General features: G+C 36.0%; 1 protein-coding gene across 1 annotated transcript; it reads left to right on the plus strand.

Annotated features, from left to right (window-relative positions):
* The first annotated feature begins 36326 nt into the window (after nucleotides 1–36326).
* On the plus strand, nucleotides 36327–85209 carry SMC2 (structural maintenance of chromosomes 2). The gene is made up of 25 exons (XM_047768074.1): nucleotides 36327–36496; nucleotides 37348–37576; nucleotides 38179–38328; nucleotides 40285–40407; nucleotides 41011–41049; nucleotides 43861–43971; nucleotides 44167–44211; nucleotides 45537–45770; nucleotides 45988–46137; nucleotides 48955–49188; nucleotides 51509–51668; nucleotides 52441–52558; nucleotides 53289–53427; nucleotides 53794–53913; nucleotides 55830–56034; nucleotides 57954–58089; nucleotides 60871–60995; nucleotides 67249–67442; nucleotides 68270–68413; nucleotides 69746–69940; nucleotides 72064–72264; nucleotides 74612–74728; nucleotides 78603–78763; nucleotides 82362–82509; nucleotides 83393–85209. The coding sequence occupies exons 2-25, from the start codon at nucleotides 37409–37411 to the stop codon at nucleotides 83549–83551; spliced, it is 3576 nt and encodes a 1191-aa protein (XP_047624030.1). The 5' UTR covers nucleotides 36327–36496; nucleotides 37348–37408; the 3' UTR covers nucleotides 83552–85209.
* Nucleotides 85210–144179: the final 58970 nt, after the last annotated feature.

Genomic DNA, 144179 nt, shown 5'->3' on the forward strand with positions numbered 1-144179 from the left:
TGTGGTTTCCACAAGGTTTTGATGGAGCATTCTATATATATGCAAAATTGTTTTAAGTTGCTAGTCTCTTAATTGCAAATGCATTTTCAAAATTGTGCATTAGTCATCTCCTTTTCTAACAGTTGTTGGTTTTGACATATTTGCCTATGGATAATTTCCCACTTTTATTTTATGTTTGCTTTTGCTGGTGAGCTTTCCCATTGTAATTTTCTTATTTCTAGTTGTGACCTTTTCTCTTCAACCTAGAGAAGTTCCTTTAGCATTTGTTTTAAAGCTGGTTTGGTGGTTCTAACCATACAGCTTTAAGGCACTAAAGTAAACTTTATGGAACCTTAAAGCCTCTTGGAAAAACAACATCATATCTTACTTACAGGGTTCTCAGCAGCCTTATCAGATCAGATGCCTCATGACCCACAACCAGGAGATTATGTACACTGGGAAAAAACGTCATTTAAAGGACTCTCTCTAAACTAGATGGAGGAGCACTTACCAGGTACTTTTAGGTAGCTCATGTACAGCTAAACTAAAGGGAATTGATTCTGGACTTCATACTTCCCACTTAAAAAGGACCCCTGCAGTGGAATGGTCTATAGAGAGTATATCTAGCCTCAAATTCACTTTAAAACAACCTTAAACAGAGGAGAAACTACACCCACCCCAGGACTAGAAAAAGATGACATCAAAAGTAGACAACTATCCCAAGATTCTGGACCTGATGTGTATGGTTATTTATAGTGTTTTCTTGATTTCTTGGACTTCTGCACATAAATCAGATATTTTTCTATCATGGGCACAAATGCTATGGAGAGTTTAAAAATTAATCCAGTCATTGGGTTTATAGTCAGTCATTGGGTTTATGGTCTGAGTTACTGTGATGGATTTCTCCTCTCCAAAATTCTGATTGGATGACCCTTAGGAAATTTATTCTAGAAGAAAAAAATTATGGTCCTGTTTGGGCCACTATTGATATTACTAAATGGGACTCCTTCACTTGGCTAGTCAATCATACCTGTTCTGACCATGGCCATAAATATGAATTTTATTTAAAGGTTACTCAAGTTCAACAGAACAATGAGCTAAATTTTAGTCATAAAATATGATTTCCTAATTATTATGAGGGACCTTCCCTCAGTTATGGGATGGGTTTATGTGGCTAACTAGGCTATGGTTTTTTTTAGGTTTAAAGTCCCTTATGTTGAGAATAGTTCAATAATTCTAAAGGCTGCCTAATAACACTAGGAAATTAGGCCGAATGCCTTATGAACAGTGTCATATAGAATTACCCTTAAAGACACCGATTTGTAGAGAATAGACTGGGCCATGCAATCCAGGATATCCTGGGCTATATCTAATGGAATTTCTTGGCTTAAGTTCTTACTTATGACCTTATTAATGCTATCAATATATTACTTATATTCTGCATATTTTACAAGATTATCGTTTCTTATATTACCCAACACGTGACTGTGTCACCAATAAAAATAATGATATCTAAGCAATTTGAAATGATTGACCAAGATCAAATGATTGTAATAGTGTAACTCTCCATAAGGGAAGGAGCAGCAAGTGGGAATCACTTCCCTGACCATAACTGACTAGTATGACAGGTGGTCCAGACATTTGTATCTACTATTAACTGAGTCTAGTCCAGTAATTGTACATTGAGTAATCTATCAATGAAATCCTTGCCTTGACCTAGTGCTATGGGACCAATTGGTCATGAAATAAATGCCTCCTGAACTTTGGTCAAATTTTTTACCAACAAGGGGAACTGTGAACAAAAGGAAGGTCACTTGCCATCTAATTCTACAATGATTAAGTCATTAGCCACTGTAGTTGCTGACCTATAGTACAAAACAAGCCGAAGACAGATACATTAGAGGACAAATTTTTATGCACCCAGATTTTTGCCTCTAAACTTACAGCTTTTATGTTGTACTTTTTCCTCCATTGACATGACACAGAATTTTGCATATGCAGAAAATACTTTTTAAATTGAAGTTCTGAAAATGTTTTTTTATCTCCGGTATGCTAAGTAATACATTCTTATAATTTGCAAGGCACCACACTCAAATCACTGTCCAGTCTTCAAATTACTGTTTTAGAATAAACAATAGAAAAAATGAATATTTAATGAGTAGCATGTTTTTGATTGGCAAACACATACTGCAAATAATGCAGTACTTCTTTTGCACACATCTACCTTAGGTAACTAGTTGACTAAAGTAATTATATTGTTAACAAGGTATTTCTACAATATATTCAAACACTTTAAAAATATAAATGTAAATTTTCCATATATGATCTGAATATTTTATTAAAAGGAATAGGGGGAAATACAGAAACATGTATCAGTTAATGGTTATAATTCATATACAGATGAAATGCCTCTGATTTAGCATGTTATATATATTTCAAACAGACTTGAAATTCTGTTTCTGTTCCAGTTTCTTTATCTTAAAGAACTTAGCAAGAGAGCAAAAGGCAGGGAGGGGCGGGGAACAACTTGCAGTAATTGAGTACTTAATGTATGTCAGGTACTATGTTACGATCTTTGGGTGTATTTTCTTATCTTATCCTATAACGATCTTACAAGGCAGGTAATTTTAGTCTCCCGTTTACTAATGAGAAATTGGAGGCACAGAATAGTGCTCACAAATGTAGTTATTAAGTGATAGAGGCAGGATTTGGAATGCAGGTAATTGGTTAACCAAACCCAGGTTACTTTTACCAAATATATTGGTAACTTAATATTCTGAATTAAATGTCAAAAGCTATGTTTAATAAAATAGAGTTTTAAAGGCTGTAGACTGAGGAACTGACAAACTAGTGGAAACAAATGCCCATAAATAATACAATATTTAAAAAATCCAATAAGACCATAAGGAATTCAGAATTGAAATGCTAAACTATCTGAATTTAGACTTCCCTGAAGGAATTGGATGTGGATAAGTTATTTACAAAGTGAGCATAGAGAGCACGGTGAGGCAGTGCAGCGAATGAGACAGGGAAAGGCAAGACACCGATAAATGGTGCATTTATAAAATAGTGTGGGTAGCTGATACTTGGTCCCATTGAGAACCTCTCATGAGTTATCTGGGATGCTCTTCAAAACTGGTCTGGTGCACTCCACAAGCAGATGGGGAAGCTCCAATTGTTACCGACCCATTCCCATCTCTTTATAGTTTGAAGATTATCCCTGGAGAGTGTAAAGTCCCTAGAACTTCAGGACTTCATTGCACTCCAAGCACTGGCACTGGAGAAAGTCCTAAGAGAAGCAGAGATGCAAGCCCTTGAGATGGGAACTTGTCAGGTGCACAGGCACAGGACTAGTCCACAACTCAGGGGAGATGGGTTAAGTAACCACACAGACAGCCTCATGTGGGAATATAAAGAAGAGAATGTTTAAGGCATATTGAGGGAATCAGGGTGATATCACAGAGATGACATTCGAACAGGACATTGAAGAATGGATAGAATCTAACTCAGCTAGGTATGGTAAGAAGTGAGGAATAAAAGCAGCATGTAGAGTTAAGTTTCACTCAGTTTCAGTCTACCCTGACCACCTAGTTTAAAACTGCAACCCATCCTTCCCACAATTCTGATCCCCCTTATTTGATCTACTGATTTTCCATAGGAATCATAAACACACTACACAATTCTATTCTCATATTTGTTGTATTTGCCGTTTACTGTCCATACTACTCACTTCACAAGGATACAAGTTCCAGGAGTGCAGGAATGTTTGTCCATCTTTTTACACATGTATCCTAAGTGCTTAGAACAGTGCCCAGAATTTCAGAGTAGTTTAATAAATATTTGTTGAATGAAAGAATGAACTTGATTATTCAGGTCTTGAGTTACTGGATGGCTATCTCTAAGTTCAATGAAGATGGAGTAAGCGAAAAAGAGAAAGAAGTATGAGGAAAGAATTCATGAATCCAGGTTGGGATCCAGTTGAATCAGAGGTACCTATGAGACATCCCAGTCATGTCAGTACCCCGAGAAAGGAAGAAGCCCAGGAATTGATGCTTGGTTGGTATTCTGTGTCTTTGCTGTTTAATGATATTCAGCATCATATATTTGGTACATTTTCAAGGATCTTTTTTTCTCATGGAAACATCTATAGTATTATTATACTCTGGCAGACATAATAATCTCACATTTTTCTGGCATCATCTATCCTCAAGGGCCTCTAGAATTTTGTGCTAAAAAAGTTATTTCTCCTATAGTTTTGCATTTACTTCTTTAAACTGAGAGCATCTGTCACAGGAGCTGGCTCTGCTTGGCAGCCTTCACTCACTCAGTTGTGCTCTTACCATCCCTATTAAACTCAGGAATCTGATTTCCCTGGGACTCACTCTTCTGCCCTAATATATCATAGGACTCTTCTCTGACCTCATATGCGGAATGAGATTAAGAGAAACAAAGTCTTTAAAGGTGAATGCTGTCCTCTAACTTTGTCATAGGCAGTCTTAAAATCAAAATTACTTCCTGGCCAGAACCGATGCTTTTGCTAGTTCTTAGATAATCAGCCAAAAATGATAAGTGTTCATGTGATAGCCAATGTCTGTTTCTGACATGTAAGTTTACACCTCTTGTGCCCTGACAAAATGAAATTCACATGTATGGATTACCACAATTTGGAAATTTTCTTAGTTGTGTTAAAGTTTACCTTTGTACTAATGATGAAGAAATGGTTTGTTAAGCAAATTAATAGAGGAAAACCATTGTGAACGGAATGCTTAAAGTTTGTAACTAATTCAGAGAAGAGATTACTTTCAAGCAACCTCAAGTGTTTTAAAAGCATCATTTACATTTATATGTAATACCTAAGATGTTAGGCTAATTGCCCTTGTTTTTATTTATTCATTGAGCCTGTTTCCCAAAGTGTTCTCCTAAACTACATTCTCATATTCTCTCATCTAGCTTCCTTGAAAGTAAAACAAGTAGGTTTTTAAAATATTCAGTAATTTAGATTCTTCCTTAAATCTCCTTCCACCCAATCAATGTGGCTTGCCAACAGTGAATTCACCAGCCATGAAGCAACATAGTCAGATTAAAATGTCAAAAGCCTAATGGTTTAAGTTTCAACATGAAGAAATTCCAAGTCTTATTGTTTGAAAAGAAAAAAAAAAAAGCACTGAATGGATATTATTTGACCAGATGCTAAGAGCTCCGTTATGAACTATAGCACAGCAATGGAGTAGGTGATGGGAGGGGCAGAGCCACCTAAAGCAATCCTTTCAAGGAAACTTGTACCTTTAGATGATGCAGGAACAAAAGGAAAAATGACTTTCTCAATGTGTCTCATTGTCTGACCACCGATGTTTCCATTGCTTGTTTTACACTGCAAACTCAAATCTTTTTTATCTCAATAATTACAGTGCTGAAAGGCATCTCTTCTGCATATTCTCTGCCTCTGTTCCTCCCTTCAATTATGATTCTGTCTCTATGTCAGCCATAAGTGCTCCATATTTATCTTCTCTTATGAGATTGTGTGAAGAAAGAACTGAAAAACATGTCTTAGTGTTTGTCCCAGTAATTACTGTGACGCTTTTAGGTTTTGTGTTTTAACTCTGCAATGTAATTGTATGTAACATTACCATTTGATTTATAGGTTCGTTAGTGAGTTTTTCTAAGAATAGTTGTTCATACTAATTTTTTTCTTAACTCACATTTTTTTTTAATTCTACAAAAGAAAAATTGTTGCAAGCCAAAGACAGATGGGAAATAGGCCTACTGAGGACAATTATTGACTGGCACAATGGGGTGAAATTAGAGGAGTATGAATGGGTCAGGCTTACACAGGGCTGATCATCTGTGTCTATGCCAAAATTAGCTCCAGCATTTCCTGAATAAATGAGGAAGGAAATATATTTGATTATGCTTGGCTTAAACTCTCTTCTGTACTGTTACATCCACCTTTGAGACCCTTGCACTGACTGGCCTGGAGACGCTCTGGTTCTGTTTTTCCAGGAAAAATATTTCTTGTCTCCTACGGGATGTGGAGGAAAGGTTCGGTACCTGAAACATCAGACTTGCTTGGACAACCTGGAGCAATAACTGGTCATCATATACACTGTCAAATCATTTTCTCATTTTTATTTACTCCATACACTTTAGCTTTTGTAACTAATGCTTCTAATTCTTTAGGCCTTTCCAGGATGCTATGGCAAACAAAAAGAAATCATCTTGATTCTCCTAGTATTGCTATCTATCTGAAAGCTCTTAAACTTAAAATTGTTTATTCTGTTAAATCATATGCTATTCCACTACCCATTTCCAAGGTCATATGTTCTAGCTCAGTGTTACAGACATTATCTAGAGTAATTGTTTCAAGGTGCTGCTATGTCTTCTTTCAGTTTGTGGGTGCAAGGAAAGGGGATTGAAACCTGAAGTTGTACATTCTTTCTTGAGAACATCTGAAGTGAATTAAAACAGGAGTTGGGGGAATGGCATTGCAGGAATAGGCAACCATGTGGTTTCTGAGAGCTCCCGTAAAGTGTATATGTGGTAGGCAGAAGAATGACTACCTCCCCGCAAAAGCGTTCATATCTTAACCTCCAGAATCTGTCAATGTGATAAGTTACATGGCAAAAGGGACTTTGCATATATGATTAAATAAGATCTTCAGATAAGGAGAGGATCTTGAGTTATCCAGCTGGGTCCAATATAAATACAAGCGTTTTTAAAAGGAAAAGAAGGAGGAAGGAGAGTGAAGGTCAGAGAAGATGAGCAGAAGCAGAGGGCAGAGAAGAGCAAGATGTAAAGAAACCACACTGCTGGCTTTGAATTCAGGGGAATGGGCCACAAACCAAGGAATGCAGATGGCCTCTAGAAGCGAGAAAAGTGGAAGAAATGGATTCCCCCTAAATCCTTGGGAAGGAATGTGCCCTGCCAATCCATTTTGGACCTATGACCCTCAGAATTGTAAGAGAACAAATCTGTCTTATTTTAAACCACTAAGTTTCTAGTAATAGGAATAGCAAGAGGAAACTAATCCTGTGTATATAATATACGTGTACATACACATACGTCTGTGTGTGTGCGAATGGAAAACTATAGGGAAGAAAATGTGACTGTGTAGTCAAGTGGAAGACAGTGAAGAGTCGAGTATGTCAAGGTAAAGAATTTAAATTTTATATTGAATGATAATGACATTGATAATGATATTGGACGATAAACTGGAGGAGTCAAAACCAGAATCAAGTAAGTAGATTTGAAGGTTTTTTCTGTAATCCAGTCAATAAATTCTATGTTCGTTAGCTAAAATAGTCATTAGGAATGGAGAAAAGTAATAAACTGAAGATACATTAAGGAAGTATAATGTCTTATAAGATATAGAATACTAAATCAAAAGCAGGATTCTACATGACATTCATTCTGTGATTAGGAGGATGCTTTTATTTTATTATTTTTAATGAAAGTAAAGAGTGGAAGAGAAGGATTCAATTTGGTAAAGATAGGAGCAGGATCCTAGATATTCTATGTCTGAGGTGCCTGTAAGGCTTATAAGTAAAAAATACTCAGTAGCAGTTGGATACATGGTAAATGGATTAGGCTTTTCAACATCAGAATAATAAATGATAAGGAGGAAGAGATTATATGAAGAATAATTTAGAGAAACTTCCTACCTACTTTAACCTCATTTATACCCATGACTTTAAAAAATATTTATAAACTAATGATTCTGAATATAGAGCTCTAGCTCTAGTCCTTACAATCTATCTGAGCTGAATCCCAACTCAACAATTTTCTAGACAATATTATGTTGACATTTAAAGACATAGTAAGTCTTATCCTTTATCTATCCTGTTTAATAGGGCTACCAGTTCTTGGTTTCCTAAGTAGAAACCTCAAGTCATCTTCAACAATTCCTGCTCTCTCATTATAGCAAATGAATCACCAATTCCTTTCAATTTTACTTCTCAAATATCTCTGGAACCTCTTCTATCCACTCTACCCTCACCGCCATTTCTTTGGTACAGAAATGTAACAACCTTTCACTCCTTAATCTTCTTTTCTTCAGTCCATCCTTTGCACTGGCATAGAAGAGATATGATATCCAACACAGCTTCAGCATCAGGTCCCCACAGAATATTTTTCAGGCAGGAAAAAGTCACCATGCAGTGAACATTCTGAGGTATGATCATGAGCTCTATGTGTGGATACTGAAAAAATAGGTATTGAATGCCCAATAACTGTATTTGCAAAAAAAAAAATGTAAAAGAATGGATTGAGATAGTAATGCATTTTTTGTTTAAACATGGGAAGTACATGTGAATGTATGGGAGTTTGATCTAAGCTCACCTAAGTGGACATCACTTTTCATCTCATGCTATACATCCAGAAGTTAGACATAGTGCATACATATAATTATTTGATCTCCATATGACTAGTCATTTATTTTGTGTTCATTTTAGAAGCGTAACCTAACACATTCTATGATTTTGTATACTAATTCCTATGCCCATAATGGCAACACAGCAATTATTTTAAAAATGGACAGTAATATCCAAACAAAGGATAGATGGAGCTAAATGAAAAGGGAAGAGAATATCACACCCTTTTAAAACCCAAGTTTCAAAATGTGTCATCTCCATGGCACATTCTGAATGTCAATAGTCCATACTGTGATTTCTTTACTTGGTCCTAACCTGGAACTCAATATTTGTTTCTCAACAAAGTGTTACTTGTCAATTATTTTATTTTCATGTAAGTCATTGGACATAGACCTTCTTGTTCATAGATTGTAAATAACAATAAACAACTAGTATACCAAAAGGCTTAAGTTTCTTATAAGTTAGCAGTACAATCCAACAAATGTTCATTATCCACAGTCATTTTTCTTCATGACCATTCCTTTGGGTCCATTCTAGAATTTATGCTGATAATGAGTTTTTGAATACTAATTTTATATGACACAGGATCATATTTGAAGGCTTTTTATCAAATAACTGGAGATGTAATCTTAAATACACCTCATCAATATGGCTGTCTTTAATCTCTGGTGATAAATAGTGACAAATGAGGCTTAGTTTTTGACTTGTGTAGCTGCTGCTGAAACAGAGTGGGTGTTTTAATGGAGCTTTTAAGTGGATAATAGGCATGCAGTGAGCATTCTGAGGTATGATAATGAACTCTTCGTATGGATGTAGGACTATATTTTTCACTGTGTTTCTGCACAAGAAAGTATTTGCAATTTATAAAAGAATCAGAAATCTATTTACATGGCCACTGGGATGTGTGCTGAATTTCCTTATGCATTTAAATATCCCTATTTTCACACCCACTACAACCATTATTTAGTTTGCAGATTCATTAAACTGCGTAATGTGTTCTTATTAACTGCCAAAGAAATCATGTCAAATTAGGTGTGGATTTTTATTACTTAAAAAAATAGCATACAATAATGCAATATGCTCAAAATGTTTGAATCAAAACAGGTATAATGAGAAAAAAAACTTTGGATAAAACCTTTCATCCAAGCCTTCAAATTAATGCATTTAATGTTAATGTACATGAGTTACAGGAAAGCACTAGCTCTGATTTGGGGATTTGTTTCATGAAACCATGTCTAGATTCTCTAACTGCTGAAATGTGACAGACCACATAAATGACTACAAACAGAATACAAGGAGCCATGGAATCCTGAAAAAGCAGCAGAAAATCCTACTCTTGCAAATCTCAGTATGATTAGTATAAAATAAACATAGAGTAAGCAAGGGTGAAAGCAAAAGCTATGGTCAGGTGCTATGACAATAAAATATTGATTTCCTAATAAAAAATGAGCAATTGATTCCCTGCAAATAAGACAATGTGAAAGCAAACACATAAGAATTTTATAATGACTTAAATTTCCTATGATATATACCCTATAGAGCATAAGAATATAATCTGATAGAAATAGCACGGACTTTGTTGCAGACAAGTCTAGATCCTTGTCCTGTCAATGAATAGTTCCTGGCTATACGATTGTGGGCAAACTACATGGCATCTTTATTTTTTGGTTTTCCTCTTATTAAAATGTGGCAGGAGGTATACTTTTGACTCAACTCATTGAGCTGACTTCTATTCATAACCATATGGAGTGAAGATATGCTTTTCTTTTCTTTTTTCTTTGTTTTTCTTTTTAGGGCCACACCTGCAGCATATGGAAATCCCCAGGCTAGGGGTTAAATGAGAGCTACCGCTGCTGGCCTACACCACAGCCACAGCAATGCCAGATCTGAGCCACATTTGTGACCAATGCTACAGCTTATGGAAATGCTGGATCCTCAACCTACTGAGCGAGGCCAGGGATCAAACCCGAATCCTCATTGGTAATAATAGGGTTCTTAACCTGCTGAGCCACGACAGGAACTCCTGGAGTGAAGATATTCTGAATAGACTTCTAATACTGAACAACTAGATACTCTATGTATGTATATACTCTTTAAAGTATTACTGGACTCATGAAATTAGAAAATTTAGTATCCTTCCAAAAAAACTGTAAGTGGAACTAAAACCAAAGGTTTGACCCTGATGATGTCTGAACCACCCTTGGGGCCCTTATTTTCTTTTTCTTGAAGCACAGGACATGTTCACAACCAGATAAATGGCTCTATGGTCCAGTCCTGTAGGGCCTAAGAAATCAATCAACCTTCCTTCATTTCACTCCACTTTCTCTCTCCTCTTTGATGCAAACTGGCAGTGTCTTTGCTGCTATAATTCCATCTCTATTCCTGTCCTCTGTTGAGATGGCTGATTATATCCATGGCTCATACCCACACCTAAGTCATTCAGACACACCCTTGGTGTTCTTATTTTTTGTAATATGAACCGGCTGAGAATTTTCCAAATCTCCAAGTAGTGTTCCTTTTTGCTAGTAAAACAATTCCATGTTCAATATGTCTCTCTCCTATCATATTTTACTATAAGTAGCTGGGAGGAACCAAGTTGCTCCTTCAACATTTTGCCTAGAAATCTCCTCAGTTAGAAGTCCAATTTCATTGCTGATAAATTCTATCTTCCAGAAAACACTAGAACAGAAACATAATTCAGCCAAGCTTTTTGCTACTTTATAACAGGGATTGCCTTTGGCCTTTAGCATCCATATTTCTACCAGTAATTCTGTACATGATTACTAATGAATTTTGGAAGCTTTTTTGACAGGTCTCTTCTTTCTATTCTGAGCCTTCGCCAGATTGCCTTAAAAATCCTTTTATAGCAATATTTTGCTTTTCTAGTATGTATCTCAAAACTCTTCCAGCCTCTCTTCAATATCTAGTTCTGAAGCCACTTCCACATCTTTAGGCATTTGTTAGAGTGAAACTGATATCCTAATTCTTGGTACAATTTTTCTCTTAGCTCTGGCTCCTATTACTGGAGCTCTACATCCATGACCTCATTCAAAACTATTTACTTCCTTAAGGCTCCACTTCTAAATACCACCATATTGGGGACTGAGATTCAACATATGAATTTTGGGGAGACACAAACATTCAATCCATAGCACCGCTGTGGCACCCTACCAAAAATTTTATTAAATTGTACTGTTATTGCATGTTCACTTATCTGCCTCTTTTTATGACTGTATAACAAGATCTTTGCTATTTTATTGGTTGTATTCTATGCATCTAGCACAGTGACCAAAGGACTCAAATAAATATTTGTTGAATGGCAGAAGGAATTACTATGTAGAACAGATTTTTTTCTCTTTGTAATAGAATGTTCTCAATTTATTAATACCGCTCTAAAGAGTAGCAAATGCAATTTTATTACTTAAAACGAATCCAGTGAATTCACAGTACTTTCCATTAATTTATAGCTTGTCATATCTTTTTTCTTAGAAGCAAAAAAAAAGAGAGAACTTCCTATTGGTTTATAGGTCAAATCAGGTAATATGTCTTTCAGAACTTAGTGCTGGCATTCAGATCAAAAATCTCCTAAAAATCACCATTCAGTACATAAAAAATGATTCCTTAAAATGCTCAATATTATGATGATTCTTTCTGTGATTTGAATAGAAAAAAGAACTTATGTTTTTATAAAGAATTATTTAACTTAATGGGAAATATAAATGGTATAATTAGCTAAAATCCATGTAGGCATTATTATTGAAAAAAGAAAGTGTTCTCATTTTTTCAAAAGTAACCCAAAAGATATTGAAAATATCACTTTCCAGAATTAATTTTTTCCTTTATACTTGTTTAAGATATTTTGATGTGTTTAAGAAATAGTAATTGTTTTACCATACATTTTATTTTTTTATTTTTTTGGGTTTTTTTTGGTTTTTTGCTTTGTTTTGTTTTGTTTTTGTTTTTGTTTTTGCCATTTCTTGGGCCGATCCCGCAGCATATGGGAGGTTCCCAGGCTAGGGGTCTATCTGAGTTGTAGCCGCCAGCCTACGCCAGAGCCACAACAACGCGGAATCTGAGCCGCGTCTGCGACCTACACCACAGTTAACCCACTGAGCAAGGGCAGGGATCGAACCCGCAACCCCATGGTTCCCAGTTGGATTTGTTAACCACTGCGGCACGACGGGAACTCCCATTACCATACATTTTAAACTCTACCCAATGCAGACTATATAAATTCAAGCCTATTATTTTCATAGCATTTATTTCAGATTGATATCAGTTTACTGCTTCAAGAACATTTAATTGAATCTGCTGAATAAAGGAGATGAAGCATTTCTTGAAATAAGAAATTATTCTGATATTGATAAACTGTAAAGAATTAACTTATAGGTGCTTCCAAGGTCTGACATAAGAGTAATCAGTTCCATTTTATTAATTTCTAAGTCTTTCTTCTGTAGCATAAGAGGCATTAACCAATAATGGAAAAGATGCATTTAAAAAAAAATCTCTTGCAATCCACCTTACTAACAAATCTTTTATTTTTACTTTTTATGCTCTCTTGATCATAAGGAAACAAATTTTATGTGTTTGAAATTTCAGTGTACACATTAATGTTTTCTCATTTGACAGTATGTTATGAACATTTTTACATGTTGCTATTCTTCACAATAATACATTTTAAATGGGTGGTTTATTGTATACAAATTGATATTCTTCTACTTGTTGAACCATTTTTTAGTTTTAGACACTAAGTGGCTTTCAATTCTTCACTATTATAATTAAGTTAGCAGTGAGTACTTTTGTAAGTGATTTTTCCTTTTTTCCTTAAAATAATATATAGTCTCAACAATAGCAACAATAAGTAAGTCTAAAAACTGAAAATTTTCAAACTTTTTGTTATTTGGTTTTCAAAAATCACCCCAATTTTTTACTTGGGACAGTATATATTAATGCAGTAGTTTTTTATATGTAGAATCTAAAATATGACACAAATTGGACCTATTTACAAAACAGAAACAGACTCACAGACATAAAGAACAGACTTGTGACTGCCAAGGGAGACGGGAGAGGGAGTAGGAAGGACTTGGAGTCTGGGGTTAGTAGATGCAAATTTTTACATTTAGAATGGATAAGCAATGAGGTCCTACTGTATAGCACAGGGAACTGTATCCAATCTCTTGGGATAGCCCATGATGGAATATAATATAAGAAAAGGAATGTATATATGTGTGTATGACTGGATCGCTTTGCTGTACAGCAGAAATTGGCACAACACTCTAAATCAACTACAATTTTTAAAATGTATAAAAATGCAGTAGTTTCAATATCATCTCACATGCACATATATGCTAATTTAATATTCATAAAAAGATATATTATTTGGTTTTACTTCTTTAATAGAGTCACATTAAACTTTGTTCCCTATTTGATAATTGATATGTGGCCTCATTATCCCCTTACAGATTGCCACTTCCTGATAAAATAAGGACTCTTAAGATAATGACAAGGTTATACAGGAGGCTAATAATCCTCTGAGGGGAAAATGATCCTACCCCTCTTTTAGCCCCTTTCCAATTTGCTGGTTCATTCTTTAACTATGTCTTACAAGGATTTGTATTATACTTTATTCTTAGCAACAAAACTCACTAACTCAAATTTTCTATTGTTGGAACATGATATATATCATTCCACATTTCATCTTGTAGAGGAAATAGGGATACTGAATAAAATAGGGGGATAGGTAGGTGCAACCGGTATAATTACTTGATAGGATTGATGTTTCTATTTGACATATTATCTAAGAAATAATATAAGTAAAATATGAGTAATCCCTGCACTTGAGTGTCACAGAGCTTATTCATGATTGTCTCACTTAAAGTCACTATTAACATTTTATTCATTAAATAAAATGAATACTCATTAAATGTTATTCATAAATAACATTATTTATAATAAAAGGGAGACTTTTTAAACATATTAAATGTTAATTATGTTAAAAAAATAGCTACTATGCATCAAGTGTTTATTATGTGCCCGTCATTTCTTTACACCTTACATCTAATTTTGCCAATAATCTTATAAAATAGACATCCATTAGCTCCATTCTATAAGTTAAGAAACTAATATTCAGAGAGTTTAAGTATCTTGTCTGGGTCTGTACAGTAAATGGCTAAGGGGAATTTCACATCCAGTGTTTTCTCTCTTCACTTATACTGAGTCATTTAAAGCAGTAAATATATTTTCTTATTAAAACTGTGATTCTATATTATAAATTATACTTTAATATTAGTATATTTGAAGACATGAATAAATTATAGTCCATTAATCAAAACTCTCAACCAATTACTATTTCTGCTTATCAGCCAAGAAATATTTCTTTCCAGATAAATTTTTACCTGAATTTTAAAAACCCAATATGAATAAAAATCACTTTGGGGCCCTTATCTCCCAATGTTCTGTTATATCAACTGTACTTTCTGGGTAACAGGATTATTTGCCATTCTTTGAACATGATTTTTAGCTTCTTTTCAAACCTTCTTCTCCAGCTAATAGGGACCTAATCCAAAGGATATTTTCCTTATGACAGATTTCTTAATTACTTCAAAGTAATTACTACCTGTTCGGAATAATTATATAACTTTGTTCTGTGCTCTTTTACTTCCTTATTTTTATTCCACACAGTGTATGGTAAGAACATGAGCCTTGAAGTTGTACAGGTGTGTACATAACTCGTCTAAATTTTGTCACTTTTCTAAAGATTGCTGTGTCAGTTAGCTATTGCTATGTAACAAATCATCCCAAACTCAGTGTCTTAAAACAATAAAGATTTCTTGCGCTTTAGTCTGTGAGTAAATGAGGTAGTTCCTCTGGTCTTGTCTGGGCTTACTTATACATCTGCAATGAGACTTGTATCAAGGAGGCAGCTTTACCAATCTTGGCTGGGCTCTTTCATGTAATTGGAGGATGGCTGGTGATGAATGAAAGAGGAAGTCTCAGGACAACTAGACTCCACATAATTTTTCATTCTTCAATTAAGTAGCCTGAGCTTTCTTCACATGGCAGCAAGAGTTCCAAGAGAAAGCAACTAGGTGTGTTAGAGCCTAAGATCAAAAATGATAGTCATTTCTACCACATTCTCTTGGCCAGAAACTAAAATCATAAGCAATGTTCAGATTCAATTGATGGGAAATAGAGCCCATGTCTTGAAGGGAGGAGTTGCCAAAATCTGCATAAGGAAATATCTACATTTCAGAGCTCTTATGCAATAAGATATTTGATTAAAAAGCACTTAGTAAATGCTTTGAATGTATATATGAATAAATATGTTCAATGCATTCTAAATTATGTGTTCCTTACACATTTTGGCCTGCCATATCCTGCACATAATAAGTCCACAAAATAAATATGAGTGGAAATAAAAATGAGTGAATTATAGGAGTATATAATTTAGAAGACATCCTAAAAACATATTTTAATAATGGTTTAATAAAATATGCAATTAAATAAATTATTGCCTCAAATCATATTTAAATCAAGTTCTGAAATAGATAGCAAAATAAAAGTTGATGCTAAAAGCCATGACAACTTTAACCATTTTTCTTCAAACTCCTGTTTCCTAATTTATATTTTTATGTCATATAAAAAGTGGAAATTTTAAAAGGAGGTATTTGATCACTTTCAATACATAATTTGTTCAGGACCATTATTTTTAGCAATAGATTTTCTTTTATGGGAGCAAAATGGAGTATATAAATTCTGCATCGCATGCTGGGAGAAAATCGGTATGGCTACAAACTTCTCATGCTTCAAGGATTTTTACTATAATAGAAATCTACAGGAACATAACACCTTCGAACTTCACTGCCTCAATGTGTCTTAGACAGACATGGTGAGAATGCATTCCCATGAGTTTTACTTGCTGAGATAAAGCACACATTGTGTTTAGTAGTCAAACAAATTTGCTGACTTATTTACAATTTTAGAGACTACCTTTTCTTGTCAAAGAGCTTTGAAACAATAATTTGGAAAAAAAAAAAAACAGTATTTCCAAGAGAAAATTGAATGTGCATTAGTTTATATATGAAGTCAAACTCAGGGCTGAGATTTGAATCTTGTAAAAATGAATATACTATCTCTCACTCAATAAGAAAATACAATCCCTTATGATAATGAAACCCATAATATCCCTAATTAATCTTCTCTTACAGATTCATTTTTCATTCCTGAGGAGGCACTTCCAATGATTCTTACATTCAATTGACATTTTACCTATTATACATATCAAAGGCAATTTTCATACATATAAAAAAATCCCCAAAAATCCCAAAATCTGAATCTGCTATATACAATATTTAAGCTTTTTATTTTATTTTCTTAGGTCTAATTATATCCCTTTATTCCTCCTTTTAATTTTCAATTTACAGAGGAGTGAGGGCATGATTCTGTAGCTGGAGAACAGTGGCTCCGCTTCCTCCTCCTTCCCTCCCCCCCCCCTTTTTTTTTTTTTTTGGTTGGAGATCGGGGAAGGGAGTGGAGCTGATGGAGAGTTTGGGTTTGGTAGATACAAACTATTACATTTATAATGGATAAGCAGTGTGATCATACTGCACAGCACAAGGAACTATATCCAGTCTCTTGGGATAGTGCATGATAGAAGATAGTATGAGAAGAATGTATATACATGTATGACAGGTTCACTATGCAGCACAGCAGAAATTGACACAAGAGTTTAAGTCAACTATACTCCATTTAAGATTTTAAAATCAGTGTTTCAAAATTATTAAGTAGTTCAAAAAACTCAGACAATAGAAAAATACATGCTCAGCATTTGGATTTATCATATTCTCACACTATTCTATATTTGCTTTAGTTATAGGTAGGGTTCTGTCTAAATTTTTTTCTTATTTCCATTATGTTCATTCCTTCCCAAAGCTAATCTACTCTAATTAACTCAATAATTGTCATTTGTAGTTGGGTATTCTAATATTTCTTATTATGTATTTATCACTAAGCAATACAATGATTTTGTAGACTTTTAAATTATGTAGGTGGTATCATATTACAGCTAATTTTTTCTTTTAATTTTTTTAATTGTTATTTCCCCAATACAATTTTTCTCCTTAATGTACAGCATGGAGACCCTGTTACACATAACGTGTATACATTCTTTTTTCTCCCATTATCATGCTCCATCATAGGTGACTAGACAGAGTTCTCAGTGCTACACAGCAGGATCTCATTGATAATCCATTCCAAAAGGAATAGTTTGCATCCATTAACCCCAAGCTCCCAAACCACCCCACTCCCTCCCTCTCCGCCTTGGCAACCACAACTCTATTCTCCAAGTCCATGATTTTCTTTTCTGTGGAGATGTTCATTTGTGCTGGATATTAGATTCCAGTTATAAGTGATATCATATGCTATTTGTCTTTATCTTTCTGACTGACTTCACTCAGTATTAGAGTCCCTAGTTCCATCCATGTTGCTGCAAATGGCATCATTTTGTTCTTTTTATGGCTGAGTAGTATTCCATTGTGTATATATACCACATCTTCCTAATCCAATCGTCTGTCGATGGACATTTGGGTTGTTTCCATGTCCTGGTTATTGTGAACACTGCTGCAATGAGCATGCAGGTGCATGCGTATTTTTCAAGGAAATTTTTGTCTGGATATATGCCCAAGAGTGGGATTGCTGGGTCATATGGTTGTTCTATGTATAGTTTTCTAAGGTACCTCCATACTGTTCTCCATAGTGGCAGTACCAGCTTACATTCCCACCAACAGTGCAGGAGGGTTCCCTTTTCTCCAAAACCACTTCAGCATTTGCTATTTGTGGACTTCTTAGTGATGGCCATTCTGACTGGCGTGAGGTGGTATCTTGTGGTAGTTTTGATTTGCATTTCTCTAATAATCAGGGATGTTCAGCACTTTTTCATGTACTTGTTGGCCATCTGTACATCTTCCTTGGAGAAATGCCTCTTCAGGTCTTTTGCCCATTTTTCCATTGGGTTGTTGGCTTTTTTACTGTTGAGTTGTATAAGTTGCTTGTATATTCTAGAGATTAAGCCCTTGTCCATTGCATCATTTGAAACTATTTTCTCCCATTCTGTAAGTTGTCTTTTTGTTTTCCTTTTGGTTTCCTTTGCAGTGCAAAAGCTTGTCAGTTTGCTTAGGTCCCACTTTTGTTTTTGTTTTTGTTTTTGTTTTTATTTTGCTTTTATTTCTGTCGCTTTGGCAGACTGACCTGAGAAAATATTCATAACATTGACGTCAGGGAATGTTTTGCCTATGTTCTCTTCCAGGAGTTTGATGGTGTCTTGTCTTATATTTAAGTCTTTCAGGCATTTTGAGTTTATGTTTGTGCATGGTGGGAGGGTGTGTTCCAGTTTCATTGATTTACATGCAGCTGTCCAGGTTTCCCAGCAATGCTTGCTGAATAGACTTTCTTTTTCCCATTTTATGTTCTTGCCTCCTTTGCCAAAGATTAATTAACCATTAATGCCTGGGTTTATTTCCGGGTTCTCTATTCTGTTCCACTGGTCTGTCTGACTGTTTTGTTCCTAGCACCACACTGTCTTGATGACTATAGCTTTGTAATATTGCCTGAAGTCTGGGAGAGTTATGTATCCTACTTGGTTTTTGTTATTCAGAATTGCTTTGGTAATTCTGGATCTTTTGTGATTCCATATAAATTTTTGGATTGTTTGTTCTAGTTCTGTGAAAAATGTCATGGGTAATTTGATAGGGATTGCATTGAATCTGTAGATTGCTTTGGGTAGTATGGCCATTTTTTACAATATTAATTTTTCCAACCCAGGAGCATGGAATATCTTTCCATTTCTTTACATCTTCCTTAATTTCCTTGGTTAATGGTTTAGAGTTCTCAGCGTATAAGTCTTTTACCTCCTTGGTCAGGTGTGTTCCCAGGTATTTGATTTTTGGGGGTGCAATTTTCAAAGGTATTGTAATTCTGTACTCCTTTTCTAATATTTCATTGTTAGTATACAGAAATGTGACTGATTTCTGGATGTTAATCTTATATCCTGCTACTTTGCTGAATTTATTAATCAGTTCAAGTAGTTTAGGGGTTGAGTCCTTAGGGTTTTCTATATATAGTATCATGTCATCTGCATACAGTGACAGTTTTACCTCTTCTCTTCCTTTTTTTTAAATGTTTTGTTTTATTTCACTTTATGTTTGTGAGCTTTATCCTTGTTAATATACGTATTGCTCTGGTCTATTTATTTTGACTGAATTGTTTTTTGTAGCATTCTATTGTATTCCTATTGTCACACATTTTATTTATTCTCCTGCTAATGGACACTGCAGTTGTTTCTAATATTCCCCCTTTTCAAACAATGCTACTAGAAATTTTTGGATCTATCTCCTTTTGTGCACGTGAGTTTCTCTGCTAGAAAAGGAGCTGCTGGGTTGTAGAGGATATATTCCTTCAACTCTGCTAGATATTACCAGTCAACAATTCATTTGCTATGGAATGTTCCCTTTCTCTGCGTTTTTCTTTTTTTCATAAGTTTGTGCTTTTTTTGTTTTCACACAATGACATCGGATGATGATTCAAGGAAAAGGAACTATGATTCATTTTCTCTCTTAACTCAGATCTTAGTGATGTACTCAACTATGGTAACTGCCAGACTCCTCATCGAGATCATGGATTGTGATTAGACAGAAGGAGGACCCTATCATTTCTCCAACATGGTTTTCACCAATAAAGATGTTTATTTTGCGAGAGGAAGAAATCAAGAGTGTTGAGAATTCACACATCTCTCTACTCCCACATGGAGGGAGCAGATTGGTTGATTGGTTAAAGGCTGACCATACAAAAAAGCATACAGATCTCACAGGGCAAGGCTCAGGGTATTCTGTAGCCTGGGAATCAGTAGTTTCTTAACCTTCTAATCCCAAATTCTCCTAGAAAGCCTTATATTAAGGAACTCTTTTTGTCTTTGGAATGAGGCACCTTTTGTATGTCTTGTGTTGCAGTCCAGGAGCCACCAAATTTTACCACTCAGCAAGTGATAAGCCTATTTGCCCACTCTTCAGATTTTGATCTTCCCGGGTAGCATCAAATTTGTACATTAACATCTTTAATCCCAGTAGCCTCATTTATTACAGGGGAGGCAACTGGGAATCAGGGAGGGAAAACATTTTCTCAGCACAGACACAAAGAGGCAAACAACGGACTGTAACCCATCCTTCTGCTTTTTAGCAAAATGTTCTTTCTACTATACCATTCTTCCAAAATGATTCCCTTTAGTTTCTCTAGTTTTTCCTCTGAGATGTCATTGGCATTTGCTAAACAAAATTGAGTTTTGTAATGTATTCCTGGAAATAATATTATGTAAACATGAACTTTAGTCTCAATATTATACAGGTCCTCTGCACGCAATATTTTATCCCCTGTAGAGTCTTACAGCCACAGAATTTCAAAACAGGAAGGGATCCTTAAAAAGTTAGTTCAACATTACCAATTTCCAGATAAGACAAGGATGAAAAATTAAGTATAAAGAGGTTATTTGCCATGGTCACACTGCTAGAAAGTGGCACTGTCACTATTATACTAGCTTTTTCTAATTGTAACTACAAAATCATCTTAAATGGAAATAACTTCTATTAAAATACAGTGTCTGTTTCTCCAATCTAAGTATCCATTAAGAGGAGAATAGACAAATAAATCATGGTATTTGCCTAATACCACAATAATTACCACAATACTCTTGGGTTTGGTTTCAATTTGGGCATTACTGCATATGTGACATTGGTCGAATTACTTAATCTCCTTGACTCCTCAGTTTCCCCATCTATAAATATAAGGAGATAGTTTTGAGGGTTAGACATAATATGTAAGAAAACTGAGGACAGTTTCTGCCAATAATCAGTGCTTGATAAAGCATTTCTATTATTCTGTCTAAATAAGTGAAAACATAGATTGTGCTTCATTATAAAAGGAAAGATGTTTTTATATTTTAAATATATTATAATCTACTATATATATATGTAGTTGTATATTCATACACCCTAATATATACATGTTTTTCTCTCTCCTTTTTAAAACAAGGATCTATCGGATCAATCAGAAACTTGAGCTATGTTGACCATAATTTTATCTTTGGAACTGGCATCCTGCTGGACCACGCACAAAAGCAAGTCATATCTTGGAACAGTTGGTTCAGTAGAAGCATTTAGAACACACACCCAGCCTCACTTTGGCCTTGAGCAGTTAGATTCCTATGTGCATTATACTTCAGAAAAAAAGTTACAAGGTATACAAAATAAGACCTTAGAAATATATTTAAAATTGTGTATTAATATTAGACATATGTAGGTAATGTACAAGCATATATTTAAAATGGGAGAAAATATTTAAGACTATTACCAAATACTTTTCTATATTTTCTGGATTCCCACTATGAATTATAGTACTTTTCTAATCAGAAAATTAATAAAAGAGAAATAAAGGGATGCCTTTTCCCCTGCATGAATTATTTATGTCTGAACCATAATACATTATTAATTGAAGACAAAGACAAATCTCTGGATGTCCAACTTAGGCTGATTTAATATATTACAATATTAAATTACAAATTAGGCCATCCCTCTGTGTTTTTGTCTATGCTGTGCTTTTCTCCAAAGCCTGTATCCCTTTTCTCCTTTCACCTCCAAAACTCTCAAAAAAAAAAAAAAAGAAAGAAATTAAACAGGGAGTTCCCGTCGTGGCACAGTGGTTAACGAATCCGACGAGGAACCATGAGGTTGCGGGTTCGGTCCCTGCCCTTGCTCAGTGGGTTAAGGATCCGGCGTTGCCATGAGCTGTGGTGTAGATTGCAGACGCAGCTCGGATCCCGCGTTGCTGTGGCTCTGGTGTAGGCTGGTGGCTACAGCTCCCATTCGACCCCTAGCCTGGGAACTTCCATATGCTGCAGCAGTGGCCCAAGAAATAGCAAAAAAGACCAAAAAAAAAAAAAAGAAAAAAAAGAAATCACCTCCAAAACTCTACCATCACCCTAAAGAAAAAAACCTAAACATATCACCAGACACAACTTGTTTCTCCTCCTGAATTGATTTTATTAATTACTCACTAACAATTTACTGCTCCTATTTTTGTGACCCATTGTAGCTTGAATATATATTTGTCATAAACCTGAAGCAATTTTTTTGCATCTTTCCAAGTCTATGTCTAGACCTTGGGATTATAGACTAATTCATATAGACTAATTCATCTGTCTTGCCTCATTACTTAGCACAATAGGTGTTCTGTGCATATTTGTTAAGGAAGGAGAAAGAGAAGGAAGGAAAGAAGGATAGATTCTGATAAACTGGATCCGGGCTGTGATAAGGGACAATAGTGTTTTAGCAAGATAATTTTTTTAGGAGTGGGAGAAATTAGCCTGAAAAGATGTGGGCCCCTTTCAGTGTTAAGTTTTATTTGTATCCATTCTAACCCAGCTAGGATTTGCGTCTGTGTTCAGAGAGAATAAAAAAGGGCTGTGTGTCAATTGAAAAGTCTGTTTCACTAAACTCAGTAATCATTTGGGACCCAAATAACTTTGCTGTGGAACACTTCTTTTTACAATTGAACATAACATACTTCACAAGTGCAGAGGTGCTTGCATATTGGCAGCAGTAATACTGGCTCATGCCATCGTAGATCACTGGGCACAGGGCCATTAAAATAAGGGCAAAACAGTTTTGAAGCAGCAGCTGGGAAATCCCTATTATACTAGCAACTTTGGCTGTGATATCAGCAAATCTTGAGAGTGGCTGGGTTTTTAATAAATAGTGGTAGTAGAAATGGTCTGATTCTAAAGCCAGGGAGAACTATCTTTGTTTAATGCAGATGCAGAAATGGGTCCTTTTAGAGCAGCATTTCTGTAGAATTGTTGAGGCCGGTGTTGTTGGAATCTTGAATCAGTGAACAGAACATAATTAACTTCATAATGCCTTCACAAATTCAGTCATCATATGTTTGCTTAGTGCCTTGCCTCATTGTAAGTGCCAGCACACACTAGGGGACAAAACATGAATTTTCTGACCTCATGAGCTAAAATCTTAGGAGGAGGAGGAGACAGGAAATAAACAAGTAGATGAGTAAATAAGTAATGTGATTTTAGCATTCATACCGAAGATAGGAAAGAAAGGAATCAAGGATGACTTCTAGGTTTTGGAGAATGAAGTATGCCATTTATCGAACTGTAGCACTTCTTTTGATTTTTCAGTGAGCAGAATCAAGTGTTTGGTTTTGAACAAGGAAATTTTGAGATGCTGACTTGATATTAATGGAGATGTTGATTAAGCAGTGGAATAAAGTTTTCACACACACCAGTGAATCTCTACTGCAACAAGCATCGATTTAGGGATAGGAGCATTGATAGTGCAGCCTGGAGCAATAAATACATGCAGGCTGACAGCAAGTGGATGCCTGGACTGATTCATAATCCATTTTTCCCCATCTCTTGAGTGTTGCAACATATGTTTGAAGGTGGTTATTCTGAAAGGAAAGGAACTAAAATTTTTGAAGGAGCATGTGGAAGCTTGATGAAAGCAAGATTTGAGTTTTAATGTTCATGTGATCTCATTGATATCTGAAAATTAGTAAGAGATGACATATTCCCATAATATATGCACATGCAAAATGCTATATAATTTTTGAACAAAGCAGCCCGATGTGAGTATTTATTTTCTCTGTAGAATTCACTGTTAACATGCGTTAATGTCAAAAGACTAGTAGTGTTTTACAAATGGAGATGGCGTGATACAATGGGAAGTTACTAAATTTGGAACCAAAGTGAGCTAATCTTCCTTCAGTGAAGAACTTGTTACTGCAGCAGCTGAGAGTCCTATTGGCAGACAATCCACAGCTGTTACCATCTTCAGGGACTGCTTCAACATTTTCTGAGTTCATACTTCTTTGAGTGGCCCACACCAAATGTGAAGAGCCTACATGGGGAGACCACAGAGAGAACTTTGCCCAAGAAGCCCTAGCTGCTCTTACACTGGATGTTAGCGATGTCCCAGCCCAGGCATCACACATGTGAGCCAAGCTTTAGAGGTGACTTCAGCCCCAGCCATCACTTGATTGCAACTGCTTGAGATACCCCAAGTGAGGACTACTAGCTGATCCTAGACAACTCTCAGGTGAGCAAAGAAAATGATGGCTATTGTTTTAAATTAGTGTTTTGGGGTGATTTGTTCACAGCTACAAAAAACTGCAACTATGATTAAATTATTTTATTTCTTTCACCCTCAGTTTCTCTATCTATAGCATGGGAATCATTTTATTAAAACTTCCTAAACCTAACTCATGAGCATGTTGTGGAAATAACTTTAGTAGTATATGTAAACTTTCTTTATAAGCTCTGAGAGTCATTAGAGGAGCAATTTATTATAATTATCCCAATAAATCATCATTAACTTGGAAGAGAGTATACAGAATATCAAAAAAGCAGGGCTCCTAATTTCAAGGAGCAACAGTATCACCTTTCAATTCACAATCATTTACCCTAAGAACATAAATATTTGTGGCGTTATCTGTGACATTTTTTAAATTATAAATAAAAGGTTCTGGAATGGGAGGGGACATGGAAATCAAGAAGGGGATTTAAAAGCATTAATGTAACATTTACTTTTGCTTATCTAGCCCTTCTGTGTACCTCAGATCAGGGGTATTTTCTTTCTTTTTTTCTTTATTGCCTTTTTTGTCCTTTTAGCGCCACACCTGTGGCATATGGAGGTTCCCAGGCTAGGGGTCTAATTGAAGCTGTAGGCTCCCGCCAGCCTACGCCACAGCAAAGCCAGATCCAAGCCGCGCCTGTGACCTACACCACAGCTCACCGCAACGTCGGATCCTTAACCCACTGAGCAAGGCCAGGGATCAAACCCCCATCCTCATGGATACTACTCAGGTTCGTTTCCTCTGTCCCACAATGGGAACTCCATAGATATGCGTTTTTAAAGAAACACATCCAGAGATTTTTTTTTTTGTAGTTGTGCCCTAAGAGTAACCATCACAGCACTTTGTAAACAGAAGTTATCTAATTCATGTTTATAAAATAAACTCTAACAAGGCAAATATAATTTGAAAGATCATAAAGGATCAATGATTACTTATTACTAAGATTCTTTTTATTTAATTGAAAATCCAACTACCAGTTTTAAACTGATATTTCCTTTCTTTTTTTTTTGATTTTCTAGATTCCAAGATTTCCCCCTAGTCATTTTTACAGCCTACCAAATAGTCCAAGTCGCCCCATATCCCACATTACGCTCCAGGCACATTTGAAGTTATATTTCCTGAGCCCCTTTTCATACGTAATTGTGGTGAATTGTGAGTGTGAGTAATATGTGTCACTTTGGATGGAGCATTTTTAGTTCTGGTTCTAGACCCTTCCAGAGCTCTTATTCCCTCTAGCAGGGATGTACAAGACTCTAGGTCACTGGACTGGCTTACCTACTGACTATGAAATGTCTACTCCCCCTGCACCAATTATGTATCACAATCAAGAAATAAACCATCATTGCTTTTTAGGCCTTTGGTCATCCCCCCCCCCCAAACCCCCACCCTACTGTGTAACTTTGTGATATAGCCTTACTGGTAGAGCCCCTAACACTTAGTGACCAGAGCTGATTGATAGGTTTGGCAAAGCTTGAGAACAGAGGAATCACAGCTCAGGTATGATTTCTCTCCTTTCCAGTTCTTTGTCAGTGGAATATAAGTGGGTTTAGTAATTTAGCACTTAACTCAAGATGCCAGCTTGTTACCATAGAGACTACGAGTCAGCACTTCTAATGACTGAATCATATGTACTCTTTAGGCTTTCAAAACTCTGCATTAAATTCTGTTAAAATGGCCTATAGTGGCCCAAATTATTTTTGGAATTGTCTTTGGTGGGATTCTCCAAAGTGTAGACTGAGATAGTGGCCTGTGTACAGAGTGTTTATTTGGGAGTGCTGTGTAGAACAACACCTGTGCCCTAGTGCAGAAAACAGAATTGGCCAGAGGGTGAAGAAGTACGGTGATGCAGTCACAAGGCTTCAGCTAATGGCATGGGGAGCTGTTTAGATGGCCCATTACAGTTGTCCTGGTTGAATCAAAGGAGCTTTTGTGTCCCTGCATCAACCAGTCATTGGATTATCTGTACCACAGAAGAGGTGGTGTAACTTTCAGCTAGGCAGCTTCCTTTAGTGGAGGGTAATGCTGGGGAAGGAACTCACCTGTGAGCCATCTGCAGCCAACACTCCTGGCTACTGGAGGATCTCATGCCTTGGTCCTGAGGGGGGATTCTGCATGGCATAACACAGCACACACTACAAGAGGAGCATAAATTTCTGATAAAGATATCAGAAGCCTGTATCGATGTATCTCCTATTGAAACCATCACCTTTTCATTATGTCCCCAATGATGTGTCCACTTGTACAGTCATTTCCCTCTATCCACCTGTTAAAAGCATATTTTCCTTTAGGTTTTGGCTCAAATACCATCTAGGGAAAATCCCTCCAGGATGTCTTTCTCTCTCTCTCTCTCTCTTTTTTTTTTTTTTTTGTCTTTTTAGGGCTGCATCCTTGGTTTTTGGAAGTTCCCAGGTGAGGGGGTCAAATCGGAGCTGCAGCTGCCAGTCTATACCACAGCCACAGCAAATACAAGATCAGTGCAGCGACTGTGATCTATGCCACAGCTCATGGAAACAATGAACAAGGCCAGGAGTTGAACCTGCATCCTTAGTTGGGTTTGTTTCCACAGAGCCACAAGGGGGATGCCACCAGGATGTATCTCCTGATGGTATTCCATATTTTTTGGTTGTTTTTTGTTTTTGTTTTTGTTTTTGTTTTTTCTTGTGGGCTTCTGCAGCAATCCTGTGTTATAAGTGTTGCTTGTATGAAGAAGAGTTCCTCTAAGTGAATGACTATGGGGTTACTTCTCAAACTTGAGTCATAGAGTAACTAAGATGGAAACAGAAGGGGTGAGGGGAAATAACAGGGAGGATTTCGATGGGACAATGTAGTGCCATTTGTTTTTCTGGGGGTCCCACAGATGAAGCTATGCCTATGAGTCCCAAAGTATCTTGCTGACCCAAGTTGTGTCTTAGAAGCTAGACTGTTCTTTCTTTTCACCATATTCTATAGATTGTTTCACCATTATTACTCCTTAAGCTTTAGCCAAGGATTGTTTAAATGCTCCATTCTTGACCTTGTTTCAGAGTCTTACAGGGAGAACAGATCATTTCAATTCTTTCTCAGGCTTTTTGTCCCCATTTCTCCACCCTTGACCCCATCCCCTTCCATGACTGAATCTTGCATGGTGGTTGTACTTTTACCCATTGAAGGATTGTGATGATGGAGGAGACATCACAGAGTAAGAGACTGGGCAGTTAGGTCTCACTGTTAATTTCTGAGTAAAATCTTCCCATCAGAGTCAAATTCTGATAATCTGTTTTAACTTTTTCACAGGAAAGCAATTTCTTTATTCTTTGAATTAAAATCATTCATACACATACTTTATTTCCTCACTAGACCTTAATTTATTTGAGATAAAGAGTAAATTTAAGAAAATCATTAGAGGCTTTAATTTCCCCATTTGCAGAATGAGTGGCTAAACTCTTCAAGGACCTGTCCATCTGTAGAAGTTACTGATTTTACGTGAGTCAGCTTCAATGATAGGATGTCACAATTCTAAAAATGTTGAGAATATCTTATCTCCAGTTTCCATATTAGTTTGCTGGAAGATACGTTGCCAAAATCTTTTTGGTACTGTCAAGTAAAATAACTGTTCTGGAATAGAGAGCAAGAATAACAGAAAGTAAAACAAGAAATTTCACAACAGCCATCGTCAGGAACTTGGGGGCAATTTGACTTGCTGTGGCTTGAAATTTTAAAAGAAAAACGGAAAATGCAGTCGGTTTTTTCATTTGCTTTCTGTTTCTTCTTTCAACAAGCACATTCTTTTCCCCCAAAGATTTTTCCCTAAAAAGAAAACACATTGCACAGTTTGACCTGTAATTTAATTCACAATTAAGCTTCCAGTGAGAATGTATCTTCATCATAAATCTGCTATAAATCCCCCAATGTTATATTAAATTCCCTTATCCTCTTAAACAGCATGACCCCAGTTTTATTTTCCCTAGACATGAAATGCTAAATTATAACTTATTTATGAGTATCATGAATAAAACTAATTTTCTTGCCATTTGCAGAGAAATTCTCACCAGGTTATTACACTCCTAGATCCCATTAATTAATAAAAACATACAAAATAAAAATTACTCCAAATTAGTCTTCAAAGAAGAATTGTTGGCAACATTTCTTTGTTTGAAAAGAAGATGCCACCAATCATCTCTATTAAGAGTGTTTCCTCCTGCTGCCCCTGCTCAACACTTCTGCCTATGCTAAATCCAATCTACTTTTTATGAATATTCACAAATCTACCTTTTAGCCTGTTATAGCATTTATTCCTAGTGGAACATTGCTTCTTCTCTAAGAATTTATCCCCTGTGAGGAGTGTTTAAAATGCTTCAGATTTTGTTCTTGACGTAAACCTGGCTGCCCAGTAGAAGTCCAAGTTTCACTGAGAATGTCCAGGCATCTGGTGAAATAGGTCAGCCAGAGTTTCAATAAATTGAATCGAGGGCTTCAGTAGTCACATGGAAAGGACAATTATTTGAGGCTTTAAGACTGATAGCTTCTCCTAGGGAAGAATAAGATTGTTGTAAAAAGCTATGCTTTATAATCAATAAAACAAGAACTGATGTCCACTGCAATATAAGTTCCATAAGGCAGGAATTTTTGTTGTACTGTTCATCGACATTGTAAGCACTCATGTGTTAGTTGATGGGCTTTAGTTCCAATGTAGTTCTATAAACAATGTCTAGTTTCATGACCTAGCTTCTTTATAATAATAATGGAATTGTTGAGGAATATGAACTATCTTAGAGAATGTATATGAGCATTTTTTTTCTGAGCTGTTATCAAGAAAAAATTGGGAGAGGAGACCTACAAATGGCAGAAAGACTTGGAGACATGGTTTTCCTTGCCCACTGACAAAGGACATAAAGAGAACCAGATTTGGAGTTCCCGTTGTGGCGCAGTGGTTAACGAATCCGACTAGGAACCATGAAGTTGCGGGTTCGATCCCTGGCCTTGCTCAGTGGGTTAATGATCCGGCACTGCCATGAGCTGTGGTGTAGGTTGCAGATGCGGCTCAGATCCCACGTTGCTGTGGCTCTGATGTAGGCCACCAGCTACAGCTCCGATTAGACACCTAGCCTGGGAACCTCCATATGCTGCTAGAGTAGCCCTAGAAAAGGCAAAAAGATGAAAAAAAAAAAAAAAAAGAGAGAGAGAGAGAGAGAACCAGATTTGGATTGCTGAAACCGTATTTGAACTCTACTGTGAATACTGGTATTTTTGAGGGAAAAATAACCTTAAACTCTTACAAATATACTGATGTTAACACCATCCTGGTCTGTAGTCCCTTGGAAACCAAGGGGAAAGACCCCGCCCTTATGAGGGGGAGCGGAATTTGAAGAGAATGGAGTCTAGGAAGGGTGGAGACTGAAAGGGAATAAACGGAAGGATTCCTCATGTGCTACCCACCCCAAATACAGTAGAGGTGGGATGGAAGTCAGTGTTTAGAGATGCTTCGCAAATGGGAAAAGGAAGAGAGACAGTAATCAAGATAATTCCCGAGTTTCTATGCATATTAATGATTGATGAAGTATTCAGATAATTATCTAGGAATTTAAATAAGGGTAAAAATAACAACTATGAAATGACCACAGACACTCACTTGAAAAATCTAAAAATCAGAGAATGAGTGTTCTCTGGTTTAGAAAGAATGACTGACTTTATAATCTTCATGTGTTCATGTAGTTTTTCCTCCATTCAATAAACATTTATGGAGGATAACTCTCTGTCAATAACTGGGCTAGGTGCTAGGTTTACAGACATGGGTTAGGCAAGACCACCATCTTAAAGGTTCTCATGGTTGGGAGAGATAAATAACGAATAAATACAATAACATGTAACATGAGTCTGTACGCGCAATAAAGGAGTGAGAAGGAGGGGTGGTAATTATATCTGGGCAGCAACTAAGGAAGTGGTTGTATTTGAATTGTCTTCTTTTACCCTGAAACTGCAGCTATTCCAGCACAGTAAGAGCTTGTTTTTATTTTACAGGTCAAAAGAGCAGGACAGGGGAAAGTACACAGTGCTGAGAGCTCCCTAAAGCCAAAAGCTGTAACGTTCATTCCATGGCAGGTTCCTCGGACTTATGGATGTCACAGTGGTTGCTGATGGTATTATATAAACAGAACACTGTTAGCTGGTATAAGAAAAAGTTCACTGTTAGAACAACGAAATAATGACCACCATTAACTTGCTGAACCTTGAAATATTGAATAGTTTGTGGATTATACCGTGCATTTCAATATTCAGCATACTCTAGGTTTTTTTTCTTTTAAAATCTATACTTCCCTTTACCTTAGTCAGTAAGCAGCAAATGAATCCACTAAATTTATTCATACTCAACCAATATTTATTGTCTGCTATGTGCCTGGTCCTGAGGCATGTCACAAAGGTAAGTCACAATCGGAACAGAGGTCAGAAGAAAAGTCTGAAAAGTCTGGATAATGGTTAAGGGATTACAGAAGAGGTTGCAAGTAATTCTTATAGAAATGGATAAGTTGGGGGTTTGAAATATAAGTAGAAATACACATTGGGGGAGATAAGAAGAGGAGATAAGCATTTCAAGTTCAGCATGTACAAAAATACTAAGATGTAGAAGAGAACATCAAATTTTCAGGAATAACAAAGAAAGTTAAGATGGCACATAAAATGCTCCATAATCTGGCTTCTGTGCGTCTCCTACACTAAATATTGCTACTTCTTGCCTCATGCATTATGTTTGTCTTCTATGCCTTGCATGTGCAATCTTCTCTGTTTATAATGCCTTTCACTCTTCTTCAGGTTAATGTCTTCATACATGTCATCTCTGTTCAACAATGGACTCCTGGGGGACAGGCCCATGTCTTATTCATCTTTGTATCCCAGAACCTCGCAAAATTCTTAGAATAAGGTAGCATTCTATAAATGATTATTGAATTCATTTATTCATTCATCTATCCATTGAAAAAGTATTGGCTTTTTTTTTGGTCATTGACTGGTGCTTGGTTTACAATAGTGAACAATAAATGACATGGTAATCTAAGGAAGAAGCTGCAGGAGATGAGCCTAGAAAAGTAGACTGAGGTAGTTCGCACCGGTGGCTCAGCAGGTTTTGAACCCTTCTGGTATCCATGAGGATGAGGGTTTGATCCCTGGCCTCACTCGTGGGTTAAGGATCTGGTGTTTCAACAAGCTGCAACCTAGGTTGCAGACATGGCTTGGATCTTTCAAATTGAAATTTGAAGAGCAGGCACTAACAGGCAGACCTCCAACATTTTATACTTGACTATAGGGCTTAGGAGCCAGGGCCTGGGTTCTACTGCACAGGCACTAGCCTTTGAACTTCAGTGACCCAGAGGAACTAGGCCCTCAGGTAAAAACTGGAGCCTTAAAGATCTGCCCGTCATTGGGATTGGAAAAACTCCACCTACAAGTCTGGGGAAGAGGCAAGGAATTTTTTAATTTGCCTGGAGCTCTGGGTATGGGGATAAAACAAAAGGTACTTGTGAGAAATCAAAACCCCAGACCCGCAAAAGATATAAATTTACAATATCTGTATAATTCAGGAATCAAAAACTGAGAAATAATCATTTACAAATGTTCCCAGATCTGTAAAAGCCAAAGAATCCTGGCAGTAACAAATGCATAAGTACTCTGAAGGGACCTTTTCACAACTCAGGGCATAACATACTCCCCATCCTAGAATGGCACCACAGGAGGAAATAAATCACTATGAGTGAGAGTCTGCGACTGTTGTAAACAGTGGAGCTAGGAACTCAAAAGCTAAATTTAATAAAACTACCCGAAAGAGAAGATTAAAAAAGAGATAGTTAGCTTCATAAAGGAGGCAAAAATAATAGAAATCATGATGAAAGAATAGGCAGATTTCACAAGGAACCAAATAGAATATGTAATACTGAATACAATATTATCATTGAAATGAAGAAAATGTATCTAATCAGATTCCATGAGTGAATATAATCACCTCTTTTTCTATTCCCCACTTTAAAATATGCTCGGCTGTATTTCTTCCCATATTTATCAAACAGGTTATACTTGGTGTATTCAAAATGTGCTGCTACTCTGTACAATTTTGCAATATGAACTTCAGTTCATCCTCTTGAACCCACAATTAATCTCTCAACAAAATGAATCAACCTTTCTTATTTCTTCAGTGAAAAGTACTTTCATTTTTTTTCTTGTCTTAAGTTTCCGGGAGAGAGGATTCACAACTGCTAGACAACTGCTGTTGGACCCCAAATTAGAAAAGTGCACCCAGGGAAAGGAGATCCTACCCAATGCCCTGGAATAGTAGAAGACTAAATCTTTTTCCTAGGCCCCATTTTATGGCTTTATCAATGTCCTTGCTGGTGCTGCTGCTTCTACATGAGGACTAAGACTGCAGTGCTGAAGCTTTCAAAAGCTTTTGATCCATGGTGAAGAAATAAGAACAGTACTCTGTTTATGCAATATCTACCTTATATCTTTACTTCCAGCTCTTACCTCTCTGTATTAGAGAGGTTTTAGTGGCTTTGTACCTTGGCGTTCTCCAGTTCCCTGTGGTAATCTCAGGGGCAGAATTTTAAGTCAGCCATGAGTGAGTTCCTCAACTCCATCTATCCTAACTGAAATTCCTTAGTGCTTCTGACATGCTCTAAGACTAAAACCAAGACTTAGTGCTTCTGCCATGCCATAGACCTATAATGTGAGAGAAAGAATATATATATGTATGACTGGGTCACTTTGCTGTACAGTAGAAATTGACAGAACACCGTAAACCAGCTATAATGGAAAAAAATAAAAATCATAAAATAAAGCAATTTTCATTCTAATAAATATTTTTAGTGGGAGTAGTTAGTTGTGTCTATTTTTACTAACTACCCAGAAGTCATTATCCAGCAAAAGTATATTTGCATACATTTTTTTCAAACATTTGACTTAAGCTAATATCAGCTTGTTATTTACTAAAATAGTGCAAAGACAAATAATGTCTTTTTTTTTTTTTTTTTAAATAGCTGCACCTACAGAATATGGAAGTTCCCAGGCCAGGGATTGAGTCGGAGCTATAGCTATGATCTATGCTGCAGCTGCAGCACTGACCCTTTACCCACTTCACTGAGCCAAGGATGGAACTCAAGCTGCTGCAGATGATTTCTTAACCCACTGCACCACAGTGAGAATGCCAACGCCTCTTTTAACCCTCTACATTTTCATGCCACCCCAAAGAACTGTTTATTTCACAACTTGATAAAATCCACATTACAGTTTGTTGGCAAATTAAAATTCTTTACTCACAAAGTGATGAGATGAAGGGGACATAGTTGAAAAGAAATATAAGAATGAACAGAATCAATACAAGTGAAGAGCTGTGGAGTGGAGGGGGTGCAGGGACAGCAAAGGTAACTGCTTAACTAAATGTTAGGCTTATAATGATTGACTTACAGCAAGTCGTGGTATAAGAGTAAATAAACAAATGCTTTTTTAAAAAATTGCATTGAGTATAGTTGACTTACAAAGTTGCATTAGTTTCAGGTGTAAAGCAAAGTAAATCAGTTTTACATATATCCATTTCTCTTGGGGTTATTTTCCCGTATAAGTTATTGCACAGTATTGAGATTTCTCTGGGCTACACAGTAAGTCCTTGTTATTTATCTATTTTATTTTATTTTGCTTTGTAGGGCACCTGTGGCATATGGAAGTTCCAAGGCTAGGGGTCATATCCCAGCTGGAGCTGCTAGCCTATGCCACATCCATAGCAACACAGGATCCAAGTCGTGTCTGTGACCTACACCACAGCTCATGACAATACTGGATCGTTAACCCACTGAACGAGGCCAGGGATCAAACCTGCTTACTCATGGATACCAGTCAGGTTTGTCACCAATGAGCCACTATGGGAACTCCTACTTATCTATTTTATATATAATAGCGTACATATGTCAAATTTATTACCCCCCCCCCCCCGTCACGTTTCCCCTTTGGTAACCACAAGATTGGTTTTAAAATCTTTGAGTCTGTTTCTGTTTTTTAAGTTCTTGTGTATCATTTTTTAAAATCAGATTCCACATAAAAGTGATCTCATACGATATTTGCCTTTCTCTGTCTAACCTTTTCATGTAGTATGATAATTTCCAGGTCCATCCATGTTGCTGCAAATGGCATTATCTGTTCATTCACAGCCGAGTAATATTCCATTGTACATGTATACCACATCTTCCTTATCCAACCCTCCATTGATGGGCATTTAAAATTATTTATTCACAAAATGATGAAATGAAGGGGGTGCAGTTGAAAAGAAATATAAAATTGAATAGTGTCAATACAAGTGAAGAGCCGTGGAGTATAGGGGATACAGGAATTACAGTAAACAAAGATAACTGCTTAACTAAATGATGTTAGGTCATAATGATTAACTTACAGAGGGGGTTGTATGAGAGTATATAAATTAATTCTTTCTTATATAAACAAAAATTCCATAAAACCTATTTTACTCTCATAATTACACAAAGAATTTCAAAACATTGGCCTATTCTTGGTAAATCTTGGTAGTTCAACTGGTGTCAAATACTGCACAGCCAGTCTGGGAGGAGGAAAGCAACTTTAAATAAACAGCCTAAAATAGCAATACTGACCTCACCATCTTTTTATACACCACCTAGGGATAGAACCACAGTGCACTCTGAAGCTAAGCCCTTCTTGACTCATAAGAGTCAACATGCTCAACTGTGAATGAAGTGGCCAGTCTTTTTTTTTTTTTTTTTAATAATAATACACACTAATGAATACAAGAGCTGTTATTACTAGAATCTGTACATGGAGAGAACTAAATATACTATTTAAGAGAATGTACTCTGGAATAAGACTGGAAAGAAATCCCAGCTTCTCCACTTACTTGGATTAAGTTGCTTAACCTCTCTGCGACTCACCCCAAATTCTCTATAAAATGAGAACAATTTCACAGATTTCGTAGGGTTCCTACGAAAACTTTAAAAAGCTCTTGGAAACCTAGCGTGGCACACAACGCTCAATAAACATTAGCTGCCAAATGTCTCTCCCCTCACCCCCCACGGCCCTAATTTTATGAAATATTAGTTCTGCCACTGCTTATCATACAGCTTTACAGTGAAAGGAGGGGAACTTCTATTCGTCCAGCATCTACTATCAGCCCCACTCAATTGCTCCCTTGTGCTCTGCACAGCTCCAGCAGCTAGTCTTACTGCCCCTCCCCAACAGGAAACTTGATCCAAAAAAGTGCGCCAGTGTCCACTGCCGGCGAGGGGCGGAGCCAGAACGTAACCCACAGTCCTCAGTTCGTTCAGCACCTCCCCAGCCCCAACAAGGTGCAGCCTCCATTTTTGACGAATCTGAGCTACCCCAGGGTGATGCTTCTAAAGCAGAAAGAGGAGACCGGTAAGAAGCCACGCTGCCTCCCTCGCTCTGAAGCTAAAGGAGTCAGCACAAGCGAGTGCAACTAGGCCGGCGGGAAGGCGGGGCTTCCAGGAGCCGGCCGGCAGCCAGACCGGGGCCTCAGGGGAGGCGGGGCCGGCAAGAGCGAGGCCCCGAGGCTGAGATGAGGGTCTGCCCGAGGTGTGCCGGACGCGGGTCTTAACATACGCCACCAGTTCCTTTACTCCTCAGGCCGGAGCCTTCGCTTTCCGGAAGCCACCACTGTCACGATATTCTTTTCTATCTCTCTGTCACTTTCTTTGATAGAAGGGAAAAATGGAATCTTTAAGTCAGGCATCTCCAAGGCACCAGCCAATGAAATAGGCAGTGGAGGTGGGGTCTTTTGCTCGCGCCGAAATTCAAAGGCATAAATAGTTCCGGCCCCGGCGCTGAGCGCGGGAGGGTGTTGTAGCCGCTGTGATGGGGTTTCCTTCTTAGCGCCCGAATTTGGGCAAAGCTGATCTGCTCTCCTCCCTGGTGACCAGGAAGAACTTTGGGGGCGCCTCAAGCCCAGGCAGCCTGACGCAGCGGTGAGGCAGTTGCGTGGGTCGGCCGGTTGGGCCTATCCTGGCATTCCTGGCAGGGGATGGGAGTCGGTGGCTGGGGAGCTGACTAGTAAGAGATTTCAGACTGAAATTAGTCCTAATGGGTTCTTGGTAGAATGGCTAGTTCTTATCTAGCCTTGGAATAGGACGAGGCAGTGTTGACAGAAATGCCTGGTGAGACGAGGGAACAGCCTCGGGGGAGGGGGGAGGCATCAGCTCTTCATCTGGGATATAATAAATATTTACTAACCACCCACCAACCCCGCGACCTCTAGTCAGATACTATTCTGACTTACAAAGTGGACGTAGGGGAAGATGCTAATAATGGGAGATTACATTATGATAGGTTGAATAGACCAATAATTTAGTATCAGCTTTAAGTGCAATGAGAAAAAAAAAAAAAGCTGAGCGAGGGGATGGGTAGAGGTGCTTTTTTATATATAGAGAAGTAAGGAAGGATCCTTGTTAGGTGATGGTGAGCAGAGAGGTGAATGTTGTAGCATGAGCTATGCTAGTATCCGGGAGAAGTGCATTATGGGCAAAGGGAATGAGATGTGAAATAAGCAGTAGTCTATGTTATGTGTATGATAACGGTGGAGAACCATGGAAAAGTAAGTAGTTAACTTCCAGGTTGAATTAATGGTTTAATTAACTTCCAAGTAGGGACTAGCTTCTGTATAATTTTAAGTTAGAAAAGGATCTATCGGAGGAAGTAAATTGGCAAATAAATAGCGTTTTTATTTCTGTTGAGCTGTCATTCTTATGTTTTAGGCCTTTACATTTATTATGATTCCAGTTTTACATTCCACTTAAGTGTTTATTTCTGTTTTGTACAGAACTGCATTGTGGCGTATTTGGTTTCTAGCAGCGATTTACCTTTCCAAGTCAGTAGTGAAAATGCACATTAAGTCAATCATTCTTGAGGGATTCAAGTCCTATGCACAGAGGACTGAAGTCAATGGTTTTGACCCCCTCTTCAATGCTATCACTGGTTTAAACGGTAGTGGGAAATCCAACATTTTGGACTCCATCTGCTTTTTGCTGGGCATCTCCAATTTGTCTCAGGTAAAGTATAAACTTTCTGATTTATGTGAATTTAAGTTTGAGGAACCTTAAGGGAATCCTCATTGCACTTGGAGACTATTGCCAATATTTTCTTCATTTGCAATTTTATGTGACTTAGCCTAGACCGCACCACAGTTGTTTAAATTAGGTGTTATTACTCCATATTGTAGATGAGAAAATAGAAACTTAGAGGATTCTGAGTTCATCCTCATAAGATGTTTGAAAGAACACTAAAACTCAGGTATTTTCCTACCAGAGCTGTAGCTCTGCCCCCTCATTATTGTGTGTGTGTGTGTGTGTGTGTGTGTGTGTACTAATGAGATCGGATGAGTAGTAAAATTCTTACACGCTGTCTTTCCTGAAATCTTGCATATAAACTTCTGTTAGAAAACAATTTAGTTCAGGGTTGGAAAAATTTCTGCGAAGAAAGAACCCATTTCAGGTTGTTGCCCATTTTCTTTGCTTTGTCTACAGATGTCTGTCCTTGGCTGCTTAATGGATACTACGTGGGTAGTTTTCCAATAGAAAAAAAAAAAAAAAAATTTGAGTGCTATGTTGTGCAATATGGGTTTTTGTAACTTATAAATTATCCTTTGTTTTAGGTTCGGGCTTCTAATTTACAAGATTTAGTTTACAAAAATGGACAGGCTGGTATTACCAAAGCCTCAGTGTCAATCACCTTTGATAATTCTGACAAAAAGCAAAGTCCTTTAGGATTTGAGGTTCATGATGAAATTACAGTAACAAGGCAGGTGAGTGGCTACTAAATATTTGGTTATCTAAAAACTTGTATGTCTGGTATGTTTTTTGGCAATATGACTACTGGAGAGAAAAAAGTTTATGAGCAGAATTGATGCACCAAATACCTACCAGATTCTTTAAGACTATCTTCCCTATGTTAAAATTTTGATCATGTAAATTCTGCCATTTCCCAAGAGGATTGAAAGGGATCTGAAAGCCATCAGTACAAGCTCTCACCCAAGCTTAAATCTTGAGCCACACTTGAGTCTTCTCTTACTATGCTGGAATACCTGTATACTTGGGATCTTCCCAGGTAACCCATTCTGTTTTGGGAAAGAAGAAGGTTATTCCTATAAATTGAGCCAAAGTGCTGTCTTCAAGTTTTATATATTAAATCCTAGTTTTTTGGAGAACACTGAGAGCAAATCTGATTAGGCCGTATTTCAGTGTTCTGTAAGTCTGTTTTCTAAGCTAAATCTCTCAGGTCTTTTGATTGATATTTAGTTTTGGCTCCAGTTTTTTTATATCTTTTTTTTTTTCTTTTAATGCTTGGCACCACAAATTGCATGTACCAGAATTGATCTAGCTAGGACAGGATTAGACAGAATTTCACTTCTTTCATTTTAGGTACTCTACTTCTTTTTTTTTTTCCTAATATGATGCTGGAGAGTTCATGATACGTTATGAATTCATATCTGATTTCCTTAAAACCTCTCTATATTTTGTTTATGCATGCTGTTACTTAGCCGTGTATTCCATTGCTGTATCTAAGCAGGTTTTTGAAACCCGTGGAGGACTTTACATTTGTCCCTTAAAATCTTTTTTCTTATTATGTCCATATTTTCAGTTTTTCAAAATTTTATTTTAAAAAATTCTGTTAATTTCCATTTACTCATTACTTTAGCACTATATAACTTAGAGGTTCCTCTCTCTTTTAATGAAAGCCTCTGGTTGGTTGGGGAAAAAGAAAAAAAGGATTGACCAGATTGGAACAGAATCCTGTTTTCTATCATTAAGCATCTATCAAATAATCACCCTTTAAGGATTTTTCAATAAGTCTGGTACTAGTCTACCCGAAATTCCTGTCCTCGTGCAATCCATATGCCTGTATCTTCACCAGAATTTTGTTATAAAAACTTTCTAAAAATTACTTATGGGTATATTAGGACTGTTGCTCAAATATATTAATACATGATCTACCAGGCAAATAATCCCATCAGGAAAAGAAATTAATATTTAATATTTATTAAGCACTTGATGTGTGCTGGGCATTGTTGAATGCATGGGGAAATAGAGATAAAAGAATGAGAAACAGATCTTATCTTTAAGGAACTCAAAATATCATGGGTGAGACAATCATGCCAAAAGATGACAATGCACATGGTGTAGAGTGAACAGCTGGTTTCTGGTATAAGTTGTTCTTATTAAACCCATGCTGAAGTTCCATGACTACTCTTTTTCTTTCATGTATTCACAAGTCATGTCTTATTAATCCCATTTAGAGTCTTGACAAGAATTGGTATTAAACTGTCTTTTGTTTTTAGTATTGACTTAAAGATTTAGTGTCTGACCTTTGGAAATCAAAAAGTAAAGGAAGGAGGGTTAGTCTCTGAGTATTATAGAAAGAAGGTGATCTGGGCTAGAAAATATGTTCTGCTTTTACTTGGAAACATAAAGCTGCAGGGGAACTTAAAGACTTAGTCGTCCACTGCAGGGAAGATTAGGAGGCTTTTGCTTTTTTCATAACTAGTTAGCAAAAGTCTCTGGATTAGAAGCCAATTGTCCTAACTCAGTCTCATAATCTTTTTGATCATGTCACACTTTCTCCACTATTTACCCTGGATTGCTTTTGTTTACCGTTAGATTGACAAAACAAACAAATGAAAGATAATGTACTTCAGGAATTTATCATCTTAGCTCAAGATGTGTGTGTTCATTTGTATCTTTTAAAACTCTTTCCTTTTTAGGTGGTTATTGGTGGCAGAAATAAATATTTAATCAATGGAGTAAATGCAAATAATACCAGAGTACAGGATCTCTTCTGTTCTGTTGGCCTTAACGTTAACAACCCTCACTTTCTCATCATGCAGGTATTTTGTTTTTGGTCTTTATATGTCTTTCATAATAGTTTTGACATTTTTTTTTAACTTAATGGAAGAAATGCTTCTGTTTGGATTTTTTATTTACTATTAAGCTAGTGTTTGGGCACTTTTTAAGAAATGTGGGTTAGTTATTTGTGCTTACGTGTTCCAGTATATTGTATGAATTTGAATTTTGAAGATTGTCTGGAAATAATTCTCTTTAACTTGGAGGGCTCTCGTTCTAAAAAATCAAGAGGTGTTCAATAATTATGCTATTATGTATTTATATACTTACCTGTTTTAGAATTGGAGACTTATGCATCGTTCATATTAATTGTCTCAGAAAATTGGTCTTGAGTTAAATTTGCGTCATTTAATAATTTACCTAATTTGTAAATAACATAATTTTTCTATCACAACTCTAGAATTGTAAGCTATCTCTGATCTCAAATCTAATAAAAGAAACATCTTTTCATATAGGTGGAAGAAATAATTCCTCAAAGATCGGTATATTAGGATACCGCATCTTCAGTGCAGATAAACATGTATGCCTTTACATTACTCTTTTTGTAATTCTTTGTTACTGTAGTAAGTTTGCCATTTTATTTTTAGGGCCGAATTACAAAGGTGTTGAATATGAAACCTCCAGAGGTAAGAGTACTTTTTAAGGACAATAAAAATAGTACTTATAGATATTGTCTTAATCTTCCAGGTAATTAATTTTTAACTTAATTTCTTCCATATTGAAATTCTCGGAAACATTTATTTAAGAAAAATTAGTAAAGAAAACAATCTTGTTTTGTTTTTGAATATTTACCACTGTGTCCGTTTTTTTTTTTTAAGTTATATAGCATAAACCTTCTGAGCCTTAGTTTCTTCATCCATAAATTGGAGTCAGTAATCCTTACCTCAAGGATTATTGTGAGGATTAAATGGGAATCCTTAAAAGAAGGAGGAGAAAAGTCCTAAGACCTTGTTAACCATATTTAAAATAAATTACTCTTTTAATCGAGTTATAATTGATGAAGTAGCTTCAGGGTGTAACATAATGATTTTATATATATATTGATATATGTATATATCACAAAACGACCATCTTAAGTCTAGTCAGCATTCATCACACAGTTAAATTTTTTTTTGAAAGATGAGAACTTGTAAGATTTACTCTCAGCAATTTTCAGATATACAGTACAGAATTATTAACTATAGGTCAGCAAGTAATACATTACATCTCCGGGAATTTTTATTTTATAACTGAAAGTTTGTAGCTTTTGACTAACTGTACTCATCTTGCCCACTATCCATCCCCCACCTTTGGCAACCACCAATCTGTTCTCTGTATCTGTGAGTTGAGTTTTTTTTTTTTTTTTAGGAGTTCACATATAAGTGAGATTATACTATATTTGACTTTCACTGTCTGACTTATTTCACTTAGCGTAATGCCTCAGAGGTCCTATTCATGCTGTTACAAATGGCAGGAATTTTTTTTTTTTTGGTATGGCTAAATAATATCCCTTTTAATTTATAGATATAAATATAACATATTTATCTGTTCCTCTGTCAAGGGACACTTAGGTTGTTTCTATGTCTTCACTATTAAAAATAATGCTGCAGTGAACATGGGAGTGCAGATATCTTTTCAAGTTAGTCTCTTTGGTTCCTTCAGATAAATACCTAGATATAGAATGGTTGGATCATATGGTAGTTCTATTTTTTTTCTTTTTTTTTTTTGGTGTCAGATCCACTGGCCTACACCACAGCCACAGCAATGCAAGATCTAAGCTCTGTCTGCGACCTATACCACAGCTCACAGCAACACCAGATCCTTAACCTACTAAGAGAGGCCAGGGATCGAACCTGCATCCTCATGGATACTAGTCAGATTGATATCCACTGAGCCATGATGGGGACACCCTAGTAGTTCTATTTTTAATTTTTTGAGCAGCTTCCGTGCTGTTTCCCATAATGGCTGCACCAATTTACAGTCTCACCAATAGTGCACAAGGGTTCCCTTTTCTTCACATATTCACCAAAACTAATTTCTTATATTTTTGATAATAGCCATTCTAACAGTTGATATCTCATTGTCATTTTGATTTGTAGTTGTCTGATGATTAGTGATATTAAGCATCTAATCATGTACTTATTGCCCATTTGTATGTCTTCTGTGGGAAGATGTCATACTGCACATTTTTTTCATAGGGTTTTTTCCTATTGAGTTGTATGAGTTCTTTGTGTGTTTGGGTATTAACCCCTTATATACATGATTTACAGATACTTTTTCACATTCAGTAGGTTGCCTTTTCATTTTGTTAACAATTTTCTTTGCTGTGCAGAAGCTTTTTATTTTGATGTAGTCTCATTGTTTAGTTTTGGTTTTGGTGTCAGATCCAAAGAACTCATCACCAAGACAGATGTCAAAGAGCTTACCTTTTTAAATTTCTTCTAGGAGTTTTATATGTCCAATACTGTATTAAGAGAAATTTTGACTAGAAAAAGTAGTTCATGTCAGAGTTAAACCTACAGAAAAAGATCTGAGTGAAATTAATTCATTCCATACAATGGATTACTCAGGACATTAAGACTTAATATTCTCTTGGAGCTCCCTTGAGAAGAGTTGGTATGAAAGAATGAACATTTTAAACAAGAGCAAAGGCTCTTTTGATATTTTTTCCTATGGAATAAAACTAAGAAGATGACTGATAATCAGTAACACTAGTCTGGTTTGACCATTGGTCATGCTTATTTTCTTTAGATACCATCTTAAGGGATAACTGCCAAATACATAGAATTAAAATGGTTTTCAGAGAAATAATCCTCCTGGGAGAGGGATTGATGGTGAATAGAAGCTTCTGAAAAAGGAATGCTAGCAAAATTGTCCTTATAAAATTAATTATAATAATAATAGTATTTCCTTTTCTTACAGTACTTCTCACATGAACTATTTTGTTTACTTCTCAACAGTGTTATAAGATAGTATCAGGACTCTGCAGATGAAGAAACTGGGGCACAGAGAATAAGTTCCTTGCCCAAGCATGTGCCACAGTTCAAATGCAAATATTAGGCCATGCTTCATCCATGTATGCACAAAATGGCTGAAGTCTTATTTACAACAATTCTAAGTAGAGATTTGTAAAATGAAAGATGAATATTGTTAGCCTTAATTTTAAGTCTTGTATTTGAAGAAAAAGAGAAGGAAGGAATTACTGGCTTCAGTCTTAAAAGAGATGTACTCTGGAACCTCATGTAGCATAAAATTTGATTTTAGAATTGGAGTGAAGGCCAGGAGTATGTCCTGAATGTTAGGGTTAATGGATAATATGTACATTTATATACTTTTATGGTCCATAATTTTGTTAAAATTCTTGGTGAGGTTAAGGCCCTAAATAATATCCTTAATGTAAATTCCAATGAAATTCATTGTCTTGGATTCTTAAAACATTAAAACAAGTATCTTTACAGATTTTGTCCATGATAGAAGAAGCAGCTGGAACTAGGATGTATGAATACAAAAAAATTGCTGCCCAGAAGACAATAGAGAAAAAGGAGGCTAAGCTAAAAGAAATTAAGACGGTAATTAAATTTATATAAAATATTTTTAGAGAAGAGAGTAATTTTGTATTTAGAATCTCTCTGCTGTAAAGAGGAAAATCCACCCTCCATCACCCTCAGTTCAAATTTCCTTAGTCTTCTATTCTACTTCTTTCTTTTAAATTTCTTTAATGGTACTTCACATACTAAAAAATATGATTTTCCTTTATTTTCCAGATTCTTGAAGAAGAAATTACTCCAACCATTCAAAAATTAAAAGAGGTATATACACTGTATATTTGAGGAAATCCAGCTAGAATATGTCTCAAAATTGGTGACGTATCCACGATAATATACCTAGGGATGGAAAGTGTACCGCTTCTCAGGAGTTTTTCACAGGGATGAGTTAGAGTTGGTAGACTCCATACTCAGTCTTCTGCTTGTAGAGAACAGTGTACTTCATTTCTGTTAAGTCATAATGGTTTTTTACATTGCCCTTTATAATCTCAGAAGATGATGTGTCAGAATTTAGTTTTTTGTGGAAGAGAACTCTCCATTTTCCTGGATAGTTGGAATTGAGTGGAATAGCATTTCTTGAAGATAGGCATTCTTGTAAATCAACTATACTTCAATTCAAAAATTTAAAAAAACTTTTGAAAGACATGGCACTCTTAGTAAAAAGAGTGAATAACCTCTAGAATAAGGGGTGCTACTGCTACAGTTACCACTATCCAGGCAATTGGTAAGTGAAAGGTATTGAAACAGATAACTATGTTTTCTCTGTAGTCTTTGCAGCTTCTCACATCAAAATCAGTGTTCCAGTGAAAGAATGCATTTATAGTGCATTGTTTTAAACTTATACATTTAGGAATTTATTAAATGTTCACAAAAATTTGATATTTCTCAAAACTGTCTTCTGAATCCATATAGTAGCATAGATGTTATTGAAAAAACTGAAAAATTGTGGCCTTGAAGGTACTGCCTTTAGTATGTATGATTTATTGGAAAACGCTAGATTATGAGTTTAAACCTAGGTGTCATACCTTATTTTGCCAAATTCTTTCCAAATCTGACAATACGGAGAGGTCATTTAATCACTTTTGTTTCTTCATCTGCAAATTAGGGATTTTAATTGTTATTTTGTCTGTCCCAGTAGGTCCTATGAGAATTCAGTTTGATAATGTATAACCAAATGTTTGTAGTTACATAAATGAATGTTTGGGTAGGCATCTTGGTAATACTACTACAAAATACATTTAATGGTGTATCGTTCATGGTTGTGCAGGTTGTATTTATATAGATCTCTCAATGCCTCCAGTCTGTGAACCTTTTGTCCACATTTCTTTATTAATCCCAACTGCCTGATTATATGTGAAAAGAAATAGCTACATAGGATTCACTTCAGATGGTATGTTTTCTTAAAAGCCAAAGTTCTAATATTATTTAAAGTTTCCTAAAATTTATAATCCATGATCACTCAATCTAAGAAAGGACCTGCTATATCATGTAATGGGAAATTTTGTACATGTGGCTCAATTTTGATTCTTTCTAAATTTGTTTAGAAACATGAATTTTGAGTTATACTTTATTGGTGCTTTCTCTTTCAGGAAAGATCTTCCTATTTGGAGTACCAAAAAGTAATGAGAGAAATAGAACATTTGAGTCATTTATACATTGCTTATCAGTTTTTGTTGGCTGAAGATACCAAAGAACGCTCAGCTGAGGAGTTAAAAGAAATGCAAGATAAAATTCTAAAGCTTCAAGAAGAACTGTCTGAGAATGATAAAAAAATAAAAGCACTTAGTCATGAAATAGAAGAGTTGGAAAAAAGAAAAGATAAGGTCAGACATATATGTAAGAATAGATAATATACTCTGTGAAAAAAATACTAAATTATATACAATGTTTAGGATTTACTAGTATTGTCTTCTATAGTGATTATTAATCTTATAGTATGATAAAATAGCTTATGAAAAGTAAGTATATAGAAATTATATAAGAAAGTGATAATATGAACATATTTTAAGTACATGACTGAATTGGGTTATTTGATTATAGGAAACTGGAGGTATACTTCGATCTTTAGAAGACGCTCTTGCAGAAGCTCAGCGAATTAATACTAAATCTCAAAGTGCCTTTGATCTCAAGAAGAAGAATCTGGCAAGTGAAGAGAACAAACGCAAAGAGCTGGAAAAAAATATGGTTGAAGTAAGCAAATAAGCTTAATTTAATTCCAGTAATGTACATTTATCCATTCTGTTAATATTTATTGACTGTCTGCTGTGGATCAAGGATAGTTGTTTGGGCTGGGATAATAGCAATGGACGAAATGAGAATAATGGGCAGATGCCTTGTGCGTCTTTGTTCCAGTAAGGGAGACAATGATAAAATAAGAGAAATATATGGCATATAATATAGTGATAGCTGTTGTGGAGAAAAAAATAAAATATAGGGGAGAGGATGGTAGTTTGGGATTTTAAATTAGATCGCCATCAAAGGTCTCCTTTGATGTATTTCATTAAAGACCTGAAGGAGGTCAGAGAACCGAATAGATAAATTGGGAGGCTCTGGGGGAAGATGTTCCAGGCAGAAGAATAGCAATTGCCCCAAGTGCCCAAGGTATTGGAAAAGCAAGGAGTTAAGTGTGGTTTGTTATCACTAAGTAGTAGGAATGCAGAAAGATAATGAGGTATAGGATCACATGTGGTTTTACAAAATCTGCGAGGGACTTTGACCCTTATTCTGAGTGTCATGGGAAGATGCTGGAGCTGATTGAGTGGAAGAGTGACATTTTAATGTTTCAATGGGACTATTTTTGGTGTTTTGAGGATAAACTAAGGATGAAGGGAATTAGCAGAGTATCCAGGTGGTAGGTGGCAATCCAGGTCAGTCTTTGGATAAATCCAGTAGAAGTGGGTATATTAGAGAAGTTGTGGAATTTTATGTATATTTTAATGGTAGGTCCAACAGATAGACCCAGAGATTGGTTTTGGAATGTGAAAGAAAGGACAGAAGGATAATTCCAGGTTTTAGTCTTTGACAATTTGAAATATGGTTACCATTAGTTGAATGGAGACTAATAGGCTTGAGGTGCCAGTTAGACATCTAAGTAGAGATATTGACTTCATAGTCAAATATATGAATATTGAATCCAGGTTAGAAATATAGGAATTCCTGTTGTGGCACAGCAGAAATGAATCCGACTAGGAACCATGAGGTTGCAGGTTCATCCCTGGCCTTGCTCGGTCATTAAGGATCTGATGTTTCCCTGAGCTGTGGTATAGGTTGCAGATGCGGCTCGGATCCCACATTGCTGTGGCTGTGGTATAGCCTGGCAGCTGTAACTTGGATTTGACCTCTAGCCTGGGAACCTCCATATGTTGTGGGTGCAGCCCTAAAAAGCAAAAAAAAGAAAAAGAAAAAAAAAATGTAAAACAAAATACTGATGTTCACGTGTTCCAGGGCTATCACTCAGACTTAATTTGTATACACTCATTTCTTAGGTGATCCCATCCAGCCCTGTAGCCTTAAATACATCTATATGTTGCTGCCTTTCATATCAATAATTAGCCTTGACTCCTTTTTTGACTTATAGACTTATTTGTCTAGCTATTTAATTGACATTTTTATATGGATGACTTACAAAAAGTCTAAAGCTTAACACATCCAAAATAGAACTCTTAAATTTTCCCTGTCTACCCAGACTTGTCTGAGGTACTAAATTTTCCTATGTAAGTAAATGATATCACTCTTACCTTAGATATTGACCCCAGAACTTAGAGTCTTCTTTTTCCCCTTTTTCTCAAACTCTGTAATATCTGTCAACAAGTTCTGTTGGCTTTAAAAATATCCAGGATTCAGGCACTTTTCATCACCTCCTTCACTGGAACTTGGTTTAGGCTGTCACCTCCCAGAAGGGATATGCCACCAGTATCTTTATTAATTGACCCGCTTTGAACTTGTTGTTCTATAGTCTCTTTACAGAAGCTAAAATTGGATCATATCACACTCGTGCTTAAAATTCTGCAGTGGTTTCCAAAGAGTCACATGTATAATTGTATTCAAAGTTTACCATGGTCTCTAAAACCCTATATGATGTAACTCCTGGACCCTTTACTTCCTCACCATACTCCAACCACAGTTCCTCCAACTCCCAAGCATATTCCTCAGAGTTTGCCAAGCATACTGTACCCCTGGTATTAGCATAGTAACTGTTTTTGTTTCATTTAGGTTTGTGTTCAAAATGCCACCACAAAAAGCACTGCCCTCATCATTCTTAAAACAGTAGTCCTGTCATTTTTTTGTCCCTTTACCTCGCTTTAGTTTTCATTTACTATGTCTTTTACCTTAGAAATATAGGCACCCTGAGGATCCTAGGTCTTTAATGTCTAGAACAATGTCTCGTACATAGTATCTAATAAATACCCAATGAATTATGAAATAAGTGGGCCAAAACTTCTGGTCACTTCTATGTAGACATTGTAACTAGATTTTTTTTTGCTTTTTTGAATGCTGGTACCAGTCCTACATAGCATTAGATATTTGATTAATGGAACTTAAAAGGTATTAAGTTTTAATAGTGCTGTTCCCACAATTATTTAATACTTAAACTTTATGGCCCTTAAGAGTTTATAAAAATATTTTCATATACATTCTCTTAATCCTAAAATCTCACTAAACTTGGGATAGGATGACTATTGTTTCAGTTTTATAGATTTAGAAACTGATTTTTAGTTTTGTCAAGTGGTTTGTTTAAATTTGCAATGGTATTTTAGCTCATTATCTTCCATATTTGACTGAAACGTATGGAATGAAAATATTTCTATTAGAATAAGAGGTACATTTATCCTAAAAACTGAGAAAGGCTGAATTTCAAAATGGGAATGAAGTATTTAAAGTTATGATGGTTAAATTACCATGCTGAATTCAAATTGCTATGAAATTTGGTAACATGAAGGTTTATATATAAGAAAATGGATGGTTTTCTAATCTGAAACTCTTTCCAATCTGAAACTCTTTCTAAAGGATTCTAAAACGTTAGCAGCCAAGGAAAAAGAGGTTAAAAAGATAACAGATGGACTGAATGCTCTTCAAGAAGCAAGCAATAAAGATGCTGAAGCTTTGGCTGCCGCACAGCAGCACTTCAATGCTGTTTCTGCTGGCCTGTCCAGTAATGAAGATGGAGCAGAAGCAACTCTTGCTGGTCAAATGATGGCCTGTAAAAATGACATAAGTAAAGCTCAGACAGAAGCCAAACAGGTAAATATAGACATTAAGCACTATGTGATTGCATTTTTTATAAGAAGCTCCTTCACATTATGCTTTGGCAGTTGTTATAAAATGTTGAAAATAATCAGGTCAATATCATGGAACACATTTACTACATTCTGCTACTCATTAGCACCAAAAATGATGAAATTCACAAGTCTCTTCTCCAAGTCCATGATTTTCTTTTCTGAGGAGATGTTCATTTGTGCTGGATATTAGATTCCAGTTATAAGTGATATCATATGGTATTTGTCTTTGTCTTTCTGGCTCATTTCACTCAGGATGAGATTCTCTAGTTCCATCCATGTTGCTGCAAATGGCATTATGTCATTCTTTTTTATGGCTGAGTAGTATTCCATTGTGTATATATACCACATCTTCCGAATCCAATCATCTGTCGATGGACATTTGGGTTGTTTCCATGTCCTGGCTGCCTGATGGGAGTGGGAGGGATCAGGAGCTTGGGCTTATCAGACACAACTTAGAATAGATTTACAAGGAGATCCTGCTGAATAGCATTGAGAACTTTGTCTAGATACTCATGTTGCAACAGAAGAAAGGGTGGGGGGAAAAATGTAATTTTAATGTATACATGTAAGGATAACCTGACCCCCTTGCTGTACAGTGGGAAAATAAAAAAAATTAAAAAAAAAAAATAAAAAATAAAATAAAATACCAACCAAAGGAAAAAAAAATGATGAAATTCAAATATGTTGATTGCTAACTATTGACAGTGTTAGTTGAAGATGCTGTAAAACATAAGATCCTTTTATAGATTAATTGAAATTGTAAGTGCAATAAATGCTTTGTTTTGTTTCAGCATTGTATGGAGAGTGGGTTAGTCAATTTATTTTCATCTTTTTGCTGTTTTATTGACATTAAGTTTTAAGGTTTAACAGGAAAACAAAAATGTCCTCTCCGTTTCTATGTCTACCATACTTAATTCGTAAAACTTGAACCTTTGCAACATCCTCCTTGAAACTATCTCTACCCCCCACTTACCCCCATTCCAGTGTTTGGTTACCTTACTTTTATTTCATAATCTTCAACAGCTTTTTGATCTGTTATAATGGTCTTCAAATTTGTTTAAATAGTTGTGCAGCTTAGAAGTCCTATGAACACAAGACTTTTGATGGGAGAAAAATACACACATATACTTTCTTTTCAATTTTTTTCCTTCTTTTTAGGTCTGCACCTGTAGCATGTGGAAGTTCTGAGGCTGCAGCTGCCAGCCTACACCACAGCCACAGCAACTCAGGATCCAGGTGGTGTCTGTGACCTATATCCAGCTCACAGCAACCACTGAGTGGGGCCAGGGATTGAACCTGCATCCCCATGGATTCTAGTTCTGTTTGTTACCATTGAGCCACAATGGAAATCCCTCTTGTTTGTTTTTTAATGGAGGACTCATCTTTAAAAATATATACAGATGTGTGTGTTGTGTCTGTATTAATCCTATTGAAGGTTTTCTATTATATACTTGCAACTTTTTCATTATAGATCATAGTTACAAAAATTTGTAAGATACTAATAGAAAAACTTTAAAGCCCTCTTAGTTTTTTTCATATTTTATATTAGGAAACACACCATTATTAAGTTTTAAAGGAAGGTTACACTCATCTCCATTTTAGAATACTAGTTCATGGTTTTGAGGAACAGTGCTCAATTATATAAACTAGCATTTAAATATGAGATTTTAGCATTTAAATTTTCTGTCAATTTAGCTTTCCTTTCTTATATAATTTTATTTCTCCTTGCTCAGCACGGCTTCACAATTATATAACACAAATATACATAAATACAAATGTGTATATGTAAGATGTAAGTGGAAAAAAAGGGAAGGAAATGACTTCTAGTTTTCTATTTTATTTTTGGAGATAAGGTTTTTTTGTTGTTCTTGGGGTTTTTCTTTCTTTTCTTCTTTTTTCACCTTGCTCATAGCATGCGAAAGTTCCTAAGCCAGGGATGGAATCTGTACCACAGCAATGACAATGCCAAATCTTTAATCTTAACCTGCTGTGTCACCAGGGAACTCCTGGCTTTTTAAATTAATTTAACCAGCTAATGGCAGTTCTTCTTTGCTATAATTTTTGAACTCTTTAATGTCATATTTTATAAATATTAAGTTACAAGTTATAATGACTTAAGCATATATTCATTTATATTCTGACTAGATTTTTAAGGAGAAAATAATCAGGAAGTGATAACACATTTTTAAGGCTAATGTCTCTTAAACCAATCTGAATCTGTGCCCATTTTATCACTAGCACTATCTGCCTCATATATAGTCTGTTATATTTTTCTATAATAGGCTCAAATGAAGTTGAAACATGCCCAGCAAGAATTAAAGACTAAACAAACCGAAGTTAAGAAGATGGATAGTGGCTACAGGAAAGATCAAGAAGCATTAGAAGCTGTGAAGAAACTTAAAGAAAAACTTGAAGCTGAAATGAAAAAGCTAAATTATGAAGGTTTGCCTTTAAAGATATGATGTTAAATCATTAGGAAGCAGTGATAGTTGATAGAAACTAACTTCAATAAAGGAAATAGCAAGTAGGAAAATTTCTTACCCCATTAATATTAATGGTGTTAGTGTAGGAAATGTTTCTTGGTCACAAAAATATCTAAGTATAAAACAGTCCTTTGGATTTTTTAAACTCAGTACTGAGAGTTTCCTACTTCAGTCATTCCGAAGTGCCGCTTGAAAACTCACAAGTGTTATTGGTATATATCTGCATTAGTAGGTATCCAGTGCATTTGTTGTTTCTTGACATGAAAATGGTGTTATGTGTTGGAACTACTATCTGCTTTGACACTTGATAGAAATTTGAATGTTAAGCATGCTTTTATTTAATTTACCAGAAATTTGTATTTTGCTTTTAAAAATGCTTTGGAAATAGAGGGTACTAATCTTTTCCTTAAAACAGTAGAATATTGGAGTTTCCATTGTGGCACAACAGAAACGAATCCGACTAGTGCCCATGAGGATGCGGGTTCAGTCCCTTGCCTCGCTCACTGGGTTAGAGGATCTGGCACTGCCGTGAGCTGTGGTGTAGGTCTTAGACACAGCTCAGATCTCATGTTGCTGTGGCTCTGGAGGCCGGCAGCTGTAGCTCCAATTTGATCCCTAGCCTGGGAACCTCCATATGCTGCGGGTGCGGCCCTTAAAAGCACATACATACACACAAAACAACCAGAATATTTGAGTTTTTAAAACTTGCTTTCAATTTACTTATTGTCCAGAAAACAAAGAGGAAAGTCTTTTGGAAAAGCGCAGGCAGCTGTCTCGTGATATCAGTAGATTGAAAGAAACATATGAAGCTCTCTTGGCCAGATTTCCCAATCTTCGATTTGCCTATAGGTAAGAGATTTAGACCTTGAATTCTGACATAGTAATAACCAAGACATATTTTTGTATGAGAGTTATTCTAAGCTGCTTTTCCTTAATTGGTATTTTTTCCTTAAACCTTTATTGAAATGTTTCAGATTTGTAGGCAGGGGACATTTTCGTGAATTTTAATGGCTACAGTGACACTAAAATTAAGACCAGAATGAGGGGAATTTAATCTCAGTCCAAAAGTTCCTTGAAAGTTACTATGCCCTTAATGTTACATAGCTATGTTAACATTTTATGGTGTGTTTATACTATATGTTTTTCATAGAGTACTTAGAGTAATAAATGAACATCAAAGTTATTTTTATTATATTGAAAACATATATACTGAAAGATGTTTTGATTTTAAAACAATAGTCTTTTAACTGCAATAGCGCAATGTGTAAAAAAGCAATATATATATATACACCTTAATTTTAAAAAGCTTTATTACTAAAAAAAATGCTAATAACCACCAGCTGAAAATGAAAGAGTGCTAAAAATCTTCAGTTTGTTAAAGACAACAACAAGAAAACCCCAGCAATATTTGTGAAACACAATAAAAGGTGTGCTTCTAGCTTTTGTTTTGTTATGTTAAAACTGTATTATTTTTGTGCTTTCAATTTAATGTGTTGCCAGAAAGAGCTCTTGACTGGTAAAATATAACTTTTTCTACTTTCTTATCTAAGGTTAATTTTTGTCAACTTTTCTATTTTAGGGATCCAGAGAAGAACTGGAATAGAAATTGTGTGAAAGGACTTGTAGCTTCACTGATTAGTGTGAAAGATATTTCTGCAACCACTGCTTTAGAATTGGTGGCTGGGGACAGACTCTATAATGTTGTAGTCGACACAGAGGTAAATTGATTTTAATTTAAAAAACCTGTTATTGTGTTTAGCTTGAAAAATCATGTGCTCCTGAAAGAATTGGGTACTTTCTTGATGTTTTAGGCTTCTCCTAGAGTTGCTTATCTTTACAGGGTAAAACTGTAGAGTTAATGACTTTTTTATTATGTTATTGATTATATTTGATTTAACTCTATTCCAGAGGAAGTCTTAACTAACTCAGGACCCCAGAATGTGTATGATCAATCTTAGAATTTGATTGGTCAGGACAGTAGGCACTCAGCATTTATTTGGTTATGGGTTCCTAAACTTCTCCTCTTTCCATTTGAATGTTTTCTATTATTATTAATATTTTTTTTCTAATGCACAATGTTTTAGGTTACTGGAAAAAAGCTACTAGAAAAGGGAGAGTTGAAGCGTCGATACACTATAATTCCACTCAATAAAATTTCAGCCAGATGTATTGCTCCAGAAACTCTGAAAATTGCTCAGACTCTTGTAAGTCTTTCTTACATGTTTTATTTGCATCTTTTTTTTTAACTACAAGACATTAATGTTGTCCTTTGAAGTAAATTGGGATTTCAGTCATATGTCAAACCACATAATTTTATTGTTACATGCTTTAAAAAGTTAAGATACCAAAAAGAATAAATTGGCTTTTGTGACATAGGATAGAAAAAGAATAGAAATGTTGGAATACTAAAATTCCCTTTGATATTTTAAAGTTGTAGTATTAGAACATCTTTCAACCCTAAGTCATGTGACTAACGGGTAGTATTAAATATTAAATTTTTGATTTCTGAAGAGTTAAATTATAGAGATTATAGATAAATGCCAGAATTCAGTTTTTTTCATGCCAGGCACTCTTAAACTGTCCACAGCAACAACCATTATGGAAGGTATCCATCAGTCTTGCAGAGATGCTTTTCTATTAGATTCTTATAGATTGCCTTCCAACCTATGAACATGCAGAGCAGGTGACCAGGATACCTCGTTAGCTGCTGAGGTAGATCTAAAGTGGTATGATTACTAGTAGATGGGTGAGAATAAGCAAATACATTTAAAAGGCTATTATGATTTTATAGTATTTGGTAAAAACATGAAGCTAGTCATTATGTTCAGCAGTGATATCAGTTATTGAGCAGGTACTCCAAATTCATGAGTTGAAGAGGCAATTCTTTAAAAGCTAAAAATGAATGTGTAATTAAGATACTAAATGGATAGTCAGTATTTTGAAGTTTAGAAGCCTTCAATGAAAATTATTTCAAAATATGGTAATATTGATATGTATCCTATCAAGAGAAGGAAGATAAGGAGTTCCTGTCATGGCGCAGTGGTTAACGAATCCGACTAGGAACCATGAGGTTGCGGGTTTGATCCCTGGCCTTGCTCAGTAGGTTAAGGATCCGGTGTTGCTGTGAGCTGTGGTGTAGGTTGCAGATGCGGCTCGGATCCTGAGTTGCTGTGGCTCTAGTGTAGGCTGGTGGCTACAGCTCCGATTAGACCCCTGGCCTGGGAACCTCCATATGCCACGGGAGCGGCCCTAGTAAAGGCAAAAAGACAAAAAAAAAAGAGAGAGAAAGAGAAGGAAGATGAGTAATTGAAAGATAAAGGTGGTATTATTGCTTAGCATTTTCTTTGCTTTGGAAAATCACCTTAGAGTCTGTAATGCTTTGAAAGTTATTTTAGCCTGAGGTCAAGTTCCAGTGTTAGAAGTAAATTGAGATTTTAAGTAACAACAAAAATGCTTCTTCTTGGTAACTGCTGTGTCAGGACACTGTTGAACATATGTTATATAGAGCTGTTTTCATTGTGATTTCTGTTGCTACTAAAGCTCCATAAGGGATGTTGAGTTGTTCTAAAAATATGGGCAGAGGTAGACATTATAAACAATGTTGAGAATAGAATGTTGGACCGAAATAAAGGAATGAGGAATTTTTTTAAATTAGTTTTTTTACTCAGTTATTAGTTGCTTTATTTCTGTAACTGGAGTTAGTTGCCTAAGCATGTTTAATTCGAATGAAAAAGTATTCATTTTGAAACCACCAAATCAATAATTGAAACATTTTTATAATTGTGTTGATCCAACAGTTGCTGTACTTTAATTAAGAAAGTATGTTCCGATAGTTCATTTTGGATTTAGATACTTGGTAGTGGCTTTGGCTTGAGTGAAACTCTCATAATGACTGGTATTCTAAATATTTTATTTAGAAATACAACTTGAAATTGTTTTTTCTAAAACTTGAGTTTTCCATAGTGTTTTAGAAAGTTCAAAAGGAGTTATAGTGAGTATTACTACAGTTGGGTAAGTATTACTGAGTATTTAAGTTTATGTTACAGCACTTCCTGCTATTTTATAAAATAACAATTAAAGGAGGAGTAATGTGTATTATGACATACCTGTTTTCCAACAGGTTGGCCCTAATAATGTTCATGTGGCTCTTTCTCTGGTTGAGTATAAACCAGAACTTCAGAAAGCAATGGAATTTGTATTTGGAACAACATTTGTTTGTGACAACATGGATAATGCGAAAAAAGTAGCTTTTGATAAAAGAATAATGACTAGAACTGTAACTCTGGGAGGTGATGTATTTGATCCTCATGGAACATTGAGTGGAGGTAAATTTTATATCATTTTGTCCTTACGATTCTGTGGTAAATAGAATGGTTTTTGTTTTTATTTTTAAGCAGGAAATACTAGGTTGGAATGACTTAATCCAGTGTTTTATTCCTAATCTGAGGATAAAGTTTTCTTTTGAATAGCTACTATTTGTTTGATAGGTCCTTAATATTAATTGTCATTACCCTCCAGGAGCTCATAGCCTAATAATCAGTCTTGTAGTTTTTTATTATTCATCTTAAATAGTTTGTTTATTTTCTCTTATGTTTTGCCCTATCAAGATATTCTAGTTGCTGGGAAATGAAGTCTTTTATTCAGTACTTTTATAACTTAACTATCTACTTCTCATTCAGGGTACATGTTACCTTCAATTTTTATATATGCCACTGCTCCTGTCAAAAGTAAAACAAAAAAATAAATCTTCCCTTGAGATGGTGCTTTAATGCTTTAGAAAGAAATTCTTAGATAATGACCATATTATTCTTGTTCTAATATCTGCTATCCTAAGTTTCCAGGTCTGTGTCAGGTGACCATGTAATAAATAACAAACACTGAATAGTAGTTATTGTGTACTGGGCAGTGTTGTAAGACTGTACTGTCTTAATAAGGTAGCTACTAGCCACATGTGGATCTTTACATTTAATTAAGATAATTTTAAGATAATTTTATTAATTGAACCAGTCATATTCCACGGGCTCAGCAACCACTAATGGTTAATGGGTAATCGGTCAGTGCAGATGTAGAACATTTCCCTTATTCGTTAGAGCCCTATCCTGAGGGCTTTAAACACTTATTTAAACTTTGTAGCAACTATGAGGTAGATGTTACTAGCATCTCCAACATACAGTTGTAGAAACTGAGGCACAGGGTAGTTGAGTAACTTGCTGGTAAGTGGCAAAGTTGAGAATTTGAACTCAGGTATCAGAGTTTGTCCTTTTTCCAAACCAAGAGACTTGCATGCCTCTTGCAATATCAGGTGTCTTAATTTCTTTCTAGGCCAAGTAGCCAATATAATTAATTTCATGATCAAGTATCAGGTTCTCCAGTATACAATAAGAGGAGTAAGTAGTATCTACAGTTGGAAGATAAAGAAAGACTAAATACTTTAAAATATCTAAAAGAGAAGGAATGTTTTACATTTTATTGACTTGGATGTTCTTGAAATCCACCCCTGCTTAAGAGAGGGCACATAGGTAACCCTGTATCATATAAACAAGTGCTCACAATAGTATTGCTAATTGACTTTCACATCGTCCCATCAAATACAGAGTTTTCTTGCCAACAAAACACCTCAGCCTGTTGCTGCCAGATAGTTATAGTGCTTGTCAGGTGAAACCAGTTTACTCTGTTATATCAAGAGTTTAGACTATATTATGGTGTAGTAACAAACAGATAACAAATCTCAGTGGCTTAAAAGTTTATTCTGTAATTATGCTACATTTACTACTGTAGGTCACTTGTCTCTGGTCCATGTTATTCGCATTATGAGACCCAGGCTGACTGAGAAAGCCCTTTTTGGACATGCTTTTCCAATGGGAAAGGGAAAACAAAATGAATCAAGGGCTGCCTATTAAAGCTTCTTTCAGAAGAGATACATTTCCCATTCCCTTGGCCAGTGCAAATCATATGACTAAGCCAAATTTAGTGGGAAGGAAAATGGGCCTGGGAAGGATGGGCCCAGTAGGCAGGGGCAGTGATTCTTTGAATAAATAATCCAGCACATCTGCTTAAAGGTATTTGTTGTCAAGTATGTTATATCTTAAGATTCAAATGATGAAATGAGTTCTTTAGCTTCATAAGCTCACTAAAAACTGGCTGTTGAATCAATTCAAGTATAACTCTCTTAGAAAACTTTTTATCGTTTACTAAATATGTGGTAATTTAATGTCCAAGTCCTGTTTCAATTTGTCTCTGTCAGGTGCTCGATCCCAGGCAGCTTCTATTTTAACGAAGTTTCAAGAACTCAAAGATGTTCAAGATGAGCTGAGAATCAAGGAGAATGAGCTACAGGCTCTAGAAGAGGAATTGGCACATCTTAAAAACACTGCTGAAAAGTAAGACTTTGGTTGGGAAAAAACTGTATTTTTAAAAATCTTTTGAACAAAGCTTTGCATGGTAGAAATTGTAAGAAGTTTTGTTTAAAGAAATACTTCTGATTTTTTCATAAAATGGTTTTATTTGAATAAATTGTGAGTTGATAATTTATCATTTTTTTAGTGAAAATAATGTCTTCATTTTAAGGAGTTAGGGAAACTAATTAAAAGAAAGAAAATCAGCCCAATATTCCCCTTTTTCTGCTCAAATATACTCTCGTTAATATTCCTCTGGGATTCAGGGGGAAAGTGATAGATACTCTGGAGGTTGATACCAGAGGATATCTGAGTATTTGATTTGGAATAATGTATATTACAGCATTGGTTGGGTATCTGCACTAAGTTTTGCAGCATTATGGCTGTCCTGTAGATGTTGAAGATCACTAGGTTGCCTATGAAGGAGTTAAATGGGTTCATGTCAAAAATTACAGCCAAAAATTAAAGCATTTACTTAATTTTTTTTTCTGTGTGGGTGTGAATATAGATATTTATGTGTACTTTTCAACATTACTCTGTGTATGATACATATTTTGTGTCTGATACAAAATATGTGTATAGCACTCCTCCCCCACCCCCCACTGGGATCATGCCATTTAATATATCCTTTTTTTGGCCACTTACCATTATTCACTGAAGTACCTCCTGTGTGCCAAGTACTCTTCTAGGAGCTGGGAATATAGCAGTGAATCAAACAGATAAATCTCTTCATCTTGTTTTCATATGTGAGGTTGGGGAAGCAGACAATATAAAAAGTTAAATTAGTAAAATATATATTAAATAATGCTAAGTTCTAAGAAGAAAAAAGTAAAATAGGAAAGGAGATATGAACTATCCAGGGCAAAGAGGTACTGAAATTTTAAAGCCTTACTGAGAAGATGACTGTTGAGTAAACACCTCAGTGGTGTGAATGAACTCACCACATGGTTATCTCAGAGAAGGGTCCTTACTTGCTTTAAAAGCTTCAGGAATATAAATGCCACAAATTTAGCAAAGTACACTATTTGAGAATTTAATTGTAATTGTTTTTAGTCCCTCTGAAGATGGCAAATGGGAGCTGAGATAAAATTAAAATCAAACAATTTATTTAGAATTCACAATACTGAATACAAGTTGAAAAAAAATAAGAACTTTGAAATGATTAAAAAATAAATTTTGGTATATTTTTGGCATTCATCTCCTGAAATTATCAAAGCTTAGAATGGAACCACGACCTTTTTTAGGACACAGTCCATATGGAAAAGATTGTTAAAATCAGCGTAGCCATTCCAACATAGAAATTGTATCAAAATACCTACTTTCAAATGTTATACAAACAAAGTCTGCCTTTTACCGTCATTAACATATATTAACCATAAAGTGAATGAACTTTTTTTTGAGAAAGATGCAAAAGATTTCTCTGATATGTGGAAGCTCTGTTAAGGCAGTGAGTTTGTAGTCACATTTGTCTTGGAACTTTGTTGAACAGTACTGGATCATTTATTCTGCAGAGTTGTCGGGTAGACTAATTATGGCACTGAGGTTGGCAAAGGAGAAATAGATTTTGAAAAATGAGAGTAGAAGGGTCAACTAAAACTATTCTTTCATAGACCATATCAAGAAAATAGCTTCTTTTTTCACATTTCTACACTCTACACTTTTTAATGTGTTAAAAATGACTCTACATTAAAATTATGGTTTTAATTGCTGTCAAGCAGTCTCAGGCGAGAACACTCAAGGGACTATTTATGTTTTATAAGTTGCTTCCTTACTTTCTCCTCAAACCTCATGAATTTCTAATGACAACCAACCTTTGAATTTACTAAAATTTAAAATTACATTGCAGCTGAATTAGTGAAATGACTTCCAAAGAAATAACCTGAAGCAGCCAGAACTGAGGAAGAATTACCTGGTCTGCAAGAAAAGTGCTTTCAGATGTTTAAGTTCAGTACTGTGCCATCTTAACACCACACTATACCTCCTGAGCTAACTGGCCACGTAGTATTGAGTCATTTTAAACTATCAATCTCGTTACAAAAGAAAGTAGGAAACTTTATTACTTTTTTTCAACATTTGAAACTGGCAATTAATAACCAAAGTTTTGAAATTATATATAATTGTTATGTGTTATTAATCTGTTTTCCTGGTGGGGAGCTATTGTGGAGATTTTTCTTTTTGATAAGGATCAGTGGGAGGAATTATTTTTAAGGAAACCTGTTTATTCAAAGATTATAAGTGTTATCTAAAGTATATTTCTGCATATAGTTACTATTGGTCTTGGTCATTTAGAGTTATTTACCTTAGTAGTCAGTCAAATTACTTTTTTTTTTTTTGGTCTTTCTGCCTTTTCTAGGGCCGCTTACGTGGCATGTGGAGGTTCCCAGGCTAGGGGTATAATTGAAGCTGTAGCCGCCAGCGTATACCAGAGCCGCAGTCGGAGCCACATCTGCAACCTACATATACCACAGCTCACAGCAACGCCAGATCCTTAACCCACTGAGCAAGGCCAGGGATCAAACCCGCAACCTCATGGTTCCTAGTCAGATTCATTAACCACTGAGCCACGACGGGAACTCTAGTCAAATTAGACTTCATTTTAATTGATGCCTCAGAAGTCTGGGAAATCATCAAAATCAGTCTTGTAACTAGAGGCATCTTGTATTGCTTATATTGAATGAGTTGGTTTTAGGAAAGAACCTGTTGTTTAAGTACATGTCTCAAACATAAGAAAAATGGTCATTTATTATAAACTTCTCTTTTTCCAAGGTATCGCCAACTAAAACAGCAGTGGGAGATGAAAACTGAGGAGGCAGATTTATTACAAACCAAGCTTCAGCAAAGCTCCTATCATAAGCAACAAGAAGAATTAGATGCTCTTAAAAAAATCATTGGTAAGCTAAAAACATTCTGTGCTGATCTGTTTCTTCTGATAACCTTCTTCAGGTATTTAGAAGATCTTGTATATTTTATGTATTTATTTGAATTAATTACTTTAAACCTTTTAATTGTTAATATTATGTGTAATAATTTCCTATTTGTCCTTTTTTGTTGGGTTGCTCATGGTTTGTTTCTGTTGTTCTCATACATGAGAGTTCTGATTCTTTTTTATGGGTTACCTGCTTTACATATATTTTTTTTCTTGTGTGCTTATCTTACCTTTGTTTAAGTTTATAGTATTTTTGTTACTGAAGTTGCTAATTTTAAGAAACTATATTATACCTTTAACTGGAATTGTCAATGGTAGTTTTAAATTTTCTTATTCTTTAGGACAGTATCCACAGACCTTTTCCCCCCGCTAATATCTCCATTTCACTCACTTCTCCCCACCCCATTGTAGAAACCACCAGTCTTTGCTTTGTATCTATGAGCCAGGATATTTAAAATTCCACATATAAGTGAAATCATACAGTATTTGCCTTTCGCTGTCTGACTTAATTTCAAGAAGCAAAATGCCTTCAAGGTCCATGCATGTTGTTGCAAATTGTAGGATTTCCTTTTTTTTTATGGCTGAATAATATTCTGTAGTGTGTATAGACTACAATTTCTTTATCCATTCATCCATTAGTGGGATTCTTACATTGTTTCCATGTCTTGGCTACTGTAATTAATACTACAGTGAACATGGAGTGCAGTCATCTTGAAAAGTTAGTCTCTTGTTTCTTGAGATAAATATTCAGAAGTGGGATGCTAGATCATAAAGTATTTCTATTTTTAATTTTTTGAGGAACCTCCATACTGTTTTCCACACTGTTTGCACTAATTTGCAATCCCACCAACACTGCACAATTGTGCTCTTTCTCCACATTCTTGCTAGTGACATTAGGTATTTCTTGTCTTTTTAATAATAGCCATTCTAACAGGCAAGGTCATATCTCATTGTTTTGTTTGGTTTTAATTTAATTTTCATTTTATATTGGAATATAGTCGATTTACAATGTTTTAGTTTCACAGCAAAGTGATTCAGATACACATGTTCATATATATCCATTCTTTTTGAGATTCTTCTCCCATATAGGTTATTATTGAGTATTGAGTAGAATTCTCTGTGCTTTGTATCAGGTCCTTGTCGATTATCTGTTTTATATATAATATTGTATATATGTTAATCCCAAACTCCTAATTTATCCCTACCCCCCATGGTAACCATAAGTTTGTTTTCGAAGTCTGTGTGTTTCTGTTTTTTAAAGAAGTTCATTTGTATCATTTTTTTTTTTTTAGATACCTCATATAAGTGATATATGGTATCTACTTTTGTCTAACTTACTTCACTTAGTATGATAGTATCTAGGTCCATCCCTGTTGCTATAAATGACATTATTTTGCTCTTTTTTATGGCTAATATTCCATTGTATATATATGTACCACATCTTCTTTATCCATTCCTCTGTCAGTGGACATTTAGGTTGCTTCCATGTTTTGGCGATTGTAAATAGTGCTGCAGTGAACACTGGGGTGCATTTATCTTTTGGCATTATGGTTTTTTCTGGATATATGCCCAGGGATTGCTAGAGCGTATGGTTGTATTTAGTGGGCTTTTTTGGTCTGCCCCACAGCATTATATTTAGTGTTTTTGAGAAACCTCCATACTATTTTCCACAGTAGTTGTACCAATTTACATTCCCTCCAACATTGTAGGAGGGTTCCCTTTTATCCCCACCCTCTCCGGGATTTATTGAATATAGACCTTTTTTGGGCGGGGCACCCCTGTGGTATGTGGAAGTTCTTGGGCCGTGAAAATTCACCCCTGTGGTATGTGGAAGTTCTTGGGCCGTGAATTGAACTCGTGCTACAGCAGCAATCTGGGCTGCTGCAGTGACAATGCTGGATCCTTAACTCACTTAATTCCCTTTCCACAAGGGAATTCCTGTTTATAGACTTTTTGATGATGGCCATTCTGTGAGACAATAACCTCATTGTAGTTTTGATTTGCATTTCTCTAATAATTAGTGATGTCGAATATCTTTCATCTCTTCATGTGCCCCCTGGATCTCTATATGTCCTTTTTTGAGAAATGGCTATTTAGAGCTTTTGCCCTTTTTTTGATTGGGTTTTTTGGTTTTTTGATAGAGAGCTAGCTGCATGAGATGTTAGTATATTTTGGAGATTAGTCACTCAGTTGTTTCATTTGCAAATTTTCTACCATTCTGTGCGTTGTCTTTTTGGTCTTGTTTTGTTTATTATTTATTTATTTATTTATTTTTGCTATGCAAAAAAATTTAAGTTAAACTAAGTCCCATTTGTTTATTTTTATTTTCATTAGTCTCAGAGATGGATCCAAAAAGTATTGCTGCAATTTATGTCAAAGAACATTCTGCCTGTGTTTTCCTCTAAGAGTTTATTTTTGTGTATGGTGTTAGAGAGTGTTATAATTTCATTCTTTTACATTTAGCTGTCCAGTTCCCCAGCACCTCTTACTGAAGAGACTGTCTTTTCTGGGCTTTCTATCCTGTTCCATTGATCTATATTATTGGTTTTGTACCAGTACCATACTATTTTGATTTTTGAAGCTTTGTAGTATAGTTGGAAGTCAGGGAGCCTGATTCCTCCAGCTCCTTTTTTCCAGGGCTGCTTTGGCTATTCATAATCTTTTGTGTTTCCTTATGAATTTTAAAATTTCTTATTCTAGTTCTGTGAAAAATGCCATTGGTAATTGATAGGGATTGCATTGAATCTGTAAATTGCCTTGTGTAGTATAGTCATTTTGACAATAATTGAGTCTTCCAGTCCAAGAACATGGTGTATCTTCATTTGTTTGTGTCTCTATGCCCTTCCCAGACTTGAGTGTTTCCTTTCCCATGTTAATGAAGTTTTTGGCTGTAATCTCTGTAGACATTTTTTCAGGCACTGTCTCTTCTCCTTCTGGGTCATTGTGGTTGATTTGCACTTTCCTGATGATGAGTGTTGAGCATCTTTTCATCTGCCTGTTGGCCATCTGTATATCTTCTGTGGAAAACGTCAATTCAGTTACTCTGCTGGAGAACCTGGTTTGATTGTTTTAATTGGTAGTTGGGGGATGGTTAACACTGAATTTTATGGGTTCCTCATATCCTATAGGTTGCTTTTTCATTTTGTTGATAATTTCCTATGATGTGTAGAAGCTTTTTAGTTTGAGGTAGTAATTGTTCATTAGCTTTTGTTAACCTTTGCTTTTGGTATCAAATCTAAAAAAAATCATCAAAACCTATTATCAGGGAGCTTAACACTTATATTTTCTTCTAGGAGTTTCATGGTTTCAAATCTTACATTCAAGTCTTTAATCAATTTTTAGTTAATTTTTGCGTGTGGTATTAGGTAGTGGTCCAGTTTCATTCTTTTGCATGTGCCCAGTTTACCTGCACCATGTATTGAAGACTCTTTTCCTTATTGTGTGTTTTTGACTCCTCTGTCATAAATTAATTGATCATGTATGTGTGGGTTTATTTGGGGGTTCTCTATTCAATAGTTCCATTGATCTTTGTTTTAATACCAATACTGTACTGTTTTGATTACTCTGTATTATATATTATAGTTTGAAATGAGGGCATATGATGCCTCCAACTTTGTTCTTCTTTTTCAAGATTGCTTGCCTCTTTAGAGTCTTTTGTTTTATGATTGTTTATTCTTTTTCTGTGAGAAATGCCATTGGAATTTTGATTCCAAAATTGAATCAAAATTCAATTGAATTGAATCTGTAGATTGCTTTGGGTGATATGGACATGTTAACAATATCCCTCCAATCTGTAAGCATGGAATAATCTTATTTTTTTCTATTGTCATTTTATTTCATCAGTATTTTATAATTTTCATTGTACATATTTTTTATACCCCTGGTTAAATTTATTCCTAGTAATCTATTTATGATGCAGTTGTAAATGGGATTATTTAGGGTATAGAAACACAACAGATTTTTGTGTATATTGATTTTTATATTCTGCAGCTTTGCTGCATTTGCTTATTATTTCTAATAGTTTTTTGATGGAGTCTTTAGGGTTTTTTTTTATATATAATATGTCATTTGCAAATAGTGACAGTTTTACTTCATCCTTTACAATTTCTTTCTTTTTTTTTTCTGCATTTTAGAGCCATACCTGAAGCATATGGAAGTTCCCTGGCTAGGGGTCGAATTGGAGCTACAGATGCCAGCCACAGCAGTGCAGGATCCGAGCTGTGTCTGCGACTTATACCGCAGCTCACAGCAGTGCTGGATCCCTGACCCACTGAGCAAGGCCAGGGATCAAACCCACATCCTCATGGATACTAGTAGGATTCATTTGCACTGCACCACTGTAGGAACTCCCTATCCTTTACAATTTTGATGCCTTTTCTTTTTCTTGCCTAATTGCTATAGGATTTCTAATATGTCAAATCCTTGCTGTCTTCGTCTTAGAGGAAAAGCTTTCTTTCAGCTTTTCACCACTGAGTTTGATGTTAGCTTTGAGCTTGTCGTGTGTAGCCTTTACTATGTTGAGGTACGTTTTCTTTGTGCTTAACTTTATTGTGAGGTTTTATCATAAATAGATGTTGAATTTTCTCAAATGCTTTTTCTGCTTTTGAGATGACTGATTTTTATCCTTTATTTGTTCATGTTCTCTATCATGTTGACTGATTTGTAGATGTTGAACCATTGTTGTATCCTCAGAATTAAACCACACTTGGTCATGGTAAACAAGCCTTTTAATATATTATGATTTTGGTTTACTAATATTTTGTTGAGGATTTTTGCATTTGTGCTCATGGGGAATAATATGTGATTTTTTTCTTGTGGCTTCATTGTCTAGTTTTGGTATTCAGATGATGATGGCTAACAAAATGAGTTGGAAGTTTTTCTCCTTATCTGCTTTTTTGGAAGACATTGAGAAAGAAATAGTTTGAATGTTTGTTAGAAGTCACAGTAAAGCCATCTAGTCCTGGACTTTGATTTATTGGGAGGTTTTTGATTACTTATTAAATCTCCCTACTAGTAATCTGATTTTCAGATTTTTCTGTTTCATCATGATTCAGTCTGGATAGATTGCATCTTTCTAGGATTTTATTTCTTTTACATTGTATATAATATGTTGGTGTAACGTTGCTCATAGTAACTTTATGATTCTTTGTATTTCTGTGATATAAGTTATAACATCTCTTTTATTTCTGATTTGGAGACTCTTATTCCTTAGGTCTAGCTAAAAGTTTGTAAGTTTTATATTTTAAAGAACCAGCTCTTAGTTTCATTTTTTTTTTCTATTTATTTTTAGTGTATTTCATTTATTTCCACTCTGATCTTTCTTATTTTCTTTCTTCTACTAACTTTGGTCTTTATTTGTTCTTTTTCTAGTTCCTTAAGTTGTGGAAGTTAAGTTTTGTGGTTGAGATTTTTCTTGTTTCTTAAGGCAGGTGTTTATTGCTATGAACTTCATTCTTAGAATTGATTTTTGATACATCTAATACAAATTTTGGTACCTTGTATTTCCATTATCCCTTGTGTCAAGGTATTTCTAAAATTTTTCTTTTGATTTCTTGCAGTGACATTCTATAATGAAAAGTAGCATAGTAAATTGTAGTCATGGCTTTCAGGGTTATATTTGTACCTAGATCCTAACACTTAATAGTGTATGTCAGATGTGACCATGACACGGTCATTCTAGCTTACTTTTTTATTTTTCAATATATAAATTTAGAGGTAATATGCTTCATACTAGACATGGTCTCACAGTGTTTCTCTCCTTTAATAAGAGGTTCCTTGGATTAAAATAAATGAGCAAGGAACACTTAAGTAGCAAGCTTGTTTATGAAGTTAATGGTAAGCTTTCTTACTTACTTACTCTCAGTACTGGTTTTAGGAAGCATACAAGTATGTAAAAAGATAGTCTGTGATCTTTTTAATAAGTTGTTTCAAAACCTTGTTTAAAGTAGATAAGTTGTAAATGAAGTTTATGTTACTCAGTTTCATGTGGGAAACAATTCCTTAACAGACCTTTAGATAATTCAAGTATAGTTCTTAGGTATGGGCTGTGTTTTAACATACCATTTCTAGAATAAGATTACAACAGTTTTTTAAAAAAACCTCTTGCTTTTGACTTTCCATACCTTTCCTTCTGTTAAAAGTTGGGTTTGTAAGCCATTATCTATAACTTAATAGTTTGAAGGTCTCATTTAGGTGTACTTGCCTACTTTCTGATGCAGAGGAAAGTGAGGAGACCTTAAAAAACACCAAAGAAATTCAAAAAAAAGCAGAAGAAAAATATGAAGTATTGGAAAATAAAATGAAAAACGCAGAAGCTGAAAGAGAGAGAGAGCTAAAGGATGCTCAGAGAAAACTAGATAGTGCCAAAACTAAAGCAGATGCTTCTAGCAAGAAAATGAAAGAGAAACAGCAGGTAATACCTTTTTTTGAAATGGCGCTAATCTTTTAACATCATTATAGAACTGAAGGTAGTAGACCACCATGGTTGGCCTTGGCCTTATTCATCAGTATTTGTTACCAAATCGCAAAGTGAAATATGTCTCTTTAGGAGACAAATTACATACCTTATGAGTCAAAGTAAAATATGCTTTACTCTGAAACCCTACAATTGTTACACAGGTTTAAGTAGGAATTGCATTGGCTTGCTAATTTTGGAGATAGAGCAAAATTACCTTTTGGTAAACACTTCATTCATGAAAAATCTGTGTTTCTTCTGTCTACAAAGGCTGGGTACTCAGTCACTCACTATTCTTTATAATTTTACTTAAATCTAACCTTTTTTCATAGTTTTTTTTTTAACCCACCATATAATTCTTCCATTAAATAGATGCACAAAATATTTTCTAAAGAACTATAATGGGAAAGAAGAAAATTAAAACGGGTTTTTTTTTGTCATTGAATAATTGTTTTAAAAAGGCTTTACCTCTTCTGATTTATCTGCTACATAGAATTCTATACTGTTTTCCCCTATTGGAATAAAAGGGTAAAAGAAATAGTTTATAAAAAGTTCTTTGAACCCATAAAAATGGTATGTATGTTTGTCATCATCCTTTTTTAAATATAGAAAAGTAAGTTTCCTTTCCCCTTTCTTCTTTGGAAGCAGCTTACATGTTTTTGGTGGTTGAGTAACAAAGCTGTGGGTCTTACTTGATTGAGAATCCTGCTAATTTGGTTGACATATATGTATTAATGTTTCAGTAGTTAACAACCTGTTGAATGCCCAGGTTGTGTTTCTTATAGGAAGTTGAAGCTATTACCCTGGAGCTGGAAGAGCTCAAGAGAGAGCATGCATCCTGTGAACAACAGCTTGAAGCTGTAAATGAAGCTATCAAATCCTATGAAGGCCAGATTGCAGTAATGGCAGCAGAGGTGGCTAAAAATAAGGTAAGATTTTTACTTACCATGTTGGAGAAATTACAGATGTTAATCTGCTTCTGAAATGGTGGTTTGAAGATGTTTGACTTTAGAGGTCTCAGCTCCTTCAATCTTGTCATGATGAGAGGCAAAATGATGATTACCAATCCAGAAATAGACCTGAAATAATACAGTTGTTTTAGTCTAGGTCTACTTAGAATACAAAAAACTATGTAGTAATTTGACCAGGCAACGTTTAAATAAAACATTATTTATTAATAGGAGTTTGGAATGGTCCAGGATTGATTGCTAAGGGGTAAAGAGAACTCTGTAGAATGTAGGAACAGCAGATAAAGGGAACAGTCACTACCCATAAGGCTAAGGCAACGCATCCTTGGAAGGAACATCTGGAAAGGAGCCCCATTCTCCCTGCAGAGGTGAGAACTACATTTGGTTAGAGAAGGCATAACTGTGGCCCACTGGTGGTGAAGTTTAGTTGAGTATTAGGGAAAGCTATGCACAGGAAAGTGCTGCACAGGGGCACTTGCTGGGGGCCATGGGGACATGCCCATTCTGCAGACATGCTGCAAAGCACCCACCACTGGGATACCAGGGGAAGCCCTCTAAGCTGCTAGCTGCTGCTCATGACAAGCTTGCACTTGAGAAAAAGCATATCAGAACCAAGAAGTAAAGCCTCTTCCTTCCTTATGAATATTAGCTATCTTCTTCACCTTTTCCAATGATTTTGACCTTGAATTCTGTTTTTCTTATAATTTCTACTACTTTTAAAAATTGAGAAATAATTGGCATAATACTTATATTAGTTTTAAGTATACAATGTTATGATTCAATATCTGTATACATTGTGAAATGATCACAGTATTGTTACCATACATAATTATAATTTTGTTTATTTTGATGAGAACTTTTTAAGATGTACTTTCTTAGAAACTTTCAAATATACAGTAGTGTTAACTATCGTCATTGTTTGCCCCTCCTAATAAATATGATCTTGTATATGCTCCCAAAATGCTGCTTTCTTGAGATACCTCACAGGTCAGATTCCAATAGTCCCTCCTCCCCCCAGGTGGTCCCAATTACACTGCATCTTGTAGCAACTTTGTTGATTCCAGCATGAACACTGCCTCTCATCCCTTTTTTCTAGTGGAAGTACAATTTTTTCTTTTAATCTCTAAATTTATTAGTCATTTTAATGGGGATATAAAATGTAGAGGGTTAGGTGACCATCTGCCTGTAATCACATTGCCATCTTGCCCAGAAGTCTGTTAGATGATCTCTCAGTAAACTAAAAATGTCCCCATTTTACCTTGCTATATATTGTCTTCTAATTATTTGTTTTAGGAGTCAGTAAATAAAGCTCAAGAAGAGGTGACCAAGCAAAAAGAAGTAATAACAGCCCAAGACAACATAGTTAAAGCTAAATATGCAGAAGTAGCAAAACATAAGGAGCAAAACAATGAATATCAGCTTAAAATTAAGGAACTGGATCACAACATCAACAAACATAAACGGGAAGCTGAAGATGCTGCTGCAAAGGCATGTTTGTGTTGTTCATTTTTACCCTTAATCAAATATTTGGCTCTGGGTTGTTGAAATATTCCGATAAACTGTTCAATGAAGAATTTTATGTAAATGGCAGATCTACTATGTAGTGTAAATTGGAGGCTTACAACTATGTTAACTACTTAGCAATCACCAAATGGCAAAATTATTTTGTTTTTAAATTTAATTTCAGGTGTTTATTCTCATCTCCAAGATTTTTAACCAAATATTTAGTGGTCTCCCATGGAAATGACTGTTTTTTATCCCCAGATGTTCATAAAACTAATTATTAAAGTACGAGTAGTAGTAATATGTATTCTTTACCTTATTTCAAGTTGAATTTAGAGAATTCACAGATAAATATACATAGGCAACTTTTATAATATGGACTTAATCAATTTCCAGATGTCCTTATGAGAATTTGCAGATTTTATAGCCTCATTTGAAATCTGATGTTAAGCAGTTATTGTTTTGAGGTTATCCCACAGGTTTTTGGTCATTCTCAAGGTTTCTCTCATGTATCACAATGCCTTAACTACTGTTTTTTTTTTTTTTTTTTTTTTTTTTGCTTTTTGAGCAAGGCATATAGAGATACCCAGGCTGGGGATCAAATCAGAGCTACAGCTGCTGGCTTACGCCACAGCCATAGCAACGTGGGCTCTGAGCTGTGTCTGTGACCTACACCACAGCTCACGGCAACACGGATCCTTAACCCACTGAGTGAGACCAGGGATCGAACCTGCAACCTCATGGTTCTGAGTTGGATTCTTTTCTGCTGCGCCAAGACAGGAACTCTAACAATGCCTTAACTACTTTAAAGGGAATATATGTTTTTTTCAGAAATTCATTGCTTTGTTAAAAGGCTGCATTTATGTGGTCTTAATAATTCACTCTCATCATGTTTTTTCACTAGTATGTAATAGTTTGGTGCCTTTTAAATCTTTTTAGCCTCATAAAAGTCCAAGAGATTTAACTTCAAAAAGATCAGAACATACAAAACAGTGTCCACCTTATCTGAAAGGGCTATGAGTGCTTGCTCAGATTCATTGCTTAGTTTAAACAAGATTTTTTATGTCACATCATAATGTCCTATTATTTTATTAGTGTTGAGTTCCTGTTAGCTTAGTAGCTTGATACTAGTAGATTCACTGAATTATTATTACCAGTGCTAATATTAATAATTTTTTTGCGATTGAAAAATGCTAGTTTTGGTAATTGCCAGGCATTTTAGGTACAGTTAAGGGTAGGGCATAGAAAGAGGTACCTGGAAGCAGAGCTGCTAAAAAGCCAAGGGTTCCTTGAAATACATAGTTTATCAAATATTTATTGCATACTATGCCAGGCACTAGCAATATAAGAATGAGCATCATGAACACAGAAGGCATTCATAGAGCTTACAGATCAGCAGGGAAGATAGACTAGAAATGATCATTTTACTTGGGAGTCTAGCGGTGAGATCATACCCATGAAATTAATAAGAATGACTGGACAAGGATTAGATTCTACCAGTAAAAACCAACCTTAAACAATTCTAGTAGAAGAAAGTCTTCATTAAGCAGTATAATTAAAATTTTTAAATGTTATATGAGGAAGAATTTTTTTGTGCCTTTTCTAAAGGGAGTCAGTATTTAGAACAGCTTTTTATTTAGATTGTAATTTCAAGAAGATTTATTAGATATCAGTCAGGATTAGGCTTCCACATTTTACCAAATCTGACTTCCGTATTCGTATAACACTTAACTTGCAAGAGTTGTTTTTTGAAGCAATATATTGCATTTGGTACCATCTAGAGCTTCATCTGACTTATATTTCATTATAATGGAGATATTTTATATATGTATACTTCATAACTGTTTCTCTGAGTTGACTCTTATTTTAATGCTTAAGTAATAGGAAGATCTTTTTCTGTATCGTCTAATGTTTCTTGACCCTATCCTCTAGGTCAATTACAGGTTCACTGTCTACAGTGAACCTCATTTTTTCAGTTGAGTCGTTGTGGGATTTTTTTTTTCTCCAAAATTTTTTATTTAAAATTAGTAAATATTTAAGAAACTAATTTTTAAATGTAGGTTTGTAAATAATGATATGATTTTATTGTCATCATGATATGTGGCTAGGTGTCCAAAATGTTGAAAGATTATGACTGGATTAATACAGACAAACACCTCTTTGGGCAACCCAATACTGCCTATGATTTCAAAACTACCAACCCAAAAGAAGCTAGTCAGAGGCTTCAGAAGTTGGAAGAAATGAAGGAAAAACTAGGAAGAAATGTTAACATGAGAGCTATGAATGTACTGACAGAAGCTGAAGAGCGGGTAAGTTACTTTCCTGTGACTATCTTGCCGCTTTAGAATATGAGTAGCATTGATGGCTTTATATGTATGACCCCTGAGGCAATTGCTAGAGTCAGTCTTTTGCTTGATACTCTTGATGACTTTTTAACTTTGTGTTTTCCTTTTCTCTGTTTTCAGTTATTTCTAATTTCATTATTTTTACATCATCAGTTGTATATTCTATTGTACTTTGAATAATTTCTCCATTTGCTTTATCCATTGCCATAAACATGTTCAGCTCTTTTCTTATTCTTAGTGTAAAGACAACACTTTTGATCATGTTAACTTCTCATATTTCTATCATTTCTTTCACTTGCCTTTTTGAAAGGCTTTGAAAAATAGGTTTCTCCCACTACCCAAAAGTAGGGCATTTATGTAAAACCTTTCTATGCTGAAATGGTATAAAGTGAAGAAGCATTCAATTCCTTAGGGCACATCTTGCTAACAGATGCACAGAATAAACTGAGATAAAGCACAGATGCTCATAAACACAGTTCAGAACTCTGGCAGCTTGACGCTGAGATGCTCAGTGTTGTTCCCAATAAAGGAACTTGATGGTACCACTCTCCCTGCTCATGGTGTGCACTGCTTCCATAAGGGTTCAGTGCAACACACATGCTGAACACTGTTTGCACTTTTTCTTATAAAAGTAAAGTAGTGTAAAGTGAACTTTCGAAAAATGGGGGATACTTGTATCCTGCTGGTATCCTCCTCACCAGTCACTCCATAACTATTGTCTTCCTTTGACACCAGTGTATGCTCGAACCATTACATAATCAAAGGACTAAGATTGTTATATATATAAAAACACCATTTTACTAATCTGTAAATCCAGCAGCATCTTCTAGGTTTTAATGCTCTCAGTTACTTGATGATGTTATCCATCTCCCTACCTTTTATAGTCTATATGTCACTAGAAAAACCCAAAGGGGAAAGAAACCCTATTCTCGATGGCCTCATAGGAAATAGCAATCTGAGTAATTTTATATTATGCCCTATACCTTCTCTAATTCTGTAAAATTATTTGAATTTGCATAACAGTTAATGAAAGCTCTTTAAAAGAGATACTAGTTACATGCTCAATCACTTTTAAGAAATATTGTGGTAATGGTTTTTTTAAAAAACTGTTAGTAACATTAATATCTACAAAGAATTGACGTTATGTTAGATACCAAACAAGCTAATAATGCACATGCTGTGATCCCTCTATAAAATGTTCCTGCTAGTTTTCATTTCTCCATTAAAGCTTGGCAATATATGGCATATTTGTTGAGAAATCTTTCATCTGAATTTTAGTTGCTTGACATCATGAAACTTTTTTACTTTTACTTGTTTGCTTTTATAAACTAATGATCTCTGGGTCTAACATTTTTTAAAAAGAATTTACTAACTACCATCTCCTTATCAGAGAGGAAAGCTCTATTGCCGATCAGCTGCTTTTTGTTTTTTCGTTATATTTTGTGTTACCACACATGAGAAACTACATGGAATTATGCAATGAATTGGATAAAAATATGGCCAGACTCCTAAAACTTCTCCACAAAGGAGGGGGGCATTGAGTAAACTAGCAAGACTGGCTGGAGTTTTTCAGGAAGAGTTTGAAGCCTCCTTGAAATGTGAGGCTGTGGGGAGAAATTTAAAAGAATTTTTAGAAAGTTCTGCTGCTACTCCCGGTTTCATTATCTGTCTGCGGTTTCTCTGAAAAATTCTTTCAGTAAATTTCTGCATTAATCACAGAGTGTCACTCTGAAGATGTGTTTTGAGCTGAAGCTTGACACACCAGTAATATCAGAACCAGGGAAAGAATAATTCTAGGGCCATAAGGGTTCAGTGAGCTGCTTATGTTCAAGAAACTGAAAAAAGATCATACAGCTAGAGCCTGGGAAGGATTGCGATGCCAAAAATTCAGAGATAAATAAAGCCAAATGACGTGGGAATTTATACATCATGGTGAAATACTGAAACTGTGTCACTGCTAAGGATGACCTTACTTCTTAAGTGTGTGGGGCTACTTTTGAGTTTCCATAGGACACATTTTCCTTTTTGCCTTGGCTGCTAGGAAGATAAGGGAATCTTAGTGAAGTCAAAATATTTCAAGAGCTGGTCCTATAAATTTTCATTTATAGTAACTGAATTTTTCATATGGATGATACATTTACTTTTGTCAATCTGGTTTACAGTATAACTCTTAATGTGGTAGGTTTTTCAGTAAATGGGAGTTATATACATTACATATATAAGTAATGAAATGTGTTTATTCCTGACTGAATTCTAGAATATAAAGAAAAATTTGTGATTTCCCAATTAAGTATGCTTTTTATTTTATTAGTATAATGATTTGATGAAGAAGAAGAGAATTGTAGAAAATGACAAATCTAAAATCCTGGCAACTATAGAAGATCTTGACCAGAAGAAAAACCAAGCCCTAAATATTGCTTGGCAAAAGGTATTTGAACTAAAAATATTGTTTATTCGGTATGAAGCAAGGATGAAAGTATTGTCAGTAGAGTTGTACTCTAAGATGAATTTGAAATGACTCATTTGTGTTGGAATAAGGCATATGCTCATACCTTAATGAAAAATCTCACAGACTTTGGGTTCGTGATTTTTTTTTTTTCTTAGTCTTTTTAGGGTTGCATTCATGACATATGGAAGTTCCCAGTCAAGGGGTCAAATTGGAGCTGCAGCTGCTGGCCTGTGCCATAGCCACAGCAATGCCAGATCTGAGCCGCATCTGAGACCTATGCCACAGCTGACAGCAGCACCATGTGGAGGCCAGGGATCAAACCTGGTGTCATCATGGATACTAGTCGGGTTCGTTCCCACTGAGCCATAAAGGGAATTCCCCTCATAGATATTTAAAAGCATTTTGTTCTTTGGACTTTACTACTGATTTGCAAAGGTAAGTTGTATCACTTCATCATACTTTCATAATGTACTTCTCTGGTTCCTACATTATTATTAAATTTCTAACTTTCTAGATTTCTCCATTTTTTGTTCTTAGGTTGTTTGCCAGGTCTGAGTTACCTTTAAAGGGTCCACTGTTTGTCCTCTTTCCTTCTTTTGAGATCATAGGTTCTAATATTTGGAAGAAACCTTAGGTACTGTTCAGTATCTGCTGTGCCCACACTCACCCTCTGCTTAAAAGCAGAAGCATTGTCAGTTTCACATTGGGGACATTCTAATTGTTGGAAAATCTCTTCAAAGGTTCAAACCCCTTCAGTTCTAACCTCTTCAGTTTCTCTTGCTTAGACTCACAGAGGTCAAATGTTAGTTCTAAGAATGTTTCTATAGCAAGATTGTAAATTCCTTACCACTTGCAAATTACTAATTGCATTTCAGAATTCATAAATGATATGCATTCTATAGGTTTTCAGTAAGGCACTTTTGTATGTTAGATTAATAACATATAAAGTAATTATTAATTTTGTATAGTTATTAATGGAGCAGTTGCTCTGTTATTTTATATGATTTATCTTAAAACAATTCCATACTTTTGATAATTGTTATTTCTCTTTTATAAATGAGGAAACCAAAGCTTAGAAAGATGAAATATAGCTGAAGCTCATAATAGTCAAAATGTGGAAAAACTGGAATTCTCTTTTTCTAAATTAGAACTAAAGTTAAAATGGCCTTTTGTTGCCTTTTTAAGATCTAGATCTATTTGTAGTAATAAATAAGGAAATTTAGTATTCTTTTATAGGATTAATATTAAACAGTATCCCAATTAGCACCTTTGGTTTGTTTATGACAACTCTGGCAGGTTTCAAGGTTCTTTACTATTATTTCTTCTCTGGCTGCATAGGTTTGTCTCCTTTAGGGTAATTCCTGAGTCTCATCGATGCAATTTTCCTACACCTGCTCTAGCAAAAGACTCCTACTAAAAAGATTTTAAAGTTACTGTGCTGTTTGGTATTTTAATAAGTCTAGGCCTCTGGAGTTTAACTGGGCACCTTGCCTCTTTTTCTCTTTTTAATTCTGCAGGAACTTTATTTTCAGTAATGGCAACACGATTGCCTTTTTCAATCACATTATATTTCTTGTACTACAACTTATTTTCAGTGTTCCATCTCCCTGTAGTATTTGTCTATCTTTTTAAAAATGCTTGCAAAAAGTTGGCCCCATTATCATGTATAACATGTGGATTTAACACTAAATCTGAGAGATTCTGTCTGTTGTTTTCCACATGGTTCGTGGATTTAGTGTGAGTACAAATTTATCTTCTAAACTGATTTTTCCCAATCTCCAGAGTTCTCCCAAAGCAAGCAGATTTATTGATTGCTTATTTATTTACTTACTGAGAATGTCAGGCACTATTCTCATATTAATTTTCTCATTTATCCTCATAATAATAAAATGAGGTTGGTACTGTTATTATCTGCATTATATACTTCCTTATGGCTTCAAATATACCTGATTCACTAAGCTGGAGTATTTTAGTCAGTGGTTATGTGTTTTAGCTTCATTGGATTTTCAGAATTTGACTTATTTTCTGTGATAAGTCTGTATTCTTCTCTACCCATTAAATGATAAACTTCTCATTTCCTTTTTGGAGAAATTTCCACATGGGATCTTTGGTCATATTTGGGATCCACTGTCTTAGTTTCGAGCTGCCTCTCTCCTGCCTAGTCAAAAAATGTAAACAAGAAAAGGGTTTTATAAATACTATGCTGTCTTCTTCCATCTTTCCCCCCAAAAAGACAGTGGTCCTCTCCCCATTGTGGTGAACCTGGCCTAGCTCTGGAAATCTAGCCCAGGTAAAACTTAGAATCTACTGTCTCTATATAGGATATTAGCATATATTCTATACAGAGATAGGATAATATCAACCTGCCTAGCTTTTAGCAGAAGCAGAGATGGTCCACAGTCTACCTAGGGTTGGGGTTTTTGCCAGGTGATATTCAACTGAGTGACAGTGAAATGATTCCAAGATATTAGTAAGAGAGTAGTAGAAGTATTGGATACTGGAATTGATAACAGGTGAGTCTAGATTATACCTAAATAATCAAATCCCTTTGATTCAAATTAGAGAAAATGGGATGTCAGTTGTGAAATACTCTCCAAATATGTGTTCCAAATAATTTATATTCAAGAGCACTGTTTATGTCTAGGAAATTTATTACGCCTAATATTTATAAAAGTGTATTTGCATTTGAAGTTTATACTTGAATGTGGAGATTTCCCCAGAGAACATGGCTGTCAAATCATTGTGAGGGTGAGTGCACACACATGCATGTGTGTATATAGTCTCAAAGTTTTTGAACAATAAGATTATTAGTTAGGTTTTGGAGAACAGACGGCCAAATTCTCAAATCATTGATTATCTGTGTATGCACAAAAATTACCCAGTTACAGTGTAAAATATTGACTCTAAATCTCTATGTAATCTCCTGTTCACACTTTGTGGGGATAGGTCATATAGCTTCTTTATCCTTTTTTCTTTTGTGGCTGTCCTCCTCCTGTCCTCAACTTGTTTAGCTATAAGAAGAAGCATATAGAAAAGAACCATTTGACATCTTTAACAGATCTAGTTTGATTCCATGCCCCTTTTTCTCTTAGATTTCACCCTTATCTTAGGCTTTTTTTTATTAATTATTATTATTATTTTTAGTAGTTATTTCCCCAATACAGTTTTTTTTTTCTACTGTACAGCATGATGATCCAGTTACACATGCACGTACACATTCTATTTTCGCACATTATCATGCTCCATCATAAGTGACTAGACATAGTTCCCAGTGCTACACAGCAGGATCTCACTGCTAATCTATTCCAAAGGCAATAGTTTGTATCTATTAACCCCATGCTCCCTAACCACTCCACTCCCTCCCCCTCAGCTTTTATGTTAGCTGATAACCACAGGCCTATCTTAGCATACCAGTAAACAGAAAACAAATTTTATGAAAGAATATTTTATGCCGGAAAGAATTTTTGTTCTTCTTCTCCAGCTAAAAGTTTAATCTCCTATATTACTCAATTGTGTGTCTGAAGATTCCTGCAACATGGCCTTTTATAGTATCAGAACTTCATGGTAGAATTAGAATTAGCCTGTAGCTTCCCTTGGAAGTTAGAGCAAAGCTCAGTAAACTATTTCTGTAAAGGGACAGATAAGAACTATTTCAGATCCATATAGTCTGTGTTTCAGCCACAGATAATACATAAATGGGAAGGCCAGGTTTGTCATATGGACCATAATTTTTGTCAACTTCAGAGCTAGAGTAATAGAAAAAAACAAAATGCTCCTGCTGGGTTGCATATATACACTTTTGACTTTTCCTAGAAAACCTTCTGTGCTATTTTAATATCATTTTTTTATCCAGGTGAACAAGGACTTTGGATCTATTTTTTCTACTCTTTTGCCTGGTGCTAATGCTATGCTTGCACCACCAGAAGGACAAACTGTATTGGATGGTCTGGAGTTTAAGGTTGCCTTAGGAAATACTTGGAAAGAAAACTTGACTGAACTTAGTGGTGGTCAGAGGTGAGTAATCCCTTTGCAATAGTTCCTTTTACTTTATTATAATCCATCACCTTAGTGTTTCTATCTATCTTTGCATGTAGAATTTAAGGAGCCTAATATGGGAGACTACAAATTTTGGTCAGAACATTTGATTAAAATAGCAGGCAACGAAGTAGAAATAAGGGTAAGCAACTAAAAAACTAGGCAAAACATATGAGAAACAGTTATTTTTAGACGTTTGGAAAATGAATAACCCAGGAGTATGATACCTAAAAGAAAGGAAACAAAAATACTGAGTGCAGTCTAGCCTAGCTTTCTTCCTAGGAACAATTTCTTGACTGCACGTGCAGGGAGGGAAACCTACACAAAGCTTAGTAGTCTCACTGAATGAGGGAAACAGATTAGAGTTTGATGAAGCCCCAATGAGAGCTATACCTTAGCGGTACATCTGTACTAGTCCTAAAGTGCAAGCTATTCTAGACACACCTTAGCAAAAGTTAACTGCAGGCCCAGTGCTCTTTAAAGACAGATAACTATAAAAGTTGAGACTGTAGACAACATAATCACAATGGTCAGCATCTAGTAGCAATTACTAGACTGAAATCAACAAGATGTGATTCATAACCTAGAGGAAAAACAGTCACTGGAAACAGACCTAGAAGTGATAGGTTCTAGCAGTCAAGTAAGTTAGAGAGTTATATTAACTATTTTCAAGAATTATAAGAAAAAAAATGTGATGAGAGAAACAGAAGCTTTTAAAGAAGAACCAAGTGGAACTTCTAGAGGAAAAAAATACACGTAAAAGTTCACTGCATGAGATAACAGCTGATTCAACAGTGTAAAAGAAACATGAGTAAATTTGAAGATATAGCAGTAGAATCCATTCAAGCTAAACTTAGAAACACAAAACTATAAAAACAAGGGGCTTCAGTGACCTGTGGGACAATATTAAGTGGTCTAACATACATGTAGTAGGAATTTCAAAAGGAGAGGAAGAGGCAAAACAGAAATACTTGAAACAATGGCCCCAGATTTTCTAGATTTGATGTATGATGAGTTCTGAAAACCTCATACTTGATTTCTGTGAACCTCAGGTAAGATAAATGCATGCACCCACTCTACACATACAGTAACACAGCAATGCCTGTCATATAAAATTGCGGAAAACTACTGATTAGGAAAAAAACCTTAAAAGCAGCCAGAGAGGTAAAAAGGCATTTTAAGTGCCAAGGAATAAAAAATAAAAATGACTTTAGACTTCTTGTCAAAAACTATGCAAGCCAGGGAGTTCCTGCTATGTTTCAATGGGTTACAGAACCTAATACAGGTTCTATGAGAAAACAGGCTTGATTCCTGGCCTTGCCCAATGTGTTACAGATCCAGTGTTGCTATAAGCTGTGGCATAGGCCTGGAGTTGCAGCTTCCATTTGACTGCTAGCCTGGGAACTTCCACATGTTGCAGATATAGCCATAAAGAAAAGGGGTCGGGGGAACTACACAAGCTAGAAGTCTGGAACATCTAGAAAGTGCAAAAGAAAAACATGTCAACCTAAAATTCTTTATCTAGCAGAAATATTCTTCATATTGAAGGCAGTATATTTTTCAGAAAAAGAAATGGTGGAGAATTTGATTCCAGTAGAACAGTACAACTTAAAGGAAGTTATCTGATGAAAGGAAGAATAATACCATATGGAAACTTGGATCTGCATAAAGGAATGACGCATATTGGAGATAGCATGTTTTGGGTCTCAGGGACGTTTCTCCTACCCTTACACAGTGATTCAGACAATCAGCATACTGAGAGAAATGTAGAAGTTCATTTGGCCTAACTCCTTACCTGCAGAGAGCCAAATAATTAAAGCCTCCTCAGAGAAAGTTTTGAATATTCCCATAAAGATGGTTATTAATTTTGTATTTTTCCCCCTGCAGGACATAGAATCCATAGTCCTTGAATTGCCCTATGCCGTCACATAACTCCTCTCTTATAGATGTAGAAAAAATACTAAGACCTGTTAATTTCTCTTATGAAAATTTTTGTCATTTTTATGAATAGAATAGCAGTCCCCTCTATATTCTTCATTATTAATAAAATTCCTAAATATTCTAAGAGTCTAAAATACAGCTTCTGCTACCTGTCAGTCAGAATTGAATTCCACAGTTTAGATCCTAGCATCTTTAACTGTTTTTACCAAACTCCTAGAAAAATTTTTGAGGAAAATAGAAAATGTGTGTTTATTTTCTTACGGGAACCTAAAACTTATTTCCATAATTAAGATGATAGAAATTTATTTTCAGATATTACCAGAATCCAGCATAGTAGTTTTAACTCTTGCTGAGTTTTTTTTTTTTTCTGAATAATCACATTTAAAGCTCAATGTCTTAAATATTCAGCACAGAGAAAGTCATTGAAAAGTAATTTTTAGTTGCTTGAATGACCTCAACCACTCTCTACAGAGGTAGATGCCACTCTCACCATTGCTTGGTCTTTATTGTACTATTTCATTCATTTCCTTTGCTAGACATTTTTGTTTCACCTAACTAGACCTCCACTACTTGTGCACATATTTTTTTCCCTCTACTTTACATGTGTCTTAATAAATAGCCTATTGGGATACAGTAAGTGATACATTGACTATTTACTCTAGTGCTACATGCCTGGAGATTTTTGAAGTTATGGAATCAAGTGTGTTACAGATATGACTAATTTTTATTCTACTTTTAAATAATTACAAATATGTTCTATTAAAATAAACAAGGCTTGTTATGAAATCATTAAGAAAAATATTTTAAGAGTTACTATAATTCTTCATAACCAGATTATAACAGAAACAGCTACATTTAAAGGGGATGTTAGAAGAGAACTGAAAAAAAAACTTTAGAATCTGAGTAGGCATATTAGACTTCTCCAGACAAACAGAACCAGTAGGATATAAGAAGAGATCTAAGGAATTAGCTGGTTTTATTACGGAGGCTGAGAAGTCTCACAGATTGCTGTCTACAGTTCATCTAAACACATCCTCACAGACACACTGAGAAATAACCGTTAGCCGATGATCTGGGTACCCCATGGTCCAGTCAAGTTAATACAGAAAATTAACCATCACATAAAAATTGTTTTAACTTCTGACACTGTGAAGTATTTAGGGGCTATGATCTGTACAACTTATTCTCAGGTGATGCCAATAAAAAAGAGTATGTGTATGTTTGTGTGTATGTGTACACACGTGGGCGCATATGTAGTAAAACTTTGAAAGAGGGCATCTAAACCAGTAATACTGCTAGGAAGACAGCAGTTGTCTTAAGTAAGTGTGTCGCCCTCACTCTTGCTACCAAGGCATCTAATAAGTAATTGGGGAAGGAAAGAACATAAATTAACTCTAACATGATCATTTCTTATGGATAGGTGCCAAAAATAATATCCTAATTATCTGATAGGAATGAAGAATATTGACTATCTTTCCACTAAATCTGCACTATTCATAGTAATAATAGGATAGCAGATTTGCTTCAAATAAGGAAGACATGTTCAGCAGTGCAAATGTCCTTTTCAAAATGTCCTTTTGGTAAAAAGTAGTAAAATCAAGTTTTAATGGCTTTTCTTTCGGCCTTCTTTTCTTAGGTCTTTAGTGGCTTTGTCATTAATACTGTCCATGCTTCTCTTCAAACCTGCTCCAATTTATATCCTGGATGAGGTAGATGCAGCGTTAGATCTTTCCCATACCCAGAATATTGGACAGATGCTACGTACTCATTTCACACATTCTCAGGTAAGAACCAAAAGAAGTCTCAGAATAGTTCTAGTATTTGTTTTTCTACAACTATTCTTTAGTAGTGGACAGTATATATAAGATACCCAGGATTGAGAATTACTAAAGTGCTGTCTATCTCTTTAAATAGAAGGAAAGAGGGTTTCACCTCTTATTAAAGAAAGACCCTGGCATTATAGTTGTAGGTATAGAATGAGGGAGTTTCTAATTTTTTCATAAGTTGGAATTATTTAGGGTAATGATTTTTCCTAACTATCTCACAAAGGATGTACAAATCAAAACAAGACTTTTTCAGGGATATACCTGAAAAATATATCAGAAAATCATATGGCACTTGATAGAGTACTCTTCATTTCTCCTAGAGGGAAGTGAAACCCCTTGAAGCGAAGAACAGTTTGTTTTTATTGAACTGCTGCTGCAGGAACTAGGGCTACCAAGTATGGTGTAGATCTAACCTATCTAACGTATAGATAATACACTGAACAACTCTAGGGGGCTGCACTTACCATAGTTATCATAGACTGTTATGGCAGCTTTTTAGCAGATAACAGAGGCATTTATAGAGCTGACAACAAGACAATGATGCTAACTAGAGAACATAGCACAATAAGCAGTCAACCAGCAGGGAATAGCAACTTGGGTAATGAAGCACTCACAGTAAAATTAAGAGACTTCTAAAACCGCATATGGAAGGAATTTGTTTAGGTGCCTAATATCACTTTGTTATTTGCAATTGAGGATGTGCATTTGCTTGGAGCCAACCATTTAAAGATAACAAATCAAAATATCTCCAAATGATTGTTAACCCCATTAAATAAAAGAGTGAACATCTTTATGGCTATTGTAAAAAGTATTTTTTATGCTTTTTTCTTTTTTTCTTAAGTTCATTGTGGTGTCCCTAAAGGAAGGTATGTTCAACAATGCCAACGTCCTTTTCAAAACCAAGTTTGTGGATGGTGTTTCTACAGTAGCCAGATTTACTCAGTGTCAAAATGGAAAAGTTCCAAAGGAAACAAAATCTAAGACAAAAGGACCCAAATGATCACATATGGAAGTTAAAAGTACAGATTTATTCCATTCCTTCATCTTGACCTGTTTTTTAAACATAAACTTTTTTAAGAATTTGGGGTTCATTATTTTGTTACTTAACCACTTATTTAATCACTTATAAATGAGCCTAAATTCCTCGTCTGAATTAGTGTTAACTATGGTCCAATTACTGTGATAGTGATTTTCTGTATGTTAACTGTTTTTTCTTACACAAGTCTTTTATATATCAGGGAACCTGAGACATATAGTTGGTGGTAAATTTTGTATGTAAAAGCAAAGTATAAAAAGATGAAATTAAATTATAGGATAAATATAGCTGATAGTCAGCTTTTAATAATTAGTTAATTCCTAAGGTAATATTACTGTGTTTTCTATTACTAATAATATCATTCGGGTAAGGAAGAATTATAAAGCAAGCAAGTAGGTGGACCAACAAAGGGAACACAAAGAAAGCTATTAGACATGCACTGAGCTTTTTGTGATTAGTTCTTCGAGGACATAATGCCAGATCCCTGATTTATATTCACATGAGAAACAGATCTTGAAAGGTTTCTCTTGTTTTAATGATGTTTGAATATCATGTTTCTATATATTTAGTAATTGGTCTGTGCAATCTTAAATTTTTAAAAAAGTCTATGAGTATTTAATAAAAGCTTGGGAGAAGGTATGTTGCATGCTATAAGTTTATCCAAAGTCTCCTAATATTTTTTTTTAAAGATTTTTGTCAGCCTTTTCATAATCCAGTCAATAACAATCTATTGGTGAGTGAAAATGTAGGAGCCAGCAGACTAAAACAAATTTATCTTTTTCCTTTAGTTCTGATATATATGTCATATATATATATATATGTATATATATAGATCCATTTGTTCTATCAAAAGGGCTCAAAATTCATTGATTATTATGTATCTTAGTGTCCTCTGCTTTCCATTGCAAAAACATGAATTTCTGTTAAGAACTCAAAAGCTAGGCCTAACAAACACCATAAGAATACTATATTTGGCCCCTTAGTACCTTAGTATCTCTTAGTATGTCACTAGAACCATGTCTCCAAACTCTAAATCTTGAAAGTTCTCACATCTAATCTGACCTTGGATGTGTTATTTTGGCTCCACGTTGTTTCTTAGTTCCTTTGTGGTATCCTTTTCCTAACATATGCTCATATTCCCTGGCCCTAGGTTAATTTTTTCTCATCCTTCATCCTCATGCATATGTGAGGATGTCAGGTAACTGATACTCTGGGGCACATTGTAAAGGATTGAATGTGGAATTAGTTCAGTCTACCGTAAGAGGAGGAGACAAAGCTGTAAATGCTGTTATATAGGCTGTCCATTATCACATGCAATAGATGTAAGTTTATTTCTTTTCAAGTATATTGCAGATTGTTTGTCAAAGGAATTAATCAGTTCACACTGTCACCAATATAGTATGTTGACCACAACCTACACAGCACTGGCTGTTATTTTTAATGCTTCTGATTTACTAGTTATAAAACAGTACTTAATTGCTATTTTTAATTATCATTTTATAAGTAACTTGTGGGATTGAATATTTTGCCATATTATTAATTTTCTTTCCTCTGCCAACAATTCTGTTTGCTTTCCTAATTTTTGTTACGGAAATCCTCAAACATTAAATTTTTGTGAGTAATGTTGTCAATATTCTTTGATTAGAGGGAACACATTAAAGGGGATGGGGACAACTGATACATCTGCAATAATATGAGTAATATTTACTGAGCTTTTTGTAAATATCAGACACTGTTTTCATTTGCACATATTTTTACACTTAATCCTAAAAGAAACACAGTCAGGTAAGTACTGTTATCATCATACTATCTTGTTGAGGAAATTGCATTGAGCAGAGAAATTAAGAAAATTGCCCACAGTGTTAATACAGTTAGTGAATAGCAGAGCCAAGATACAAATCTTGGTGGCTGGTCTCCAGAACCTATACCTCATAGTAAATTTAAGAGATGTCTGGATGAGTAGTATGCACAACATATGAAAATTACCTTTAGGAGGAACCTCAAACATTTGAAGAAAGGATTCCTTGTATTTTTGATTTTTGTTTTGGCATTTCAGGTATGCTAATAACAAATACAAAAGTAGTCTTGATCCCTAATTCCAATGTGTTGGAGTAATCCAACAGGCCAGCACTCCTACAGTCATGTCATCTGCAAATCAGAGCAATTTCTCCCTTTTAAATCTATGTATCTTTTATATTTTATTCTGTGTTGTATAGGATTGATGAGAGCTGGCGTATTTGCCTTTTTCCCCATATTAGGAGGAAAGCATTCAGTCTTTCACTCCTGAATGTAATGTTAGCTATAGGCTTTTGATAGGTATTCTTTATCGAGTTAAAGAAGTTCTCTTCTTGTGCTTGTTTGATCATAGTTTTGTCATGAATGAGTATTCAATTTTCTCAACTTTTTTTGCCTTGATATTATCATAAAACTTTTTCTGTATGCTCATTAATATTATGAATTATATTGCTTAGTTTTTGAATATTAAGTCTTGTATCCCTGGTATAAACCCACTGGATTATGATATGTATTTTGTATGTGTTGCCAGACTCTGTTTGCTAATAGTTAGATCATGATTTTTGTGAGTATGCATGAGAGGCATTGTCCTAATTGTGGTGGTGTTTTTTTTTTCCCCTTCTACTTCGGTTTCATACTGGCTTTATAAAATGAATTTGGAATTGTTTCTTCTTCCATTTTCTGGAGCACTGTATAGAATTGGTGTTAATTCTTTAAACGTTTTTTTGAATTTTCCTGTGAAACCATCTGGGTCTGGAGATTTGAAGGGGTGGTGGTAAACTGAGTATGAGTACAATTTCCTTAATAGTTATAGGCTATTTGTCCTTTCCTATTAGATGACTTGTTATAGTTTGTATTTCTTAAGGAATCATTTCATCTAAATTGTCAAATTTGTGGCCTTTCCTCATCATTCTGATGTCTTCCAGTTCTAAAGTGATAACCCATGTTCCATTCCTGATATTGGCAATTTGTATCGTTTCTCTTTTTGTCAATCCTACAGAACCAACTTTTTGTTCCATTGACATTCTCTATTGTCTTAATGTTTTCAATTTATTACCTTATTTCCTTTTTTCTGGTTGCTTTGGGCTTACTTTGCTCTTTGTTACTTCTATGGTGGAGGTTTAGAGCCCTCTTTTTCTAATAAGCAATTAACACTATACAATATTCCTCTTAAATGTTCTTTTAGCTTCATCTTAATGATTTTGTTATGTTGAATTTTCATTTTAAGTTCAAAATATTTTCTCATTTACCTTAACATTTATTCTTTGACTATTGGATTTTTTTTGTTTTGTTTTGTTTTTCTTAATATTCAAATACTTGGGAATTTTCTGACTCTGTCTTACTGATTTCCAGTTTCATTTTGTTATGGTCAGGGATCATGTTTTGTATCATTTTAATTTTTACAAAACTGTTAGAAAATCTTATTAGAAAATGTAAAAGGGTATATGGAGTTCCTGTCATGGCTCAGTGGTTAATGAATCTGACTAGGAACCATGAGGTTGTGGGTTCAATCCCTGGCCTTGCTCAGTGGGTTAAGGATCTGGCGTTGCCGTAAGCTGTGATGTAGGTCACAAATGTGGCTCAGATCCCGCGTTGCTGTGGCTGTGGTATAGGCCAGCAGCTTCAGCACCTATTAGACCCTTAGCCGTGGGAGCGGCCCTAGCAAATGCAAAAAGACCAAAAGAAAAAAAAAATTTTAAAGGGTATAAATTCAGTGGTTAAAGGTTCTACCTTAATCTTTCTTCTAAATAAATAAAAATAAACCCAAATTAAATAGAAAGAAATAGTAAAGGGCAAAAATCAACACTATTTAAGAGAAAAACAATGAGAAAAATCGGTGACATCAACACCTGCTTCTTAAAAGAACAGCAAAATCTGTAGATCTCTAATTAGATGGAGTAAACCAGAGAAATCAAAAGCAATAGAAAATTATGATCATTTTAATGCCACTAAATCTGACAACTTAAGACAATGGAAAAATTAGGAAACTCACCAAAACTGATCTAAGAAGTATAAAAACCTGAATAGACATCTATGAAATACAACTGAGATTATTATTAAATATCTTCCTGCAAAGAAAACCCTCACCCCACAGTTTGGCTTATCATTTTTACCATTTAAAGAAATAATCCCAGTCATAATTAACAGAGTTTTTCTGAAAATGGAGAGAGAATACTTCCAATTTATTTTATGAGGTCAGTGTTCAAATACTAGAACTTGACAAAGACATTATAAAACAAGAAAGTTACAGGATAACAGTCCTCAGGAACAAAAATCCTGAAAATTTTAGCAAACCAAATCTAACATTTATAAAAGATAAGTATTTTCAACACATGGTACTGACAGCTAAATATTTATATGGAAAAACAAGCACTGGACCTTCACAACATGCACTAAAAGCAAGCCATATACGTAGCACTTCTAGAAGAAGAAAATTTTAGTGGCCTTGGATTAGGCAAAAGATGTATTAGGATACAAAAAAAAATTAAAAATGGATAAATAGAACATTAAATCATACTAAAAATCTTCAGAAGACTTCTCAGAAAGACAAACCACAGACTAGGAAAAATTAGTTGCAATATACAGAGGTGACAGAATTTCGTGCAGTGTATGTAAAGAACTTGTTGACTCACATTTAATGTTTGCATTAATGGTGCAAAAGCAATGGTAAAACTGTCACACTGTACTAATAGTACTGATTGCATTCTTAACTGCCATGCATTTCCGTTTTTTTAAAGGCAGTTTCACTTAAGAGTGTCTTTAACGAAGCTATAAAAATTATTTTATATCTCAACCTCCTGAGTGTGTCTTTAATAATTTGAGTGATAAAATGAGAATTATAGATAGTGCACTTCTGCTGCCTATCAAAACATAATGGCTATTTTTCAGAAATTCTGTTATTTCTGTTGGTGTCTGAAGTATGTCTTTTCATGGAATTCCATTTTTATCTCAACAGATGACTAAGGCAAACTGTGGTTATTAATTCTATGGTACTTGCTAGACACTACTTAAAAATGAATAAAGTGAGCCTGTCATATGAACCTGATGTACTTGTCGCAAATAATAAAATTGTAGCTTTCCAATGAAAATTAGAATTTTAGCAAACTTGTACTTGGCACTGTGAGCTTGACATCATCTCAGTCCTAAAGACTTTCCTGATTAACATGGTAATATTAAGAAATAGGATTTGGGGGTATTGTATTATGAAATATGTTAATAGTTTGAAGATTTGCACAACTCAGTGAGTGAGTGGTATTTTTTAGTGACCAATTAGTGATATAACAAAATCATGCATGGGTAAAACCTACATATCTATGATCAACTAACCTATGACAAGAATATACAATCGAAAAGGGGCAGTCTCTTCAATAAGTGGTGCTGGGGAAACTAGACAGCTACTTGTGAAAGAATGAAATTAGAACATTCTCTGACACCATATACAAACTCAAAATGGATTAACGACCTAAATGTAAGTCCAGAGACTATAAAACTCCTAGAGGAAAAAGGCAGAACATTCTCTGACATAAATTACACCAATATTTTTTTGGATCCATCACCTAGATTAATGAAAATAAACAAATGAGACCGACTTGAACTTAAAAGCTTTTGCACAGCAAAGGAAACTATAAAATGAAAAAGCCCACAGAATGGGAGAAAATCTTTGCAAACAAAGCAACCAATAAAGGATTAACCTCCAAAATACAAAAACAGCTCATGCAGCTTTGTATTAAAAAAAAAAAAGGCAAACAATCTAAATATTTCTCCGAAGAAGACAGATGTTCAAAAAGCACATGAAAAGATGTTCAGTATCACTAATTATTAGAGATGCAAATCAAAAACTACAAAGAGCCATCTATCATTATATACCAGTCAGAATGGCCATTATCAAAAAGTCTACAAACAATACATGTTGGAGAAGATGTGGAGAGAAGGGAACTCTTTTTTTTTTTTCTCATAGTGACTTATTTTTTCCATTATAGTTGGTTTATGGTGTTGTCAATTTCTACTGTAAAGCAAAGTGACCCAGTCATATATATATATATTATCCCCCATCATAAGTGACTAGATATACTTCTCTGTGCTATATAGCAGGATCTCATTGCTTATCCACTGCAAATGCAATACTTTGCATCTATTAACCCCAGACTCCCAGTCCATCCCATCTCCCCCTTGGCACCCATAAGTGAGTTCTCAAAGTCCATGATTTTTCTTTTCTGTGGAAAGGTTCATTTATGCTGTATATTAGATTCCAGATATGTGATATCAAATGATATTTGTCTTTCTCTTTTTGACTTACTTCACTTAGTATGAGAGTCTCTAGTTGTATCCATGTTGCTGCAAATGGCATTATTTTGTTCTTTTTATGGCTGAGTAGTATTCCATTGGGTATGTATACCACATCTTAATCCATTAATCTGTCAAGGGACATTTAGGTTGTTTCCATGTCTTGGCTATTGTGAATAGTGCTGCAATGAACATAAAGGGGAATGTATGTTTTTCGAGGAAAGTTGTGTCTGAATATATGCCCAAGAGTGGGATTGCTGGGTCATATAGTTGTTCTATATTTAGTTTTCTGAGGTAGCTCCGTGCTGTTTTCCATAGTGTTTATACCAGTTTATATTCTCATCAATAGTGTAGGAGCATAGCCCTTTCCCACACCCTCTCTAGAATTTGTTATTTGTTGACTTGTTAAACATGGTCATACTAACAGGTGTGAGGTGGTACCTCATAGGAGTTTTGATTTTAATTTCTCTACTAACAAGTGATGTTGAGCATTTTTTCATGGGCCTGTGGGCCATCTATATCTCTTTGGAGAAATGTCTATTCAGGTCTTTTGCCCATTTTTCTATTGGGTTGTTGGCCCTTTTGCTGTTGAATTGCATAACTTGTTTTTATATTTTATAGATTAAGCCCTTGTCAGTTGCATCATTTGAAACTAGTTTCTCCCATTCCATAGGTTGTCTTTTTTTTTTTTTTATGGTTTCCTTGGCAGTTTGATTAGGTCCCATTGGTTTATTTTTGTTTTAATTTCTGTTGTCTTGGGAGACTGACCTAAGAAAACATCTGTAAGGTTGATGTCAAAGAATGTTTTGCCTATATTTTCTTCCAGGAGTTTGTTGGTGTCTTATCTTACATTTAAGTCTTTCAGCCATTTTGAGTTTATTTTTGTGCATGGTGTGAGAGTGTGTGTGAGTTTCATTGATTTACATGTGGCTGTCCAGTTTTCCCAGCACCACTTTCTCAAAAGACTGTTTTTTTCCATTTTATATTCTTGCCTCCAGACTACAGGTGTCTGGATTATTTCTGGGTTCTCTATTCTGTTCCATTGGTTTGTATGTCTGTTTTGATACCAGTACCACACTGTCTTGATTACTGTAGCTTTGCAATATTGCCTAAAGTCTGGGAGAGTTATGCCTTCTGCTTTGCTTTTTGTTCCTCAGGATTGCTTTGGCAATTCTGGGTCTTTTATGGTTCCATATAAATTTTTGGGTTGGTTGTTCTAGTTCTGGGAAAAATGTCATGGGTAATTTGATAGGGATTGCATTGAATCTGTAGATTGCTCTGGGTGGTATGGCCACCTTTAGTATATTCTTCCAACCCAGGAGCATGGACTATCTTTCCATTTCTTTGAATCCTCTTTAATTTCCTTTATTAATGTTTTATACTTCACAGCATATAAGTCTTTTACCTCCTTGGTCAGGTTTATTTAATTTTTGGGGGGTGCTATTTTAAAAGGTATTTTTGTATTCCTTTTATAGAGAAATGCAACCATTTTCTGAATGTTAATCTTATTCTTGCTACTTTGCTGAATTCGTTGATAAATTTGAGTAGTTTTTGTGTGAAGTCCTTAGGTTTTTCTATATATAGTATCATGTCATCTGCATACAATGACAGTTTTACCTCTTCTCTTCCAATTTGGGTACCTTTTATTTCTTTTGTTTGTCTGATTGCTCTGGCTTCCAATATGATGTTCTTTCTATACCCACTTTGGTAAGAGTTTTAATCATGAATGGATATTGGATGTTGTCAAATGCTTTTTCAGTATATATTGAGATGATCATGTGGATTTTTTCTTTCTTTTTTTAATGTGGTATATGATGTTGACTGATTTGCATATGTTGAACCATCCTTGTGAACCTGGGATAAATCCCACTTGGTCGTGGTGTATGATCTTTTTTATATGTTGTTGGATTCGGTTGGCTAAAATTTTGTTGAGAATTTTTGTGTCTGTATTCATCAAAGATATTAATTTGGTAATATCTTTGTCTGGTTTGGAATTAGGGTGATGGTGGCTTCATAGAATGTCTTTGGGAGTGGATCCTTCTTCAGCCTTTTGGAAAAGTTTAAGGAGGATGGATCTAAGTTCTTCTTTCTATATTTGGTAGAATTCACTTATGAAGCCATCTGGCCCTGGATTTTTATTTGTAGGGAGTGTTTTTATTACATATTCAATTTCATTTCTAGCGATTGATCTGTTTGGTTGATCTATTTCTTCTTAATTCAGTTTTGGTGGGCTGTGAGCCTCTAGAAAGTTGTCCATTTCTTCAAGGTAGTCACATTTGTTAGCATATAATTGTTTATGGTATTTTTTATTTTATTTATTTTTTATTTTTTTATTTCCACAGTATCCATTGAGATTTCTCCTTTTTCATTTCTTATTTTGTTTATTTGGGGTTTTTTTCCTCCTCTTCTTGGTGAGTCCAGCCAGAGGTTTGTCAATTTTGTTTACCTTTTCAAAGAACCAGCTCTTGGTTTTATTGATTTTTCTGTTGTTTCGGAATCTCTATTTTATTGATTTCCTCTTTACTCTTAATGATTTCCTTCCTATTGCTGACTTTAGGTTTTGTTTGTTCTTCTTTTTCCTTATTCATTTAGGTAGTGGGTTAAATTGTCAATTTGAGATTTTTCTTCTTTTTTGAGGAAGGCCAGTAGTTCTATGAATTTCCCTCTCAGCACTGCTTTTGCCACATCCCATAGATTTTTTTGAATGGTTATGTCTTATCATTTGTCTCAAGTTATTTCTTTTTGATTTCCTCATTGACCAATTGGTTTTTTAGTAGCATGTTTTTTAGTCTCCATGTAGTAACTTTTTTCTCATTTCTTTTCCTGTGGTTGATTTCCAGTTTCATGCCATTGTGGTCAGAGAAGATACTTGAAATAATTTCTATATTTTTAAATTTGAGATTAGTTTTGTGTCCCAGTATGTGGTCAGTACTTGAGGATGTTCCATGTGCTCTTGAAAAAGATGTGTATTCCGACTTTTTTGGATTTAATGTCCTGAAAATGTCAATTAAGTCTGTTCTCTTGTGTCCTTTAGGATCTCTGTTGCCTTATTGATTTTCTGTCTAGAGGATCTGTCCATTGATGTGAGTGGGGTGTTAAAGTCTCCTACTATTATTGTATCCCATCAATTTCCCCTTTTATGTCTTAATATTTGTTGTATGTATCTGGGTGTTCCTATATTAGGAGCATATACATTGATGATTGTAATATCCTCTTCTTGAATGGATCCCTTAATCATTAAATAGTGTCCTTCTTTGTCTTTCTTTATGGCCTTCATTTTAGTCTATTTTGTCTGATATGAGTATTGCAACTCCTGCTTTCCTGTCTTTTCCATTGGCATGACATATCTTTTCCCATCCCCTCACTTTCAGTCTAAATGTGTCCTTTGCCCTAAGGTGAATCTCTTATGGACAGCATATTGTAGGCTCTTGCTTTTTTTTTATGCAATCTGCCACTGTGTCTTTTGATTGGAGCATTCAGTCCATTGACATTTAAGGTAATTATTGAAAGGTATGTATTTATGGCCATTTTAAACCTTGTTTTCCAGTTGATTCTGTTTCTCTCTTTTTTTTTTTTTTTTTTTGATTGGATGATTTCCATTTATTTTATGCTTGTGTACTTTTCTTTTTAGTTTTTGTGACTGTAATGTTTGGTTTTAATTTGTGGTTGCCCTGTTTTTCAAATATGTTAACCCCTTCCTATATCAGCTGCTTTAACCTGATAGTCATATAGGCTCAGACACATTATAAAAAAGAGTCTACATTTTCTTACTTTCCTTCCCCACATTCTATGATTTTGAAGTCCTTTTTTAACATCTTCATGATTGTCCTTTTGCTGTTCCTTTGTTTATTGTCACTTTTACAATAGTTTTGTGGGTTTTTTTTTTCTTTTAGATCTGTGTACTGGCTTATTTAAGTGACTGCTTTCCAATTGTGATTTCCTCCATCCTATTTCTTCTTACTTCTTTTTTATTCTAGAAGTCCTTTCAATATTTCATTTAGAATGGGTTTAGTATTGCTGTACTGTTTTAGCTTTTGTTTGTTGGAGAAATTCTTTATTTCTCCTTCTATTTTAAATGATATTCTTGCTTGGTAGAGTAATCTAGGTTGCAAATTTTTCCCATTTTAGAACTTTGAATATATTTTGCCACTGTCTTCTGGCCTGTAGTGTTTCTAGAGAAATCAGCCGATAACCTTATGGGGGGGTTCCCTCATAATTAACACTTTGTGTTTCTCTTGCTGCCTTTAGAATCCTCTCTTTAACTTTTGCCATTTTTATTATGTCTTGGTGTGGGCCTATTTGCATTCAACTTGTTTGGGGCCCTCTGTGCTTCCTGTATCTTTATATATCAGTTTCCTTTAGATTTGGGAAGTTTTCAGACATAATTTCTTAAAATATATTTTCAATCACCTTTTCTTTGTCTTCTCATTCTGGAATTCCTACATAGATTGGCCTGTTTCATATTATGCCATAGATCTCTTATATTGCTTTCATATTTTTTTCATTTGGTTTTCTGTCTGCTGTCCTGATTGGGTGATTTCCATTATCCTCTGCATTATTCATCCTGCTCTTTAGTGCCTTTAACTCAGTTTGCATTTCTGCAAATGTTTTTATATTTTTCTGTTCCTCCTTATAATTTCTAGATCCTTTCTAAAGTAATCTGCATTACTGTTTATATCTGTTCTTAATTCCTTCATATTCACCCTTAATTCCTTCAGAATTGTCACCGTCTCTTTTTTGAACTCAGTGTCTATCAGACTGCAGAGGTCTGCTTCATTGTTTAATGCTTTAGGTGAATTCTCCTGTTCTTTTAACTGGGAATGGTTCCTGAGCTTCCTCATTTCACTTAAATTTTTCTTTTTCTGTGAGTTTAGGGAAATCAACTACTGTCGACTTGGAGGGCTCTTTCTATGCAAGAGCTCTCCTTTGTATTTTCTTGGGGGGAGGAGTTACTGTTTATTTTCAGCATGGGAGTTTGGATATTTGCTGTCTCCTTTTTTGGTGTGAGCACGCTATTATCCCCTTGAGTGTATTCCCAGGGAGAAGTAGGAAATGGGCAGGGCTAGCAGTCAGTGCCTGGTTCCTGGGCTCTTGAGAGTAGCGAGGACCTACAGGAAGTTGGTGCAGGCTACTCCTCATTGCAGGGTCCTAGGAAGTTGTAACAAGCCTCAGGCAGGTTTAGGCATTGCCTGGAGCATTTGGCAGTGGCACTGGCACCATATGTGAGTTCCCAGGAGAGTGAGAGCAACAACAGGTGGTGTTTGGTCACAATGCCTTCCTCTGTAGTGCCTTCTGAGGTGACGGGGGCTGCAAGAGGTGCCTGTTCACAGACCCCTAAGTGGTGGCAGACCAAGCCCATCTCTGGAGTCAGAGATAACTTGGTGGTTTGCCCCCACCACCTGTAGACCCTGTACAATGCACCCCATCCCGTTTATCCCATGCAGGAGGTGCTGCAGAGGCTGCTCCTAGTTGCAGGGTCCTGGGAACTGACAGTGATCAGGCATGTGTGGGCACTGCCCAGAGTGTTTAGCAGTGGCATCCACAGGGCAGGTGTGTTCCCAGGGGAATGAGAGCAACAATGGGTGCTGCTTGGTTGCAGTGCCCTCTTTTTTTTTGCTGACCTTTCAGGTGACTGGGGCCACAGGTGGAGTCTGTTCACAGACCCCTAGTGGTGGCAGGCCATGCCTCCCTCTTGTTTCTGAGATGACTGCTGTGGTTTGTCCCCCTGACCTGTAGATCATGTGAGAGATCTCACTCTGCTTTGCCTTCCTTAGTCCAGCTGCTGCGCTTTTCTCAGCGACTGGGGTCCCTCCATCTCTGATCTCCCAGTCAGGTGGCTTCCCAGGATTTGGGTTCCTTTTCTCTTGAACAGCTCCCTCTCAGAGTGCTAGTCTAGAACTGATTCCTTTTCTCGCTCTTTTTTTTTTCTTTTGTCTACCCAGTTATGTGGAGGGTTTCTTGCCCTTTTTGGAGGTTTAAGTTCTGCCAGTGTTCAGTAGATGTTCTGTGCGAATCGTTCTACATGTAGTTGTGGGTTTTTTTGTGTGTTTGTGGAAAAAGGTGAACATGATGTCTTACTCCTCCGCCATCTTGATCCTTCCTCCCTTCTTCAGTGTTAGTGGGAATGTAAATTGTTGTATTCACCATGGAGAACAGTATGGAGGTTCCTTAGAAAATAAATATAGAACTACCATTCGATCCAAAAATCTCACTCCTGGGCATCTATCCAGATAAAATGATAATTTGAAAAGATACGTGCACCCCAATGTTTACTGCAGCTGTATTTACAATAGCCAAGACACAGAAGCATCCTAAATGTCCATTGACAGAGGAATAAAGATGTGATACATATATACAATGGAATATTACTCATCCATAAAAAAGAATGAAATTATGCCATTTAGAACAAATGGATGGACTTAGAGATTATTATACTATGGGAAGTAAATCAGAGGAGGACAAATCATATGATATCACTTATATATGGAATCTAGTAAAAAATGTTACCAAGAATTTAGAAAATAGAAACAAATGAGTTTCAAAACCAAACTTATGGTTACTATAGGGAAACCTTGGGGGGGTGAATTAGGTGGACAGAAGTAATATATATATTACGGCATAAAACATAATAAGGACCTACTGTATAGTACAGAGAATCTGAATAGTTGTATAACCTATATGAAAAAAGAATGGATATATGTGTATGTACGGCTGATTTCACTTGCTGTACACCTGAAACTAATATAACAGTGTAAGTCAGCTATACTCCAATTAAAAAAATTTTAATGATACAAAAGAACTGAAACAAACAAATTCAGAGATCTGAAAATCAAACAATGATTACTAACCTGTGGATAGGGAGGGATAAATTGGGAGGATGGGATTAACATACACTACTATATATAAAATAGGTAACTAACAAGGACCTGCTGTATACCACAGGGAGGTCTATTCATAACCTATATTGGAAAAAAGAATGGATACATGCATATGAATAACTAATTCACTTTGCTGTATACTTGAAACTAACACTACATTTTAAATCAATTATACTTTAACTTCAAAAATGTTTAAGGCAAAAAAGAATGCATATATCCAAAATGCATTGGGTATTTTATGGGTAAAATAGCCATTCTAATTACAGGGAAGGACAGTGGATTTTAATGTTACAGGTGGAACTTTACTGATAGGGTTTCTGATTCCACATTGTAACCAGTTTAAGAAGCTGTCACTTGTTGCATTTTGTTGTTAGTATAAAGAATATCCACATTATCTAATGCCTTTTCCAACTACATATTTATTCTGAGCTCTAGGTGGGGAACTTGAATAATTTGTCTGAAATTATTATACAACTAGAAAGGGGTGAGGGCAGGGTTTAAACTGAGACTGTCTTACTGAAAAGCCCATACTCCTAGCCATTATGATATAACAACTATGAGTTGAATATACTCCTGGGTTTGTGCCTGTAGCTGAGAGAACATTCCCATTATTTTGCATAAACAAGATTCTCCTGTCACTTGTCATGCACAGGTGGGAGCAAGGAATGATGTACTTAAATCCACTGTAAAAAACAGAGGTTGCAGATTAGTCTTGAGGCTCTGGTAAAATAGTATGTCCACTAATCCCTAAGGATATTACAGAATAGCAGGCATAACATGTCTCTTTTCTTGCCATCAGCTCAAGACCAGAATTTTCTTCAATGACCTGAGGCTTCACACATCTTTACAAGACAACTTTTCTTATGTGGTTTGTAGGATGAGCTCTGCTACTTGATGGTCATTAAGCATCTTGTAACATTCTAAACCTCAAGGCTCACTCTTGCTCCATTTTGCATATTGGTCCCAGTGCACACTACTACCCTAATATTTAGACATTTTGGCATTCTAAGCCCTCTAGTCACCCTCCTGGAGGAATTACAGCCTATTTAAACTAACTGCCTTTATGAACCCTAACTCCTCCCAATCTGCAAGTTGCCACTCCTGAACATAACATTCTTCGTCTCTAGTTTCTGCTCATATTCTTCTCTCCATGTGGAACACTGTACCATCCTATCAACAGTGTACACATCTCTTAAGATTCTACTCAAAAGTCACTATCTCTATGGAGCCTTCTCCATTCCCATCCCCTTTCAAGTGACATAAAAAAATTTCCAAAATAGTAGTAACTGGATACATGTCTTATTTCTTCTGGCAGATTATCAACTGCTGGGTGCATCTCTTTAGAGCTCATAACCTATTAATGCCTTTATCTCAAAGATTATTCACTTAATAGATGAGTTTAAGGGAGAAACAGACTCACAGACATAGAGAACAGACTTGTGGCTGCCAACGGGGAGGAGGAAGGAGTGGGATGGACTGGGAGTTAGGGGTTAATAGTTACAACGTGTTACATTTTAGAATGGATAAGCAATGATGTCCTAAAAGCACTAGGATCTATGTCAAATTGCTTGGGATAGACCATGAAGGAAGACAGTATAAGAAAGGTGTATATATGTATGACTGGATCTCTGCTGTACAGCAGAAATTGGCACATTATAAATCATGCATACTTTAATAAAAAATAAAATAAATAGAAAAAATAAGTTCAAGGAATTGTAAAAGTTAAAGACGGAATAAACCATGCTATTAACTCATGTACCACACTGTGTGATTATCAAGCTAAAGAATGAGATTGACCCATACTTATTCTGAAAAGTTACTATTAGGATTTTGTCATGTAGCCATGCTTATAATGAAATCTCATAGTAAAATTTTATAATCTAAGATTTTATGCTGGAGACTTTTGCTCCAAAGAATTAAAAGAATTGTTGGTATCAGCCTTTTTATGTATTGTTATCTGTTCCTTCCTATTCTATTTTTGTAGGTGTGAAAAAGTATTAAAATGTATAAACTACTGTGTTCCAAAGTTGAAAGATTTTTATTTCACATTAACTTTAATCAAAGACATCATTTAAAATCCCTTAGTAACTTAGGCATAGAAGTTTCTTTATTGCTAATTACTTAAGATTAAAAATTCAAAGCAGATGTTAATTTGAAGAAAAGAGAAAAAAAGCCTAAAAAAGACTTTTATCCTGAGATCGCTTCCAGCTCAGCATGAGGAGGCAGGTGTTAAACACATCCTGATTACATGTGTTTTTGGAACCAGAAAGAGCATGCGTAATTCACTTTTATAAATAATTTCAGTATATTAGCCATATCTTCTACTCCCTCTCTCAAATAATTTTCATCAGGGCTAAATGGACCAAAAATGCACGGTGCTGCCAATCCATGACCCATGCTCTTCCCTGGTGGGTTGCTCTTTAAAAAGAAGGCAAAATGTAGATTCAGCATAAAGAGAGAAAAGAGGGGAAGAAAACAATCCTACACTGACTGCACATAAAATCAAGGAACAGATGACACTATCAACAAAGTTGCTGTGATCATTCCCAGATGAGAAAACTTGGGCTCAGAGAAGTTAATTTCCTTCCTCAGCTAAAGTGCAGCAGAACCAGAATTTGAGTATGTCTCTTTAACTCCAAGTTTCATGATCTTTCAACTACACAATTGTTTATATTAAAATGTAAAAACTAAAGGAAAAAAAAAATCTTTCCACACAAGGTCTACTTAAATATGTACAAGCATAACTTTGAAATTAACTCCTTTTGCCTTCCATTCTCATTAAAATATAAAATAACAAAACATACAAAGTACAAATAACCACAGAAAACAAGTTTAGCTCCATAACATCTAATTATGCAAATTAAAGTGAAATAGTTATTGCTTTGAGTAGACTATGATATTACCTGCTGAAGGGCAGCCCATTAATGTGAAGCTTGTAATGAATCATTTTCCCCACCACTTCCATCACCCTTCTCCACCGTAAAACCTTGTACCATGTGCTATAATGTCATTTGCTCATCACCTGCTAGGTGTACATATTAAACACATCTGTTCTTTTATTTCCTAGCCTATTAAAATACCGCTACTTCAATGCTAAAGAGAGTGTTTATACAAGTATAAATGAAATCACCATGCATTGCTTAGGATGCAAGTTGTTGAGATGAGACCCAATTACATATGTATATTTAAACTACTGCCAAAATAAAAGCACAGAAATTTAACATACTGAGAAGGCATTACATACCTCTGAGAATGAATCCTGAGACTGCTCCCCAGAGATCCTCAAACTGCAGTTTGAAAAAGACTGCATGACATTATATCAGATATACTTGCATAATTTGTATAGAAGATCATTATTCTCTGACAAAGCAAGGTTCTTTCCACAATCGTATTTTTACTAGCATCCCACACCTCTGTCCTACTGTATTTTATGTAGGATAAAGTTTCATTTTCCTGAAAGGTGACAGCTTTAGAACACCCTTCCTACCTGCTATTTTGGCACTGAGGAAAGCAAGCTGGAATAGCTCTCCCATTTGATGTCTAGTTTTTAATTTCTCAAAGTCCCTCCCCTCAAATGTCAGATCTAAAGGAACCTATTTATTGTACCTCTGTAGTATGAAATTGATAATGTAAAACTGGTAGAAAAATTGAATTAGAGCACAGTACGTTTGCACCTCTTGAAATATATGAGGTATGGAAAACACTTTAAACATTATTCCCACTAGCATATGGAAACAACCTGAATGTCTATTGATGGGTGAATGGATAAAGAAAATGTGAAACGCAAATGCATGTGCACACACACACATACACACAAATGGAATATTATTCAGCCATGAAAAGACAGAAATCTTGCCATCTGCAACAACATGGATGGATTTTGAGGGCATTAGGCTAAGTGAAATAAGTCAGAAAGAAAAAGACAAATACCAAATTATCTCATGAATATGTGGAGTCTAACAAAACAAAAAAACCCAAAGCTCACCAATACAGAGAAAAGATTGGTGGTTGCCAGAGGTGAGGAGTGGGCAAAATGAATGAAGGGAGTAGAAAGGCCCTAACATTCAGTTATAAAATAAACTATGGGATGCAATGTATAACATGGTGATTATAGTTAATAATACTGTGTTGTATACTTAAAAATTGCTAAGGGAGTAGATCTTAAAAGTTCTTATCAGAAGAAAAAAAATTTCTAACTATGTGTAGTGATAGATTTTAACTAGACTTACTGTAGTGACAATTATGAATCACTATATTGTACACCTGAAACTTATGTTACGTCAGTTTTACTCAGGTTTTTTTAAAATGAAGCTGGAAAGGTAGTCTAGGACTGCATTGAGAAAAGTCTATATGACTTTAAATTGTCCTGTTAATAAATTGATTTGTATAGAAAATCGACACTAGAAAATCTAATTAGATATCAGGAGAATAAAATGAAAACTCCCTCCTAAAATATAAAAGGAAAGTTGTCAAACAGGAGAGAAAAAAAAAACAACGAATTATTCAAGACTATAGAACCATGATACAACCTTGAAAATTTAGCACTATTTTAATAAGATTGATAACCAGAGGTGTAATTAAAATGTCCCTGAATGAGAGAAAAATACTACAAAGCCAGGTAAAAGATGTTCCTGCACTTTAAGAAAAAATCATTAGGAAAGGAACCACACCTAGAACTATCTAGACTTATTGATTTGCTTTTTGTTACGAAGGCACCATCCATAACTATACTAGAAGCTTGATAAATTCAACTCAAATTCCTGGTATGAAAATTGTCAATTTATTAAATCCAGCTCCAAGCACACTAATGAAAATCTACTCCGCTTGTCCGTGTCTCCTGCTTTGTCTAAACTACTGACATGACAACAAACCTAATTCAGTAACCCAGAATGGAAAATGGTTTGGCTTGTATTAATTGCCTGGGTAAAAGCTCAGAATCAACAAGAGCCTCACTCCTCTCCCTCAGGTACACTCCTCTGTACTTTTCCCCTCCTGAACTGCCCACTCAAGTCTTGCTGACAAATCTGATTCTCCCATTTTTGCCCGGCCTTCTTTTGTTATTTAATGGCATACTCTTGAACGTCCTTTGCAAGTATTTCTACATGATATTTTTTCCCAAAATTATCCACTTTTTTTTCCACCAAATTTCTGTTCCTACCTCAGTTCCAGGTCCAGATATCTACAGCCCAGGCTAAGCCTTGCATCCACTGCTCATCCAGGGAGGTGATGGACTGGGGGTTTGGGATTGGCATATGGAATGATTGGCCAATGGACACCTGCTGTATAGTACAGGGAACTCTACCCAATATTCTGTGATAATCTACATGGGAAAAGAATCTGAAAGAGAATGGATGTCTGTACATGTATAACTGAATCACTTTGTTGAACAGCAGAAATTATCACATTTAAAATCAACTATAATGAAACTTTAAAAAATAAAAAAAATTGTTAAGGAAAAGAAATCTGTGCCTTTATTTTTATATGAAAACATTCTAATGAGAAATTTGACTCATAAATGCTTTCTTTCTGTAAAAGAACATCAAAAGTAAGAGTAATGCCAACTCATTTAGTTATTTCAGAATCCCTTAAATGAATGATGCTCTCTAACATGTTATAGGGAACATTATCGAATAGTACAGATAAAAAGGCTTATTGCATATTAAGTTTATAAATGTAGGAACTGTCACAGTGGAAGAATTTCTCAGCACTGAGTCTTTCAGGGTGATGACAACGGATTCATGTGTTGGTGAATTCACGTGCTAAAAAATCTGTTTTAGTTGTGTGCAGGTTGTGACAGATTCCACTGAAACTGCAATTAGCAGTCTTCATGTTTTTACATATTTTTTGCTGAGAACACATGTGCATAGATTTTCAGTTGTAGTTTTCAGCTTCTCTCCCAAATTTTCATTCCTAACACGAATTCTTTTTGTACTGGAAAACACTCCTTTTCAACTGGTGTTTTTTTTTTTTTTTCCCAGCATATATGTGTGTGTATATATATATATATGTATATATGTATATATATACATATATACATATATATATTATTTAATGTTAAAATGTTTCAAAAAGAACTTATTAACACCCACACCTTCTTTTTGATTGGTATGACTCAGAAAATTAAGTAAGAGAGCAACTATTTGGAGAGGGAATAACATCAGTTTGTAGATTATTTTTGTTAGAAAATATGGTGGGGGGAGCTATATGTTGAGTACTTCTGCTATCTGCCATTCCCCAAGAAAGCAAAATGCCCCAAACCACATTTAGCTTTTCCATTCTACTTGCATATGAAACAAAATTAGGAAGTACTAATAGTGGGCTGGAATTCTAGAATTATACTGGGATATTCTCATATTTTCAAACTTTTAATTACATCATTAATCTTATTTTAACCATTTTGTTTATTATAAATTATAAGAAAAATGGATGTGCATGGCAAAAGAAACTCAATTTATATTTTATATCTAAAATAAAAAGAAGCCCTCTCCCTCTCCCCCCACACACCTATTTCTAAAGTAATGGACCATTTTGTTTTAGTCTCTCCTAAATAATACTGACAATTCCCTTTCCGCTGCATCAGTGTCATAAAGTTTACTTGAGGGAGTTTCTTTTGATCTAGGAGATAAGAAGTGACCTTTCTACCTAACTGGTGTGAGCAGAAATTCCATCATGTGTTCTACTTCCTATTTGCATCCTCATATATTGTAATCAGCCTATTCCTTGCTCTTAAGTGAACTTCTCACAGAGTAGGCAAGGCAAATCAACTTCAGCCTAAGACAAGACTCAGGACTGAATGATACAACATTGGTTCACACAGCTTTCTCTCATCAGTGATATTCTTTTATGTTACTCTTACTGTAAACACAGAACATCACCCTGTCTCAGGCCATTCAACTATTTTTACAAAAGAAATCAAGGCAATGTATTGTGTCAAGTTTTCTGTGGCTTTTCATACATCTAGTTACTTAAGTTTCAACAATGAGTGGCATAGCTTCTGTACACCTTGTTTCGACGAGGTTGAATCAATTTTGCCATGGTCCACCGACCTACCTCCCTCCTCTCGGGGTAGAAAATAAATTACATCCTGAGGGAGGAACGTAGTCTTTTGGTCCCAGCCATCTTAGAAAGGCTTTCTTAGACAAAACACAAATAGGTGCTTTTCCTTGTTTATGATTGCTTCTAGAAGACTACTACATTTTTTTTTCTTACTATGTAAAATTTGAAAAGATTACAATAACAGGTTTGGAAGGTATTGTGTAAAACGTGAAATCACATAAGATAGTGGCATTATGAGTGTTATTTAACATTCAAATAATTCATCCAATTATTGTTAGGTATGTTGTTATACAGTATATTTCATGTTTTAAAAATAATGTTTATGAACATTATTTAGTTGTATTGTTTAGTCTTCTTCATTAAGAAGACTAGAAACAACCACAGTTTGTATCTGAATTGGATGCTAGGACACAAAAGTAGTTATGTAAAGAAAATTGATTCAGCTCTGAAGAAGCCTGATGAATAATATGAAATGTCCATGCTTGAAATATCTGTTACTTTATTTTGTTTCCAAACCAGCCACATCTAAGCCAGCCATAAACATTTATATCAATTAATTATCCATCCATCTGAAAGAGGAGGAAATTCTGTTGGTGGATAGTGAGGATGTTCAAGAAATAAATAACCACCTACATATATGTGTGAGCACTGGGCTGTCAGACACTTCTAGTAGTTAAAGTAAATAAATTAACAAAAAAAGACCCCACTGAGTATATTGTGTATAACATTATTTTCAATATTAAATATGAAGAATAAAATCCTTAAAATGTAGAGGAAAATATACTTTAAACATTTTAAACAATAAATCAAAATAATCAGGAATTAAGTACTTCCTTCTCTCTCAATGTTTAAGAAACAATAAATTTTATGAAATAACAAAGATATAATTAAATGAAAGAAGAGCACAAAATAAGGATGTACTGGTAAATACACAAATTAAAAGGCCCTGTGCTAGATAACATTTATAATGATACTAAAAAGCAAAGAGAACTAAAATTTACATTAGAAGCATTTAAGGTCTGTGGAAAACCAAATATCAATGTTATGGAAAACAAAATGTAAGATACACTTCCAGTTACTGAAAAAAAAAAAAAAAGGACAAAGAGAAAAAACAAAATAATTGAAAATAACAGAATTTAGCCAAGAAAGACCCACTATAAAATAATTAGCTCCTAAAAAAGAGTCCAGAACAAATTATCCAGAAAAAAATAGGTAAAAATAGGAAAAAATGGATATTTTTCTGAGGTGAAGAAAGTCTTGACCTTAAAAGGTCTCATGAACGCTAATGCTTAATGAAGAGAAAAATATTTAGACAAAACTTTTAATATTGTAAAAAATATACAAATATATATAATTTAAATGTAAATAAATAATATAACAATATATGAACTTTATATATAAAATAAATAAATCCATATGAATTTTGGCAAAAAAAAATGCTTTACAAAGGAAAAATCTGACTGGCTTCAATTTCATAATATTATATATCAAAAAACATTTGAATAGAATCTACATGGGAAAAAATCTCTAACAGATGAATTCTATATTCAGCTCAAATGATGATCATTTGAGAAAGCAAAAGAATGTCATCTCAGTTACAAAAGTTACAGAAGTGTCACACTATATGTAGAAAAATCCGAAAGATACTATCAGAATCTAGAGTTTATCAATGAATTCAATAAAGTTGCAGGATACAAAACACAGAAGTCTTTTGTGTTCCTGTACACTGAAAATGAAAGATCAGAAAGATAAATCAAGGGAACAATCTTATTTACCACCACATCATAAAGAATAAAATACCTAGGAATAAACCTGCCTAGGGAGGCAAAAGACCAGTGCTCTGAAAACAATAAGATGTTGATGAAAGAAATTGAAGTGGACACAAACAGATGGAAAGGTACACCATTCTTGGATTGGAAGAATCAACATTCTCAAAATTGCTTTACAATCTACAGATTCAATGCAATCCCTATCAAATTACCAATGGCATTTTTCACAGAACTAGAACAAAAAAGATTTAATTTAAATAGAAACACAAAAGACCCCAAATAGCCAAAGCAATCCTGAGAAAGAAAAATGGAGCTGGGAGATTCAGGCTCCCTAATTTCAGACTATACTACAAAGCTACAGTCATCAAACAGTATGGTACTGGTGTAAACACATAGATAAATAGAATGGAATAGAAAGCACAGAAATAAAGCCATTCACCTCTGGTCAATTAATCTTTGACAAAGGAGGAAAGAATATACAATTCAAAAAGACAATCTCTTCAATAAGTGGTGCTGCAAAAACCAGACAGCTTCATGTAGAAGAATGAAAGTAGAACACTCTCTAACATCATTCACAAAAATAAACTCAATGTATTAAAGACCTAAATATAAGACTGGATACTATAAAATTCTTAGAGGAAAACATAGGCAGAACACTCTTTGACATAAATTACAGCAATATCTTTTTGCATCCACCTTCTAGAGTAATGAAAATAAAAACAAAAATAAACAAATGGGACCTATTAAACTTAAAAGCTTTTGCACAGCAAAGAAACCATTAAAAAATGAAATGACAGCTCACAGAATAGAGCAAATATTCACAAGTGAAGCAACTGCCAAGAGATTAGTCTCCAAAATATACAAACAACATATGGAGCTCAATATCAAAAACAAAACAAAACAAATAACCCAAACAACCTAATTGAAAAATGGACTGAAGATCTAAACAGATTCTTCTCCAAAGAAGACAGACAGATGGCCAAAAACTCATAAAAAGATGTTCAGCATTGCTAATTTATTAGAGAAATGCAAATCAAAACTACAATGAGGTATCACCTCACACAGGTCAGAATGGCCATCATCAAAAATTCTATAATCAGGAGTTCCTATTGTGGCACAGCAGAAATGAATCTGACTAGTACCCATGAGGATGTGGGCTCAAGCCCTGGCCTCTCTCAGTGGGCTGAGGATCTGGCATTGGCATGACCTGTGGTGTAGGTCACAGATGTGGCTTGGATCCCACATTGCTATGGCTGTGGAGTAGGCTGGCAGCTGTAGCTCCAGTTCTGTCCCTAGTCCAGGAACTTCCATATGCTACCAGTGGGCCATAAAAACGAACAAACAAAAAAAACAAAAACAAACTAACAAAAAATGTTCTACAGTCAATAAATGCTGGAGAGTGTGGAGAAAACCATAATTCAAAAAGATACATGCACTCCAATGTTTATTGCAGCACTATTTGCAATAGTCAAGATATGGAAGCAACCTAAACATCCTTTGACAGAGGAATAGATTAAAAAATGTGGTATATACAATGGACTATTATCCATAAAAAAGAATGAAATAAGGCCATTTGCAGCAACCTACAGATTATCATACCAAGCAAAGTAAGTCAGAGAATGACAAAGATCACATATCACTTACATGTGGAATTTTAAAAAATGTCACAAATGAACTTATTTGCACAACAGAAACAGATTCACACTTTGAAATCAAACTTGTGGTTACCAAAGCAGAAAGTAGGGGAGGGTTGGATGGATAGTCAACACGGACCTGGCATATAGCACAGGGAAATCTACTCAATATTCTGTGATATATGGAAGTAGATATGTATATATTTATAACTGAATCACTTTGCTGTAAAGCAGAAATTCACACAACATTGTAAATCAACTATACTTCAATAGAACTTTTTTAAAGTATCATACATATAGCCTTCCTTGAAAAAAACCCCAACCCACATTCGCTGAAGAGAACCTCTAAGAAATAATCTAGCTAATCAAGAGGTGAATCAAAATAAAAAATCAAGTAGGAAAGTTACAATTTAAAATATTTAATGGAGGAGTTCCCGCTCTGGCTCAAAGGTTAACAAATCTGACTAGCATCCATGATGACACAGGTTCAATCCTTGGCCTTGCTCACTGTGTAGCTGTGGTGTAGGCCAGGAGCTACAGCTCTGATTTGACCCCTAGCCTCAGAACCTCCAAATGCTCTGGGTGTGGCACTAAAAAGCAAAAAATAAATAAAATAAAATATTTAATGGGAGCCAACCATAATGGAAAAAATAAAAATCAATAAAAAAATTTAAAAAAGAAAATAAAATATTTAACGGAAACCACTGTAATCAGCATTGATGAAATTATTTTTAAAGATTACAAAGTAAGGCCAATGTAAAAAACAAACACTGTAAAAAGCAATTAACTGACCTGGAGATATATCTAGCCAACAAATGTAACAGTTTGGGTAGAACCAATCTTTGACATGTGCCAAAATATCACGCCTTTATCAAGGGATCACTATGCAGGAACATTAGTTGGATATTGTGGGAAAAAAGAGGCTTTAATGCTGTTTCCATAGATGTACACTAAAAAATAAGTATTGATTATTTTTGTCCACAGGTAATGGGATAAAGCAGATAGCTAACAACTTTTTAGTTCATGTGTGTGTAATATTCTCTGCCAGCCACTTTAAAGTTTTTGCTTGCTTAAATTTTCCATCATCCTTGAAAGGTAGATACAATCAGGTCTGTTATACAGATATTTGGACAATAAGAATTAGACTGGTTCAGTAATTAGCTCAAGGACACATAGGTAATAAATAAGAGAGGCTGAGATTTTAATACAGGTCATGTCTTTCCAAAGCCTGGGTGTTCCTTGTCCATGTTACACCACTTCCCATCAGTGTCCATTTAAAAGTCAAATAATCGCTTGAGTTAAGAGGTAAGTTAGGAACCTTTTCATCTTCATTTCATCCTAACCTCAGCAGTTTGACATTAAAAATAGCCTCCCTTTTTTTTCCCCAATATGCAATGTGTAACGTATAAATTATTCAAAATTTATTTTTGAATAATTATTTTGATAAATTATTCAAATGTTACACCAGTTGCACCAGTCTGTGGTGATTGTCCTCACACATCAGCACAGAGAATTATATACCAAGAAAACAAGAAGAAAAAATCTATGATAAACAATTATATCATATATTTGTGATACCACAGAACAAATAGATTCCAAAGCAAGGTTTCCAATAAAATTGCATACAGTCCAAATTATATCCCAGTGGTACCTAAATTAAATGCTTTTCCTTATTTTTTATTTTTTTTTCTGTTTGACAAACTACCTGAAAAGAATTCAAATAGGTTGGACTTAACAAAGCACAAGTGAGTTCCATAAAACAAAGAAGCTATACAGCACAGTAATGTTTACTACATTTCCATTAGAAGTCTACATTCTAATTATTAAGTGGTCACAAATCTGTATTTCATGCAAAATAAAATTTCTTTATAATCATGGTTTATTGTAATTATGGTATCTTAAATTTATTGGGGCTCTAAATATTAATAGAAGCATTAAATGAAATTGGAAACAACTTAGCTCCCAATTTACTCACATACTGTTAAAAAGTCAGTTCCATAGGCCATATTAACTCTATGTGTGCATTTAAACATTAGTGCAAGCTGTTCAGATTGGTGTGATCTGGATTTAGGATGATGTCTTCTACTCCAAGAACTTGGAGACAAACTGATTTAGTCTGATATAAACCACTCTGGTCTATGGCTAAGGTAACATTCAGAAATGCAGGAACAGTATGGACAGGGGTAAGATTCAGACACTAAAAGGTTTGTAAGTAACAATCAGGAACAGTCACAGCTTCAAACATTAGCAAACATATCCACATTTCACCTTGCATTCATGGGTCATAGAATGGTTTGCATGAGGTTTTGTTTCCATTTTGTTTTGTTTTTATGGCCCCATCTGTGGCACATGGACATTCCTAGCCTGGGGTGGAATCAGAGCAGGAGCTGTTGGCTTACACTACAGCCACAGCAACACCAGGTCTGAGCCACATCTTGAGGCAATGCCCGATCCTTAACCCACTGAGCGAGACCAGGTATTGAACCCACATTCTCTCGGACACTATGTGAAGTTCTTAATCCACTGAATCAGAAGGGGAACTCAAATTTGTGTGAGTTTTATTGGCCTCTGGAACTTCAGAGATTGACAAGTTTTGAATATATCTGTTATTAAAAAAAAAATTCTCTTTACAAAAATATGTACTTTATGGAGTTCCCGTCATGGCGCAGTGGTTAACAAATCTGACTAGGAACCATGAGGTTGCGGGTTCGGTCCCTGGCCTTGGTCAGTGGGTTAACGATCCGGCGTTGCCGTGAGCTGTGGTGCAGGTTGCAGACGCGGCTCGGATCCCGCGTTGCTGTGGCTCTGGCGTAGGCCGGTGGCTGCAGCTCCGATTCGACCCCTAGCCTGGGAACCTCCATATGCCGCGGGAGCGGCCCAAGAAATAGCAACAACAACAACAACAACAACAAAAAAGACAAAAAAAATATGTACTTTACTAAAGACAATATGACAATAAAAATCACTCACAATGTCATTACCTAGTTATTATCAATCCATACTATCATGTATACACTCTTACATTTCTTTCTATTACCTGAATTGAATATATAATTTCTTTTTAGTAGAAAGTGCATTTTTTCCCGCTTTTTAGGGCTGCACCATGGCAAATGGAAGTTCCCAGGCTAGAGGCCGAATATGAGCAGCAGCTGCCTGCCTATGCCATATCAACATGGCATCTGAGCCATGTCTTCAACTTACACCACAGTTCATGGCAATGTGGGATCATTAACCCACTGAGCAAGGCCAGAAATCAAACCCACATCCTCATGGATATTAGACAGGTTTGTTACTGCTGAGCCACAAGGGGAACTCCCAAAGTGCATATTTTTACATTTTTTTCTTTACAACATATGAACAATTTGTAGATGTTTACATATTCTTTTACTATAGACTTTTAAACTATGTATATAATTGAATGCATCCATCATAGTTATAGCAATATGTTTATATATGCCATCTCAATATTTAATGTATACATACATGCTATAGCTGTGATGGAATGAATTCACATTCAGATAGCAAATAACTGGAAATTTTTCATGATATTTTATAAAAGGGAAGAAAATGTTCAAAAACCATGTACCTTTTAAAAAAGAAATTGTATATATACATTATATATATATGTGTGTATGTGTGTGTATAGTTCACATGTTTGTGTGCATATAAAAGAGAAAAATATATATTTTTGGCCAATTTAGTAATTGTGGGACTTTGATAGTTTCCAGATTTTGTTGTAAAGAACCTTAGGATAGATATAATTATAGTTAAAGTTTTCTACGTATACTTAAATATTTCAGTTTTTTCTATGCCTAGTATATGACACTGATATCTAATAAGTGTTTGTTAAATGAAGTGTTCAAAGCATTTATAAATTTAACTGCAAAAATTGTTCTGCCTTTGATAAGAGCTTTTCAATACTGTATCATGATTTCTTCATGTTCCTAGGGTTTTGAACATTCTTTGAGTGTAACCCTCATGACTCTGAACTGTATTTGTTGATATTTCTAAATCCCAAAAGTAGATCATGAACTAATTAGATCTTGAATTCAAGTTCAAGAATAATACTTTCATCTTTGTTTTCCTGGCACCCTAATGCAAATACTGAATAATCCACTTCTTTTGGTATGGGTTTAGAATAAAGAGAATAATTACAATTCTTCACATACTTCTAACCATTTTTAGAACCTAACTTTTTATCAAAGTCATCAAATACTATTATACTTTAAAGATTAAAACTAATAGTCACAGGAATGTGGTGGTCATGAAATCCATTTTTGGCAAAGACAAACAGGCCATCATAGATACTTTCTATAGTTCACCTATTTCTAGTTTCAAATAAAATGAATTCAAAATGTAACCTCTATAAAATGGTTTCACTTTTTGTTTGTGTAAGCTCTGAATTCTTTGTATGAATAGGGGGTAAGCCTATAAATAAACAAACAAAACCCCACAATAATTAGGAAATACGGCTCATAGTAATGTTGATGTCCTAAAGGAAAAATAATTCAACTTTTTTCCATGGAAGCATAGTTTATGTAGGCTAGGGTTATTCAATGCCCTATCTAGTCATGATACAACTTAACTTATGAATAGACAATTTTTACTCTTTTTCTCCAGACGTCTTACTTAAATGAGTTTCCTGATCTGTAAAAACTACTAGTGACCTTTTCATGCTCTGAATTTTCTCACCCCAGCCTACCAGGGACTCAGGTCAAGCTGAACTTAAAATAACAGTGCTGGGTATGTTTTATGGCCTGCCTCAACATTAGAGAACAGAAACATTTATATTATATGTGAAAACAGTTGACATGTCTATAAATGGCTGCTAATTTTGGCATATTGGGGTCAGTACAAGAGAGGTCTTCGGGAGGGCACAGAAAGTGGGGCAGGGCCTAGAAAAACTGACCTTGAAACAGGCTGATTCTGGAGAAGGCGCTAGGGTGCACAGTCCTTATTCTGTCACCCGGAGATGCCAATTAGGCGGTTCTGGGCACAGCAAGGGAAATCCCTGCAGGACAGAACTCCGGGAGTCACGAAAGTAACATGCAAGATTCTCGTCAGAAACGTAAGGGGTAGCATTTTATAAGAATCATTGCAGGCTTTTTTATAAGACATCTTTTTATAAGACATCTCTGCAGACTTTCCTAGCTATATGTCTTCTTACATACACACACCCCCTCCCCTTACAGTGCCAAATGGAACACTTTATCCAACTACCCTGAGCAGCTCTTATCGGTCTCCCTCAACCATGTAGATGTTCTCTTCCCTGTAAGATATATAAAAACTTTTCCCAAATCCTTGATGTTTTGGACTCAGCCCTCTTGTTTTTTGTCTAAATTTTTTTTTTTTTGCTTCAATGACCATCTTGTTAAGTGTAACACAGTAAAGCAGGGTGCATAAATCATGAGTGTATAACTTAATCAGGGTAAACACACCTACCCAGTGGCTGGCGACATTGTTAACTACCAAATCCTGATCAAGAGGGGTCAGGAGGGGAAACATTGCTGGAAAGGGAGGTAGTCCAAGGCATGTGATCAAAGGTGCATTTATAGAACTCCATCCTTGGGAAAGCGGAACGTGAAGAGCGAATAAGAAGGAAACTCATCCTAGGAACTGGACGAGGAGGGAGTGAATAGGGGAGGTCATGACTCAGAGTCTAAGGGGCGACAGAGTTTATCACTGATCTACTAGGTATTCTAGCTGCCAGGGAAGCCTAAGGATTAAGACAAAAGGAAAACCAATTCTAGCAGGCATTGGGGGTAAGAGGGTGCATGATGGTGTAGGAAGAAGGTGCTAGGAAGTGGGGGTCAAGGGAACAGAGGAGCAGAGAGTGAAGGAAATTCTGAAATGAAATATGAATTACTGAAGGCGTCAGACAACAAGCTTTCTCCACTGGTACAATTGTCAGTGTAGTATAGAAATAATAAAAAGATTAAAACTCTTTACTTTTATCCCCATATATCTGAGATATAATTGACATATAACATTGTGTAAGTTTAAGGTATACATGATTTGATATATGTAAATACTGCAAAAACGATTATCACAAGAAGGTTAGCTAACACATCCATCATCTCACATAATTACCATTGTGTTGTCTTGTGTTATGTTTGGTGGGTGTGTGAGGTGAGAACACTTACCATGTACACTCTGAGCAGCTTTCAAATACTCAACACAATATTGTTAACTACAGTCATTGTGTTATATATTAGATTCTCAGAACTTATTCCTCTTATAACCGGAAGTTTGTACTCTTTGAACATCTCATCCCATTTGAGGAAGCAATCTCCTCTTCCAGTTTTATAGGTTTGCTTCAGCAGGGAAAGACCTTCACCAGTCAGTTCAGCTTGAGATGCAACATGGGTCAGCTGGTAGCATCCAAAAACAGGCAGGGCTCTAGCTGGGCAAGGTTGCTGCCTGTGTTCTGAGTGGGGTGGGGGGATGGCCACTTGTTGGGCTCCATGGTCAGGTGTGCCTGCTAGCTGTGTCCTCAAGTCAGCCTGGGCCCTGAGCTGGACTGCAGGCATCTCTGATTGGGAGAGTCACAGGCTGTGTTCCCTGGCATGGTGGTGCCTTGGGTTGGACAGTGTAACTGTGTGGGACTGTGTTCCTGGCTCCAGAATCAGAATCACTCCTTGGTCAGGTGGAACCTCAGGCTGTATTCTTCAAAAGGATGATGCCATTGGCGGTCCTCCGTGGCTGGGCCTCCTGATTGGACAGAGCCTCAGGAGAAGCTGTGCCTGCAGATCAGGCAGGGGCAGGGACTGCACCCTATAGTTGGGCTGGGCCTGCATGCTGGGCTTGAAGAATGGGCAGTCAACTTGCTGAGCTCCCTGATCTGGCAGGGCTTCCAGCTATACCCTGCAGTTGGCTAGGGCTGGAGGCTGTGCTCTGTGTCTGGTGGGGTCACTGGTTGGGCTCCCTGAGTGGATCAGGCTGTAGGCTTTGCTCAGCATTTGCAAGGCCTTACTTAGCCTGGGCCTGGCTGCTGGGTGGGGCATAGGTAGAGCTCCCCCATAGTTGGGAGATTTTAATATTATGATCTATAATGGGAAATACATATTTAGTCTTTGTCCCCATTCCTGGCATAGAGTTCCTAAAACCCTTTTTGCTAAGTAAGCAGAACCCTAAAGTGTCCTTTGTGATGTTAATGAGGTGGCTTTTAGAAAGCCCCTTGGTAACATAAAGATGGGAGACTGGTTTCCAGGAGAATCTACTTTGTAATTAGAGTGTTGTAACCTCTTTTCTGGGAAGGGGCAAGGGGCTGGAGATTGAATTTAACCACCCAGCTTGCCTATTAATGAAACATTCATAAGAACCCAAAAGGGTGGATGTGGAAGAGTGTCCAGGTTGGCCAGCAGGGTGGAGGTGCTGGGAGAGCTCCAAATGAGCATGTAAGCCCTGAGCCCCTTTCCTGATTCTTTGCCTGTTGTACCTCTCATGTATTTGGCTGTTCATTTGTATCCTTTAATATCTTTTGTAATGAACCAGTAATCTAGTAAGTCAACTGTTTTCCCAAGTTCTGTCATCTGTTTTGGCAAATTAATCAAACTCATGAGGGGGTGGTGAGAATCTCTGACTGATAACCAGTCAGTCAGAAGTGCTGGTAATGACTTGAACTTGTAATTGGCATCTGAAGCGGAGGCAATCTGGTGGACTGAGCTCTTAATCTGTGGAATCTGACACTATCTCCAGGTACGTAGTGTCAGAACTGAGTTAAATTTGTGGGACATAGGGTCAGTGTCCAAAGAGAACTGGAACTGAGCAAATTGCTTGGTGGTGTTGGAAGAAATACTCACTGAAGTGGTACGCTAGGCTGGGCTCTGAGCCTGCCTGATCAGACTCACCGGTCAGCAGGAACCAAAGTTGATGCTCCCTATCTGGTGTGGGGGGCAGGGAGGGAAGGGGGTATTCTAGCTCGGCTTCCAGCAGGAGCTGGACCATAAGAGGGACTCCAAGTCTGCCTGGGCTTTCTGACCAGGCTTCCTGGTGGGGCAGAGTGGAAGCTGTGCTCAGAAATTTAAAACTCTTTGAATATGTAACATATTTTAATCCACAGTCTTATTTCAAACTCAATTATTTCCCACTACCCTTTCAGACAATGGGCTTAATCTGCTCCCTCTCTCTATTTGTATTTATTCCTATAGAGCTGTTCGAGATGAGAACCCTGAGCTGTACGTATTAAAATGAGGAAGTAGAGAGAGAATAGATGTGACTGGGATTTAGAATATCTCACTGAAACATACTTATAGAAACTATCATCAAGAGGGAGGCTTAGGCAAATCCTCCACAGAGCTGCGTCCCTCCATGTAGCCCACAGGACTTTGTAGAACCTGCTAGGAATACATTTGCTTGTAGGACAGAAAGGATCATTAATTCATTTCTTGTTACATGACAAGCCTCTGACTATTTCAATGAAAATATAACAAGGAATAGAATTTGTGATTTTTGCTCCCTGTAATGATGATATGTTGTTCTGACAAGATTTTTACACAAGAGAAAATGGGAAGCACTGAAGAAAAGATAGTGCAGACACTATTCAGCAGGACACTCTTCACATCTGATATGGCAGGTATTTCTTTAGAAGGATGATTTTCAAATTAGGTTCTATAGGGTTTCATAGATACACTGCCACGGGTTGACAGAAGCCAAGTTGCTTTGAGATTCTCTCCTGGGTCTATCCAAACCTTTTGAGTTTTTACTTCTGTGTTATCTTTGGAGAAAGGGTATGACCCTAAAAAATATATAAATAGATAGTAAAAAGTAAAACACTACCTTAGAAGAGGTTTTTACAGAATTTAACCCTGCTGTGTGTCTCTCTCCTGGTCTTGGGGAACAAAGAAGGAACTAGAAATGGGAAAGGAGAGATTTCCATTATTATACTTCCCTGTCAGAAAGTTGTGACAAGAATACCTGGGGACTCTGTTCTCTCAACTTAAATCAAAAAGGTAGTCCAGGGTGTCCTAAAAATGATGGTACCTAGAAATAAAAATTAACCATGAAATTTACCTGAAAATCTAACTTACTACTTTCTCATATATCAGAAAGTCTGCTAAATTCTGAGAGCACGAAGAGGGTAAAACAAGGTACCTATCATGAAAGGATTCATAAACTAGTTTAGGGATTTCTGATTTTTCCACAAATCTTTAGGTAGGCACATTTTTTTCTGCATTTTGATTTCCAAATCTTAGACCAGTTCTTGGTATATAGAAATAAATATATGTATATATATGTATATTTATGTATTTGTGTGTGTGTGTGTATAAATATATAATGCATGATTCCCTTTGCACTTCTGAAAATAATTCACCTGTCCAACAGTAATGTTGTGTACCCAATACTTTCTTCTAAATTGAGAACACATGCATATTCTACTAAGAAGAGCACCCACAGCATGGGATCAGAGGGTCACACTGGGCACATATGGAAATATCAAGAATAGCACAAATGTCATCTATTGACAGTGACTGAATTTGATAATGAGAAGATACAGTGGAAGTATGGAGAAACAATAATGTATCATAACCATTAATAACTATAAATTACTATGCCTGTCAACTTCACAGATATCACTTAATTCCAGCAACAATCATGTAAAGTAGTGCGTGCTATTCCAATTTTATAGCAGAGAAGCTGCAGCACCAACAGAGGAAGTAACTTGCATAGAATGATTTTTAGTAAAGAGTGAAGTAAAGATTTCTTTAATTAAATTTTATTTTTTATTTTAAATTATTTTTTTGGCCATGCCATGGGGGAGTGCCCAGGCCAGGGTCCAACCTGTGCCACAGCAGTGACTTGAGCCACAGCAGTGACGACACCAGATTCTTACCCACAAGGCCACCAGGGAATTTTTTTGAAATTTAAATTTCATTATTAAGACCAAAATGTTTTTGGGAATTTGAAAAGGTAGAATTTATAGAAGGCATGACCATTATTACAAGTTAAATTGTTCCTTTTTATTATGAAAAGTACTTAAATTATTGTATCATCAAGGAATAGTATTATATCCAAGGTTTCTGCTCATTATAATGCATTTAAAATTTTTAAAGTTGTGCTTAGAGCATGAAGGTGCTAATATGTAATTTATTATAATATATAGACATTAAAACCATTTTTTCTGTAAAGCAGTCTATTCTCAAAATGCCTAAAATTCTTAACATTTAAGAAGTCATTTCACTGAGGAAGAAAAATAACACAGAAAAATTAACAGATCTTTACTCTTTGTAGAAGAAATGTCAAACAATTCCAATTATTTATAAATAGGTCAAATGAACCATTTGTCAAAACACTTCTAGCCTTTATTATGTCAAGGAGTGGTAAAATCATTTAATGCATGAGAAGAACTTAAACTACAGGATAATTCAAAAACCAACTGACTAAGTAAAAAGGGTTTAATAAGAAAAAAAAAACTATTGAATGTTCCTTACAGATATTTTTTAGGTTTCTCAAATGCCATGACCCTAATTTATCAGAAGTAATGACTTAGTAATACTTAACATTCTTTTGTGAGTTTCACATTAATTTACCTGTAAATTTTTCAAACTTCAATTTTTTGAAGATTGAATTCCAATTAAGATGGAGTAAACACAATCCACCCTATCTCTCTCAAACTTATTAAAACTAAAACCCCTGAACAAAATGCACAAAGGCTCTGAGAACTCTTGAAAGTAAATAATAGCAAGCAGATTTGGGAGGGAAATAAAAAAATGGAAAAATAAACCAATGCAGCCTTAGGTCTCCCATTGTGTTGTTTTCTCCCATGACCTTAGGTTGTAAGGCATCCCAAATACGTAGGTATGAACAGAAAAATCACCTAGAAATTCTCTCTCCTTTTCTTTCCGGGGAAGAAGGAAAGGGGACGTTGCAGAATAGTTGTAGAGTAAATTTCAGTTTGGCTTTTTTGTTTTTCTTTTTAGTGCAATAACATTGGTTTAAAAGATTATTTTCTGACTCAACGTGCTCACCACCCAAAATTTAGTTTTCCCCATCAACATACAGTTGACCCCCTTTACCTATTCTGTCATTCCCCCAGCCCCTTCCCCTGGTACCCTGTTCTCTGTATGTATGTGTTTATTTTTGATTTTTTGTTTTTTATTATTTGTTTTTGTTCCACCTATGAGTGAAACCATACAATATTTATTCTTTCTCTATATGACATTTAATTCAGTATAATACTGTCAAGGTCCATCCATGCTGTCACGAGTGGCAAAGTTTCATCATTTTTATGGCTGAGTAGTATTCTACTGTATAAATATACAATATTTATACAGTATTCCTTATCCATTTATATTTATACAATATTCCTTATCCATGCATTCATTGATAGGCACTTAAATTGTTTCCATATCTTGGCTACTCTAAATAACACTGTGATGAACACAGGGGTGCATATGTCTTTTCATATTATTGTTTTCATTTTCTTCAAAGTTGAGTTGCTAGATTGTATGGTAGTTCTATTCTGTTTTTTTTTTTATTTTAGTGATTTTTATTTTTTTCCATTATAGCTGGTTTATAGTGTTCTGTCAATTTCCTACTACACAGCAAGGTGACCCAGTCATACATACATATATACATTCATTTTTCTCACATTATCATGCTCCATCATAAGTGACTAGCTATAGCTCCCAGTGCTATACAGCAGGATCTCCTTGCTTATTCATTCCCAAGGCAATAGTTTGCATCTATTAACCCAAAATTCCCAATCCATCACACTCCCTCCCTCTCTCCCTTGGGAACAACCACAGACTTGGAGAACAGACTTGTGGTAGTTCTACTTAATTTTTTAAGGAACTTCCATACTTTTTTCCACAGTGGCTCTACCAATTTATATTCCCACCAACAGCATATGCGGGTTCCCTTTTCTCCACATCCTTGCCAATACTTGTTACTTCTTGACTTTTTAACAATAGCCATTCTGACAAGTGTGAGAATGAGGTGATATCTCATAGTGGTTTGAATTTGTTTGAGAAATTCTAGTTTAAAAAAAAAAAACAAAAAACAAAAAACTCCTCCAGCCCAGTCCTATGCAGGTCCCAGTCATGAAGCTGCACTTGCATAGCAAGGATAGCAATGGAAGCCACTCAAGCACCTAAAATTGTGAGATAAAACCCTTATTTCTGACCCTAACTCAGAAAAGAAGTCCCTGGGTTCTAAAGAGTATGGGGGAAATCCAGATTATTGTTCTCTTTTTTCTCTCACCACTTTGCTTCTGAGGTTGACACAATAATACAAAGTGTATGATGGAACAGGACACTAAAACTCAGCCTTATGGTCAGGGGATAGGCAAAAAGGATCTCCTGATGACAGAGAGTATGGGGAAAATGACAGGAAGGGTATTCATAAGTGATCCCTAAATGCATGTATAAAGTCCCAGGCTCATCCTCATGAACTGCAGAAACATGGAGTTAACCTGAGATGTGCTGTCACACTGTGGTTTAAACCACTGATGTATTGCCAGACTACAACAAACAGACATGTAAACTACAGCCCACAAAAGACAGGTTAAGTCTTGCATTTGAATAATGAGGTTAGTTACTGCTAAAACAAAATGTCAACATTCTCTGAAAAATTTAACAATCTCGTGATATAATATTCAAAACTTCTGGATACAATTGATAAGTATTTAATATACAAAGTGCCTATAAAATCTCCGTAAAACTCATGGATGTTAGAAAATTCACAGATGCTAACCCTGAGATGACTCAGGTGCTGAAATTATGAAAAACCATGAAGCAGAAAATGTAACCATGCCTCATGAAGTAAGGATAAATATTCTTAAAATGAATGGGAAGATAGAAGTTCTCAGGAAATAAATAGAAACTTTAAAAATGAGAAAATGGTAATTTTAGAACTGAAAAATACAACAGAATTAACAAGAATCACATATGGCTCATCTTTACAAAATAGATATGACTGAAGAAAGAATAAATTAACTTGAAGATAGACCAAATGAAAATTTCCAATCTAAAAAGAAAAACAAAATTGGATAAAATGAACAAAGCCTCAAGGATATTATGGGGCAATATTAAAAAATTAACATATATGTCAGTGGAGTCTCAGAAAGATAGAATAGACACATCAACGCAGAAAAAATTTTTTAAGAAACAATGGCTTAATATTTCCAAAATTTGGTGTGGACAGACATAATTAAACAGATACAAGAAATTTGGTGCCATCTAACCAGGACAAATGCAAAAAAAACTATATCCCTTTCTGGAATATAATATATGGCACAAATGAAACTTTCCAGAGAAAGGAAAATCATGGACATGGAGAGCAGACTTGTGGTTGCCAAGGGGGAGGGGGAAAGGGAGGGAGTGGGATGGACTGGGAATTTGGGGTTAATAGATGCAAACTATTGCCTTCGGAGTGGATAACTAATGAGGTCCTACTGTATAGCACTAGGAACTATATCTGGTCACTTATGATGGAGAATGATAATGTAAGAAAAAAGAATGTATATAGGTATGTGTGACTGGGTCACCTTGCTACACAGTAGAAAATTGACAGAACACTGTAAACCAGCTATAATGGAAAATAATAAAAATCATTAAAAATAAAAAAATCAAAAAAGAAAACTGTATCCCAACATATCATAATCAAACTAGTGGAAACTAAAAATGAGGGCATGCCAACTTGAATGATTTCTCACCAGAAACCACAAATGGCAGAAAACAGTAGGAAATTTTTTTTTTTCTGCTTTTTAGGGCAGCACTTACGGCATATGGTGGTTCTCAAGCTAGGGGTCGAATGAAAGCTGTAGCCGCCGGCCTATGCCACAGCCACAGCAATGCTGGATCCAAGACTCATCTGTGACCTATACCACAGCTCACGGCAATGCTGGATCCTTAACCTACTGAGCGAGGCCAGGGATTGAACCCTCCACCTCATGGTTCCTAGTCAGGTTTGTTTCCACTGCACCATGACAAGAACTCGGGGAAAATATTTTTGAAGTGCTAAGAGAAAAAGTCTCCTGCCTATAATTCTCTATCCGGATAAAACAGCCATTGGAAATGAAGGAGAAATAAGGATATTCTAAGACGAAATAAAACAAAGAGAATTTGCCTCTAGTATAACTTTTCTAAGAGAAGGAAGTTGTGTAGGCAGAGGATGGTATCAGAGGGAAACCTGGAACTTCAGAATGAAGAAAGAAACACATAAACAGTAAATACATAAATATATATATATATAATAAATTTACTTTCTTCTTTAATTCTTTGAAATATGTATGGGTATGGAAAGCAAAAATTATAAAATTGTCTGATAGGATTTTCAGTGGGGTTTTCTGATCTTAAATATGCATATTTTCTCCAAAGCACTTCCTCCACCCCACCTTGTCAGCTTCCAAGCCTTGCTTAGCTATGCCCCAAAACACAAAGGAGGCATATTGATAAATGAAATGAGAGCATGTTTCATGTAAACATTGTACAGAATGAAAACAAAAGCTTTTGATTTCACTTAAAACCCCAGTATGTTTGCCCAAAAGACCTAGGGATTAAAGCTGTCTTTTTGTTAGTAGAATGTATAAATATTAAGAGGCAAGTTACTTTTTCACTGCTCCTTCTTGCCTAATCTTTTTTCCTTAGTTTATTACTTTCTTGTTCACATCCTATGCCCCTGCCACTTCCTGTCATGTATAATACATATGACTGCAACAAAATAAAGGGCGTAAGGAGACCTACATAGCTTTAAGGAGTCTACAGTTCACTTGAAGAGGTAAATATTAACTTTAAGTAGACTGAAAAACACACACACATTCACACACACAGTAATCCACACGGCAATCACTAAAAAAACCTAAATAAAGGCATACAGTCAAAAAGCCATATTAATAAATTAAAATGGAAAACTTAAACATATTCAAACAATCCACAACATATTGAAATAATCCACAACAAATCAGCAATAAACAGAAACCAGAAAGATGAAAAACAAGAAAATGGCAAGACAAAATCCAAATATATTAGTAATTGCATTAAATGAAAATGGTATAAACACATCAAAAGACAAAGATTTTTCAGACTGGATTGACAAAGAAGCCCCAACCATATGCTAGAATAATCATGCTCTAGAGGAAAGTAATTAGTCAAACACTTTATGGAATGATAGGTAAAGTCCAAAGTGTCATCATGATCTGTTAAAGTGGTGGCATATGGAGGCTGGTTAAGAAATGAACACTGGCTCAAAGTGTTCACTGGATGCATTGACCCATCTAGGACTCATTTTCCTGGTCCCCAATGTAGACAGAACAGCCATCTTTGGTAATGGCACAATACCTGCAAGGGATGCTTGGCCTGTGGAGTAAAAGCTGTTCCAATGTGATTTTCTCAACAGAAGCTTCTGATACTGTAAAACTCCCTTCCAATAGAGCAAATCAAAAAATAATACCATATGCATGGGATTGTTGAAATTTACACCATGCTTAACTATGTACAGAACGCAGGTCAGTGGTTGTGGATAGTTTTACACTCACTTCACCAGCCTGGTTCCTGAAATGACCAGACGGATCCTAGAAGATGACATTAGACTACAGCAAACTCAACCAAGGAGTAGCCTTAATTACAGCCACCACACCAGGTGGGATAGCTTTTCTTGGGCAGATTAAAATAGCCCCATGGGAGTTCCTGTCATGGCTCGGTGGTAATGAATCTGACTAGTATCCACGAGGATACAGCCAGGATGCAGGTTTGTCCCCCGGCCTTGCTCAGTGGGTCTGGCATTGCTATGAACTGTGGTGTAGGTCGCAGACATGGCTCAGATTGTGTGTTGCTGTGGCTGTGGTGTAGGCCGGCAGCTGCAGTTCCAATTTGACCCTGAACCTGGGAACTTCCATATGCCGTGGGTGCCCCCCTAAAAAGGAAAAAAACAAACAAAAAAAACCCAGCTCCATGGACATGGAATAGAGCCATTGATTTATCAAATACACTCCTTTCCATCACTATCAGAATAGAGAATTGGAAATAGTTGGAATTCAGATAACAGACAACAGTACGTATTTAGAGTTTAGTTCCAGGATCATGTTAAATTTTCTTTCTGCTCTCATGATGTAATATGAAGAGGTCTGGACAAACTAAATTCTTGCAAAATACCATCTTGATCCATTGTATCAATGACATTACGCCAACTGGGCAAGATGTGCAAGAAGTGGCTAGCATAGCAGAGACTTTGTTAAGATACCTGAGCTCCAGAGGATGGGAAATAAATGCTGATGACTCAGGGGTAGGCCACATCAGGAAAATTTCAGTGGTCATAGGTGTTCCAGGACATCCCATACAAAGTAAAAGATAAATTATTGCATCTTGCACTCCCAATACAAAGAGGCACAATGACCAGTAGGCCCCTTCAGATTCCAAAAGCAGTATATTCAATAACCCACGACACTCTATTTATCTGTATATCAAGTGACATGGAAACTCTGAGTGGAGCCCCAAAAAGGTAAAACTCCATAGTAAGGCCAGGCCATGGTAGAAGCAGCCTTGCTACTTGAAAAAGACCAGGCAGACTCTAGCATCACCAGCTGTGCAAAAAGATATCATGCGGAATTTATGACAAGCCCCAAGGGGAATCTTCGCAACACAGAACAACAGGGCAAGGCCATGCCACCTGCAGCAGAGGCTTCAATAACTTCTGAAAAACAATCCATGGTGGGCTAATGAGCCCTTGCACTGACAAAGCATCTAACCACAAGGTACAAAGTGAGCACACAGCCCCAACTGCACATTGTCAGCTCAGTTCAGTCTGAACCACCGAGTCATAAAGTCAGGAGGGCCCAGCAACAATCCTTTTAAAGATAAAAATGCTCTATCAAGAATCAAGCACAAGTTCCTGATCAGTTACACACGGAACACCTAGTTCAGCCCTGTGACATGTCATGTCTCACTCCTGCCCCGCCCACATCTGGTCAATCCATCTCAGAGCCTTTGTCAAAGTGGTTTCTGCACAGTACATTCCTTCTGACCCAACGGGGAGAGAGAGCACAGCTGCCCCAGGGGCGTGGCAAGGGTGAGGGACAAGGCTCTGTCCCAAAGGAGGCACAAGGGTGGGAACATCTGAGACCTGCTCATGGCAGAGAGTTGCAAGGTCCAGCACTGAGTCCATCACCTTCCAGGGTGCCCAGGGTGCGAGGGCCAAAGCCCCGGGATACCGGCTGGCATAGGCTTACCTCCAGCAAGGTCAAATGCTGCAGCAACCCAGTAGCTCCGTTTCATTTTCATTGGGGTCAGTTTTTCCTTCCAGCAGCTGCGAGACATCTTGAATTCATCCCAGAAGACCATGGCTGCCTCTTCCTCAAGTCTTCCCCTGAGCAGCCTCTGTACACTACTCTTTCTTTTGACTCAGGCTGACTGATGGTACCTTGTGATGGGGGAGCTGGCCCTTCACTCAAGCTGCTCTATCAGAAAATGTTTACCTTTTTGAATTCCACAAGTGGCACAAGGACTTGGCCCAGGGCCTGGTGGGAATATGGGGTGGAGTGTGGGGCTTCCCAGAAAGGCAACCTGGAGCTTTCAGGGTATGCTTCGTGGCCTAGGGTGTTTAGAGGGAGTAAGAATGGGTCCCGGCAGAGTGGCAGGGGGAGAATAGGCTGGGATGAGCTAGGTGTTAGGGGAGGCTCCAAAAAATGGTAGAATCAGGTCCCAGGTGCTGCTCCCATGACCACTCTTCCCAGTGAAAGCCCAATCTTGCAGGAGATACGGGGGTGTGGAGTTGGGCATGGGAATCCTGGGCTGAGAAACACCTGGGTGCCTCTGGTGCCAGAAGCCCCTCATCCCTGACTCCTCCCTAAAAACTCTGGCTCACATGACCTGACACAATAGGCACATAGTGCAAAAGGGTCTGTGCCTGTGCCCGGAAGCATGGGGTTTTAGCTGCCATTGCTGATTGAGCTAATATTGCTACCGCTGGGATATCTAGAATGTCCGTTGCTGGGGAAACAATGAGGATCAGCTGCAGCTCTGAGACCTGCTGCAGTGGCTGCAGCCTGTCCCATCAGCTTTCCTCCTCTTACAAAGTTCATTTAAGAAGAGAGGTCTACTAGAATCCTGAGGAAATTGCTTGCAATTTGTACATACAATAGATTTGATTTGCACAAAGGGTGGATTTGGTGCTCACTGTGAAATGTCACCCAGATCTCCCTTCAGTGCAGGGCTTATTGCTCCAATTGTTGGGAATGCTGCTGGATAACAGGCCTCAGCTGTCAGCTCTTTCAGGGTCTTCCTCAGCTGCAGGGAGTGACTCTCCTTAAGGTTACACCTGCCTTGGATCCACTTCCAATGAATGCTTGATAAAAGTGTATGAAGGCTGGCCATCTTGGCGCAACTCAGGCCAACTGTTAAATGATATTCGAGCTCCAGAGCAACTTTTGGAGTAGGTGGAAGCAGTAGCTGGTCCTGCCTCTTAGCTTGACTTCTCTGTCTGCTTAGCCCTATTTCTTTTTCCTCCCTTCTAAGGGGATTATCCCTAAGAAATCTCCCTAATTAGCATGCCGCACACCAAACTCAGTTTTATGGTCACCTTCTGGAGGAACCGAACTTGTGACAATACTTCGCCCTCAGTTTGAATTTTTGTTTCGCATTTGATAATTTCTGTCATAATCTTTTAAAATTATCTTCGGGTAACTGCATGTCTGTGTCTTTTAAATCTCTGGAACAGAGAAATTTAGGACTATAAGAAACCACTGGCCACCTACTTTTTCCTTGTGTACAATACTTTTTCCCACTGTAGAGTTCTCAACCTCAACATATGTTTACATAATTTCCGTGGTATCCAGGGTAGACATTAATGCACAGTCTAATGTTGACAAAATCTCCTATGATTATCTTCCAACCATTTGTTTTATTAATCCACTTCCATGTGACAGTTTTAAATAAAATATCTAGCACATCCTCTGCTGAATCTTCTTGAGGCCAAATAAATGCAGTTTCCTCAACCATTTCTCATATGTTTTAAGATCCCTCACCATCATAGTTCCACTGCTCCTGTAAACTACATAAATTACTCATCCCTTATCATAGAGAAATCTCAATTTTATAAAAGTGTGCTGCCACTCTCCTTATCAAAAGCATCTTATTTAGGGTTCGTATTAAAAAAAACAAACAAACAGAAATTCCCATCATGGCTCAATTGTTAATGAATCTGACTAGGAATGATGAGGTTTTGGATTCAATCCCTGGCCTCGCTCATTGGGTTAAGGATCTGGCACTGCCGTGAGCTGAGGTGTAGGCTGCAGACGCGGCTCAGATCCTGAGTTGCTGTGGCTGTGGTGTAGGCTGGCGGCTACAGCTTTGATTCGACCCCTAGCCTGGGAACCTCCATATTCCATGTGTGTGGCCCTAGAAAAGACCAACAAAAACAAACAAACAAACAAAACCCAAAAAACAAAAACAAACAATATAGATTGACTGGAAAAATAATATTTCAAGTTACTCATCCTTTTTAAGTACTAATATACCTAAAGAAGTATCTAAACCTTTTAATTTAATCCACCTCTTCCTCAAGTATAATGGCTTGCCCATAAATGCTATGGTGGGAATTTTGGTCCCTTTGTAGGACTAATATGATTTATTAATGGTATCATTACTCTGTGAAATGATTTTGACAAATCAGAGGTGATTCAATTTTTCATTCTTTTAGTTAAAAGTCAGTGACTGATTCTTATCCTGATTGTCATTGCTAATTGCACTGTGGGGCTCAGCATTCTCTGCTCTGCTTCAAGGACAGCAGAAGGGTGAACTAATGGCCAGTTTGACTGACATTTTATGTAAATGACATGAACTAATACATCTCTTGTACATGGTTCATTGAAAATTATAATTGTGTATTTAAAAATGTATACAAGCCATATTTTACATTGGCATCATGTGTTTTGAGGATCAGGTAACACATGACAAGAAACAAACATCCTTCAATTGCTAAGGAAATGAGGCTGCTGACTATGTTAACACACACAATTTTTTTTTGACAATGAAGAGTGTCCACTTCAATAAGAAATTCTAATTATTAAATTGTTTTATTTTTTTATTTTTTTTTGTCTTTTTCTAGGGCCGCACCTGTAGCATATGGAGGTTCCACATGGAGCTGTAGCCACCAGCCTACACAGAGCCACATCAACACAGGATCCCAGCCGCATCTGTGACCTGCATCACAGCTCACAGCAACGCCGGATCCTTAACCCACTGAACGAGGCCAGGGATCGAACCCACAACATCGTGGTTTCCAGTCGGATTCGTTAACCACTGAACCATGATGGGAACTCCTAAATTCTGTTTTAAATTCTGAGTTCTGTAGAGGACTGCGGTCCATACCTTTTGATAACTTAAGTGGCAATTTGCTTTGGAAACTACAAAGATATGAGGGTTATGTCATTAGGAAGAAAAACTCATTAAATTAATTCCCAGTTCATAATTTACTTTTGGAAATTATTAATGTTGAAAAGATTAATTGGGAAGAATATTGATGAGTTTACCTTTCTCATGGAACACTGAGGTTGTAAAAAAATAAAGTTAACCGATTTATCATTTTTATATTGTGTGTATTTTCTATCTTAATGAGCAAGTTGACATTTGGTTCACCTGATTTTTATTATTTTATAGTTCCCTGAGAGAATACGCTTTCTTAGTGTTTACGTCTTTGTCGAGGAGATATACGGCATTGTGGATATGAGCATAGGCTTTAGAGTCAGACAGAAGTTTAAATCCCAACTCTGTTGTCTATTAGCTGTGTGACATTGGTTCAGTTGTATTTGACCTTTATAAGCCAGATTTTTCTCATCTGAAAAATGAGAATGGCAGCAATAATCGCATAATAATATTTTCAGTGTTAAATAAGATGGTACACCTATACACAAGTATTCGCAAATGGTAGCTATTCTCATTATATTTTGGATGGAGTAAAGTTCAGGAGCTTTGGTACAAATAACGTTCTCTTAATATAAGAGAACAATGACTCTAACAGAGATGTTCATTATAGCATAGAGAACAGTGAAAAAGGAAAAATTCAGGTATTTCGACTCCGAAGGCCATTTCCCCCCACTTCTTAGCATGAAACAAAATAGAGTATCTTGCTGAGAGAAGATTTTTGATACCTCTTTAGAGAAACATGCAGTGTGTTTTTCCTTGAGGCTTCAGGGAGAAAAGGTATTGATAGATTACAATGTAAATGAAGTAATCTGACATGAAGAAATCTCAAAACAAGAAGTGAAGGAAAAATGAGTGTTGATTTCTTACTATGTACCAAACTTTGTTTAAAAATCCCAATCACCATTATCAACCTCAATGTCATCATCTTAATTGTAATGATAGCTGCCATTTATTAAAGGCCTATTATGTAGCAAGGACTTTATATATACTTTTGAATTTAATCTCTATGATGACCTTATAAAATATACATTATTTTGTCAGATTTATTAATAAGAACACAAGACCTATAAAGTTGAAAGATCTTGCCTCAAATCATATTGCTGGTGAAGGATGACACTAGAATTGGAACTCATTTCTATTCAGCAAGGACCCCCAAAAAAGCAAGTTATCCCATTTCAGTTTACTTTACTTTGATTCACATCAGCACAAGATCCTCTCTTAACATTTCCTCCTAAATTTATGGCATATGGATAGCACAGCAGAAGCCACCGGGAGGGGCTGGGTGAGCCCTTGGCTAAATTCCAACAACTGTCCAGACCACCTCCATGCACCTAGTTTAGTGTCTGTGGGACCTCACTCACCAACCACATAGGTATGTCTTCCATGAAAGCCTGTACTTTAATATCTCTGTTGCTATAGCCCAAGGCGCCAAGTTTATCCTAATCATTGCTACCACCTCAGCTACTTCAAGGAGTCAACAAACTTGCTGAACATTCTAGTATTCATAAAGTGTGTTGTTAGCTAGTAAGGGCTGTACCTCCAAGAATGGCTTGAAAGCACTTTCAGAAATGATGTGATATATTCAGGTGCCTGTTCCTCAAGCAGCATCTCTATAACTGTCTTGGATTTTTTTCTCTTAAACTACTCACCATGCAAGGTTTCTCATAAATGAGAAGTTTCAAGCCATTACATAGTCCACACAAGGGTTTCTCTTATAGGGACTCTCTAGAACCTTAGAACAAGGGTCCAATCTATAATTCAAAAGTCTAATAGTTACCAAGTTCTCTCTTAAGGGAATTATAGAAATTCTGCTGTGAAATAAATATTGAAAGTAAAAAATTGTCCTCATAATTAAAAGGTAACATTTTATGAATTGTAGGTACCAGTTAGATTTACAAATGGTCTCCAAAGTGATATTTGCATGGATGCTCAATATATATCCATTATATTAAGTCTATAATGCTACTATTAGAAATTGGAAATAATCATAGGCACCAAGAAATAAATACACAGCATCTCAGAGAGGAAGTTTTGTTGAAAAAAACAATGTGTCATAGCAATAATATCTTTCCAAGGTACATAAAAATGGCCTAAGATACCTTAGCTAGCTTCTTATCTCAGGTCCTGAGATCTCAATTGTGAAACGTTTTATTGTGGAGGATAAAAAGAAGATATCCCAGGAGCTCTAAAGAGTTAAAAAGAAAGGCCACTGACTGAGGCAATCAAGGTGAATGATGCTTATATGATCCCCAAGGCCCGAACTGAAAACCAGAGGGACCCAAGTTTTACCGACTCCAGGGCAAACCTAACAGCTTAGCCAGTGAGCTGGAAAGTCAGGTGAGACATGTAGTAAATCAAACCCAATTAGCTCCCAATGCCTGATTGTGATATTGAGGAAGAGAAAGATTTGCTTGTCAATGGCTTCATTAGAAGCAATTTAAGCTGAAGTTTGCATCACTGCATTCTCAGAGATCTCTCTCTAAACTTTTATTACATTCCTACAGCTAAGCTGTGACTGGAATATTTAGAGCTCTTTGGGAAAGGATGCTGTCTCATGGGCAAAAGGAGAACTAGAGAAGTTCAAGCTTAATTTACAATGGAAATTTGTACAAAAAAAAAGTTAAAAAGATAAGATCATACAATTTTGTAACTTTAAGTTACCCTAAACAGCCATCCTATCTGTGTAGTCAAGATAATTGTAACCCAGAAAGCATTATTCCATGTCACAAGTTCACAGCTTGGACTGAAACCTAAGTCTTTTCTTTCCTACTGCAATAATCTTTTCCAACACACAAACTTACTAGTCAAGAAAATGCCAGAAGAAATGGAACAAGGGCATTCTAAAGAAATATGGCAAAGAGCTCACTGGAAATGCTAAAAAAAATTTCCTGTGGTCAGTTACTATTTTTGCCAGCATATTCTTATTATAATAAATATTTACTGTACACCAGATACTTTCTTATGTAATCCTCACAATATACTTGAGAAGCAGGAATTACTCTTTTCTTGAATAATGACACTGAGGTTCCAAGAGGTTAAATAGGTTTGCTCAGGAAGATAAAATAATTACCAATCCTGATTCCAGCTCCTATATCTTTTTATAACCAAATCTGCTGTATTTCACCTGAATATTAAAAATTGGGTTTTGTGAGTGGGTATGACCTGGCTCCAGCATACAGCTGCCCTGGTCAGTTTCATAGGGAGCTTTATTTGAAATATCAAATCAGAGATTTTTATAAATTGAAGCAAGCATTTCAGACATTTTTACTCTGTCATCAATGAGCCATTGGGGGTCAGCTATTTCCTTTAGCCAAGGAATATTCCCAAGAACATTAATGCATGGGAATAATTTTTCTATATTTGCACTCTTATTGAGATTTTCAATAATTCAGACTTGTTCAGGGGCTGATGATTTATAACTGTACGAGAGAGCAAATACGGATTATTAAACTGAGTGGCTGAAGAAGGACTTTAGCAGAGAGTTCAAGTGGGAAGTGACATTTTAAAAAACCTGCTTGTTATAGCAGTGTGGGTAAGTGACCCTCCTTTTCCTCTAGAAGAACACTTCTTAAATGAATGTTGGCTTGACAACACCCTTCTTCTGATTCTAGAGGAAAAGTCTTAACACGAAAGGTGAAGTTATGTGAATCAGTTACACGGTCTTGCGGATTGCCTATGGACTAGACCTATCCTCAGATCAGAAACTGGAATTCTTATGTATGATCACAGTTTTATTATATGAAATTTCAACTACATTAAATAAACCTGTCATGAAGAAAATAAAAAACATAATCACATTACCTTGAAATAAAAGCTGTTAATATTTTCTTCTAGGAACATCATAATATTATAATAAGCATTCGTTTAAGCAAACTATGCACATATGCATTATTATTTCCCTAGGATAAATTACTGAAAGTAAAATTTTGGGGTCATAGTTTTTGCAGAAATTTAACACTTTTGATTTATTGCCAAACTACCCTCCAGAAGGTTATGTCAAATAAATATATTACCAGCTCTATCTATCAAAGTATTAATGATGTAGCCTTTTGCATCTCTTTTGGGAAAAGCCAGGTAGCTCCTTTGTAGCAGAGATGAATTGGCTCTTGGGAGTAATATAAATAAAAGGACCTGAACTTTGTAAGTATAGAGGTATTATTTTGGATCAGAGACAATTATCTGTAATACTATAGGAGAAACTGAGACTGGAGATGTGGAGGAAAATATAAGGATTGTTTGATGAGCTGATCGGCCCTAACATGAGGGTTTTGTGTATGTGTGTGTGTGTATGTATGCACATGTACACAAATATTGACTCAAAACATGGTTTGAACAGAGAGGTGTTCCTTTTATTTTCCTAAATTCTCCTTTCCTAAGTTTTAGATAGAACAAGACATTATTGCAATAGGGTAGAATCCATAGACAGATTGATTTTATAATTGGTTATTGAACACCAAGGGAAAAGACTGGTATTCCAGATTTTAGATCAACTCATATGAAAAAGAGCTGTTTCTCTTCTTCTCTCCACCTTGGGAAAGCATTGAATGAGACATTAACTGCCATGCAGAGATGCTGTGTGCTTTGAACAGGGTAGCAGAATTGGAGGTGCCTTTCTGGAAATGAATAACATAGCTTCAGTCATGGATAAAAAGGTCATAGGAAGAGTTTGAAGGATTTTGGCTTTGAGCAAAAAGATGAGCTCATATTAAATACACTGCTGAGTATGACATACAGCGAGGCTGGGGCACACTAGCTAAAGGAGGAATATCTAGAAGAAAACTAGAAGTGGTCTCCTCTATGAACTTTGCCAGGAGGAATGCAGAGGTTTTTGTATTTTATAGACCTAGACCTACCCTGCTTATTTATAACAACAGTTTCTGTCCTCAAAGAATCATTGAATGATAGAGGTAGTAAAGGGGGTAATGAGTGGTAAGTACGAAATAATCCCTGTCTTTGAAGTTCAAGGCTGTGAATGAGGAAGAGAGGGTGGGTGCACAGAGAACAGGCTGGATCAAAACACCAAAATATTTGAATTTATAAATACTTAAAAATGCATTCTATGATTATAAAAATAATATAGTTTGTTATTAAATGTTTTGAAAAATGCAAAGTACAAAGAAGATAAAGATCCATAATCTCACCAGCCTTTTTATTCAAATGCTTTTACACAGATAATACTATTAATGCAGAACAGTTTTGCCTTTATATCTTAATTTGGAAATGTATAACTGAAGAGATAACAACTCAGATAATTACCATCTTAGTTTCAACAAAGGTTTGGAAAATAAAGTTAATAATACCTTATTGTCAGTCCCTATGCTCTGTGATTCTCACAAAATTAATGGAAGTGTTAATCTCACCTCTGAGCTAGGATTTTTTTTTAAATGTAAAATCTTTTACTGCAGATTTGTTAATATGTAGTTGAACATTGTCTAAAATAATGTTTTTGAAAGAACTTATTAAAGATGCATGCACAAGGTGAGTGTTTTACTACAACATCAGTCTTCTTTTGTTTAGAGTCATTTGCAAATTGGAAATTCAAGGTTAATAACTCTGGAGATAGAAAGTAACTAATCTAGTGTTAGGCTGTGCTCACCACAGTTGAGAGGTTTCTTCTGATCCACTCTCTTAAAGACTCTTAATCTTTCCAGAGCTAATATTGCTATTCTCCATTTTCCTGATATTCAGTATACTCATAAACAATGATAATAAGAAGTTCATTCATTCGATATACATCCAGAATATAAACCACTGTTACAAGTTAGTTTTCACTTTTTGGAGATACTTAATTTTGCAAGAGACGGTGTTACTCCCTTTTTGGGAGCACAAGGAGGGAAGCTCCAACCAAAATATGCATCACACCTCTAGCACACAGAAGACATAATGGCTTGCACTTGGGTTTGATCTTATCCTGTCTTTATTTCTCTATCATTACGTCCCTTTCTCTCATTTCCTTGTCTGTTTTGTTTCACTTGGTTCTACGTAAGACTGGCCAGAGACTAAAGCTGAAATCCCAGTCACCTAACACAACACTGGTTTATTTCTTGTCTATGTACATTTGGATGGTGTAGGGTATTATGTCATGTGTCAGCTAAAAAGTTTTATCATCTGCAGCAGTGCCATCTGGAAGATACAGTCTCTTTGGTCATTATAGTAGAAGAATGCTTAGAAAGATACGCATGCTATTTTCACTCTTTCAACCACCAAGGGATCTGCTTCTATTACTTTTTTGTTGCTTTATTGACCAGGCCTGGTTGTGAGGCCCTAACCAGTAGCAAGAGAGTCAGGAAATAGAGAGGTTCAAATGCAATATTTGGTGAGCCTACAGTCTGTCTCTGTGTATTTTTGACAGGATTCTGAGAAATATTTTTAGAATGAGGTAAGGCATAAATAATAGAAGTATTGTCATTTTATAGGTCAAAAATGGTTAAATATCAGTTGTAAAGAATCCAGCCTAATAAATAAATAAATGCATAATGACATAAGCAATTTACTGAGTTAACACTGTCCCTGCCCTTCAAAATGAGACTGCCTATTAGCAGAAACAAGCCTGCATGCAATTCGTATAATACAATTCAATTGGAGAAGAGCTATGATGGTGATATGTGCAAAGCATGGTGGCATTAGAGAATAGTGACTAGTTATGTGAAATCTTGTTAAGGGAGGTGCCAGCTGCTAATTGTTAATGGTCAGCACGAGGAGAAAGTAATTTTAGACAAAAGGAACAACATACAGAGAGGCAGAGAAATGAAAAAAAAAATTTTTTTTTGTCTTGTTTAGAAAAGTCCAGTAACAGAAAAAGTGAGAAAGGCTAGCTTGGAATGAGGTCATAAATATAGATGGGATGAGGCTGAGATGTCTTTGGATGTCATGTTAAGGAATTTTTACTTTTTGCTGAGGGCAATTTGAAGTTGCTGAAGGCCTGATGTGATAGAATCAGAACTGTCTTTAGGGGATAAGGACGGAATTCAACTGTACGAAATACTGGATGTTTTAAAGTGGAGAGTTTCTTAGGTACTTTCGCATTCCTTTTCAACATAGACATATCTTTAAACTTTATGCAATAAAATTTTCCAAACTTACAGTAGTCGAATATCACAAAAATCAAGGCAAGAAAGGAGATCGACAGGTATGATCTCTGACTAATAGTGAGGAGGAGAATGGCTGGTGAAACTACCTTCTGTGGTCCCAGCTTGTCACCTGATCCTGGGACAGTGACATCTTCCTAGGTCCTTGCTATACTCAAAAAGAAATAACTGTTTTTGGAAACGTAAGCGTTAGAACCTTAGGGATTTCAAAATCTAAAGTTGTTTTCTATGTGAGAATTTTCTCAATATTTAATAAACTTGAAAATAGCCATTGAGTCTTGTATTTGAACAGGGCTTTGAGAAAGTAATTTATTCTCAAGACAGATCATTCCATTGAAGAAAAGTGAAAGCATTTTGCTCTGTTTGCCGTTACAAAGAACAATACTTGAAAATGGGAAGAAAAACCAAACCAAAACAAAACCAGAATCTAGCTAGTGATCCAAAATAGAACCTCTTCAATTTTAAACTAAAATATCTATAATGATACATGACTCACCATAATGGAAAAAAAAATGTTACTTAAAACTGTTAAGAAGAATAACCACTCCAACTTTTTAATCTCTGTATATGTCAGAGACAATTCACATCAGCAAGAAAATAAATCTATACTGATCTCATCCATGAAAAAAATTTAACAGGAAAAATGAAAATTAAATAATCATATTTCAAAGTCTTTGCCACTTCAGAAAATGACACTAATGAGTCTTTATGAACGTGCTTGAGATGAAGAATCAGGAAGGACAAAGTGTGCCACGTTATAATATAATGAGGATTGTACTAAGCAGGAAAGTCTAAAGATGAACACTTTAATCCCTTGTTAAAGTCTGCAACACATCAAAAACCTGTGATGGGTGATTAACAGTCTTTCAGTAAAGTTCCATCAGCCTTGTAAAAATGTGGGAATTCTCAGTATCTGGCTGTAGTTTTATTGTTATTCATGGTATGATGTAGAAATCAACTAAGACACCCTAACATTTGAGATTGAAATTAAATGTCTCAAAAATCAAATTTTCCTGTTACAGGGTCACTGCATTATTATCCAATCTCTCGGGGGATTTGAAGTGGCATGGGGGAACTAAGATTCTCCCCTCTGGCAGAACCATTCACATTATGGTCTATATTAAAGATGTAACACCAATGGATGCTGCTCTTCTTGTTTTTTTGTCATTGCTTTTTTTTTTTTTTTTTGGTCTTTTGTCCTTTTAGGGCCGCACCCAGGGCATATGGAGGTTCCCAGGCTAGGGATTTAATCAGAGCTGTAGCTGCTGGCCTATGCCACAGCTACAGCAACACCAGATCTGAGCCACACCACAGCTCACAGCAACGCTGGATCCTTAACCCAATTAGCGAGGCCAGGGATCGAACCCTCAACCTCATGGTTCCTAGTTGGATTCGTTTCCTCTGAGCCATGACAGGAACTCTGGAAGCTGCTTTTCCATCAAGCACTCACAACACAGATGCTATCACTCCCAAGAGGGTGAAAATGTGTTCTTATTGATAGGAGATGGGTAAGGAGAGGAATAAAAAGACTCACCTTGATGTATGAAGTATGTATGAAGTACATACACAGATATATGTACAAGAAATAAAAGACACATTGTATACCTGTAGTATTAAAATTTCACGAGAAACCAAAAAGAAAAAAGTAGCTAAAAAGACTCCTAGAAGCTCCTGACTGTTTTACATGTACATAGACTCTGAGGTGTAAGGCATATCTTGATGAGCAACTTGGTGGCCCCTGTGGGAAGGGAAGAGATTTATGACTTTCCTGAGTCAAGTTAGGCTCTAAGCATCTGATTCCCTCAAATTGGATAATTTTATAAACCATCTCTCTATGGATGCAGGTGTGCTCTTTTCTTCCAGAGTCATCCTAAATTTGAATGCCATCCATTCCTTTTCTTATCCCTTTAAAGGAGATATAAAAAAACCTTTACCATTCTCCCATCTACTCCTTGGTTCCTAAACAGAAGGTCTATGGCACTTTGAAAACTGGATAAAAATGAAAAGATGTTATATTCTTCATGAAGCCCTTCCTATTCTCCTTACTAAGAGAAGTGAGTTCTTTCATCCCTTTACACCCTAGCAGTTATTTTTGCACCTCGAAATTCTACTCTTTTGATCAAATACTGCGTATTTTTTCCTACTCTTCCTGCTACAGCCTAAACTTCCTAGTTTCAGAAACCATATCTCTTTCACTGTCATATCCTCTTTGATGCCATGTTTGATGCCTTAACTAACAGAGAAATCAACTGCACATAAAGAGGGATGTGGGGAGGGGTGAATAGAATTGGGAACAAGAGAAGATTTTTTTCTTTTTCTTTTTACAGCTGCACCTGTGGCATATGGAAATTCCTGGGCCAGGAGTTGAACTGGAACTGCAGCTGAGGCCTATACCACAGCCATGGCAACACTGGATCTGAGCCACATCTGGAAACTAGCCACAGCTTACAGCAATGCTGGGTCCTTAACCCACTGAGTGAGGCCAGGGATTGATCCTACATCCTTATGGAGATAATACGGGGTCCTTAACCCAGTGAGCCACAATGGGAACTCCAAGAGAAGCTTTTAACAATGGACCTTAAGACTAGTCAAATTTGACATGAATAATGTTTCATAAAAGGTTCTAATAAAATGTATCACTCCTGGAATTCCCTGGTGGTCTAGTGGTTAGGACTCGGTGCTTTCACTGCTGCAGCCCCAGTTTAATCCCTGGTCTGGGAGCTGAGAACCTACATCACCCTGTGGCCAAGGGGGAAAAAATGCAATCATTTTGTTGGGGAAGGGATAGTGGACATTTGTGACCAAATTGATTCCAGTCAGTTTTAGCTGTAAATTATGAGAGAGAAGATAAAACATCAAAGTGAAAAAGGTAAAGAAACGTACATGCATAATTCTCCCAAGATTATCAAGAATATATACAGGGAGACTTCGGGTAGTAGACTGAGCAGACATTCACACAGTGTAGTGGACAGTTTCAGGGTATTTGCATCTAGCTCTGTTCTCTGTAGGAGATAAACTCTATTGGTAGCTCTTTATGCTACATCCCTTTGATCTATTCCTAGTATCTATTCCATTTTAGTTCTGCATCTCTCTCTATGGTTTCCCAAAAGTCTGCAATCTTTAGAACCCAATTCTGATTTCTCTTTAATTAATTTAAACACATTCATGAAGTGCCTTATGTATTGCAGGCTATTTGTGGGGCATGATGAGTACACAAAGTGTAAGGCAGATCCCCAGCCTTCAGGAAGACTTCATAGGGGAAATGGCTTTGAACTTGGCTTTGAAAAATAAGTTGGATGATCAAGTCAGGAAAAGAAAAAAGAAGAAAGGTATTTGAGGCCCAGGAAACAGCAGGTGGAAGAGCTCAGAGCAGGAGCGTGAATTATGTGCTCAGACACTAAATTGACACCGTTTGCCTGAACCACACCAGAGTTATGAGAAGGAAAGATATTTGCAGGAACTCAGCAAGGACTTAAGCTCTGTTGGCTGCCTGAGATAAACCTGCCTTTGAGAGTTCATTTCCAGAGAATTTCTGCTTCCTCTGCCTTCAGCTCTGGTCCTGAATATTCCTTCAGTTGTTTCCTAATCCTAATTAAGTGGCATTTGGTATCTCAGGGGAGAAAAGTCATCTCTGTTTCATGGACCAATAATTACCATGGTTAATTAGCTTATATTTATAAAGACAATACATGCCTAATTACATCAAGTATAGCTCTTATTCAATTAATTATTGAAGCAAAACATTTTGGGGAATACACTCTGCAGCTAGAATAGTTTAGTCGTTAGGCCTGTGGACTCTGGAATTGAACAATTTAGTTACCATCTCTAAATCTCACTTTTTAAAATTTTTATGGCCCCACCTGCAGGGTTATGGAAGTTCCCAGGCTAGGGGTTGAATTGGAGCCACAACTGAGGCCTACCATAGCCACAGCAACACTGGATCTGAGCCCCATCTTTGACCTATGCTGCAGCTTGCGGCAATGCCGGATCCTTAACACCCAGAGAAAGGCCAGGGATCAAACCCACATCCTCACAGAGAAAAGTCCAATTCTTAAACTGCTGAGAAACTCCTTTTTTTTTTTTTACTTTTAACATGAGTATTTATCTCACAAGGTAGTTTCGAAAATTAACACATTAGTCACATTTATGTTGACTGCTTTCCAGTTTCTGTCTCTCCTTCCTGCTCTGACAAACCCATCCTCTGTCCATCTCTTCTCTCTTTGTGCCCTAGGGCTGACCCCTACACATTGTGTCACCCAGACTTCCAGGCTGGCTAGTTTCTGGTGGCTTTTGATCAATGCAAGGCACTAACAGGACACTTACAGGAAATAGAAGAAAAGGAGAATTAGTTGGTCTGTCTTCCCCTCTCTCTCTCTGCGTAAGTGAACTGGTTCTGGCCCATCATGGCAGTAGATTTGACCCTCCTCCTCTGTCCCACAGCCCCACCTCCAGGATACCAGCTCTTATTCGGCTCTTGAAACACTATTCCTCCCATTGTCCTTCAGGACTAAGTGTCATCCTTAATGGCTTTCACCCATTTCTAAACCCAGGTGCTTTAGCACCCATTGTTTTTGCTTTTTTCATTTTCTAAAGTTTTCTTGAAGTATAGTTAATTTACAATGTTGTGATAATTTGTGCTGTACAACAAAGTGATTCAGTTATACACACACACATATCCATTCTTTTTCAGATTCTTTCCCCATATAGGTTATCACAGAATATTGGCTGGAGTTCCCTGTGCTATACAGCAGGTCTCCACAGAACCCATTGTTGGTTCTCTTAACTTTGCCCAGTTCCTTGTAAATAGTCCCCTCATTAAAGGTCCTTGAGTTGAAACCATCTTAGCAGAATTTTGTTACTGGAAGGACATTGATTGATGTGTGTGTTACCAGTTGTGTGTGCATCTGGCACCTAATTTATGCTCACTAAATATTAGCTATTTTTGTTTTCATTCATTTTTTGTTTTGTTTTGTTTTTTTGTTTTTTGTCTTTTTAGGGCTGCACCCACGGCACATGGAGGTTCCCAGGCTAGGGGTCCAATCAGAGCTGTTGCTGCCAGCCTATGCCAGAGCCACAGCAACCCCAGATCCAAGCTATGTCTGTGTCTGTGACCTGCACCACAGCTCATGGTAACGCTGGATCCTAATCCCACTGAGGGAGGCCAGGGTTCGAACCTGCAACCTCATGGATCCTAGTCAGATTCATTTCTGCTGCGCCACGATGGGAACTCCCATTCATTCACTCTTTTGTTGATTTTGTTTGATATCTTACCTGTGCTGAGTTCAATAAATGTTACCGTATTCTGTCTCAAACCTCCATATCACTCAGTGCTTTGTGGGTCAGAGACAGACACCCACCAACCCGAGACTTAAACAATGAAGGAAAGGAACATTTCTATGAAGACCTTTCTCCTGCATGTTTCTGAATATATTGAGACATAGAGTTTGGAAGGATCAAAACATCAGCTTTATTTTTGGTAATCAAATGCTAGACTTACTACAGGGAGGAACCAGGTGAGGAGAAGGGAATGGATATTTGTAACCTGTAGGGCAGGTGCTTCCTTACAGAAGGCAATGACCTTCCCCTTGGTGACCTTTCCCCATTCAGTTAAGGCCTTCCTTCTTTGGGCTGCATGAGTGAAGGGGGAAGAGGGCAGAATACTTTCTCTTAGTACTTTCAAGGGAATAACAGTTGTTTTATGGTCACATGCAGTAACCATACAATCAGGAATTGAGGGGAAAATACTTTTAATATCCTACTTGTCTCAATAAGAAAATGCTTTTTGGAAACCTGTGTTCATGCAACCATACATTAATGAGTTGGAAGCCATCCAGAATGAGCTGGAACTGGCACCAATGGAGACTTAAAATTTTATGTCATGGCTTTATGCCATAATCCTCCTTATATACTCTTCTATCATTCACCATAGGATGTTCTTCCCACCACTCCTGCTCTGTCTGCACTCTGAGGCATTGGAACCGAACTTCTTGATGCCCAAGGTGCAGAGATGACACTCTTTTCAGAATATCAAGGAGAGTAGGTTCTCGGGAGACTGTGTTCCTCTCTGCAGCCAGGTAGGGAAAAGGAGCACAACTATTGGTGATGACAATGTCAAAGGTGATAGTGATGCAGGAAGAGCTTCTAACACCTGAGGTAAAGAAGATGAAGGCTGAAATTGGAAAAAGAAGTGGCCTAAAGCTCAAAACTACAAAATCTATAAGGCCATGCAATGCTCATCCTTGAGAACCTGAAACTGTCTTGCGCCCCTGCCTACTCTAGGTGAGAAAGTGCATGCTTCCAATTCCTTGGTTTCCCTCTGATCTATATTTTATAATTCTTTCAGGAAACTAGGACTTGCATTTCTGCAGTGCTCTTTTATTGGTGGTTATATAAAGGGCATATGCATTCTTACCACACTGATCCAACCACCTATAAAAGTAGACAGAGCTCTATTATTTTTGTTATTGGCTTGTTTTTTGGAAGTTGAGTAAATGTGACAGAACTGGTCAAATGTAAAAATGCAATGGACACAACTCTGCTTGGTTGTAAAATTTGAGGTCTTGTTTCTGTGTTCATTATCAATTGCAGCACTGCTGAATAAAATGTAAAACTCTCAAATATATTTATTCTTTATTGGTATAAAAAATTAATATTTTAGGCCTGAAGACTCTTGACATTAGTTTCATCCGTGTCATCATCTGTGTTATTTTTTTTTCTTTGCTTTTTAGGGCCACACTTGCGGCATATGGAGGTTCCCAGGGTAGGGGTCTAATCGGAGCTGTAGCATACGCCACAGCCATAGCAACACCAGATCCCAGCTGAGTCTGCAAACTACACCACAGCTCATGGTAGTACCAGATCCTTAACCCACTGAGCAAGGCCAGGGATCGAACCTGCAACCTCATGGTTCCTAGTTGGATTTGTTTTTGCTGTGCCACAAGGGGAGCTCCATGTCATCCGTGTTCTTGGATGAGCAATAATGTGTAATTTTTTGCCCCTGGTGTTTCCAACATTGAATATTTATTCTTATGTAATGATTTCAGTTTAAGGGCTTGAAATTACTTAATTTCTACATATAGTATCCCATTTGCCCCATATATTGATTCTGGTAACTTTTCACACCTGATTATAGAATTAACCAAGTCAATTTGAACATAGTAAATAAAGGCATTAGCAAACAAAAAAATAGTTTTTAATTTACACAAAAAATATGATTTTAAAATCAAATTTAGGGTTACCAAAGGGGAAACTATTTTGGGGGAGGGATAAATTGAGAGGATGGGATTAACATAGGCACATTACTGTGTATAAAAGAGACAACTAACAAGGACCTACTATATAGCATAGGGAGGTCTACTTCATGTTCTGTAGTAACTTATATGGGAAAAAAGAATATATATATATATGCATAACTGATTATGTATTATATATATATATATAATGCATAACTGATTCACTCTGCTGAGGCTAATACAGCACTGTAAATCAACTATACTCCAATAAAATAATAAAAAATTTAAAAATAAATAAAAATTAAGACATCGTGGGAAAAATATGAATGAACTCAAAGAAGTAAAAATTTATTCTTTAGCAAAAGAAAAAAAACCTAAAATCTCATTGTCCACTTCCCAGCTTCTACAAGTTATTTCCTTTTTAGGCTGTTAAGCATTATTAATAGTTTCCTCCATATGTGCTGCAAATTACACACACACATAAATACATATAGTTATATATACTCATACATAAACATAAATTTTACTAAAATATTACTGTAAATAATGTACTATTATGCAACTTGCTTTTTTTCATTTAACAATACTATGTATAAATCTCTCTCATTCTTTTAAACAAGAGAATGGTATTTTATAGAAAACCTATTCCTCTATTGATAGATATTTAGGTTGTATTTAATTTTTGTTTTTATTTACTCAATCATTTAACAATTCTCTTTTTTAAGGCCGCACCTGCAGAATGTGGGAGTTCTCAGGCTAGGGGTCAAATTGGAGCTGTAGCTGCTAGCCACAACCACAGCCACAGCAATGAGGAATATGAGCTGTATCTGCAACCTATACCACAACTCATGGCAACACTGGATCCTTAACCCACTGAAAAAGGCCAGGGATCAAACCTGTGTCTTCATGGATACTAGTCAGTTTTGTTACCACTGAGCCATGATGGGAATCCCTCAACAAATTTTTACTGATTTCCCACTGTGTGCCAAATTTCCACTAGGTTCTCTGGCTAATAGTGAACAAAACAAATATAGCCCCAGACCTTGAAGAGCTTATATTCAATTGAGGGGAATATAATTAAAGGGAACAGGAAAACAATGTGAGCCAACAGGTAAATGACATAATTACCAATTACATTAATTTGTGAGGAAATTAACAAAGAGAGAACCATGATAGAGAATCATGAGATTCAAGAGAGACTTCTGGGTAGAACTGATATTTGAGATCCAGAGGACAAGGAAGAATTGACTTGAAAAGTGGAGGAGAGAGCCTTTCAAGCATGGCAGTGGGATGGGCAGATGTCTGGTGGCAGGAGCTTGGTCTATTCAAAAAAAGAAAGAATGCCAGTGATCTAGGGGATGCTGAGAGAGGCAGAGAGTGCTACAAGCTGTTCCAAAGGGACCAGATGGTGAGGACTAGATGGTACAACACTTTCTATGCCATAGCAATGTGTTTAGATCTTATCCTACATGAAATAGGAAGCCATCGGGCAGTGACTGGACATGAAATAATGTATATTTCAGCTTTAGTTTAAGGTTTGCAATATGATGACTATACACATATATACTGCAAAATGACTATACTGCAATAAGGATAGTTAATTACCATTGTGTGTGTGGGTGTGAGTGGTGAGAACATTTAAGAGCTACTCTCCAAGCAACTTTCAAGTATATAATCCAGCACTGTTAGCTATAGTCACTATGGCTTACATAGGATACCCAGAATTTCCCAATAATGGAAATTTTTCCCATTTGACTAATATCTCCCCATTTTGACCACCCCAAGCTCTGGCAACCACCATTCTATTCTTTGCTGCTATGTGTTCAGCATTTTTAGACTCTCCATATCAGTGAGATCATAGAGTGTTTGTCTTTCTCTGACTTATTTCACTTAAATAATGCCATACATATTTTTAAAAATCTTTGGTTGATATGTAGAGAATGAATGAGAAGGAGTCAAAAAAGGAAAAACAGGAAGGGTGACTGTGGTTAAAAATTGTGATGGAATAGACCATGTATAGTAGCTGACCTTTCCAACTCAGGAGGGCTCCACATTATGTTCCCAGAGTGCAGTCATCAGGCAGAGAGTATCTCCTGTGCTGTATTTGATTCTATCCCTAAATGGAGAAATGAAAATGTAGCCTGAGTTTGCAAGCAGGTTATAACATGTCTCAGAATTACATTTTGAGAACAAGGACAAAGAAAATAATTGACCCTTTCAGTTTTTTCTAATAAACCCACACATGCTTCCTAGGTCTCTAAGTTTCCAAATAAATAGAAAG

Source organism: Phacochoerus africanus, chromosome 2 (genome assembly GCF_016906955.1).
Source record: "Phacochoerus africanus isolate WHEZ1 chromosome 2, ROS_Pafr_v1, whole genome shotgun sequence".
In the NCBI taxonomy this organism is placed as follows: Eukaryota; Metazoa; Chordata; class Mammalia; order Artiodactyla; family Suidae; genus Phacochoerus; species Phacochoerus africanus.

Coding starts and splice junctions, on each gene's coding strand:
- SMC2 (XM_047768074.1), top strand. CDS start 37,409: ATGCACATTAAGTCAATCATTCTTGAGGGATTCAAGTCCTATGCACAG. Junction 49,189..51,508: donor CTCAGACAGAAGCCAAACAG/GTAAATATAGAC, acceptor TTTCTATAATAG/GCTCAAATGAAGTTGAAACA. Junction 56,035..57,953: donor TCATGGAACATTGAGTGGAG/GTAAATTTTATA, acceptor TGTCTCTGTCAG/GTGCTCGATCCCAGGCAGCT.